The sequence below is a fragment of the Diceros bicornis genome, chromosome 18, assembly GCF_020826845.1.
Source record: "Diceros bicornis minor isolate mBicDic1 chromosome 18, mDicBic1.mat.cur, whole genome shotgun sequence".
Classification (NCBI taxonomy): domain Eukaryota; kingdom Metazoa; phylum Chordata; class Mammalia; order Perissodactyla; family Rhinocerotidae; genus Diceros; species Diceros bicornis.
The window spans coordinates 25,585,107-25,729,285 of NC_080757.1; the positions used below are offsets into that span (position 1 = coordinate 25,585,107).

Sequence of the window (144,179 nt, forward strand, 5' to 3'; positions counted from 1 at the left end):
TTGAAAGTGGCAAGAGCATGAAAACCAGAGCGGAGTGGAGAGCAAATTATATGCGATCTAGCCAGAAAAAAGATATGGGGCCGGGGAGGGAGATGATGGTGTCACTTTCTATTTATCCACCATCTTTCACTGGAGCATCTCAAAGCACATTACAGACAGCAGCTCTTTAATCCTCCCAGAGGAGGATGCTGAGTTGAAGGGTTCCCTGGGGAGCAAGAAATAAACCCCAGGCTCAGACCCCAGGGCCAATCTCCTCTCTGCCTCTCAAAACCCTCTGTTGCAGACGGCCCAGCCTAAGGCAAGTGAGAGGGAACAACGGCCCCGAAGCCAGCCTCCATAAGTACCCAGAGCCTTCCAAATCTCTGGACTTTTTCACTTGGTTCACTTTACTCCTAAAAATAGATGCCAAGAAAAAAGCAGTAATTTCCAAAGACAATGAACGAGCTCTATGCACAAATATTTTCCTGTAACATTATTCAAATAGCAAATAATTAACTATTTAAATGTTCAACAACAGGGGATTTGGTTAAGTACTAAAGATATATGCCCCAAATGGAATTATTAGTTAGCAATTAAAATACATGATATCTGCAAAAACATGGAAATAATCTTTTACTGTACTATTAATATTAAAATGCAGAATACTGTGTAGCCCTGGTTCTCAACTGCGGGTATCTGTGTCAAGTGGAGGGGGAGATGGTAGGTATGGCTGCGTGCGTACTTTGTAAGTAAACAATTGCAGAGTCCAAAAGGGAAACCAAGTCTCTCACCCCAACTCCTTCCCGGCCCCTCTCCCCAGGACAGGAGATGGGGCTACGTGATATCATTGCTCCTATACCAAGAAGCGAGTGATGGAGTATTAAAATGTTAATAATGAGAAATGGATATTTCTGGGTGAAGGGATTACAGCCGAGTCTTATTTTTATTTGTTCTTTCTACTTTTCTGTAATTAATTTTTTGTGTGTGTGTGAGGAAGATCAGCCCTGTGCTAACATCTGTCACCAATCCTCCTCTTTTTGCTGAGGAAGACTGGCCCTGGGCTAACATCCGTGCCCATCTTCCTCTGCTTTACATGGGACGCCGCCACAGCATGGCCTGACAAGTGGTGCGTCGGTCTGCGCCCGGGATCCGAACCGGGGAACCCGGGGCCACTGCAGCAGAGCAGCACCACCAGGCTGGCCCCCTGTAATTAATTTTTAACATAAAATAAACTTAGACAAGAAAGCAGCTTATCTTCTCCATCCTGCAGCGAGAGGCCCACTGCCTGCTTCCCAGCTCCTCTCTGGGGCAAACCTAGGCCGGGCAGGCACTCCCGCGTCTCCATTGTGGCCGGCTCGCTGCCTCGCCGCACGGGAGAGGCGAGGTCTTCAAGGTCAGCGGTGTGCCAGTATCGTGCGTGAAGTCATCAGCTGGGCAAGAAGAAAATAAGCAAACTCCACACAAAAGGAGGAATGCTTCAGTCAACACTGAAAAAGGGCTCTGGATGGAAACTCTCAATAACAGTTCTCAACTCATTTAAAAATCAGCATTAGCTACCAAAATGTAAAGTATTAGTTTTATTAAAATGCAAATCAATCAACTAATCTGTCTTTCTAGTAACAGTTGAATTGCAGTATCCGTGTCAATTAAAATACTTTCCAATTTATTCTTGGCTGGAAGGAGGGTGGTCTTCTGAATTTTAAAATGCAAGCCTCCCTTTACTGAAAATTGTCTGTTCCTTCTCATCTCTCCTGATTTTAATTCATTTATTTAAACATGTTGGACTCCAAATATTTTGAAGTACCTGTTTAAATCTTTTTCTTCATCAGATAAAGAGTGACTCTGACAAAGGTTCTATCTCTTCAGGAAACAAGGGTTAGCATCAGGCCCACTGGAAGTTCCATATGGAGAATTACCTACTTGCTGTTCTAATGTACATTATCCAAACCCTCAGGCTAGATGGACAGGATTGGATGTTCTCTATTTTAACAAGTGATCATTTTGAAGGGAATGAATGTGGGGAACTCTCCTATTTCTGTTGATTGGTTTAGGTAACTGGAGACACACTGAAAATTAAACATTTCCCTGACAGTTGAGCCCAAGAGGTAACCACTGAGACAAGAAAAACAAATCACCATGTACCAAGGTCCAATTAATGTGAGGTGGAGAAACCCTCCTCCCCATATGTGCCCCGCCCTGCGCTCACAGACACACTGATGTTAGCACTAGACTGTGCTGCACGTTACATTCAGGACTCCCTTCGTCTGCAGCCCAGCCTTCAGGCACCAGGCTGCAGTCCCCAGACACCAAGTCAATGATACGTGGGACTCCTGGGCACAAAATCTGTCACTTGGTTTTGACATTTTAAAATAACATCAAAATCTGACTTTAAAAACAATGACTAGATATTAACTACAACTGCACTCAGTTGCCTGGATGCAACGTTTCTTCTCCAATCTCATAGCCCTAAAAAAGGTTTGGGCAAAGGACCTAGGAGGTGGTCAGTCTCCTATGCTGGTGCGCACGCATTACTTATGCAAGATAATCTCCACTGCATATTGACCACAGCAGGCCAATAAATCCCCCTTATGGGGATTTAATTTCCAGCTTTTGACCTTTGGATGAAAAACAAGTGAATCATTTCCTCCTGCTAGATTTACACCAGAGCTAATCTCAATAAAGTGATTCAGGAATGGTGAGAAGAGAAAAGGACTCTGGGAAGTATCTTCATGGGTGAAAACAGGAAACAAAAAAGAAGTCAGAGATTTGTACTTAGCAACAAAGAGGCAAATACCACCAAGTTACAGAGTCTCCTGGGCAGAGCTTATAGGTTTTCTGGGATCCCTGCTCCTCAGAGCCACGACCAATCACTAAACATTATCCCCCCAGAAAGCAGCACACCAGTGGCCCCAGAATTGTTCCTTCTGTGAAGTCTGATATTGGAAGAGGAGACCATTTGGCTAGAAAAAAATGAAAACCCTCCCAACAAACCTGTCACCCTCCTAGAGCTCTAGATCAGATTTACACCGTGCTGCTTAAGAAATCACACGCGGCGGCGGCGCAGTAACAGTACTCTTTATTTGTGATGGTTGAGAAACACAGGGGACGGGCCCTTAGCGCACGGACGCACCGGAGACACGACACTTGATTCCAGGCTTCCTGGGCTTTAGTAGGCACATGTTCTGAACAGCAGGTCTTCCCAGGGATTTCCTGACTCGCTCAACCCCATAGGCCAACAGGCTCATCCATTCCGGGCAGGAGCAGCAGCCAACCAGGCCAGGGTGTCATCGGGTGTCCCGAGGGCCTGCCTCAAGGGCTCGCAACAGGAGAGACTCTCGGTCAGTCCCTATGACCTTCCTCAGGGGGGTTGAGTTGGCCAAAAAGTGATCGATACAACTCTGTCCTAGAAGACAAACAAAAGACATTGGTTAACACACTGGTTAACTTTTCAAGGTTAAAAAAGAACTAAGGAGCTGGGAAATACCCTAATCTGTGTCTTCAATTGAAAACACAGCCGTGTAATTAAAAATGCATCCTGCAGCTCGTATTCACAAATATAAAGGAAGGATGAAACCAAGAAGCAGCCAATCAAATAGTAAGATATGTAAACAGTCCAGTGTGGCTGGATACCCTGTGTCTAGGGAATGAGTTTTCTGTAAGTTTGCCCTTTACAGACAGGCTCTTCACGTAAGAAAACAAGATTGAATATTTTAATAGGATGTAAGAGACTGCCACACGATGAGGAGGATTCAATCAGACATGGGATGGAGGGGATATAATTTAGTTTTCATACATTTTCTTGGACTTGGCAGTACTTGACAAACAATGAAAATGACCCAGCAACAAGAGTCCAATTACTATCACACATGCAGCTGTTCAGTCGTGAACCACGGTTCTTCCCATTCCCCTGGCTCCTTTTCTCTAGTCTCAATCTAATAATTTGATTAGCTAATTTATTTCTAAAGTTAGATTTTGACGTTAAAAAAAATCGTAACACGCCAGGGTCTGGGTCCCTAAAAATAAAGTTAATTATCACTTCCAACCTCTGTTTCTGCTATCAGATGCAACATATACACAACCACCTGGCCAAAGTCACCTGTCAAGGCCTGGAAAACCTATAAAGGGGTGGCATGGGGAAGGATACCTCCCATCATTGTGACAGAAGCTCCGGACGCTGTGCATAGAGAACAGAGTCTCCTGCAGAGATATGCGGAGCCAGGAGGGTCCAAGCAGGTCGAACCCACTAGGGAGGTTGGGCCATGGAGGACACACAGCCAACTGAGGCAGATGGCCCATGGCTGCGCTCTGCGCGAAGGTCCAACCACCAACCCTCAGGGAAGGAGGGTGGGCACACACAGGCTAAGGTCATGGGCCAGCAAGTAAATGACCCCAGAAGAAAGCTGTGCCTGTTCTGTTCCATATTTTCAAGATCTAACCATAAAATACAGCCTGCTGTCCTTGTTAAGAAAACTGGCTTTTAAAAGTGCTCTCATTATCAGCAAATCTGACTTTCAAAACAAAACAAAAAGCAACCAATCAACCAAAACCCACCATTCAAACAGCTGTTTTGCTTCGGCAAGACTTCTACACAAAAACGCATTAGTCTGTTTTTGAAGTCACCCTGCTACAGTTGTGGGTAGGAAGAGAGGTGCTAGAATTAGAACACCCAGCACTAGGAACAGCATATTACAACTTTTTAAAAAGGAAAAACCTTAAAGAAGAAACTGCAGAAACCAAGAATGTAAACTAACCTTGTCATGCTGGGGACCCCAGGGCAGGCAGGGACAGTGCAGGCCAGAAAACAGAGGGTCTCCAGATTATTACAGGAATTCTATCGCAAGGATTTGCCGGTACCCCCAGCCAGAACTACCCACCAGCCCCTGGGCCTACAGACAAAGGAGGCAGGTTCACCCTGAGCTCCATCTTCCCTTTTGTTCCTCTGCTCTAGATGCCCGCCTGACTCGCCCTCGGCCCAGACTGGAGTACAAAGGTGGGAGGCAGCTTCAGACCAGATGCAAATGAGAGGCTGGAGCCTCGCTTCGAAAGCACCAGCTCCATCACATGCAAGACAGCAATGCCCTGCCCAGGTTTCACTCCATCATGCCGTGGCCTGCCTATCTGCCAATAACTACAAGTCTCTCCAGCCATTTCAACAAAAAAATTAAATGGCATTAAGGGGAGAGTCGCCGTGACAAAAAGGACAGTATGACTTTAAGGCTGCACTGTCTGATGAGAGGGAGATGCACAAGCATGATGCTATTTAGCCCCTTGCAATCATACCCTTTCCAAGCTCGCCTTGCTTGCCTGCACCAGACCCCGTCATTACCACTGAGCAAATGCTTCCACTCTGCGCTGCACTATCAGCGAAACGCCGGGGCCAGGGCAGCAGTTACTGTCCGCAGCAGGGTTCACGTGTCAGGAGCGGAGTGAAATGCTGAAACCCGTGTTCCGATAGAACATCATTTCACACTCAGGTGGGCAAAGCTGACAAACATATGCAGCTGTTCACAGCAAAGCAACCTGGAAAGCTGAGTGGTCGGGGTTCTTAAATATTTGAGAGAATATGAGTAAGGGACTATTCCAATCCAAAAATCCCCAAGTAATTTCAACTCTACGTCCTTCACCGACCACCACCCATCGGTGACCGTTTTTACCTTCCAAGCCTCTCAAACTTCCCTGCTCCTCCAGGCCTCCACGACTGCAGCTCGTACCACCTCTGACAAGAATCTGGCGACAGACTCCTAACAGACTCTCCTGCTGCCTTCTCCTCCTCCCCCCTCCACAGCCCTCAGCCCCAACTCCAGAGAGGACAAAGCAGACCCTCCTGGGGTCCAGAAGCACCCCCAGGATGAAGAACCCCAGACTCCAACTGCTCAGTATGGCCCACGCGTCTTTCCCCACAGAGGCTTCGTGCTGGCCGCGCCTCCCACTCACTGGCCGCCGGGCAGAGCTGCGGCAACCAGGCCACCACCGTGCAATCTGGGGGCCTGGTCCTCGAGCCTCGCTGCACACCCCCGACAGAAGTTTACAAAATCACGCAGCCCCCTTACACATTTTTAAGCTGACATATAAAATTTTTCTCAATAAATTTAATCGTCACAAAGGATGTACCAGAATATTGTGAATACTAACTTTTAAAATAAAACTCTTACATCCCTTTTGTAATACACCCAATGGAATTTATATACCGTACCGATTTGACACCCATCATCATTCATTTAAATAACACATAAACGAACTCTTTAACTTGGAAATTTTACAGCATCTTTTTCTTTTTAAACTTGTATTTCCATCTGATTTTTCCCTACAGATTTTTGTCCTAATCTAATTGTTTCATGCTTGAAAGTCTTTTATTAATCACCTGATCATACTTCTTGGCCACAAAAATAAGTATGCAAAGTGAAACACTTTTTGAAATTTAGAAAGTTGAAATGAAAATATTTTAATTTCTTGAGACCATAAGGCTCTAATTAAAAAAAATGACTTCTGGATTGTATTATCATTACAATTATTAGTAGGAAACAATCAAAATATGCAATAATATAATCAAATGTATTATAATTTTAGTAAAAATTTAATATACATAAATATGTAAAGTTCCATTTCCAGTGAAATGCATCTCTGAATGATACAGATGAGACCTTCCCTCCATTCGTTCGTGTATCCATGGAGGAATATTATTTACTGCTAGAAGGAAAGAGCGTTCAGCATCGATTCTCTTCCTACTTTTTGGATTTGTAGACTTAAGTGCTGAGAAACCTTGTCGTGTAAACAAGTAGATGGGAATGGGAGAGTTCTGTTACAATAATGTCACTCAATTCTTTTAATTCCTTCTGAATTATATGCCCCCTAAAAAAGTCACATAGTGATCTACCACCCAAAATTTGTTTTAATGATCTACCAGCTGACAACTGAATTAGGTTCTCCTCCAAGTTTGTTGCAAATAAAGAGCCAGGAACCATCTGAGCCGCAGGGACTGTTATCCAGTCCGTAGGCACTGCCCTCCTCAGTCCCTGCGCCAACCTCTGAACTGTCCTTCTGTTTGGTGCCCTGGAGGTCTTCCCACTCCGGGGCCACGTCCCATGTCAGAGTAAGGAGGGGCTCGAACTGGGCTTCGTGTCAGGTGGGAGACAAATGTGAAAGGCCCGGGGAAAGGAGAACCTCGGCTGCAGCCAAGAACATTCTCAGCAGATCCACTTCAGGAGCGAGCACACATCTGGAAATGGACTCCTGACAACTCTGTGTCTCCCTTCCTTCCCCCGGGAAGTGTCTGCGCTCCCCAGGCTGAGGATGAGGCCTAGGGAGCATTGAGGTCTTCCCTAAACCCAGACAGGTGCTAGATCTGGTGCCGATGCTCTGGGCAAGGTAAAAGCATCTGAAGAGAAACAGAACATGTCCACACCCTTTACCCCATCCTAAGGAAAACAAACTAAAACTGAAACTAGGTAACAAAAAGCCATGTGGGACAGAGGCTCAGACTGCCTTCCGCAGCACGAACACTCCCCCTCAGCAGCAGCACTCCTAACCCCGATTTAGCCACGCGGAGAAGCTCAACTATCAATCCTTCAGGTTAACCTTGTCTCCGCCTGATCTTCCAGGCTAAGTGTATAGTTTAATACTTGAGGTCACCTTAAGGCTATGCATAATGAACTTGGTTTTTTTAAAAAAAATACATAATTCCTGCTCCCTATCACATTAAGAATCAAGATTTGAATCACTGAGCTGAAATGCCTTCCCCTTTCCTACCCCTCCCCCACACTTCTGGCCTCGATGGCCAGTGGGAATGTCCACTGTAGAAACGTATTAATGTTGGTATCATGCAGGAGAACAGCCTACGGAGTAATTAACAGGACTTGGACCTAAGGTAGAAGGTCGATAGCAGGGGCTCTTCCTTGAATTAAAATTTAACTTACCCTTTATTGCAACCTACAAAAGCAAGTAATGAGCACTAACATTTTTATTTCTTTTAAACTGTCATTTAGGCTGTAGAGGGGATAATTACCTATCTCTAGTGTAGTAAGGTTTTATAACCCTTAGTGAGGCATTTTCTAATTTAATATTTTTACTATATTATCATAAAACCTGTTTCTGGAAAAAAAAATGATCATGGATTAGCAGCCATTTTCCATAAAGACAGAATGTGCGAGTGTGTGTGTGTGTGTATTAGGATTCGGCTTATTTATTATGTGATTCTTCTGAAGAGACTTCAAGTCTGCAGTCTAGCTGGCTGTGAAATGCAATCACTTGATGGCGGGCACGGCTTTACACAGCCCTAAATGAGAGCAGGTGGACGTGTCTGACAATGCAGCCCAGACGTGTGCACCCAGACGTGTGCCCTTTGGCTGCACACGTGCACCTCCTCGCCGGCCACAGCCCACCCAGTGTCTTTCACGCTGCTATTTGGGCAAACAGTACAAAGGAGCACATTAAACCTGCAGATGATCTGTGTGGGGCTTTCCATTTGCTAGGTCAGTAGCTTGCAGCATCTGGGATACTGAGGAATTGTACCAGCTGTGCTCCAGAACACGTGCCCCTCCTGCTCTGGCCCAGAAACCCCAAGCCTCCAAGACATCCCTGAGCTGCACCTACTGGTCCCTGTGGCCAAAGGCAGGCAGAGAGCAGAAAGAAAGCAGCAATGCCACCACTCCCTAAAGAAACCTGTACAGCCTCCAAAAGTACACCATGTTCTCTGAACAACTACTACACGCAGGAGTTTTGAGCCAGTCTTCCAATGTGCCAGCGGAGACATTGCTGCTTTCTTGATTAAAATTATACACATAATTTGCCCTTGATTAATTTGAAATTGTTCATTTGTTGCTTCATGGGGGGAGGTGTGTGTCTCCAGAAATATGTAAGACATATCCTGGCCCCTCCTCCATTCTAATCCTCTCCTCCCTGCACACCCGAGGACCCTCGTGCTGCACACACAAGGGGTGGAGCATTTGTTTCTGCTGAACTCAATCCCTCAGACATACATTTAAGAATCAGAGGATGAAGAAGCACACAAAGGGGAGGGGAGACTGCGGGTTCCAGCTCCAACGCTGCTCATGTCTAGCAGAGTCTTGATTAAATCTGAATCCTTACGAGTCAGTATAGACGCAGCCCGAACAGAAATTCACACTGACCAGCATGGTCACTGGTTTTTAAAAGCATGGTCACAGACACGTGTTACTGATGCCTGCCTTTTTTCACGTGTTGGTGTTTTTGAAAATTTATTTATTAATGCTGTGGAAGCTCATAGCCACACATGTATGGTCTCTGGCTTCAAAGTATAACACCAAGGTATAATAAATTCATAAAAAATATTTGAATGCCTATTTGAACTTTGTTAGATTTGGTGGAGGATTATGAAGACATGAATGACCCAGCAGAAGCTGAGTCGGGAAGGTGAATGTATCCAGTAAATCTGTCCGGGACAAACCACTCCGTTCAGAGAGACACATGAACATTCTTCCTCATGCTGGACCCAACTCTGCTGTTCCAGAGCTAGGAGGGGAACCGGTCAACTGCTCTTCCCTGGGGGCAGCACTTCAACCATCTGATGTCTTCCCTTGACTAAATCTGTTCTTTTCTAGGTGAAACAAAACAGTTCGCTCGGGTCCTGCCATGACAAAGCCTGGAGTTCTCTTGCCATCCTTACTGAACTCGGAGCCCTCCCGTTTGCCAAAGAAGCGACAGTAAGGCCCTCAGACTCCTTGCTTCCCAAGACACCTGAGACAAAATGACACCTTTCTTTTATCTTTCATTCGTTCTGCTTCTTCTGACCCAAATCCATGCTACTCTTTATCAATGACTTTACAGGCGAGAGAAAGGTGTTTAAGAAATATTTCTATGACCTAAAAGGGGAAATATATTGATCCAAACGGCAAGCCACTGCCCGGCACTCCTTGGGGGCTGTGTGGTAGAGGACAAAGCTACGTATGGCATAGGAACGAGATTGGAGGCAGATGACACACGGAGAGCTTCATCTCTCAAGAAGACTGGATTGTTAGGGACACAACGCAAGGGAGGAGACAGACGCAGTTCTTCACTTAGGATGACACACAAAAATGACGACAGCAGGAAACTGAGGATTCCTGAATGCAGCCGAAAGTTCAGCACTTAACTCTCCTTCACTCTCCTCCCAACATTCCCCAGCAACAAAATGTGGATCACAGGCTTCTTTCCTGAAATCTCATCACAATTCCATGCCAAGAAACAAAACACAAAAACAAAGAAATGAGGTAAAAAGAAAACCAACCTTCTCTCACATAACCCTCACTTCTTAAAGGGATCAAGTTAGCAAACAGTGACTCAGAGAATGCCTCATCACTAATTACCTAAATCTGGGTACGAGGCGTGTCTCCAATCAGACACTGGCTGCACTCTTCAGGAGCTCCCAGCCAAACCGCAGCTGCCTGAGTCGGCCACGAGGTGGCAGTGCATGACGCCTTTCTGAGTGGACCGGGCAACTGGCATGGCCAGAGCAAACTGCGCCCATAAATTACCTCGTGTGTCTGCTCTCATCACATTCTCCCCAGTGCTTGAAGGAGACTCTAGAAGGTCTGTTCCAATTCGCTCTTTTGGTCAGGTCAGAACCAGGTCCTTCAAACCTCTGCAAATGCTTTTAGCCCTACAGCCTTAAATTACAGATGGTGACGTGCGGCCTCTGGCCTGTCTCCTAGAGATCAGACAGACTCAAGATTTATAAATGTTCCAAGAAGCAGGTTCAGGCCCCAAACAAAGGAATGGAAAGGCTGGGGAAAGAAGGGCGAGGGAAGAGGGGTAGAGAGGTGAGAAGGGAACTAGGGCCACACTGGGGCAGGGTTTTTCTTCTCTTGCACGCCTTCCTCATCCCCAAGTCAGTTACAGATCCACTCCCCTCAAACAAAGGAAGACAAATACTCGAAAGTTCCATCATCCCTACCACTAGCTTCAAGTCTTGCCAATTCTTTTAAAGAAAAATAATTTACCTTGGTGGACTTGCAAAAAAAGTGTGGTATGTGGGGGGGAACAGGAGCACTCCAGACAAAAGGGATGTGGCCTCCTCTCCTGTGCATTAATATTCCATATTCCTGGGATGATTTCCACTTTCACAGTTTGTTTTATAACAGATTTGATGCGAGAGAAGACAAATGGCCTCACAAAGGAAAGACGACAAATCATCTCACCGCTTTTAGCAGGGTTTTCTCTTTATTTTTATTTATTTTTACTCTGTAGCTGGGCTGCAGAGCTCTCTGCCTTGCTGGAGATGTTTAATATTAACGTCAAGCCACCGCGATCTGGCAATAGAGTTGGCCGGTGTTGTGTTTACGGTTTTGTGACTGCTGGCTTCAGGAAGATGAAGCTCCTGTTCAAACAGCAGCCCCGCTAACAGCTTCTGTTAAAAGCCAGGGGATGCTTCACTGCTTGGACGTGAATCACTTCCTTCAGCCGCACGGAGGTGAGACTGACACTCGAGTTACATTTGTATCCCTATCCAGACCGCTGCCCGACGACTGAGCACCCGGGGGCGGCGGAGGATGCAGCTCTCAGCTCTAGTTTAACTTTTACTTTTAGGGGGTGGAAATACACAGAAATTTGTGAGGGTATTTATGGTCAACCCACCGAGTTTCAGCAAAGCATTCTATTACTTCTGGTAATAAGTTGGAGGACTTATTTTACTTAAAAACCCAGTACCAATCTAATCAAAACAGCAGCAGCTATGGAGCAAACAAACGTAAGGCACCACCCCTGCTTGTCATGGACTCGGCTTGGCCAGTGACACAAAGGAGCCACGGGATCCTCAGAGCGCGTGCTCCTAACTGCTAACTAGCCCGCTGTCCTGACACCCTCTGCCCTGGAGTGACCCGCTCCTGTGTTCTCCTCCTGTCTTCTTGATCTTCCTCCCGGCCTGGAGTAGACCTTCTCCTGGGTTCTGTTCCCGCCCCCTCTCTTCTCTCGACATCCTCCCCTGGCACTCGCATCCCTGCCCTCAGCTCTAACAATCTCCTCTGTGCGAAGGACACCCACAGCCTCACCGAGACACTGCCACCGACTCACGCACCCCCGATGCTGCAAGGCCGTGCTGTCATCTAAGCTACCATTTCTGCTAATAATGGCAGCAAAATCTTTGTTATTCAGGTCCCACACTTAACTGCTTAATGCCAGGAAGCTATAAACAAAGTTACTGGTACCAATACCACATTTTCTGATTAAAAAATAAAATCTACGCTGAGAAGGGGCTCTTGTTTAGATAGTTTACTTATATTAATTGATAAAATGCAAATTGATGTCCTTTATCTGTCAATCTTTGTGGTTCTCAACAGTATTCTTCAGAGAATTTCCTCCTCTACTCTGTAAATCAGAGAGAAATTTGGAAAAAAGGAAGGTTTGTCCCAGACACATGCCAAGTAAACCTTTCCCAGGAGTACTGACCAGGACCCCTCAGCTTCTGGATGTCTCCAACGGGGCCATCTCTCCCCCACTTGGTTCACCAACTAGTCACTGAAGTCAGCAATTTGATGACCTTGACCAGTTATATGACTGGCTTTAAAAAGCCTGATTGCTGGGCGGCCCTGTGGCTTAGTGGTTAAGTGCGCACACTCTGCTACTGGTGGCCCGGGTTCGGATCCCGGGTGCGCACCGACCCACCGCTTCTCCGGCCATGCTGAGGCCACGTCCCACATGCAGCAACTAGAAGGATGTGCAACTGTGACATACAACTATCTACTGGGGCTTTGGGGGAGAATAAATAAATAGATAAATAAATAAATAAATAAATAAAAAGCCTGATTGCTAAGTGGAAAATGAGTAGTTTGCATTTCTGCCCCTGAAAGCTGGTGGGTCTGTTTGGCTGCACAGCTGTGCCTCCCCTGCAGGACCGGGAGGTGAAGAAGGAGGCAGAGAGCTGCCAAGTGCATGTAGGAGAAAATGTGTATTGATTTCTTCTTTTTTATAAAGGAGCACAAAGCATTGAAGAACAATTGCTCGTCTTGGCAGTATTTCACATTCCACACGAGACAAAAGGCCCAACGCCCAACAGCCTCTGAGAAGCAGAAAGGGGAGCCGCACAGAACAGCGTCTCCTGGGCGTCAGCGGCCACCACGCTGGCCGGGTCCACTGCTGGGGCTCCAAACACCCTGGGCCACGAGTGCCTCGCCTGCCTCTGATCAAGTCATTTCCCTCTCCAGGCTGATGTTGCCTCATCTATATTGGAGAAGAAAGAGCCTTCAGTCTTATTTACCTTTTAAGTGCAGGTGCCCAGAGGGTAAAAGAGTTAATGTTTATAAAGTGTTCTGCTCCCCAGAGGGAGACGAGGGATAAAACACAAGGTGTGGTTATGGCTCATTCCAGAACTCATTTCCAGGGCAGTTAGTAATAGCTTCCCGTTACAAACGCTGTGCTTACCAGCACCTTGAACTCAAAGTACAATGAGGCAAAATGCCCTTTACCTAAATATCCTTTTTTGGTTTGACACTTAATACCAACACTAAAAATAACAAAAGGTAACCAGAGGCTATTATGCCTTGTTAAGGCACATACAGAATCCATTCCAGAACTGTCTCCTTAAACCAAATAAATCCTGAAAGCCCAAAAACCTGATCTAAAGCTATAATTGGTCATCACAGAGCCCTGTCTGTATTCCTCATGTTTCCACAGTAACTAATAATTTGTAGGAGGGCCACCAGAAACCAAATCCAGTCTAGATATCACAGCCAAGATGGGCAGGAGAAAACCTATGGTAAAATCCAAAGTTTGTGCTGTACACTCTTGGAAGGAACGGAAATGCAAGAGTGCTCTTGACAGATCTTTTCCCAGGGTTCATTCTAAGTAAAAACGATCTCAAGAACTCTCTAAGTAAAGGGTTGGGAATGAGCAGTCCCAAAGCTGGACTCTTCGTTTCTGGGGCTTTTCCAACATGGCCAAGAGCTAAGAACAAAATATGGAGCGGGCCCTCAAGCAGTGCAATGTTCTAGCATGGAAACATAACCCACAAACAATTAGGACATGACGTGGTAGGGAATGCTGTACATAACATGGAAGTGTAGAGTGCCACGGGAGCAGGGGAAAGTACATTAGAGGAGTTAGATGATTTGGAGAGATTTCAGTAAAAGAGGCCTAAAACCTCCGTTCATCCATCTTATAGGACTGTTTGCAAAAATAATCTTACCAGGAAATTGTAAATAGACTTATAAGCTGAAGGTTTTTCAAGACATTTCAGACAGGAGACCTACAGCCAACTTTTTTCAGGTTTGCACCTGAAATGGATATGTCTGTGTTGCAGGCAAACGGACAATGACATAATATATACATACATGAAAACATAAATTTTATTTAAAAATTATCTGTACAGGTTACATTTAAAATAGTTCTTCTCAGGAACAAAACATTTAAAAGAACATTTCATTCTCAAGAATCTAATGAGCAAGAAGGACTATTTTCATTTTTTGAAAGAAGAAACTAAGGCACACAGAGAAGACTTCTCCAGATCACACTGCACATGAGCGCCAGGGCGTGCCACATGCTCAAGAAGCCTGAATCAGTTCTCTGTCTTAGAGGAGGTGGACAGCAACTGGGAAACAACCCTAAATAAATTGTTTTGCAAATAATACTTGTGCCACAAAAATGCTATATAATAACGCAAGATACAACTGGAATCAAAATATATTATTCCAACTGTATGAGCATAAAACCTTGATAACGCCAAATACAAGATCACAGTAAACATATGCATATGACTTTGACTTCCAAGTTAAGCATTCTTAGCAAGGAAGAAAACCTAAGAAGTGCTTTTGTGAACTGTACTAAATTCTGTTAGAGAAGAACAAATAAAATAGGGGTTCAAGGAAGAACGAGCCCCCCAACTCAGTGGGGGGTGGGGAATCATAAAAGTCTCTCTGGAAAGGCTGGTGTCGGCCAAGGACTATGAATATTTCAACAGGAAAGGACAGAGGGGAGGCTAGGGTGAGATGTTCCAGGTTAAGTGAGCAACAGTAAGAGACACAAGTGGGAGGAGCATGGGGTGTGTTCTGGGGATCGCAGGGGCCAGTCTGGACGGTGTGATGGGGAGAGAAAGGGAGCAGGGCGACAAATCACTGCAGGCCTTGAGTGGCAGGTTTGAGAGCATTTACTCCACAGGCAATGGGGAGGAGCGTGCGCTAAGGGATATTTCAGGGAGGTTTAATCTGGCAATGATGCACAGAACTGATCAGATCAGCTGGTGGTTAAGAGGTGGTTAGTGCAGTAGTCTACGTGGGAAGTATAAAAAAAGATCTGGACTCAAAAAGAGGCAGCAGAAATGGAAAGTAGAGACCACTGAACAATATATTGCAATAGAGTTCCAAGCAGGTTAAAAGAAAAAAAAGATATCAGACAAAACTAAGAGAAAATACAGGGGAATAACTGATCCTGGGATACAGGAGGGATTGCCCAAGCATAAAAGCTATGAAAAATACTTAAAAGGAAAAAATTTTATATATTTGATTACATTAAAAAGTAAAACATATGTGACCAATAAAAATCATTAAATCAACAGGCAAGCAAAATGGGAAAAATCTACAAAAAAAATGAAATATGGTGTATAACCAAAATATAAAATATATATAGAATTCATATAAACTGCAAAGAAAAACTAAAACTCAAAGAGAAAAATGGGCAAAGCATAAAAAGAAGAAATACAGGGGCTGGCCCGGTGGCATAGTGGTTAAGTTCATGTGCTCTGCTTCAGAGGCGTGGGGTTCACAGGTTCAAATCCTGGGCGTGGACCTACGCACTGCTCGTCAAGCCATGCTGTGGTGGCAACCCACATACAAAATAGAGGAAGATGGGCACAGATGCTCACTCAGGGCCAATCTGCCTCACAAAAAAAAAAAAAAAAAAGAAGAAATACAAATGATTTATAAATATACAGATTCTCCAAGTTCACTATTAAATGAAAAAATAATTATTAGATACTTAGCCCAGCGCCTAACAGATTGTAGGTGCGCAGTAAGGTGTTATTTGTTATGAACTTACAAATAAAAATAAATGATAACTGTTAGCATATCAAAACAGAAAACATTTTTGGAAGATAAGTCTTCATATTAGCAAAGCTGCAGTGACACAGCCTCAGATGGCAGGGCGGCGGGATGGGGCATGTAAAGTGCAACCCATTAAGAATCACTAGAAACTGAGCCAGGAATTACCCTTCTAAGAACCTATTCTAAAGACACAAGCAAAACTTAGGATACAGATTTTTGTATAAATATGTTCATTGCAGCATTACTTACAGAGAAACAAAAATAATCAGAAACAACCTAATGTCCAACAATAAGTATTTCATAATTGAATATTATGAAGTTATTAATATGTCTTCAAAAATGGCATTAAAATGTTTATACTATAAAGTTAACTGGAAAAAGGGATTTAAACAAATATGTATATATCTTTATAAAATACACACACAAAAACTTCTGCAAGAAATCATATAAAAGTATTAATGTTCAACTCTTAATAGCACATAACAGATGAATTTTTCTTTGTCTTTTCTGTATTTTCCAAATTTTCTTCCATAAGCATGTATGGTTTTTATTATAGGGGAAAAAGATATTGTCTTTAAGGACAGTAGGTGAGAGGCCGTGAGTAGGGCAGAGGCAGAACTATAAGAGCAAACTGATGAATATACTGCATCAGGTTTCAAAGGTAATTATGAAGTGTAGGGTGTTTGTAATCAGAAGAATGGTACAACCATCAGAGCAGGTCTGGAAATTCAGTGATTCACACTAAAATGTGAATGACCTGACAGGCAAAAACTTCCTATATAGAAAACATCTCCATTATAAAAGAAAGAAAAGGAAAAAGAAAAAATTTTAATCCAAACAAGTTTTTTTTGTTCCCCTCCAAGCAAGTTTTTAATTGAGAGAAAGGCTCTCACATGTGTACTGGAGGTGGGAGAAAGCAGCTTTCCTTCAGCACATTATTCCCACATATTTCTAAAAGCTTGCTGATTTCCCAGAAACAGTGGCAGAGGTTAGGATTCACACTCCTAAATGCATATACCAGCTCCACTACTTACTTCCCGTTGAACTTGGGCAAGTTACTTAATTGCTCTATGCCTCAGTATTCTTATCATAAAATGCAGATAATGTCAACCACCTCAGTAGTTTCTTATAAGGATTGAATGTGCAATGTCTGGGATATAGTAAATGCTCAATAAGTGGAATATGATGTTATTATTCTATGTCATTTCATTGCCAATCAGAAATAGGGCGGCAGACTCAGGGTGGATAAATCAGAGCAAAGGATGAATGCACTTAGAAACAGAAATGGTCTTCACATATTAGCAACCTAATGTCAGCTCAGTGATCATCGCAGGAGATGTATTAACAATATGTATGAACGAGTAATCTAAATGAAGGTGAAAAATATTTAGCTATTGCCTAACCCCCTGCAAGTTACTTAGTTGTGATTAATAGAATATTTGTAACATATTACAATATACTTTAAAAGACAATAATAATAAAATACAAGAACTTAAAAACAGTAAGTCTTTAAGAGAAAACATTCACACACATTGACTTTAAAGAACATGAAACATCCTTTTGGGGGAAAAAAAGGATTCACAATCCTTTGAAGAAATGATGGGAATTTGACTGCAGAAATGAGAACTATAGTCAAGAAGCCCCATTCTGAGGAAAGATTTATCTGCTCAGCATCTACAATCTCTTTCCAGAAGATGTGCTGTTATCACTCCACGTGCTGCTTGGAACCAAGGCTTCAATGTGAGAATGCAAATTCTCTAGAACTGTATAAGACTGAACAGCAGCCAATCAGAAGAAAACAGAAGAAACAACAGCAGTGCTTTCTTTTCAACCCAGTTTTAAAATTGGCCCAAGTCTCAGGTTTGAACTTGAGAATGTTTCCTTTGTCCTTTCTGACGTTACTGGATGAGGAGGCCCCACGCCTCCTATCTCTGTGCTGGACACCATCTTTAATGATGATATATGGGGGTCCTTTCCCCTCAGCACTGCCGGGGGCTCAAATGTGTGGTGCAGCCCGCCTGAGTATCAATAAGCGAATTATAAACTGTGTCAATCCGAGTTAATGCAAAGCTGTAATCCTCTTTAACAAGAGATCAAATCACTGCCATGAGTTATGTTCATTCTGTAATCTGATAAGGAAGAGAGGGGACCTCTAATAAAAGAGTAATGGGAGCCTTTAATGACGCTGGTAAAAGGCAGCCCTGGTGAACATATGGCTCTGTCCCTGCTGATCAGATCAATGCTGCATATTTGCCCGGACTTGTTTCACCTGTCAGAATCACCTGTGTCTTTTAGGAGATAAGAAGCCTCAGAGAAACATCTGTATCTTAACCATTCTTGCTTGCAAGTTTTTAACCAACAAAAAAACACTCTATGGAGATGGTATTTCTGGGGTTATTAGCTGATGTGCTCTCAAACGCTGAGCAAACTATACCAGAATATTCACCATGACCCCGGGCATATTTCTATTAAATAAAGGGGTAAGTTGGCACGGGGGAGTCAAAAATGGTCTAAGTAACCTCTCGGTTACCAATTAGGGGGAAAGAATATCATCAGTAGAGTGGTAGAATGTGCCCATATTTAGGGTGCAGACCCACACACAAAAATGGCAAGCCGAAGATAAATTGCGTGTACAAATTCTGTTATACCAAGGCACCTCAAGAAGGCGGCAGTGATGTTGACAAAGCACTTTATAAGGCTGGGTTACATTTGTACGTTTCTTTTTTAATACTCCAGATGTAAAACAATAATGTATTTGGAGCTTAGTAGTTATTAAAAGATCCTCTCCTTGTTCTGTTTTAATGCCAGCAGCTTTATAAAAGGGGAGGGAAAAGTGGTTTTCTATTTTGGGGCAGAGAATCGGGGGCTGAAACGGAAATTCTTGCTGTTCTTATTGAGAATTTCTTTAAGTTCTTTGAAAAGGAATGGAATACCTATAAAATATTAATATGGCTACCATTTTTTTAATAAGGAAAAAAGCTTCTTAGGAAAATACAATAACCCACTCTCTTAATGAACAGTACCAGAACTTGGTTTATCTAATAGCTGCTCTCTGAGCAGCAGTTAACGCAAGGCAAACACGGAGTTCCCTGCTGTACATCAAGCTGATGGTTGCCACTCTGACCTGTTCCGTGCCAACAATGAAACCCAGGCCAACAGCGGAAGCAGTTCCCACGGCCTCCCTCTCCCACAGCTGAGGCAGGGCCAGTTCTGAGGAGCACATCTCAGCCTGTCTCAGGTCTTAGAATTTGCTTCTCCTGCTTGTCACTCTAGCATTTTACTATCTGACCTACATCAACACAACAAATGAGAAAGAATTAACTTCTTTAAAAGTCTGCCTCAGAGGGTCTTTCAAAAACACAGGCAAAAAACAGATGATTATTTCCACAACCTCCAAATTCTTCATTTTGTTAGAATAAGATCATCTGAATTTTTACTTCATCCTCCCTCTGGTCTAAAAGCACTCCAGGGGTGAAACACCATGTAACAAAGCTGTTCTAAAACATCCTTGATAAGCTGAGAATAACTTCAGTAGTCAGAGAAGTGAACAGCAATCCTGTATATCATGCAGGTAACATAGCAACCTGTTCTTGGTGGTGACAATATGCTTAGAGGGATTCTCTACCAACGAGACATCAGGCCTCCTCCCCCTCAGCCCACTGATAACTCTGTCTCTACAGTATCACACAGGACTTGGCCCTAGTAGCAAAGATGACTCTGAAGGGCAAACAGTAGCTCTTCTGGGAGGTGAGCTGCCACGTGCCGAGAGTATTGAGGGTTTAACAAACAGTGATCTAAAATTTTTAGGCTTGTGGTAATCTCCTCCCTTGCATGCAGACACATAATATCCGGGCAAAGTGGGATTTCTTTTGTTTTCCCTCAACACTGGGAATGTTCATCAGGCCTGCAACAGAAACCACCTGCCTGCCTCATAACAGAGTGAAGATCTACTAGACAGGCACACATCAAGTATCAGGGGTTACAAGAGACTTTCACCAATAAAAGAGACCTGAAGGCACCTAAAAGCATTTAAATCAGTATCCAAAATTTATCTAGAAAGAAATGCCCCTAAAGGGGAATTTGTTAACACAGGGACCCAAACTGGGCTCCTTTGCATTTAAAAAGGGTTTTTTAAAAAATAGATCGCTTGAAGAGAAAAATTCCTAGCATGAGAAAAGAATATGTATCAGCAGAAATTAACTAAATAGGTAACACTATACAGACCACACCACAGGAAAAACAAAATGAAGACGCCACTAGCTTTTTAAAGATCCTTTTAAAGATAGTACTTCTTTCTCCACTATCGATATTTTAATACTCTGTGTTAAAGATCTCTTCTCTCTCTCTTAATGAGAGCTATACTCCAGTTTCAATTGTATTCGACCAAGTGCAAATTTTTTGAGCTCAAACTGGATAAAGGATATGGGGGATTCAAGGATGAGCAACAGCACTCGGATTCCACCCCCACTCCAAAAAAACCAAACACTGGGTATTAATCCAACTTAGGCGTAGTATGGAACAATAAACTGGAACCAAGAAACCAAGCAAGAAAAGAGAAGGGCTTCTCTCTCCAGATCTGGGTAAAGTAGGAACCATAGGCAGAGCTGCCTCTGGGAACAAGAAATCAAAAGGGCTGGAAAATTTATGTTATGTCTATTTTACCATGATTAAAAATGGGGAGGAAGGAAGCTAGTCAGGTATTAAAAAGCCAGTTTTAACCATATGGTCCGTAGGGCAGAAACCATAAGGAGAGAAGATCTTTCATTTATATACTTCAATAGAGAAATAATTAGGAGCTTCTCACCTCTTCTCTACTATATACATAATTTTCAAAATGAAAATGTCCTTTTTTTCTGTTGATAAAAAGCAATACAAGCTTATTGTAAAAAAATCCAAACACTACAGAAATACATAGACTAGAAAGTAAAATGTGTCTTCTGTTCCACCCCACTCAGCAATAAACAGAGAAGAGTTTGGTGTACACTGTTGCAGAGCTTCTTCTTTTTTATGTTGTGAGGAAGATCAGCCCTGAGCTAACATCCGATGCCAATCCTCCCCTTTTTGCTGAGGAAGACTGGCCCTGCTAACATCCGTGCCCATCTTCTACTTTATATGGGATGCTGCCACAGCATGGCTTGACAAGCGGTGCATTGGTGCGCGACCGGGATCTGAACCTGCGAACCCCAGGCCACCGAAGTGGAGCGCGCGCACTTAACCGCTGCACCACCAGGCCGTCCCCCAGAGATTCTTATTTTTTTAACGACAACTAACACAAATGCATGCATTCTCATGGCAGAAGATTAAAGCAAAATAGAAATATAAAAAATAAAACACTGAAAGTCTCCCTTCATCCTCTTCCTCATCCCAGTCCCTTCTACGTAGGTTTATTTATTTATTTATTTTTTGGTGAGGAAGATCAGCCCTGAGCTAACATCCGTGCTAATCCTCCTCTTTTTTTTGCTGAGCAAGACCGGCTCTGAGCTAACATCTATTGCCAATCCTCCTCCTTTTTTTTCCTCAAAGCCCCAGTAGATAGTTGTATGTCATAGTTGCACATCCTTCTAGTTGCTGTGTGTGGGACGCCACCTCAGCATGGCCAGAGAAGCGGTATGTCAATGCGTGCTCGGGATGCGAACCCGGGCCGCCAGTAGCAGAGCACGCACACTTAACCGCTAAGCCACGGGGCCAGCCCATAGGTTTATTTTTAATATTATGACATATGGTCTTCCCAGGCATTTTCCTAAGCACTACAACATATACATACATATGTGTACGTATATATCTGTTTAATTTTTATTTTAAAAACATAAATAGATCATATTATAAGAACTGTTTTTACTCAAAAAGTGGGATTGTAATATAGCAGTTTGTAGCCTACTTTTTCCTCTTCATATTATGTTAATACATAGAGCTAGCTCCACTTCCTCCTTTAACAGCTACTTAAAACTTCACTGAATGATTTTTTGTGATTTATTTAATTAGTTCCCTACTGATGGTCATTTGAATTCTTATTTTTCCCTATTATAAACAATATTGCAATAAAGATCCTTGATAGGAATATATTTGCCCACATGCTATTTCTTTAGGTCAATTCCTAGAAGTAGATTTTTCTGGGTCAAAAGATACACATACATTTAAAATGCTGAAACACATTGCCAAACAGCCCTCCAAAATGATTTTGCCAATTACATTCCCAACAACAGTAAATGAAAGTGTCTTTCCTCACACCGATTACTAATCTTTTAATGTTTTCCAATTTAATAAGGAAACAATGAAATCTCACTGTTTCAATTTGTGTTTCTTTGATTAATGAGGTCGACAGACTTTATGTTTTTTGGCCATTTGAGATTTTTCTTTTATGATTTCTAAGTTTGTCTGTTGACATGCTTTGCACATTATTTTCATTGGGATATTCTTAGAGATTTGTAAAAACTCTTTACATAGTATTATTACATAGTTAAGTAATACATCATATATTGAACTTTTTCTTTCCAGTTTCTCATTTACTTATAACTTTTTTTTTGTCTTTTTCAATGTGACTTTTATGTAGTCAGATCTATTAATATTTTCCCTTATGCTTTCTGGCCTGGGTGTCGTGCTTACCAACTCCTTCTCTACCTCAAAATCATAAAAAATTCTCTATTCATACATGCACACCAAGAATGCCATATCTGTAAGTTAGCAAAACCAAAACTATTCACACGAAGAAAAGCAGTATGCGCTGATATTGACACTCTAACAATTATGAAAAGTTCCCCTTCCTCAGTGATATTTTGTGGTGTACAAAGTGGGACACAAAATGTACAGATTATTTCCACAAAACAGTACTGGACTATTTCCAGTTATGGAATTAGCTAAAGAAAAAAAAATAGGCTAAGCTATGACTGCCTCCTTCTTAAGATAAAGTAACAATACCTACTGGCCCTGGAAGTTTTGGTACTAGAAGTAGAAAGAGCTGATACTCAGTCACTCTACCCACAGTTAACCTGGCCTGTTCAGAGCATGGAGCATGAGCAGTAATGTGGATGTATACCTCTGTACCCTCAGGAAACACAATGGGAATGGAGTGGACTTTGGTAAAAACAAATGCTCAGTTCTCCAGCTGCCAGACTTTTATTAAATTCCTTGTTAAGTGGCTAAAGTAACTGGAGAATAATGCTGATAATTAGCAATCAGTTTACAAAGGATAGTCTTTTTTGCCCCAAATACTGAATGCTACAAGGACTGTTACTCAACAAACTTCTCCCAGCCCCTTCTCCCCGCCTGCTTTATCTGAAGGGGCAATGTAACACAGTTCTGGCCAACGAGATAGAAGAAGTTTGTTGGAGAGGATTCTGGGGAGCTTTTACTTTTCTGACAAAAGAAAACAGGTATGGCTGACACTTCTCCTTTCTCCTTCTTGCCTCAAAAGCATGTTTGATGGCTGAAGCTACAGTAGCCGTCTTGGGACCACAGGGGAAAGACCAAGAGACACTGGCCCTAATATCACTGAGAAGGGAAAACCATTGCCAATAATTGCCTGCCACCCCTAGAATTATTCTGTCAGAAAAATAAACTCATTTGCTTATGCCTCTGTAGTCAGGTTTTATGTTTCTTGCAGACCAAGCCCAACATAATCCTACATAATACAGTCATTTTCAAATAATCTTTATGTCTAACATGTAGACCCTCAAAAATTATGAATGAATAAATATAATTCTGGAAAACTAAGTGCTCCTGGGGTATTAGGTGATTCAAGAAAAATCCTGACTAAGAATGACAAAAACTTGATTTCTAAATGATCTAGTAGTATTCAAAATAATTTGATTCAAAAGATGTTACTAATATTTAAACTAGGTTTCACTTTATGCCTGGGATAAAAATGTTACCTTAATGGGTTTGTTTTAGTTTTTGAGCATCTAGTTTTCCTTTCTTGCTGGAGTAATTTTTTTATGTCATCCTAACAGAGAATCTAAGATGTGCTCATTTTACTCTGTAATTTTTAAAAACAGACTAGATCCAGAAATGAATGAAAAAAAACAGCCAGGCATAAGCATTCACTTGCAAAGCACAGGAGAGCATATGAGGTCACGAAGTTCTGAATATAAATGTACTCAGAACCATCCATAAGCTGTTTTGTAATCAAAGCACTGAACAAAAGCAAACAAAAAATTAATAATCGCTGTGGTCACCTAAGCTTTCAGATCTACTCCTTTTTTAAGCAGGGTTGGGGGTGGAGAGGAGTCTGATGGGGTTTAGTAGCAAACCAAATACTCTCAGACAAAAAGGTTAAATGTAGCTTGACGGATAAAACTGGCAAAATCCATATATGCCTACCTTACGACCAATAATTTCACTTGGTAAAGAGTTATGTTTAAAAACGTCTACCACAACATTATTTACAAATATAATTTAAAACAATCTAAATTTCCAACAATTGGTGAATGGCTAAATAAGTAATATTATAAAAATATTACATAGTCATTTAGGGCCAGCCCCGTGGCTTAGCGGTTAAGTGCGCACGCTCCGCTACTGGCAGCCCGGGTTCAGATCCCAGGCGCGCACCGACGCACCGCTTCTCTGGCCATGCTGAGGCCACGTCCCACACACAGCAACTAGAAGGATGTGCAACTATGACATACAACTGTCTACTGGGGCTTTGGGGAAAAAAGAGGAGGAGGATTGGCAATGGATGTTAGCTCAGAGCCAGTCTTCCTCAGCAAAAAGAGGAGGATTGGCACGGATGTTAGCTCAGGGCTGACCTTCCTCACCAAAAAAAAAAAAAAATTACAGTCATTTAAAATTTTTGAATAATTTTAATGACATGAAAATGCTCACAGTATACAAAATATTTAAAGAAAAAATTCACAACAGTAGAATATAATTTTAATTATATAAAAAAGAAAAACAAGAACATAGTGACAGGGGACTCATAAAGACTGAAAGGAACTATTCTGAGATGTTGACAGTGGTTCTCTCCTGTGCATGTGTATATGCACACACACATTTCCTAGCTCTGTACCCTGAGAGGGCCTACAAACAACACCCAGTAACAGAGAGCACCCCAAGCACCCAGATCTTGGTTTCTAAACACCACAATCCACTAAAAAGAATCAAGGCTCCTTGCAAAAAGACTGATTGATTCCAGGGCTGGAACAGGGAAAGTATAAGATGAGCCTAGAATACCATGTTGTGCCAGAAAGTAAGGAAGTACCCAAAGAATGATCACAACATCTCAAAAGGATACAAGCCAGCTTAAAGGGGCTTCCATTAATCTGGGACAATTTTAAATGAAAATAAATAATGACAGTAACAGATTATGATTAATTGAATAAAACAGGAAAGCATGAGTCTATACCAATATAAATGAATGGTAAATAAATGACGAAGGGATATGGCTACACAAGTAATAGTATAAAAATATTATGTTGTAGTAGAATGCCAACTAATTAATATAGAAAGAATTAGTCTTCAAAATATGCTTATCTCTGAATTGTAACATTATGAGTACACTTGTTTCTGTATACATTTCTATCTTGTTTCAGCTTTATAAAATGAGCATGTACTTCTTTTATAAAAATACTCAAAAAAAAAAAGAAATCCTCAACAGCAACCTGAACAAACACAACCTAATGCACATCTCTAAAGCAATCTCTAGAGCCATTTGAAAAAGGAGAGCATATGCATAAAACCCCCAAACACATAAAGCAAGTGCACGTGCTGTCCTGACCCATCTGTTTACAGAGAAGAGCTGAGATGTCCTAGGCAGGTGGCTAAAGTTAAAAACAAAACAAAACAGCAAAAACAAAAACAAACCACCAGAGGCACGCAGAGATTTATGGAAATTTTGTTTTGGTTTTATAGTAATTATGGGAGTGAAGAGATGTGACAAGGACCCTTGCTATGATGCCAATGACAAATGGTTAACTGATAAGAAATGGAGAGGGCGACAGGCTATAGAACAGGTCAATACCAGGCTGTCATGAAGCCATTTGAGACATACAGTTAATCTATTACCCACCTGGCATCATCATTCATTGTCGTATGGTCAATAGGTGCCATGAAGCTCAGTAGCTTGCTAAGGACATGAAACCTAAATAAAGCAGGAAACAAACAGGCAGCAACATTAGTAACTATTAACCTAGAAAAGGAAACACATTCTGCTAACAAAGTCCAGAACCGATCACAAGAACATTTGGCTCCAGAGTGGAACAGGGAACAATTCACAGGCACGCACCACTCACAACTATATTTCCCCCTTTTCCCTTAATGCTACAGGAGAAAAGTCGGATAACAGCACATTGTAAATGACAGTTATTCAACACAGATCATCTGTATCACAGCGCCCAAAAAGAGGAGATACACTTGTGCCTGTGAGCAATATACTAACCCTTAAACATTACTCTAGGCAAAAGACAGTGAGGACCTGACTCCTCCATTTTCCTCCTCTACATACATCTTAATCATTTTTTAGTCTCATTAAAGCCACCTACCGGCAGTAGCACAGGCAGAGGTATAACACTCAAACGCAAAACCTCATCACCACCATCACTCACTAGCACTGGTTCCCTGAGTCAGAAAAGGCTTCCAGAATTCCACATCATCTTTCCTCATTAGCTCCACTGGGTCTTTCATTTCCCTCCTCTTTAAATGAAGGAGCACAATGAGTGCAGAAGTTTGATCCCTAGATCTACAGTCAAGGTGTAATGGAAATCACCTCCATATTCTACCAATAGGAAAAAAAAGGTATTTTTGTATGAAGTGCTTTGAGATCCTTTGGTGAAAGGGGCTGAACAAACATATGACCTTGCACAGACCAATAATACCAAAGAGAATTTAAAGAAGGTATCCATTTCTGTTCACTATAATAGAAGAGGCTGTATGACAGTACGCATATTATAAAATTCTAACCAAAAAAACTCTTCTTGCGCAAAAGACTATCCACAAACAAAAACATGATAAATATTTTCATGTGCATAATGTTTTACAGTTTTAAAAACACTTTTACACATATCAAATTTGATTCTCTACTCTACCAGCCACCACTAAGCCTCCCAAATTTCATTCTTGTTTTTAGAAAATGAATTTTACAAGAATAACAGTGATGACATTTTTCACATTACTAGAGTAATAGAAAAAGTATAAATTAATTATAGAAAATTTGGAAAACAAACCAACTAAGCACACACAAAAATGCATGAAGTTCCTCCACCTACAGACAATTGCTATTAACATTTTGGTTAGCTATGTTTGTTTTACATAGTGATCCTGTTATATACACACACACACAATTTTGTATCCTCTTTTTTTCACTTAGCATTGTATCTGAATAGCTGTACACAATTCCAGGAGCGGAAGTACCATAATATGTTTTCATATTTTTGAACATTTATTTTTTTATTTTTTATTTATTTATTTATTTTTTTGTGAGGAGGATCGGCCCTCAGCTAACGTCTGCCAATCCTCCTCTTTTTGCTGAGGAAGACTGGCCCTGGGCTAACATCTGTGCCCATCTTCCTCCACTTTACATGGGACGCCGCCACAGCATGGCTTGACAAGCAGTGCGTCGGTGCGCACCCAGGATCCGAACTGGCGAACCCCGGGCCGCCGCAGCGGAGCGCGCACACTTAACCGCTTGCGCCACCGGGCTGGGCCCATGAACATTTATATTACTTCCAATTCTTCACTTTTTATAAGATGCAAAAACAAAATCTCTGTGCATCATATTTATTTTTATAAATGTCTTTATCTCCTAACTATAAAAATATATAATTTTTATAAAAAGAATTCAAATACAGAAATGTATAGAGAACTAACATGTCCCCTGTAGTCCTATCTCCCAGAAACAGTCACTGTTAAGTTTGACTGCAGCGTTTTCCGTATAAAGACAAATATAAACTTAAGACATTTTTCACATAAAAATGAGATTGTAATATACTTAATATTCTGCATTATGCTCTTTTCCACTGAACCATATGTCATATTCTATTCTTTTTCACAGTTGTAGAGTATTCCATTGTGTCAATATAATTTATTTAATCTCCTATTGATGGGCATTTATACAGCCTCCCCCTTTTAAAAACCATATTTAACAGTGCTAAAGTGAAGATTTGTATACGTAGATTATTGTATATTTGTTCACATATTTCTGTGGGATAAATTCTGAGATATGAAATTGCTAGTAAATCAAAAGGTGTACACATTTTTTTTTTTTTTGTGAGATCAGCCCTGTGCTAACATCTGCCAATACTCCTCTTTTTTTTTGCTGAAGAAGACTGGTCTTGGGCTAACATCCATGCCCATCTTCCTCCACTTTATATGGGACGCCACCACAGCATGGCTTGCCAAGCAGTGCGCCGCTGCGCACCCGGGATCTGAACCGGTGAACCCCGGGCCTCCGCAGCCGAGCGCATGCACTTAACCACTTGCGCCACCGGGTGGGCCCAAAAGGTATACACATTTAAACTTGAAAAACTGAGCCAAAATGCCCTCCCAAAGGTTAATGTATAAGAATATAAGTATTCACATAACCTTTCTACTTAAGTATAAAGCATAAGTATTGTTAATAAATGCATTTTATTTTATTTTTTTGCTGAGGAAGATTCGCCCTGGCCTAACATCTGTTGCCAATCTTTCTCTTTTTGCTTGAGGAAGATTCACTCTGAGCTAACATCTGTGCCCATCTTCCTCTATGTTGTATGTGGGTTGCCACCACAGCATGGCTGCTGACGAGTGGTGTAGGTCCACTCCCAGGACCTGAACCCGGGCTGCCAAAGTGGAATGCACCGAACTTAACCACTAGGCCACAGGGCTGGCCCCATTTTAACATCTTTAGACTTCACCAAACTTTGTTGTCCACATGAAAAAATGAGTACTATCCTTGGCTGTGTCCAAAGACAGGTTTAATTCACCTTCTGGACAAAGACTACGAACTATACTCTACAGCTGTGTTGTCTAATCCAGTAGTCACTCGCCACATGTGGCTACTGAGCACTTGAAATGTGGGTAGTCTGAACTGAGATGTGCCAAACTGAGATGTGCACCAGATTTTGAAGACATAGGATGAAAAAAAGAATGTAAAATATATCATTAATAATTTTTAAGGGGCTGGCCCGGTGGCTTAGCGGTTAAGTGTGCGCGCTCCGCTACTGGCGGCCCGGGTTTGGATCCCGGGTGCGCACTGACGCACCGCTTCTCCGGCCATGCTGAGGCCATGTCCCACATACAGCAACTAGAAGGATGTGCAACTATGACATACAACTATCTACTGACAACCATCTACTGGGGCTTTGGGGGAAAAAAAAAGGAGGAGGATTGGCAATAGATGTTAACTCAGAGCCGGTCTTCCTCAGTAAAAAAAAAGAGGAGGATTAGCATGGATGTTAGCTCAGGGCTGATCTTCCTCACAAAAAAAAAAAAAAAAAAGAAAAAATTTTAAAATAATCAATTGTTAAAATAATATTTTTATACATTGTGTTAAATGAAGCGTATTATTAAAATTAAGTTCACCTGTTTTTATTTACTTTTTAAATGTGGCTACTAGAACATTTAAAATTACATATGTAATACATATTTTTATTGGATGGCACTGCTCTGTGGAATACCTTTACACTTTAATACAATATATTCAATAACTATTAACTGCATGATGAAAGACAGGCTTTAAGAAGTTATCAGATTAAAGACAATTTAGTAATGTGTACTTAATGCACTGCATTTCATCTATCTCAGTGCTGCTGAGGATGGATGCATGTTTTAGCATTAAAACACCTTTTCCCAAACATACTAAGAAAAGATAAATGCAATTTTGTTGTGGAAGAATAGAAAACACAGTAAGACATCTCATTATTAAAGGCCTGAGAGCTTAATTCATTTACATTATGAAGTCTGATTAAATCATGATCAGATCTACTTATATATAATGCTGAGTAAAATACTAATAATCAATAGTTATAATTATGTCTAGAAACCAAAATATTTCTTTTTTATATAAATTATTTTCTAGCATCCAACTAGCAAGTCTCATCAGGCTGATGCCACTGACCCGCTATCATTTAAACTAATGTTTCCACAAGGTAACGTTCATCTTTGCTGTGACATTTCTGGAAATCTTATCTCTCCAACCCTATTACAAACCAAGAGCAAAACTTGCTCACTGGTGAAACCTGGTGTCAGTGACGATAGCTGGCACACCCTACCAACTCTCCCTGAGGTCTAATTTAAGGAAGTTATTTATAATATTCTCATGCAGCTGGGGCCATGTGTTTAATTCTTCAGGGCAGAATTCTAACGCAGCCAAGATACCATTTTGGTGCCTGTGTAGGCCAGGTGGTCCTGACCGGAGAAACAACTCAACAGTCACAGGTTAGAAGCATGGGCTCTGGAATCAGACCAATTAGCTCAAATCCCAGTTTGCCACTTAGTAGCTCTTTAACACTGTGAGTTACTTATCTTCTCTAAGTACCTTATATAAATTAGCTAATTTGGGGCCAGCCCGGTGGTGTAGTGGTTAAGTTCGCGTGCTCTGCTTCAGTGGCCTGAGGTTCACAGGTTTGGATCCCGGGTGCAGACCCATGCACCGCTTATCAAGCCATGCTGTGGCGGCGTCCCATATACAAATAGAGGAAAACAGGCACAAGTATAGCCCAGGGCTAATCTTCCTCAGCAAAAAGAGGAGAATTGGCAACAAATGTCAGCTCAGGGCTAATCTTCCTCACCCATAAAATAAATAGATAAATAAATAATTAGCTAATTCAATCTGCATAACAATCCTGAGATGTAACTTTTTATTATACTTTTTCACAGATGAGGAAATTGAAGCACAGAGATGTAAAGTAACTTGCCCAAGGTCTCAAGGCCACTAAGTGGAAGAGTCAGATTTCAAGCCTAAACAGTTGAGCATCAGAGCCTGTGCTTTTTCTACCTCTGCATGTAAACTCCTTAGCAATGCTTGACGGAGAGTTTTATAAATGTTAGTTATCACTACTGCTATAAATAAAGATCACTCTGATTCTGACCACATCCCACACATTCATGGTCACAAGGAGAGCCAGGTGAATACGGATGACACAACTACAAAACAATTTAAGACACATGACCTTTTATTACCTTTCTTTTCACTTTTTATTTTGCAATAATTTTAGACTTATAGAAAAGTTGCAAAAACAGTGCAGAGACTTCATGTATACCCTCACCCAGCTTCCACTAGTGTTAATAACTTACATAAATATAGTGTAATTATCAAAATCAGAAAATTAACATTGGTACAATACTATTAACTAAACTATAGACCTTATTCAACTTTCACCCATTTTTACCCTAATGTCCTTTTTCTTTTCCAGGATACAATCTAGGACCCCACATGGCGCCCAGTTGTGTTGTGATGTTTCCTTAGTCTCCTCCAATCTGTGACGGCTCCTCAGTCTTCCTTGTTTTTCAGTGACTCACTACACTCTAGAAATGAAGTCCAAATTCTTAGCATGGCCATGATCTAGCACTCACTCATTCATACAGCCTCCCCTCCTGCCATTCCCCAATATCCTCTCTAAGTCTCTGCCAAAACAAACTAATTGCAGTTCCCAGAAGGGCCATGCACACTCTCAAGTCTGCATTTTTGCAAACGTTATTCTTTTTGGACCTTCCCTAGGCTAACTCACTTCTTCCCAGCCTGCTCAGTGTAAAGTATGAATGTCGCATCTTATAGAAAGTCTTCCAGAGCAGTCTGCATTCCCCGAATCAAGTAATCCGACACCAGGATGATCTCTACCACAGCACTTCCCCCACAGCGTCACTGTCTGCTTATTGTCTGCCACCCTCTCCAGACTACATGCTCCTTGAGGTCTTAGCCAGCACCTAATATTGTTTCCAGAACTTCAGAAAGAAACCTTCTTATATTTTAGTAAACCACTTCTTATACTTTACTGTTTAGCCCCTGTTTAAATAGAATGTCTGTTTCCTTCTTGCCTGTTGCCAGAATAAGATTTTAAATGCCTCTGGATTTACGGGGATATGGGAATCTAAATCACTATCAAAATGCTACAAAAACAGAAGTACATAACTGCAGTGACACACACCTCTAATGAACAGTTTTTAATGAGGTTAGTTCAATAAATTAATATAGGACCAGCAGTCCAATGGCTGGGAAAAGAGGCCTGCAACCACCTAACTTGCTCTCTACTAATGATGTCTCTCCCTTTAAACCTTGTTATGGACCGGGAGAGGCAGAGCAAGCCCCAGAGCCCACGCCTTGGTGGTCATTAAGACGTTAAACCTTGTGCTGAAAATTCCTGATGATTTAATCAATAAAGTGTAATTTCTAGAGAAAGAAATAAAAAAGACTTTGTTGAAAAAAAAAAAAAGTAGTTGCTATTAAAACAAAATCTTTTTAATTTCAACCTGATAAATAACAACTCTGATAAATTTATTTTGATTTGGGAAACAACAGACTCACGTTCTCCTCGCCATGTTAGAAAAGTACTCACTTCTCCAACACTCATCCAGATTTCTTTATCTGTGTTATGTTTAAAGCTACAGCCATTTCTCATCACCTGATGGGCATGTTAATTCTACTGTCATATGATCCAAAAACATTTTCTGGGGCCGGCCCCGTGGCTTGGCGGTTGGGTGCGTGCGGTCTGCTGCTGGCAGCCCGGGTTCGGATCCTGGGTGTGCACTGACGCACCGCTTCTCCGGCCATGCTGAGGCTGCGTCCCACATACAGCGACTAGAAGGATGTGCAACTATGACATACAACTATCTACTGGGGCTTTGGGGGAAAAACAAATAAAATTATTAAAAAAAAAAAAAATTTTCTGGCTGACTAATGTCTACAAGGCACCACAGTAGATAATAAGATAGGAACTGTCTTAAAGGATAAAGCTGCACAATTCTTGCCCTCAAGGGGCACACAAATATAGCTACTTGCCCCAATAGTTTCAAAATTCATAACAACACAATAATGTGGAAAAGGCATTTTTTCCTCTCTCAATTCTTTTGAATACTGTATATTTGCAACAGATGCCAACAGATAAACACAAGAGAAACCAAAGAAACTAACACTTCTGAATGTTTACTATGCACCAGACATTTACACGTTATTTTAATCTTCAAACCAAATCTATACACTAGGGCTTATTATCTCCACTCAGTAAATGAGAAAGTGAGGCAAAGAGAATAAAGAACAGTCAAAAATCATACAGCCAGACAGGGCCAGTCTCCTGATTTGAAATCCTGGCTCCTCCCTCGAGAGAACATGTATAGCCTTATAAAGCTATAATTTTTTTTTTTTTTTTTTTTTTGTGAGGAGATCAGCCCTGAGCTAACATCCGCCAATCCTCCTCTTTTTTTTTTTTTTTTTTTTTGCTGAGGAAGACGGCCCTGGGCTAACATCGGTGTCTATCTTCCTCCACTTTATATGGGACGCCGCCACAGCATGGCTTACCAAGCAGTGCGTCGGTGCGCGCCCGGGATCCGAACCAGCGAACCCCGGGCCGCCGCAGCGGAGCGCGCGCACTTAACCGCTTGCGCCACCGGGCCGGCCCCTAAAGCTATAATTTTAAAAGTACAGTATTGGAGAAAACTTTGATCTCAAAATTAAGGAATAAAGTACTCATTCAGCCCGACCAATTATAACGTACTATTAGTAACACTCTTCTTTAAATCCTTACAGGGGTGGGGGTGTAGAAGAGACAGGCACAAAAGAGGCATGTATGAGAGTGAGCAAAAAAATGAACACTAGGCCAGGAGGCTGACCTGGTCTTGGAATAATAATAGCAACAATAATGATGGTAATAATGGCAACAAATACTTCTATAGTGCTTACTGTGTAGCTGGCACTGTTCTGAGAGCTGCACATATACTTACCCACTTAATCCTCACAGCAACCCTATGAGTCTGGTACTATCATCACCCCCATTTTACAGATGAAGAAACCAGCACAGAGAGTTTAAGGGTCTTGCCCAAAGTAACTACCAGCCAATGTCAAAGCTGGGATTCAAACTCAGGCAGCAGGGCTCTCGAGTCCATGCTCTTAGCTATTACACTGCAACGAACCTGGAGATGTATGAAGATTGGAAATTTCAACATATAAAAAAGTTGAATTATAACAATTTAGGCTGAGATTTAAGAAAAGTGACTTTGAATCAAAAGATTCGATGAAAAGCTACTTTGCACTTCTGCAAAGTTAAAGAAAAATAAGCATTTCCTGATGAGTTTTGTTAAATACTAAAACAGGTTAATTATAGTTGTGAAACCTGCTTCTCTGAAGATATTTAAAAATGAGATAGATCCACATTTGTCTAAAGGGAATTTAATGACAGGCAGGCTCTAATAAGGATGTGGGATTAGCTATCTGCCTAAAACCGTCCTAACACAATGAGTAAGATTTTTTTTAACATGCACCTGAATTTCAAGTAGTTTCTTTGACACTGAGGCTTTGACACCATGTAATATATATATAGTCACAAGGAATCTAAGTCTAAAAGCATCACAATGTCGCTTCCTACTCTTGCTCCTTTTTCGTCTGCATACCTGTAAGACTCCTTAAAGAGCTCACAGGGTTGAGGGGTTTCCTACAATCAAAAATTTCTCTTTTTTCTCACAAAAATTGTATTTCTTGTCTCATTTAAGCACATTGTTAACCTTCTCTGTAATCCCTCATTTATATCTTTTCAGCATACTGTGTATATGTATGGCATTATGAAAACAGACCAACATAATCCTATTATAAATAAGACTCCAAAATAAAATTTTTATATTGTTTTACAAAAATCACTTTTTAAAACTAAGACAATTTCAACTCTCATCTTATTTTCTTATTATTTCTCTTTCAGGGAAATGCAAATATTATTTAACCTATCCATTCACAACAGGAGAAGAAAAAGTAACTGAAACTCTATTTCCATTTTAGAGTAAGAAAAACTGAGTCTCAAAAAAGCCTCAAATATTGTTTTAGTTATTTTTCTGACCCTTAAAAATAGAATCATCAGAAGAAACAGAAAAATGACATAATAGCCAAAATGTAAGAGAAGAGATGTAACATATCATGTTAACATTTTTTCTAAAAAGTAACTCACCGAAGTTTCCTTCCTTTGCTGGCTTTCCTATCTACTTTCTTGTGGATTTTGCTTCGTAACTTCTGGATTGCAAGCCATTGCCTGGGAAATTCACAAGCAATGTTATGCATCATCACTAACAGAAATAGTTATACGTATTGACAAATTGGAATTTTTCTCACTAACAACCTTGCAGAAAGAAATCATCAACCTATATCAAGTTCCTCAAGATAGTAGTCTGGGGCCAAAGCGACTAATCAATTGAAGAGGATTTGTGCAATGGTAAAAAAAAACAAATGGCAGCTGGGAAATTCTACAGCAAATTTGGTTAACAATGCTCCTTAGATTTGGAGTTGCTGTGACAAGCACTAAATCTACCAGTCTGCCGGAAAACCCATCAAATTGAGTATAGCTGCTTGGGTTTGCTTTTAATGTTTTAGCTATGCAGCATGTTCTTTTACTAATATTGCAACTGCTGCATGGTTTGAACAAGTGAATCCTTCAAATCTAATTTTCCCTTTGTTAATATCTGCTTTTTCTTGTGCTTTCCAAGTTTTGCTAAGTTTTAATAATTATCCACTACTGATACTAGTTTTACAGTCATTTTATTTATTTAATTTTCATTTCGTCTATATTTCAGAATGTGTTGCTAAAAGGTAAGGGCTCTTTCCCCCCAATATAATCTCAATACCACTGCCACATCTAAAAAAAAGTTTACAATAATTCTTTACTATCAAATATTCAGTCAGTTTTCACATTTCCTGCATTGTCCTAATTTTACAGTTGGTTTGTTTGAATCAGGATCCAAACAAGATTCATATATTCTGCAGTCATTTTAGGTTAAATGGAATTAATTTTTCAAATAAAGGATACTGGGCTAAGAAAATCATCATAAATTGCTCATATGAACAAATGTGAAAAAAGAAGAGGAAACAGCAGCAGCTAGTCATCTTACCTGATTTATACAACGAAAACTCAACATCAGAAAAGAAAAATCTAGGGAAATCCAATTACTGTAATCTTAATATAATCTTAATTACCATAATCTATTTTATTGTAAAGTCAGATAAATGTACAATATAATCACCACTTAAATGCAATTTGCTCTATCACATTAAATTTATAGTGAACAGCTCTCTATAGCATTCCAGAGACATACAAAATATCAACAACATCCTATCCTAAAATTCAAATAATGTTTTACTCAAAATTATTTCATCAACACAAATTTTTCACTGCATTCTCAAAATGCTGCTCTGCCCAGAATCCCATTCTGGCGCGTGCAGCTTTTGTTTCCTTTCATGCTTTTGCAAATTATGGCTCATGGCTATTTAAATGTACACTATTCATTAGGTAGCACGCTAAATGCCCTTTTTATTTTCCAACCACAGGATGAAGCATACACACAAGAGCCTTCCTTCACTACTTTACATTCTACCCTCACATCTGGGTAATGCTGCCATGTTCCATTTCTAATTGTGCTGAAGCTTTTACTGAAGGAGTGGAGGTCTAAATTAGGGCAGACTCTAACAAAGCAGATTCGACTGTGAGCAAGGAACTTGTTGTGCACAGTGCCACATTCTGACAGCTGAGAGCACACATTTGGATGGTTGCTTTTTATCCACTGGTCAGAGATTGATACAGATACAATCACAACCGAAACCAGAGAGCAAAGGGCATAAGAAGGACTTTCTAAAACAAACACATACAGGTGTTTTATAATCTCTTATTCAAACTGCACTTAAGGCAATGTAGGGTAAACAATAAGGATTTCCATCACTTTGTCTTTCTAGTTTTTATTATCTTGCTTAACTGTTATAATTATAGAGCCAATCTCTGCCTTGGAGACAGAATTAACGAGACTCAAAGGGAGAAACTATTACATAGGCTGCTTGCATGAACAGAAAGCCATATCTAAATTACCTTCCCATGGCCACCTGATCATTGGGATCCAAGGAGCTGGTCTTCCGTTCTATGAGTTCTCGAAGGAGCTAGAGGAAAAAGGAAAGCCACTGATTTATTTATCATCTCCCAGCACCAACCGACTTTAAAAGGGCACAGTAGAAAATCTGAATGGCATAGTGACAGCTCTAAAACTACAATCAATAAGGGACAAGCCGGTGGCAAGAGCATGACTGAATTCCCATTAACCCTTTCATATTTATATATCTTTAAAAAGGTGGCTATGGCAATAGCTGAGCACAGAAGTCCATTTGGAAGACTTATTGTACTGCAGTTCATTTCAAATGGATCAATGAGTGTGCAACATTCCCTTCATTGTTTTTATGATTAGTTTTGTCCACCTCATCGATATCAATGGAGAATCTTTAAAAGGTCAGGTGGGAAGGGCTGTGTGGCAAAAAGAAAAATGCATCAGCTTCTCACCAACAGGATAATGGTACATGGTTAACTTCTGACCTATAACCTCTAGCAGTCAGCAAGGTCTTCCCCAGGCAAAAGCCTTTATTATATATAATTAAAAGTGTGGACTTCATCCTCTTGCTTTCCATAGCTGGTACTCTACCATGCTTACTATTAAGTGCTTTAACCATATATGACACCAACACATTCACAGCCACAACAATTTTGAGACGGAACTTAAAGAAAGTTGTATGTGCGTACTGCAAACACAACACAGAGGACCAGTCTCTCATCCTATATAATTAACTCCATGAGAACTCTAAATTACTCTCCTGCTCTCCTCTTAATCCTGGGTAGTCCACTGCACGCAATCGAAGTCTAAATCTATATCTTTCACAGAGACTTAAAAATTTGCATTGGATCTTAAAGTCCCAGGTGAACAGAAGCAATGGATTTAAAAGTTAAACATTAAAGGAGGAGAATTTTAAATTACAATAATAAAACTAGATGTCATCTCTCCTGTACAAGTGGTATATGCAGGGAAATGGCAGCAGAGATTAAAATTCCAAAAATCTTCTGAGAGAAATCTAAGGGAAGACACTAAAACTAGTTCCTGCTAATCATCTGTCAATAACACAGGTTTGACTCTAAACTTGTTTCTTCACAAAAATAAGTAATTATTTTGTGGGTAAGGCATGATAGCAATATAATTATCTCACCACGTTAAACAGCTGAAGTCTGTGGGAGGATAGAGAAGAGGGAATAAATTCCTATGAAAGTAGATCACTCTCTAATTTTCATTTGTTTATGTAAGTAGGCACTAGAAGAAGTAAAACAAATGTATAAAAATATTCATTTCCATATAAGATGAATCTTTATTGCAAAATGGAAAAGGATATCTCAGTTACAATTAAGAAATCTCCTGTGATGTTTTTTCATTTGCTTATTTTGGACATTACTACAGCAATTACGTTTAAAAATGTGGGGACCAGAGGCCACTGGTTTATTATCACTAGAAAACAGCAAGCTATTTCTCTACCCTGTTTATCTGATTGATTCCCAACATCTTTCTGGCAGCCAATCTATCAGTTTATCTCTCCTACTTCATCACAGTCACTTCTGGCAGCTAAATACAAGATCCAAATCCAGTGTTACACAGACATACGACACAGTAAACCTGTGTAACACTGCTACTCTGTGAACACCTGCCCTTAAGGCTAAGCAAAAATGGGCTTCTGGTTCCTAGTCAATGTTCTGTCAAAAGCAAGGTTGGGAGGGAGAAGTGGGAGAGGTTAATAAGAAAAGAAAAAAAAAAAAAAAAAAACAAAGAAAAAGAAGAGAAAGAAAATAATAAAAAGGAAGGAAAATAATGGAATGGCTGCATCTCGGTGCCCTTACATTGTTCCAGCCCCATAAGAGATTTTTTACAACAACTGTTCCTGTTTTCCCAATCGTCTCTGATCCCTGGAGACTGGGACCGTCATGGCCACGGGGAGCAAGTGCTCATGGAAGGCTGCCCCAGCACAAGAGGGTGATCCTCTGAAGAAAGCCCCATACGCCCTTCCCAAAGGCTGGAAGCCGGAGCCGCACACCGGCAGCCCATCTCTTCCACTTGCAGTGGCCTCTGCATTCAAACACCAAGTTGATGTGGCACTGACTTGCAAGTGCTCTGTGTACTTGACATATTCTGGGTTGCATTTCCACTGCCCAAGTGCCTTGCACAGCTATTCTTAGTCACTCATGATTAGGACAATGGTTTTATTAGTCTATCTGGCCAAGTCTAGTTTATTCAGTCCAATGTTTCAGAAGATCCTGTTGTGTACAAGATAAGAATAAAAAAGTAGCAAGAAAATACAAATAAACAAACTAGTCCCATGGTGACCGCTATTTCCTACAGCTATCACTATCACTGGGGTCAAATTTAATTAGGAAAACTTTCAAAAAATTTGCTGAAAAATGAAGCTTTAGGGATACTGCTCAAGAATTTAATTTCTCTTCTCAGTTCAATTTTTATAGCTTAACTTTACGAACAAACTTTTCCATTAAAATTCAGGTTTCTGTTAGTTATTAGAGTTTTTTATTTCGACAATGATGACACAATACGTTTAATTTTCTATGGGACTCGGAAAATGGAGAGATGTATGAAATATTTTTGTTCCAGTCTGTTATAATTCCTCCAGGGAGAGAGTTAATTCAGAAAGGCTTGATTGTTTCTCTAGTTCTAGGGGAAAATCATAGATAGATGTAGTTAGGTTTCCAGGTCAGCCCACAAAAACCTATTTAACCCATAACAACATATGTGAGGAATAGCACTGATAGCTCTATTCAGCATCTAATCAGCATTTATAATACATTGTCTAGAAAAATGCGTGCCAGAATAAGTTAAAAATGGCAGCTTGAACACATTAGTTTATCTCTTCTCCTTTCTCAACCCCTCTATAAGACAGTAGAGGAATAAAATAAATGTATTAACCCACAAGAAAGAGGAGAAAGGGAGAGCTAATGAGAGCAGATTTTCATAAATTTTTCAAAGACAGGAGACGGAGGAGTAAAAGGAAGTTATCACCCAAGCGCCCAGGGGGAATAAGGTGAGGGTGGAGCTAATTAGACCCACAAAACCCTGTGAGGACGAGCTCTCAGAGTGGCAGTTACCACAACAAGCGGAGAAGGGGGAGGGAGCAGAACCACTGGGCCTTCTCCATTACCCCACAGCCAAGTGACTAACCCCCTCTACCACCTCCTCTCACAGCAGAACAAGTTTTATTCTCTGGAACAATTGAGCCACAGACGCTCCAGACTGAGGGATATGAGGCAGAGGCTGGATGGGGTACAAGGGAAAGGCGCTATGCTCATCTCTGGGGCCTTCTGCCTTCTCCACCACCCTATCCAGTAGTCCCTCCTTATCCACGGGGGATACATTCCAGGACCCCCAGTGGATGCCTGAAACTGCAGATAGTACTGAACCCTATGTATACTATGTTTTTTCCTATACATACATACCTAGGACAGAGTTTAATTTATAAACTAGGTACAGGAAGAGATTAACAACAATAACTAATAACAAAATAGAACAATTATAACAATATACTATAATAAAAGTTATGTGAATGTGGTCTCCCTCTCCCTAAGTATCTTATTGTGCTGTACTCATTCTTCTTTTCTTGTGATGATGTGAGATGATAAAATGTCTATGGGATGAGATGAAGTGAGGTGAATGACATAGGCATTGTCACGTAGTGTTAGGCTACTACTGATCTTCTGATGATACCTCAGAAGGAGGATCATCTGCTTCTGGGCTGTGGATGACTGCAGGTAACTGAAACCATGGAAAACGAAACCGCCGGTAACAGGGGACTACTGCATACAGAACGCTAGCACCCAGATACAAAATTTCCTAGGCAGGAGAGCAGAGGAGTCTTTTCTGGGGAAACAGCATGGTCAATCCTCCCTCTCTCGAAAAAATAAGATTTCCAAGTTCTGACATTTCAGAGTATTCCCAACCAAGAGGTTAGTTCACAGCATAATTACAGTTAAAGGAGCCAAAAAGCTCTGCTCAGGTTTCAGAGCTACTTTTGAATGCCGTACTCTTAAATATGAAGAGACAGTTAAGGATCACCAGCATCTGAGGAAAGCCTCAGTCACAGACCAAAACAAACAGAAAAAAGAGGACTCAAGAAAGCAATGCAGAGAAAGAAAAGAAAAGAACTTAGAATGGACACCCTTAGAGAAGTGAAAGACGATATACTTCCATAAGAACAGGATGTTATGAGAAAAGAGTAAAACAAGAAATTAAACACAAAACAGAAAAAAATTTAAATTTCAATAGAAGAACCAGAAGATAAATATACGAAAATCTTTCAGATATAAAACAAAAAGGCAAAAAGATGGCAAATCTTTGCTTATTTGTGAGAGAATGAAAAAATTTAGAGGACAATCCAGAATGTCAAACATTTGACTAACAAAGGCTGGGAGAACTTGATCAAAGAAATAATAACAAAAATGTTCCCAAATTGGAAGGACAGGAATGAGCCTACAAAGATCTAGCACAACGAATGAAAAAAGACCTTTCAAGACACATCATCATGAAATGTGGAACACTAGAAGTAAAGAGAAGATCCTAAATGGTTAGAGAAAAAATAGGTCACATATAAAGAGGGTGACCGCATATCCCAGTTTACCCCAGAGTCCTGGTTTACCCCCGCTGTCCTAGTATTCTTTCAGGCTAGCACCTCAAGGGTCCTAGTTTTGACAGTAAATTATATAGTCACCCTACGTATTAAGGAATGAAAATGTAAATGGGATTAGACATCTCAACAGCAATAGCAGATACCAGAGGATAGCAGGGTAATGCCTTCAAAATTCTGAGGAAAATGATTTTCAACCTCAAATTCTATACACAGCCGAAGTATTAACCAAGTATGAGACTTACATAAAGACATTTTCACACATGCAAGGACTCCACAATTTACTTTCCACACACTCTTTCACAGGAAGATGTGCTTCAGTAAAACGAGAGCATATCGCAAGAAAGAGAAAGACATGAGATGTCAGAAAACAGGTCTAACTCAGGAAAGAAGCAAAGGCAAGTCCCAAGACTGACGGCAGAGGCCCAGACAGCAGGCGTTCCAGAAAAGAACTGAGTCCAGGGAGCTCCAGGAGCGAGGTCCCTGGGTAAAAAGGCAGAGGGAGGAGGAAAATGATAGGTTAATTTTATATATTCAAGGCATTTGGTGTATGTGGGGAAACATTAGCAAAAGATACACAGAAAACTAAGCAAATCTTAATTTTTTTATTGAGGTCACACTGGTTTGTAACTTTATAAATTTCAGGTGTACATCATTATATTTAAACTTCTGTACAGACTGCATCATGTTCACCACCGAAAGTCTAGTTTCCATCTAGTCTAGTCACCGTACAAATGTGCCCCTTTACCCCTTACCCTCTGGTAACCACCAATCTGTTCTCCACATCTATTTATCTTCCACATATGAGTGAAATCATACGGTAACTGTCTTTCTCTCTCTGACATATTTCCCTTAGTATAATACCCTCAAGGTCCATCCATGTTGTTGCAAATGGCAAGATTTCATCTTTTTTATGGCTAAGTAGTATCCCATTGTATATATCTATACCACATCTTATATATCTATACCACATCTTTATCCATTCATTTGTTGACGGGCACTTAGGTTGCTTCCAAGTCTTGGCTATTGTGAATAAGGCTGCGATGAACACAGGAGTGCATATATCTTTTCAAATTAGCATTTTCCTGTTCTTTGGATGAATACCCAGAAGTGGAATAGCTGGATCATATGGTATTTCTATTTTTAATTTTTTGAGAAATCTCCATACTGTTTTCCATAGTGGCTGCACCAGTTTGCACTCCCACCAGCAGTGGATGAGGGTTCCCTTTTCTCCACATTCTCTCCAACACTTGTTATTTCTTGTCTTTTTAATAACAGCTATTCTGATGGATGTGAGGTGATATCTCATTGTAGTTTTGATTTGCGTTTCCCTGATAATTAGTGATGTTGAACATCTTTTCATGTGCCTGTTGGCCATCTGTAGATCTTCTTTGGAAAAATGTTTGTTCATATCCTCTGCCAATTTTTTTTTTTAATAATTTTATTTATTTATTTTTTTCCCCTCAAAGCCCCAGGAAATAGCTGCATGTCATAGCTGCACATCCTTCTAGTTGCTGTATGTGGGATGTGGCCTCAGCATGGCCGGAGAAGCGGTGCATAGGTGCGTGCCTGGGATGCGAACCTGGGCTGCCAGCAGTGGAGCGCGCGCACTTAACCGCTAAGTCACGGGGCCGGCCCATGCCAATTTTTTTTTTATTGTGAAATTTTTGTTGTACATTATTGTTTATCAGTCACCATATAAGTGCATCCCTCCACCCCTTGTGCTGACCCCCCACCCCTCTAGCCCCTGGTAACCACCAAACAGTTCTATCTGTCCATGTGTTGGTTTATCTTCCACATATGAGTGAAATCATGCACTGCCTGTCTTTCTCTTTCTGGCTTATTTCACTTAACATAATACCCTCCAGGTCCATCCATGTTGTTGCAAATGGGACAATTTTGTCTTTTTTTATGCCTCTGTCAATTTTTTGATCAGGTTGTTTGTTTTTTGTTGCTGAGTATGAGTTCTTTATATACTTTGAATATTAACCCCTTACTGGATATATGATTTGCAAATACTTTCTCCCAGTTGGTGGGTTTTTGCAAATCTTTTAAAAACAGGCATTAGCTCAAGCAAAAAACAAATTTGTAAGGAAATGTAAGCATAGTACATTACTTGTGAACAATATTTATTTAGTCATAATATTGTAAACGCTGACTTGTTTTCACAAAACTGTGACAGTAAGTACATCAGGAGAATAGAGAACTGAAGTGTGGGGGTAGGGGGTATAGGAGCGCTAGGGCCTCACTACCATAATGGGAAGTGAAAAGATGATTTGATAAATGACTAAAATTGACAAATCAACAGTAGTATAAACATATAAACATCCAAATATGCAAGTAATTAGAAAAAAAACTAAAAATATTAGCAGTTTTTACCCTCCAGAAGTTCTCAGCACCATAGTACTTTAACATTTCTTAGGTAATAGAGAACCCAAGAACATCAGTATTTATTTGGCAATGTCCCAAGGACAGAGTACAGATGTTTCTGAAAAATCTTCCCAGTCTGCAAATTCACACTGAGAAATTTTACAATCCCTATAGGGAAAAAAAGGGCAGGCGGATCAAGGATCTACTGATTAAAGCCCTTAGGAATATTTTTCTGTTTCCTAAAATAAAACACAGCAACACACTAGAAAATAATACCAATGACATTTATTTTGATTTGTTGCGGATAATGCCAAGTAACTGTTAGCAGCTTTACTGACAGTGTAATTCACTTACCATACAATTCACCCATTCAAAATGTATATAATTCAGTGTATTTTAGTTAATTCACAGAGTTGTGCAATCATCACCACATTTAATTTTAGAGCGTTTTCATCTCACCTAAAAGAAACCCCATACCTATTAGCTGTCATCCCCAGCACACGCCAGCCACATCCCCCACAGCCCTAAGCAACCACAGGTCTGTCTTTATGATATGCTCCTTCTGGACTTTTTACATAAATGGGATCACACAATATATGGTCTTTTATGACTAGCTTCTTCCACTCAACATGTTTTCAAGATTATCTGTTATAGCATGTGCCATTACTTTATTCCTTTTTATGGCTGAATAATATTCCATCGTACAGAAATACTATATTTTGTTTATCCATTCATCCGTTCAGGGACATCTGAGTTGTTTCTACTTTGTGAATATTATGAATAATGCTGCTGTGGACATTCACTACAAGTTTTTGTATGGACACATGCTTTCATTTCTCTTGGGTATATACCTGGGAGTAGAATTACCAGGTCATGTAGCAACGCTACATTTAACATCCTGAGGAACTGCCAGACTGTTTTCCAAAGGTAGCTGCACCGCTGTACATGTCCACCAGCAGTGTTTGAGAGGTCCAATTTTTCTACATTCTTTTCAGCACTTGTTATCATCTGACTTTTTAATTATAGCCATCTTAGTGGGTATAAAGTAGTACCTTGTGGTTTTGATTTGCACTTCCCTGACGGCTCATGAGGTTGAGCATCTTCCTGTGCTTACTGGCCATTTGTATATCTTCTTTGGAGAAACGTCTATTCAGATGCTTTGCCCATTCTTTAATTAGGTTGTCTTTTTATTACTGATTTGGAAGAGTTCTTTATATATTCTACATGCCAGTCCCTTATTAACTCCCATTCTGTGGGTTGTCTTTTCACTTTCTTGATAGTATTATTTGCAGTAGAAAAGTTTTTAATTTCGATGTAGTCCACTTTTTTCTTTTGTCATTTGTGCTTTTGGTGTTGTATCTAAGAAACCACTGCCTAACCCAAGGTCATGAAGATTTACTCCAATGTTTTCTTATAAGAGTTTTATAGTTTTAGCTCTTATATTTAGATCTATGATCCATTTTGAGTTAACTTTTGTGTATGGTGTGAGATAGGGGTCCAACTTCATTCTTTTGCCTGTGGATATCCAATTACACGATTTGCAGAAAGACTATTCCTTTCGCCACTGAATTGTTTTGGTACCCTTGTCAAAAAGCCAAGTAATTTTTAAAGCATTTGGTTTTATGGCCATGTATTCCTTGGCTTTCTGAATTTGTGACCCACAGTTGTTGATTCCTACTTCTCAGGCTTCCATGATTCATAGCCACAGATGCTTGAGATGGAAAAAAGCTTGGGGCAACTCTCTATTTAGAGAGTTAACTTACTTAGCCTAGCCGAGTCAGGATTTTTCAAACTCCCACCCCAACACATAGAAAGCATGTGAAACAAGTGCAGTCAACTCCTCTTACAGATGTTTCAGTCCCTCTCTCATTGAGACAAAAAGCAGACACACAGGCTTAGGTTTACTCTTCCTTCAGCTTCCTCTCTAGCTCCCACAAGAATTCTTAGTGAAAATATATCTATTTCTGCTCTGCCTCTTGCTTTACCATCTATTTTGTTCTCAGCTCTCCAGTCTTTTAAATTATTCCCCAAAGGAGTCACTTGCAATTTTTATATACTATATTTAAAGTATACAAAAAATAAATCCACATATATTATAATTTCAAATAGCTGGGAAGGAATTACTGTACATGCTGATAGTATAAAATTGCCATAAAATGACCCATTCCCCATAGGTAACTATTTTTTCTCTGTTTCCTTCCCACCCGGCCCACTTACTCCTCAACTAACTCTATACCACCTAATATTTCTGCCTCCATTATTCTACTGAAATAACTCATGCAAAGGTCTCAAGACCTCCACGTCTACTGGATGTCTGTCATGACTCATCCTACTATATATCTTGAAGCAGCAAGTGACACTGGACCTTCTCACCTTCCTAAAACATTCTTTTCTTGGCATCTTTGAGGCACCTTCCTGGTTTTACTCCATATTCTGCCAGCTCCTCTACCTAAACATTAAATGCTAACATTCCTCAAGACTCAGTTTCAAGTGTTCTTTTCTTCTCACTCCATATGCTTTCCCCAAGAGTTTCATTCTATTCTCAAGGCTTCAATAACCTAAGAGTTATCCCTGGAATTCCTTTTTCCCTACATGCAATATCTAATCTATCTCCAAGTCTTATATATGTGATCCACTAATTCATGAATCTGTCCATTTTTTCCTATCTACACTGCTTATACCCTAGCATAGGCTATTATCATCTTCATTCATTCCATAAACATTGAGTACACTGGGAAAACAATGAAGAATAAAACACACCTGGTCTCATGTGAGTTAGTATAATGATTTCCTTACAGTTACTCTTCCCCTCCTCCACTTTGCCCTCCTCATTATAGTCAGAGTAATATTTTCAAAATGCAAATATGCCAGAGGATAAAATTCTTATTGCAGCCTAAAGGCCCAATACAGTCTGGCCCCTTATCTCCCTCTCCAGCCTAACCTTCTACCTCCGTGCGCCAGTCCCACCAGCGTTCTTTCTGTACCTGAAATGCTCCCAGGCTCACTCCCATCAGGGAGCCCTTTTTTGCACATGCACTGCCTGGAACATGCTTCCCTAACCATTTACCTGCTAACATCCCACCTCCTTCTCTACTCATTTGTTAAATCTCAGCTTAATTATCTCTTTCTCAGGGAAACCTTTCTTAGCTGCACCCCTCCACACACATACACACTATGTCTTTGTTGTGCTTAATTTACATTTTATTAGTGGATTACTTGATTAATGTCTATTTCCTCCACTAGCTGACTGTATGTTTCACAGAGAGCAGAGAGTGTATCTGACTGTGCTCACCATTCTATCCCTTGCACTGGCCCAGTGAAGGAGCTCAATAAATATATTCACAGAGGGAAAAAAATTGTTTCTGGGAGTAAATACCAAATTTTTGTTTATTTTATCATACACGCACTCCTCTTCATTGTTTTTAAACAGAAGGAATCATACTATATAATACCCTGACTCTAATCTAGGCTACCACTATCTACGTAAGCAATTGAGGAACCTACTTGTTTTTGTCATTACCATTATCAGCAATTCCTCCTCCCTAAACAATATTCTCCTTCTCACACATCTTACAGAGGGCCTAGAGAACTGGGTGGTTTGTTTTAAGTGGATGAACCCACCCCCTTTTTTTTTTACCATCTCGAGTACCTGAATTAAAAAAACAAAAACAAAAAATTATTTAATCCAAATGAATGAAAAGATCTTACAACACTTCTCGTTCTTTTACCGTTAAAATGATGTATATCTATCCTTTCTCTTGGGTCTCATTTCCCAAAGGAAAAAAGTTGGTTCTTCTCAGGAAAAGAGAGAGAAGAGATCTTCTGTGCTTCCTCTAACCCTGCATACCCTGACCCTTTCTGTAGTATCTTTGAGTTGGTCCTTTTACTGCAAGAAAAGTGTCCTGACATCTTTGTAATAAAGATCTGAATTAATTTCAATATAGTGATTTCTATTTAAATATCTTTTATCTATGAAATAGGTTTGTCCAATCCCAGTCGCAGGTTTCCATCTCCCATTTTCTAAGATCTAATGCTTCTAGATATGAGCTTCAATTACATGAATGCGTGTGCTGCATGCTTCGGTATAACTGTAAATATCTGCCAACGAGTCAGTATAACACCATGACTTCGGAGTCTGACATATCTGAGTTTTGAATTCCAGCAATGCCCCTTACTAGCTACGTAATTTGGGACAAGTTATTCAACCTCTCTGATTCAATCTCCTCATCTATAAAGTGGTAATAATTATACCTCATAAAGTTGATTTGGGATTTTAAAAGATGATAAAAGTAGGGGCCAGCCCCATGGCCTAGGGGTTAAGTTCAGCACACTCTGCTTCGGCTGCCCGGGGTCAGTTCCTGGCGGCCATGTTGTGGCAGCGACCCACATACCAAAAAAAATAGAGGAAGACTGGCACAGATGTTAGTTCAGGGCGAATCTTCCTCAGGAAAAAAAAAATGATAAAAGTAAAGCACTTGGCAAAATGTAAGTATTCAATAAATAGAAATATTGTCAACATTAGATAATAATACTCATAGATAATCCCAAAACCCCATTTGGGACAAAAAATTCAACACCTTCCATAGCTAAATCCCCACAGCTGCTAACAATGAATAAGTGCAATAATTCAATTTTTCTTTCTACTGATTTTCAACAGTAGATAACAAATAAGATATGGAATGAAGGAAAAGCAGAATGGAAGGAAGAAAATGTAAAAAGCATAGAAAATTCACAAAAATGGTAAGTCAATACTTGAAAAGTATGCTATTATTTGCAGGACTTTTCCAAACTAGATCACAATAAATTGGAGCAAAAGTGATCCTTTCCTTTACCATTTATTCTATTTGAACAACTAACTGCTATTCCCTTTGCATGACCTGCAACTACCCCGACCATCCTCTGATCTCACAATCTCCCCTAGCTGGAAGCCCTCCCCTAGTCTCATCCTATCTAAAATCCTATCTATCCTTCATCGAAAGCCTAGAGCAAAGGCCATCTCCACCTCCCTGCAGCCTTTTCTAATTGCCCCAAACTGTTATTAATTTCTCCCTGTTCTGAATTCTTTAATACCCTCTCACCAAGCATTCTAGTTGTTTATGTTTATGTCATCTCCTTTGCTTGGCTGTAAGTTTCTTGGGGACAGGGTATAGTCTGACTCAAATTCTCACCTCCCACAGAACTCTGCACACTGCCTTGCACACAGTGATTATTCAATAATATTTCTAAAATGAAAGAGTTAAGTAGCAAGCAGTCTTCTAGATCTTGTGATCAAAGATGAAAAGCATCCAACTTCTGCAATGGCAGGTACAATACTGACAATAACAATAGAGGGAAGAAAGGAGGGAAATCAGGATATGTGAATAAAATCCAAGCGCATCTTAATACTGAAGTTATAAATAACCCACCTTTGGTTACTAAAATAAGAAAATGTATAGCTAGAGGCTACCAATGAAAAAGTCAGCCTAAACTCTGCTTCACTGCCTTTGGTCTTTAAGGATTTGATTAGTTTTTCCACTTTCTGATTCAGCATTGTACCTTGCCTCCACTCCAGAGCTAGAGCTAAGGCCTGTGATTTGGAAGGGATGATAAATTCACTCACTGAATAAAAAAACACTGGTTTCTCAGCACAAGTTCTAAAATATTTCAAAGGCCATAGTATTTCACTAGGTTTGGCCATTTGGGTTAAAATTTATTAGTCAAAACAGAAAACTTTCTCATCAGACCCCATATATTCCATTAGGCATGATATATAGTGTCTCCCAATGTCTAATGATTAACTAGAAGTGTAAGTAAATCTATCAGTATTAGGCCTTGATGTGTGAAGACAGAGTAAGAATTAGGCAATTCGAATGCTAAAGAACTTCTTTTTCCCATATTGCTTTTCCTTTCTTTTTCCATCAAATAAAAAGAATTTTACAAGGACTAAGTGACTGAATTAAGACATTCTTCCTAACCCATATCAAAGGTAACAATATACAGACAGTGCTATTGTTTAGAATTTCCAACAGTCCCCATTTCCAGTATTCTGCCCTTTGGTCACCAGACAGATATCTTGGTGTGTATCTTCTTTTTTTTTTCCTATCTATAATAAAGGTAGGGAGAGAGGTTATATATCCTTTGAGACACCAGCTCAGTCACTGACTATTTCTGGGCATTCTTTGGCAATGTTTCTTTTAATGGCACCAAACAACATATCATTTGTATTGAAAGAATAAAGAGGAAGTCATTCAGAACTAGAGAAGATTTTACTAAAAAGGATTCACAAGAAAGAAACCGGAAGGGTAGCACTAACTTGAATTCTGTAATTGTGTCCCCTAAGGATTAAATGCCCAGCTGAAATAAACCTCAACCTGTCTTTCCAGCATTGTCCCTCTAGCATTCAGACTCCAGTAATTCTTCAGCCCCACCGGGATCAATACTCCATTGATCCTGCCACCTTTTCAGCACCTTTCCTCCTCTCCTCACATGCTCACTTCCCTCCTTACTCAGGTGGATGCGATTCCACAGTTCATCAGGATAATCACTCCTGGTAGACATCCTCAACTCCCCTGCATGCTGTCCCTGTGTCATAAAGATCCACAATCACTTGGGGATTGATGTATCTTGGTATTCAGAATTTTTAGGATTTTAGGAAGGCAATACAGTATATATACCATAAATGCCCTAGCAGAGTCAGGGGGCAGCACCCCAAAGTCAAACACATTGATATTTCTGCAACAAAATACATGAATATTCCCACTAAGTGGGATAAATAAAGCCTTATAGGTTTACATAGCTTCATGACCATTCAGATCAAATGTTGCCACTATAGTGGTTTGCCAAACTTACCAAAACAAACAAACAAAAAACTATGAGTTTTCAGGGGCCGGCCCCATGGCCTAGTGGTTAAGTTCAGCATGCTCTGCTTCTGCAGCCTGGGTTCAGTTCCCAGGCACGGACCTAGACCACACGTCGGCTGCCATGCTGTGGTGGCAACCCACATACAAAATAGAGGAAGACTGGCACAGATGCTGGCTCAGGGCAAATCTTCCTCAAGCAAAAAGAGGAGGATTGGCAACAAATGTTAGCTCAAGGCGAATCTTCCTCAGCAAAAAACAAAACAAAACTATGAGTTCTCAGAACTTTGTTAATTTCAGAATTGCAGATAAGGGATTATGTACCTGTACTTCCTTGGGAAAACCCCAAACTGTATCAAATCTCAGTACCTGCATCCATGCGGCTGAACTGACTAGATAAAAAGACAAGATAGAGTGAACTGGTCTCACTCACTTCAAACTCATTACCACTAACCTTATGTGAGTCTTTAGTTCTACCTGACAATTCCACTACAGCTTCCTCATCCACTCACCCCCCGACACTCTCTTAGGTGACTCTGCCACACCTTCTCTTTTCTCAAACCTCCAGCCCCTGCCACATTTTCTCACTCTCAGCTTATTTCATAAAATAAAAGCACTCACATGAGAATTTCCACAAGCCCCTACCCACATCTACCTGCAACTGTACCCATACACTCTGCCTTCCCTCCAATATCTATGGGTGAACTGTCCATCAGACCAACCCCTCTCTACTTGTACACTCACCAGCAATTCTCTCCTCCTCCCTGAAATATCCATTTTCCCCTCTCTCCTGTATCATTTCCACCAGGATACATAGTACATCTCCTATCTTAAAACAAAAAACTCTCTTCCGATCCTCCACTTCTTCCAGCTCCTGCCCCGTTTCTCTACTCTCTTTACAGCAAACCTCTTCGAGAACTGTCTATACTCTACTGTCTCTAATTTTTCTCCTTCCATTCTCTCTCTTTTTTTTTTGTGAGGACGATCAGTCCTGAGCTAACATCTGCCAATCATCCTCTTTTTGCTGAGGAAGATTGGCTCTGGGCTAACATCTGTGCCCATCTTCCTCCACTTTATGTGGGATGCCGCCATAGCATGGCCTGACAAGCAGTGCGTTAGTGCATGCCCGGGATCCGAACCCGGGCCGCCAGCAGCGGAGCCAGCGCACTTAACTGCTACGCCATGGGGCTGGCCCCCTTCCATTCTCTCTTGAATCCACTCCACCACTCTACCAAAACAGTTTTTGTCAAGGTCACCAGTGACTTCCATGTTGCTAAAACAAATGGTCAACTCTCAGTCCTTATCTTACTTGATCCATCTGTAACATTTAACTAGTAGATCACTCTCTTCTTTAAAAAAAAAAAACTTTATTCAGATATAATTCACATACCATTCAATTCACCAATTTAAATGGTACTACTCTGGTTTTGTATATTCACAGAGCTGTGCAACCATCACCACAATCAATATTAGAATATTTTCATCATCCCCCAAAAGAAACCCATTACTCATCAGCTGTTACTCCCCATTTCACCTCCAACACCCCTAGCCCCAGGCAACCAATCTACTTTCTGTCTCTATACCTGTGCCTATTCTGGACATTTCATATCAAAGGAATCACATAATATGCGGTCTTTTGTGAACAGCTTCTTTCACTTGGCATGTTTTCAAGGTTTATCCATGTTGTAGCAAGTTATCAGTACTTCATTCCTCTTTACAGCTGAATAATATTCTATTATACGGATATACCACATCTTGTTTATCCATTTATCAGTTGAGGGACATTAGGGTTGCTTCCTTTGTGGATATTATGAATAATGCTGTGAATATCCATGTACAAGTTTTTGTGTGGACATATGCTTTCATTTATCTTGGCTATACACCTAAGAGTAGCATTGCTAGGTCATATGGTAACTCTGTGTTTGATATTCTGAGGAACTGCCAAACTGTTTTCCACAGAGGCTGCACCAATTTAGACCCCTAGCAGCAATGTATGAGGGTTATGAATTCTCCATATCCTCCCCAACACTTGTTATCATCTGTCTTTTTGATTATAACCATCCTAGTGGTATAAAGTGGTATCTCACTGTGATTTAGATTTGCGTTTCCCTAAAGACTAATGATGTTGAAATGAACATCTTTTCCTGTGCTTACTGGTCATTTAAATATCTTCTTTGGGGAAACGTTTATTTAGATGCGTTGCCTTTTTTTTATTGGGTTATTTGTCTTTTATTACTAAGTTGTATTGAGTTGTCTTTATATACTCTAGGTACCAGTCCCTTATCAGATACATGATTGCAAATATTTTCTCCCATTTTGTGGGTCTTTTCACTTTCCTGATGGTACCTTTTTTTTTTTTTAAGGCAGTTGAGCATTTCTAATTTTATTTATTTATTTGTTTTTCCCCAAAGCCCCAGTAGATAGTTGTATGTCGTAGTTACACATCCTTCTAGTTGCTGTATGTGGGACGCGGCCTCAGCATGGCTGGAGAAGCGGTACGTCGGTGCGTGCCCGGGATCTGAACCCGGGCCGCCAGCAGTGGAGTGCGCACACTTAACCGCTAAGCCACGGGGCCGGCCCTGATGGTACCTTTTGCAGCACAAAAGTTTTTTATTTCAATAAAGTCCAATTTATGTGTTTTTTCTTTTGTCACTTGTACTTTTGTTGTCATATCTAAGAAACTATTTCCTAACCAAAGGTCATGAAAATTTACTCCTATGTTTTCTTCTAAAAGTTGTATAGTTTTAGCTCTTATATTTAGGTATATGATCTATTTTGAGTTAATTTTTGTGTAGGCGTAAGGGAGGGCTCTAACTTCACTCTTTTGCATTTGGACATCCAGCTGTCGTAGCACTATTTGTTGAAAAGACTGTTCTCTTCCCATTGAATTGTCTTGGCCCCCCTGTCGAAAATCAATTGACTATAAATGTTAGGGTTTATTTCTGGACTCTCAACTGTATTCCATTGATCTATTTGCCTAACCTTATACCAATAGTACAATATCTTGATTAGTGTAGTTTTGTACTAAGTTTTGAAATTAGGAAGTATGAGTCCTCCTACTTTGTTCTTTTTCAAGATTGTCTTGGCTATTCTGGGTCCCTTGCATTTCCACATGAATTTTGGGATCAGCTTGTCAATTTCTATAAAAAGGCAGCCAGGATTCTGATAGAGATTGTGCTGAATTTGTAGATCAATTTGGGGAGTACTGTCATCTTAACAATATTAAGTCTTCTAATCTATGAACATGGGATGGCTTTCCATTTATTTGGGTCTTTTTAAATTTCTTCCAGCAATGTTTATAGTTTTCAGCATACAAGTCTCTCACCTTCTTGTTTAAATTTATTCTCAGGTATTTTATTCTTTTGGATGCTACTGTAAATGGAATAGTTTTCTTAATTTCCTTCTCAGATTGCTCACTGTTGGTGTATAGAAACACAACTGATTTTTGTGTATTCATCTTGTATCCTGCAAGTCTGCTGAATTAGTTTATTAGATCTAGTAATCTAGATCTAATATTTTCGGTGGCTTCTTTGGGATTTTCTATACACAGGATCATGCCATCTGCAAATAAGAGATAGTTTTACTTCTTCCTTCCCAATTTGGATGCCTTTTATTTTCTTTATCTTGTCTACCTGCCCTTTCTAGACTCTCCAGTACAATGTTGAATGTTAATGGCAAGAGCAGACATCCTGGCCTTGTTCCTAATCTTTTTTTTTTTTTTTAATAATTTTTATTTATTTATTTATTTTTCCCCAAAGCCCCAGTAGATAGTTGTACGTCATAGTTGCACATCCTTCTAGTTGCTGTATGTGGGACACGGCCTCAGCATGGCCGGAGAAGCGGTGCATGGGTGCGCGCCCGGGATCTGAACCCGGGCCGCCAGCAGCGGAGCGCACGCACTTAACTGCTAAGCCACGGGGCCGGCCCACCTTGTTCCTAATCTTAAGGGAAAGCATTCAGTCTCTCACCATTGACTAGGATGTTACTTGTGGGTTTGCATAAATGTTCTTTATCCTGAGTGTTTTTATCATGAAAGGGTATCAAATGTTTTTTCTGCTTCTACTGAGATGATCATGTGGTTTTTTTCCTTATTCTATCAATATAGTGTGTTACATTAACTGATTTTTGTTGTTAAAACCAACCTCGTGTTCCTGGGCTAAATCTTACCACTGGTCATAGTGTATAATTTTTTTTACATGTTGCTGGATTGAGTTTGCTTGTAGTTTGTTGACTTTTGCATCAATAGTCATAAGAGATATTGGTCTGTAATTTTCTTTCCTTGTGATGTTTCTGCCTGGTTTTGGTATCAGGATGATACTGGATTCCTCCTTCTTGAAAGACTTTTACACGGGACCTGGGAAATCAATCTTCCTTTACTCTCTCTTACCTCACTGGTTGCTCCTTTTCAATCATCTCTGCTAATTCCTCCTCATCTCCCCAACCTCTAAATGTTTGAATGTCCTAGGACTTTCAATCTCTTCTCTTTTTCTCTCTACCCTCATTCCCTACGTGATCTCATCCAGTCTGACAGTATTGAAGACAATCCACGTGCTGATGGCTCTCAGAGTCATACCTTCAGCCCAGACCTTCCCACGAACTCCAAAATTATATACAACTACTTCTTCAACAACTCCATATGAACGTTCTAAAGGTATCTTAAACTTACTATAACCGATTTGGAATCAAAATAATTAAAGCCAACACAGGTCCATGGGGCAAAAAAAAAGCTTAATGTAAACAAAATCAAGTTCCAGATTTCTCCTCCAAACCAGCTTCCCTCACTCTTTTTCCCCATCTCAGTAAATAGCAACTCATCCTTCCAAATGCTCAGACTAAAAACCTTCAAGTCGTCTTGGACTCCTCTCTTTCCATACCCCACATGCAATCCATCAGCAAATCCTGTCAGTTCAACTTTCAAGATTCACAATCCAACCACTTCTCAGCACTCCCTCCAAACAACCCTAGTCTCAGCTACCACCATCTCTTGCCTGGATTATCACTAGAGTCTCCTAACTGGTTTCCTGTTTGCCACCTTGCTTCCCTATAGTTTATTCTAATGAAGCCATCAAAGTGATTCTTTTAAAATGTGAGTCCAATCATGTTACTCCTCTGTTCAAAACCCTCTAGTAGTTTCCCATCTCAGTCATAGTAAATGCCAGTCTTACAGTGGCCTACAAGGTCCTCCAGGACCTGGCCTCCTATGACCTCTCTGCCTCTCTCCTATCATACTCTTTCTTGCCTACTCCACCTCCGTGACACTGGCCTCCTTGATTTTCCTAGAACAGACTAGCCTCTGCTGTGCCTCAGAGACTTTGTACTTGCCATTCCCTTTGTCCCCAACACTCTTCCCCCAGATACCTGCATGGCTCTGTTGTTCTCTTCCTTCAAGTCTCTGCTCAAATATCACCTTATCCCCGAATGTGCCATATAAAAATAGTAACCATTCCATCCCTACCCTAGTATGTCCTTCACCCATACCCAGTTTTATCATTTTCTATTGCAGGGTCACAATATACTTCCCCACTTCATCCTACCTCTCAGCTAGAATGAATGCTCATGAGGGTAGAACTTTGCTTTGTTCTAGCCCCTAACAGAGCTCCAACAGAACTTTCTGTGATGACAGAAATGTTCTATATTTCCACCGTCCAATACAGTAGCCACTGGCACATGTGGCTACTTAGTATTTGAAATGTGGCTAGTATGACTGAGAAACTGAATTTTTAACTTTATTTTTAATCAATTAAAATTAAAATTTAAATAGTTACATGTGGATAGTGTCTACTGCATTAGCACAGCGCAGAACAGCAGTTACTCAATAAATACAGTCATGAGTTGCTTAATGACAGAAATACATTCTGGGAAATGCGTTGTTAGGTGATTTCGTCATTGTGCAAACATCATAGAATGTATTACACAAACCTAGATGGTATAGCCTACTACACACCTAGGCTATACGGTACTAATCTTATGGGACCACTGTCGTATATGTGGTCCATTGTTAACCAAAATCATATTATGCAGCACGTGACAGTAGTAGGTACTCAAATATTTGCTGAATGAATGAATGGAAGGATGAAAGAAATCTGAAGGCTTTTCTTCTCCTTAACTTTTTATTATAGAAAATTTCAGAAATACACAGAAGTAGGCGATAGCAAAATGAACCCTCAAATAATCATCACCAACCTGAAGGCTCTTCTAACTTGAGATAAGTTTCAGTGGATACTGGCACCTCAATCTGGCTTCTAACAATGACTCTATTCTTGGAAAATAGGGAATTTATACTATCCAGAGTTTTTCTCCCAGCATCTCTTAGGGCCTTTTATAGGTTATAGAGAAATGACTTTAGGAATTAGACCAGGTGTATGTTGAAGGAAAAACCAGTATGCTAACGAATGCTTGAGGCATATCTATGATAAGGCAACAGTAGAGAACTACACCTATGTTTTTATATCAAGGACCTCATTGCTCTCTTTCACCATTTATTTTCTCTACTTAAATTTTAATAAAGTCATATTCTTTAAGAGGAGCTATGTGACTATACGAAATTGAGAACCTTACTCTTGTTAGACGACAAATTTCTTGGGCAGGGGTTTTGTCTTAACAGACTTTATAAACCTAGCATCTGGTATAATACATGTTAATTGAACGAAGTTCACAACTGCACAAAAGTGATACATGTGAATTGTCAGAGTGCAAAGAAATACAGTGGATCTCCAATTTCCTGAACAGATATAAATCTGAAAAGGAAACTCTCAAATGGATTTTTAAACATGTCAGATCAAAATGCATTATAATATGCTGGAAAGAAAATCAAACTGGGAGCAAGAACACTTGGGTTTCAATGTCCTAACTCACTAAGTGAGGTGATTCTATACTAGTCATTTACTTCCTCTAGGCTCCAGTTTGCAAAAAGACAGTTTGGACTTAACAATCTTCAAAGATGCTATCTAACTTTAAAGCAATTATGTTCTATTCTAGATCCACAATACACATACATTTTTAAAGATGCTTATTAACTTCTCATTTCTGTGCTAACTCACTGTCCCCATAATTTACTTTACAGAAACTATACATTGAATATGATTTAATAAGAAGACATCATGCCTACTTTAGTGAACTGGTATTGTTCTCCATTTCTTGAGGAGTGCCAAATTCTTCACTAGGGGCTACTAAAATACTGCTGGAGTCCTGTGTTTAATTTACACTCAGCCAGCTGACATTGTGCTTATTAGCACAGAAAAGGCAATTTTGGCCACATATTTGCCTAGTAAACTCCCAAGGTACTACTTGTGTTTGAAAAAGTTTCTTCAATAGTTCTAAGCCAATTCCTACCTCTTTCTTAGCTGGCTCCATAAAATTTACTGTTTTAGGCTTTGTTGTGAGGTTTTACCTTTGTTTAAAGGAAGTAGTAGTACTGAAGTCATGCTCTGATGTTTTTTAAAGCAAGGAAACTGAAAGAAACAAGAGCCAGTGGTGGGTACCTTTCCTTGATGCTGCTGTTTGATGAAATTTCTGGACCTTGCATTTAAAATGTGGCTTTTGGCCCCCTGTTCTGTGCAGCATCCACAATAGTGAGCCCACACTAGCGATCAAATGCCAATATTGATGCCATATTTGGGTCTAAACATTGACAGATAGACAATGGCAGCACAGAAACTAGAATGTATCTCAAATACAATTCTTACACATGGTACATACAATAATCTCGTAATGATTTAAACTGGGGTTTAACTGAACATTGGTATTTAGTTTGGGGTTTGTTTTTTTTTTTAAACACCTTTACTATGCCTCAAGAAATATGATTCTCTACTTTTCTTTAACCATAATTTCAATTTTCAAATTTACATACTTCATATATATGTCCTCTCTAAAATCACCATACAGGTCTATGCGAATGAAATAAGTTTTACCCAACTTTTAAGAAACACTATCCACATCTCAAATAACAGCAACATTTTAAAGCAAAAATAAAACAAAATACTGCTCTGAACAGTAGGTATGTGTTTTCCAACAACTAATTAAAAGGAGCAGGTTCAAATCAAAACATATTTAAAACATATTATTAACCATCAACTGAACCACTGGAAAGATACATGCCAACAGTAAGAATATTGTATTGCCATTGTATTGTATTGCCATTAAGCATAGCAATGGCTTCAGATATCTCTTATCTACACTAAGATCTAAATGCATGCAAGTAGGGCCGGCCCCGTGGCTTAGCGGTTAAGTGCGCAGCGCTCTGCTGCTGGCGGCCCGGGTTTGGATCCCCGGCGCGCACCGACACACCGCTTCTCCGGCCATGCTGAGGCCGCGTCCCACATACAGCAACTAGAAGGATGTGCAACTATGACATACAATTATCTACTGGGGCTTTGGGGGAAAAAAATAAATAAATAAAAATTAAAAAAAAAATAAAAAATAAAAAAATAAATGCATGCAAGTAAAGCCACCACATAACTGTCCGTATTAATCACTCATCAATTTAATTAAGGTAAACCATCTTGTCAGAAAGCTTGCCTCTTCTCTATTTCTTAACATTATTGACTTTTAATAGTTCATCACATTAGTAATTACTTGTTTATGGCATTATCAAATGTCTTGGATACAAAAGTCCAGCATGTGGCAAGGTCAGTTATAGACACGTCCTGATGGCAAATGAAAGGAGAAACTTAACCCATCAAAGTGTCACCCAAAGAGCAAAACCTATTATGCCCTTCTCTAGACACTCCTGGTTAAATTCAAAGTGACAGGACAAACCAGATCAAAACTAAACAGAGCTAGAAGCAACATACAAAATCCTAATGAACCCTTAGAAATCCAGGTATCGATCTGTCAATATCTAAGCTCAATTAGTCCTTTCAGAACAAAATACCTCATGAGGTGACAAGAAACTAGTTTGAGGTCTGGGATATGAAAAGAATAAAACCAGTCACTTTATATAGCTCATTGCTAAGTGTAGTCATATCTCAATATGGAGATCTTGTGAGAATTAAATAAAGATGTATGTCTAGTACCTATCTACTTAGCCCCAGGGCTGGCACATAACTAGCGTTCAGTTCAGTAAATGTTAGTCCTTCCTCAATTCTTTAAGAACTCAGGCTTATCAAGTCAAAGATCAACTGATGGTTTAAAAAAAGCAAAACAAAACAAAAGAAAAACCTTAAATGGTGATATAGACAACACATCTTAAAAGAACTTAATGTTAAAAAGTAGCAAATAGGATTATGAAAATGAAAAATAGATACTGAAAACATTTCTGAATGGCTCATCCTTCACGGTCATTTACAACCTTCATGTTTTGTGAAATTGTCTTTAGGGATGAGGTTTGACAAGAAATTGGCCAAATGCAAACTAATTCTATTTGGGAATAAAACTCTGCAATACTTATAGCAGGTGAACAGTTTCCCTCATAAAATCTTCACCACTGGGTATACTTCAAGCTTTCAGCAATTCCAGTTTCCAAACAAACCAGTAACATAACTATAAAGCTAATTTTTTCATTAGAACTGTTAAGAAACAGGAGTTCAATAAATCATTTGCCTTCTAAGGAAAAAAAATTATTTTCTAACATACATTATATTTCTTCTGGTCCTAAGAAAATGAGGCTTATTTATTTACAAACTGAAAATTGTAATACTATAGTGAAGTCTTTGTATGGCTCAAGAATGAAATATTTAAGAAATAAAGGTATGGAAAGAACAGGACTTTGTCTAAGAAGTCTTGAGATCAAGCACTAGTGTTGCCATTTACTATATGACTCTCAGGAAGTTACTTAACTTCTCAGGGATTGTTTCTTGTAAGGTTTTTTTCAGCCTAAAAACGATATGATTACTTATGGTGTCTGATATTCTTCAGTGCCTCTCTCTCTGTATGTATATGTATATATACACACACATACATACATATATACATATACATCCTTTATTAAATAATAGAGACATTTTTAAAGTTGTAGTAACTTAAGGCCCATTATGAAACAAAGAGAGTGTGTGTGTGTTGGTTGCTCTGACCCTGAACATCATTCTCAGTAGTCAGGACATTTTCATAGCCTTGTGACACCTGAATTAACCAAGTAAGCCTTTAAACCCTTACAATGAAACATTAAAATTCAGTGTGGCTATAATCTCCTCCTTACAAAACACAGACCCAAAGAGTATGGCTTTAAGTATGGTTTAAAAAAAAAAAGGTGAAATGTATTATATTCACCACCCAGCTCTTCCATATGACCACATTAAAAAAACAAACAAAAACTCACGGGCCCATTGTAATACACTGTACCACTTCTGAATGAAACACTTAGCTCAGGCTTACTACCCTGACAAATAAAGGAAAGCACTTTATGAAGCCAATTTAATTGGGAGGTGACAAAAAACACAGCCATTTTCTTTAGCCTTATCATTGAATTGGCTTCAGCTCCAATCTCGGGCAAATCCCACTCAACAGAAGAAATTAACCAGGTCAGCAGAACAGGTGCTACGTTGTATCTGTCAAGGGCCTGGCATCGCCACAATTACTGCACACAATGAAGCAGTAATCTTTACAGATCATCTCTCCCAAGAAGCATACTGAGGACCAAGAGGAAAACTGAAGGGAGGCAGGGGAAAGTGGGAAGAAGACGAGGAATAGGAGGCAAAGAGAAAAGGCAAGAAAAGAAAATGAATGTGCAGCTGCCTTGCAGCTCAGCAGATGTCGGGATGTGATGTACGAGGCGAGGATAAGCTGTCGTAGCCTGCTGCCAAAGACTGGTAAGTGATTAAAGCCTCCACAATTCTAAGCACCATATTTAGAATCTGCGGGGTTTCAAGACTCGCACCCATTCCTTGCTGTGCTGCCAGATGTTGGCAACTGGTCCAGTTCCTACTGACTGTGCATGGATGGCAGCAGTTGGTACAGCAGCAAAGCAATCTGGAATGCTTCCGGAGATGCTGTACATTAACAAGTGTCACCCATCATTCACCTTTACAGAAGGCTGAAACAACTCCAATTTGCTGCCACTTCCCTCTTGGGAAACAGCCAAGATAAAGTTGCGCCTGGCAGCCCCATTTGTTTCACTCAGGTGTTTCAGCTGCCTTGCTGACCTCTATTAGTTTAAGTTTTAATTTAGATTAACCCCAGCACCCCAATTAACCAGCAAGGGGAAAAGCTAAGATGTGACTAGCCATAACTCTGAAATCAGAATTTATCGAAGTTAAAATTATTAATTGGGATGAAGGGCCAATCAAGCAATGCTATTTCTTTTTAAACAGACCTCCAGGCCAAAAAAAAAAAAATAATAATCTTTTAGACTAAGGATTGCCAGTGGAAGCAACTTCTCCCCAGTAATTTCAGTTTATTTTATTAAGGCTATTTAATTTATGATGCACTTTCCATCGAACAATGTACATTTCAATTAATAAAGACTGAAACATTTTTGATTGTCTCCCATGATCTCACACAATTATATAACATTAATATCCCATATCAGGTACTTCCTTAGACACTCTAGAACAAAATAGAGTTCCCAACTCTTCTGACAAATGGATATAATAAGAGAAGAAAAGGAAAAAAGAATCAGGACCTCTGACTAGGAATACCTGAGGCCACACCAATCCTCTTTCCTATACCCTCTCATTGTTACTTTTAAGACTTACGGCAATAATTTTATTGAACGTTACAGAGTGAATAGAAATATTAATTAATAGAAAGTCTCTTTCTTTTTTTAGGGCAAAGCCTATAGAGGTATCCCCTATATAGAATCACTTGTACTCCTGGCTTCACAGTGTAATTTTCCTAAGTTCCTTCCTTCATATTCCATATACATAATACAGCTGTCATGGCTAAACCTTCACAAGCAGTCGCAAATTCTTTACCAAAAGTTAACACACTAAAAATTCAGCAGAGATAAAAAATTATCTTGATAAATAATGGCTCAACAAAAACTGGTATATCACTGCTGAACAGCACCCTCGATTCTCCAGAGCTAGAAAGGGTACATCCTAAAGTACATTTCATTAAGTATGACTTATCAGGAGACCCAGGATTACAGGAAATTATTTTAGTTCTTTAGAATAGCCCAAATGTTTAGTCTACCTTAACAGTCACCTGAATCATTAAAAAGAGCAGCATGCCAGCAGATAATAATGTCAGGGAAAGAAGTGGGGGACGTTTTGTGAAGAGATATTGAGAACTGGGCCATATTTCAACTTCTACCAATTCTTTCTGTCTTCAAAGCACTACACTATTATTATAATCAACAGTAGCAGACAATCAGACATACTTAACTGATTTGAACAGGCACAAAAAAACATTAAAGACAAGAGACTTAATAGGTAATAGAACTAGAAGTGCAATTCAAGAACTCTGGGATCCCAGTCCTTGAGCTCCATATCCCAATCTTATAGTAATAGGACAAGAAACCAAATAACTAACAAAAAGTCCTCCATTAACATCATCAAAAATGGCTGAGAAAGAATAAACCACCTGACACAAAGAAGTCGAAACTGTTTCACAGATAATTTACACTCTGTAGCAACTAACAAAGTAGCCACGGGCTGTTTTCATTTCAAAAGGAAAAATATAAGATAGAAGAAAAGCAACAGATGCAGAACTACACAGTAAGGCAATTGTGAACACAGGAGTTCTAACTCCCTGTCTGACTCTATCCTCCTTCCAAATTAAGCTACCTTCTGGTCAGAGAATTCTATTAGCTGTTTTAAAATGCTAAAGCCTGATTCGTAACAAAAGAGTGTAAAAATCACACCTGGTGGTAAAAGTCATCATCATCAAAGATTTCTTCATCCAAGTCCTTCAGGTGGGCATTGGCAGGGGCTTCAGGAAGGATCTCCTATATCAAGGGAGAAGAAAGGAAAGAGTGAACCCAATGGGGTTATCAAAGTAATGTAGCTACTATAAATAATGTGTATAACAGTCAAAGCACTGTTTTCCTTAAGACATAAAGAGCTCTCAAAATCAAAGAACAAAAATAGTCCAATCAAAAAATGGGCAAAAACATTAACAGGCACTTGACAGAAAAAGAACCACAAACAGTCAGTAATCATATGAAAATACGTTTAACCTCATTCTAATTAAATACATGCAAATTAAAATTAGAAGACATCATTTTTCACCTCTAATATTGGCAACACTCAGTATTGGAAAACACAGCTGGTGGGACAGGAAATTAATGCAGCCTTTTTGGAGGCAGTTTGGCAACATCTATCAGGATTTAAAATGTGTCTTCTCTTTGATTTAACATTTCCACTTCAAGAAATCTATCCATATGTTCACACAAATACACAAATATAAATGCTCAGGAATACTTCCTGTAGCACTGTTTCTAAAACTGGAGACAACATAAATATCCATTGTTTGAATAAATTATAGTACACATCCATACAATGAAATACTCTGTAGCCAATAGGAAAAATGAGGCAGATCTCTATGTAATGATATGGAAAGGTGTCTAGGATATATTAAATTTAAAAAGTAAGTTGCAAGATTTTATATATAGTTTATATATATATATAAAAGTAGTTTACAATATTTTATATAGTTATACATACACATACTTATCCATCCCATTTAGTCAAAAAAAAAAGAGACAACCATATTTTTATATGTGTTATATGCAAATATATCTATATCTATATCTATATCTATATAGTTATAAGAATAGAAAATACCTGAAAGCTTGTTACAACTATGAAGATTGGTTGAATGTGAGGAGTGGAATTTTCAGACTAAGGCGAATTTTACTTTTCATTTTAAATTCTTCTGAACTTAAAAAAATTATTAAGTACATATTTCTTCTATAAATAAAAGAGTTTCCTTTAAACAAAAAAATTTGACTATTCCAATTTTGGATCCCTTTCTGGAGTATTTAAACATCCAACATAAAGCCTAAAGTACATACTTGCTTCAATACTGACATTTCTAAAGAAGCAGCTTTAAAACTGAATTTAAAAAATTGGATTATGAATGCTTCCATCACCAGACTCATATCAAACTCAAAATTAGAGAAGACTACACACAAGTTAATAATAGCTCCATTCTTTATAAACTTTCTCCTCCTACATACTCCCAGTTTCTCCACAATCTAGTAAAGTACGTAGTATTTTTTTCCTTTCTTTCACTAACTCCTTATACCAAGAGTAATACCCACAAGTAGGTGATCTGCTTCTTCAGTTAATTAGCCTCATAGAAACTGCTCCCCATAATCACCCTACAACACAGAGTTCTTACCGGTTGTCCTGGCAAATTCTCTGGGACAGGCTGCGCTGTCGGTTCAGGTTTGCCGAGAACTCGGTAGACAGAGCGCTTGGTCTGTGTCCTTCGAAGTAATCTTTCTTTGTCCATCAGAATATGATCGATCTGAGTCAAGATTGAGCGTTCAAAGGCACCAAAACCCTGCAACAACATTAACCAGTGTCAAATAATCCAGAAAGTCTGTACTGAAGGCAGCTACATTGGTTTCTCTATCTTTCTGTGTCAGCAGAGAAAAAGACAATTCTCCTTTCAGGAGGGACTTTCTGTTAAAGACTGCATTTGTGAATGGCTGTAATTGTTCTCAGAAAAAAAAAAATTAGTTTTAAGCAGGTCATATTACTTTCCTATACCCAGAGATTAACTTCTGCTCCTTTAATAATAATTGTTTTAAGATCCATTTCTTTAAAGTAATTTGTTATTTCCAACACTTGAATACTTACAAGGCCACAATTTCCAGAATAAAATATTCTTTCTAACATAGTTAAAATCCTAAGTCTGAATGGTATAAACCCCAATGGGAGGAGTTCAGTAAATTTGTCTACAGAAATGACTGATTACCATTATATCATGACATCATCCATATAAACAAGCTACAGTTTCAATTTCTTATAACTGCTTCAGGTTGCCACAATCTATATCTTACACATACACACACAAACACACACACACACACTTGCCTTCCCCAGTTTTCCAGAAGCCAGCTTAGTTTTATCGTGCCACTTCTGAAGTGTGCGGTTTCTATAGACTGTGAAGTCAGCAAAGCGCTTTGCCATGAAGCTGGGATAGTCATCCATCTCCAGCTTCCTCTTTGGTGGGGCCCTTCTCTGCTTCTTCTTCTCTTCTACTAGCTCTTCATCTTCACTGGAAATCTCCTCCTCACTAGAAAACCAATAAGAACATTAAGTCCAATGTAAATAAACATTAGCTAAATAAAAAGCGAGGCTCACATGAAGTTGAGAGTATTTAGGCATTTCTTATTCTGTCTACATTTTAAATAATACCACAGACGTGAGGATGGCTTTTTTGGTTTGAAAAGAATGTTCACGAGGTCAATCAAAAACTTATGTAACTTTTCAAATAAATATAAAAATAACTGGTTTCAAAATATTTTTTAAAAGGTAAGCAAACCATAAAAATAAATGAGGTTGTAAAAACATTATTAGAAATGCATATGAACCAGGCCTGTACTGTTACAAGAGGGTCTTTAAAAATTAAACACATAATCATACTTTTATGACATTAATCCCCAAATCAATAAGGGAGATATGTCTCCTTGTAACCAATTGTTCAGGAAAGCTGAATAATATTAGTCAAACCAAATGAAGAGAAGCTGAGTAGGAAGAAGACTCAAAGGGGTAAGCAACAGAATCTGCGTTAAACTGCAACATATGCAACTGACATGAGAAAGTAATACAGCTTCCAGCTATACAACCAACTGCACTCACTGGACTACTGACTCCATCACACAGTAGGTCCTCAATAAATGTCAGCTTACTTTTTATCCCTCCAACTGATTCAGTAGAAAAGAAGGGAGCAAAGGATAAGCCCAAGGGAAAATAGCAAGTAATCATATACAGCAGGCTCAAACAAAGGGGTGGGGGTGGGGAATTCTTCATCAAAGGTGATAATTTCAGTAAAGAAAAAGGTTTACTCTGATGTTTTATGAAATCTTTCCACCCTTCAAAGTAACTGCTTCTTCCCTCACTGAAAAGGAGATGGTTGTGACCAGTGATTCCAGGGTATGGGCACAAAGCACTTCATAAACATTAATTAAGCATTAATACTAAAAATATACTTTAATCTACTAATTTCAACAGATCTAAAGAGAAGGCAAGTCTTTTGCTGAAGCCCAGAAAGAGAACTAGGCATAAGTATAAAAATCCAAAACCTAATTCCCAATTTATGTGCCATCCTCGCCACCAATTAAACGTAAGAGGCTCTTTCTATTTTACTATTTACTCTTTCCATTTCTATCAGACTAACATTAAGTCTGATACCTCCCTGGAAAGGACTTGGCTTTCTCTTTCATAAATGATGGGAAACTATTCAAATGAAAAGACAATCGGGGGGGCCAGCCCAGTGGCACAGTGGTTAAGTGCACGCACTCCACTTCAGCGGCCCGGGGTCCGCGGTTTCAGATCCCGGGCGAGCGCCAAGGCACCGCTTGTCAAGCCATGCTGTGGCAGCGTCCCATATAAAGCAGAGGAAGGTGGGCATGGATGTTAGCCCAGGGGCCAATCTTCCTCAGCAAAAAGAGGAGGCTTGGCATCGGATGTTAGCTCAGGGCTAATCTTCCTCACAAAAAAAAAAAAAAAGAAAGAAAGAAAATTAGGGAGTCCATAGTTCCATTCCTTCCTTACCTTTCCACTTTGGGCTTTGTCCCATCTACTAGATATCTAGTGTCTGGGTACTGGAAAAGCAACTCTTCCTGAAGATCTACCAACGACCTCAACAATGCTTTAAGTGCCTTGTGACCTGGGAAATAAAGCACAGAAGGAAGAATTAACTATCTACAATTCTCCAAAGTAGGCAATACCTTTCACTCCTGAATCCTGAGCAGTTCTGGCTGGAGGGGCAGGCACAGGGTACACAGGGACTAAGAACTCTCCGAAATACAGAATTCCTGAAAGGAAATACTAACAGTGACTACTTCATACGGTTGCTGTGAGGGACGAGCAAGGTCACATGTGTAAGGTGCTTAGAAAACTGTCTGCAATAAATTCTGAGTTCTTAAATTTAATAAAATTGACAAAATCCTTCCCTGCCTGTCATAACCAATCATTTTTTTCTTTGGTGTTAGTTTCTCAGGTATTTTCTTTACAGGTAACCCACCAACTTCTTGGATTTATCCCTCTATCAATCAACTCCTTAAGCAATTCCTTCTCTTCTAAAGAGCACAACTTAGTCCTAAGATCTCCCAGGAGATCTCATTTTCCTCTGGTTTGAGCTGCCATCTCATTCATTCAATCTTTCAATAAATATCCTTATGGAAAGTTCCTATTCACGTATGAAAACCCAAGTTACTGACTTACTGTTTGCAGTGCTGAACTGTGTATTAAAAATTTGCATGTCAAGAATATGGTCTCACCTGGTTCTCCTCATAGCCAACAGGATGTACTTGTAATAAAGTGGTCAGGATTAAGTTTACAGTCTATGGCTAAGAACTTTCAGAATAAACACTGGCCCTCTGAGAACTGAACTCTTACCTTCTTTATCAGCATAATCCTATGAAAGGGGCTAACCAGACACTGATAATCACTAGTAATGTGTTGACAGCACTTAGACATCTCTCCTATAATCAAACTTTTACATTTTCAGCAATTGCAAGAAAATCTTCACATGGATGCTCCACCACTCCTTCAAACATACCACGTCAGAAACGGAACTCTTTTCTTTCTCCCTAACATTTCTCCCTTGTCTTTCTCTTCTCTGTTTAATGTTTCCATAGGAGATCACTGACATTCTGGTGCCCTTATTCTATATATTTAATTAGTTGCTAAATCTTGTATTTTCCATTCTTATTATTACTAACAGTTGTCCATTTATCTGTGGCCATGCTTCTATCACTCCTTCCCTCTCTATCTTAAGTCACTGTAATCTTCACACAAGCATCCATCCCTACTTTCATTCAGCTATCCCTACCTTCATTTTTATTTTATATTCCACACTAACTTCAGCCCACACAGACTTCAGTTTAAGTCTGAAGTCTGTGTTTTATGAGTCTTATTCTATCTTTTCTGCTTGTATCTGCGCAACATAAGTGGCCTCCTCACTATTTTACATCCCAACCTGTTTCATCAATGGGACACCAATACATGAGTCGGACAAGCTCTCTATGTATATTGTACTAGAGGATTATACCTCAACATAAGGCTAAGAGCTAACCTACCTGAGAAAGCCGTCTCAGATTGGTCAGAAGGAACTCAATGACCCAATAACTACTTTGCATTTCTTCAACAATCTGCATATAAGCGATATAAATACAACTTCCTTGTTTAAAATAATATAAGACCCTTGATCACATCTTTCCTAAATTCTAAACTCCAATCCTTTCATAATCAGTACATATCCATACCACTTGGGAGGATCTGCAATACGTAAATATTACCTAAAAAATCCAAAATGCCTTGTGCTCCAAATCAAGATTCTCAACTTGTTGCTCTGAATCTTAAACAAAAACAAAAAAACTTTACACCAAATATGGAGATGAAAAGTTACTTCTCATGAAGAAGAAAAAAGTAATACAGAATTATTATTCTGTCTGTCAGCTTTTGGGAAATGGATTAAATATAAACAAGATGAAAAGCAGGCAAGAAGAAAAAAAGAATAAAGATATAACAATTTTAAAGGCAAGAACTATTCAGTCGAAATATGCTAAGTGTAGAACAATGCAAAATTATGTAAATGTATGGAAAATTTTTAAAGAAATGAGGACAGCAAAAAATACAAATGACACCTACAAATTTTAGGTTACCACAAATGATCATCTGTGAAAAGAGCTGAGGATTGCAAACAGGTATCCCACAATAGCCAAGGTTCTGAAAGTATATGTTGTAGCAAGAACCTTAAGAAAATAGAAAAGATACTAATACCTGGAAGGAAGCCCATGAAAATGCAGAAATCTCATCTCATCCAAATTCTACGTAAGTCTTAACCATTGTTTTTACCTCCCTTTCTAGAAATGGCTACATCTTAAGAGACAGAGCCCATGTTTTCCAAAGTGAAACCACAAATCAATTTTGCATTAGCAAAGTAATCTTCAAACTTATTAAGACCAAACCTTGAAAATATAAGGCTAAGTGAAATAAGCCAGCCAGTTGCAAAAGGACAAATATTGTATAATTACACTGATATAAGGTACCTAAAATAGTCAAATTCACAGAAACAGAAAATAGAATACTGGTTACCAGGGGTTGGGGAGAGGGGAGAATGGGGTCTTACTGTTTAATGGATATAGAGTTTCAGTTTGAATGATGAAAAAGTTCTGGAGAGGGACACTGGTGATGGTTGCATAATAATGTGAATGTACTTAATGATACTGAGATCAGTATCTTAAAAATATCAGTATCTTAATGATACTGAGATCAGTACACTAAAAAATGGTTCAAGTGGTAAAATTTATGTCATGTCTATTTTACCACAATTAAAAAAAATACTTAAAAAAATCCTAAGACCAGAGTATAATAAATAATTCTACCATCCCAGTCATCTCTATATAGAAGAAATCACCTATAATCCTTCAATCTGGACTCTAGTCAAAAAGAACAACAACAACAAAAACAAATGGAATATTGTTTAGCCTCAAAAAGGGAGGAAATTCTGACACATGCTACAACATGGATGCCCCTTGAGGACATTATGCTAAGTGAAATAAGCCAGTCACAAAAAGACAAATACTGTATCATTCCACTTATACGAGGTACCTACAGTAGTCAAATTCATAGAGATACAAAGTAGAATGGTGGTTGCCAGGGGTTGGGGGAGGAAGAAAAAGAGAGTTGCTGTTTAATGGGCATAGAGTTTCAGTTTTGCAAGATGAAAAAGTTCTGGAGATTGGTTGCACAACAATGTGAATATACTTGACGCTTTTGAACTATACACTTAGAAATGGTTAGGATGGGAAATTTATGTTATGTGTTTTTTACCACAGTAAAAAATTAAAAGGAACAGGAAAAACGAGTGTCTGTCCTGTACTCCCTCTAGGTATCATGTGTCCATGATCTAAAATATGAAATCAAGAACCACACAGGGAAGAAGCTGCAAAGCAGTCCATAAATTTTATAGCTTCTTGCCCCCAACAAGCAAGTCATAATTTGACTCTAACATGTAGCATAACCAAGAATTGTGAAAACATCCAACGAGATGACTACTACTTTTAAGGGCCCTTTCAAGTAGCTATATAAGCCCTTTTATTTTGTTCAAGTCAGTTTTAAAAAATCCATTGCAGATATATTAGACAGCATATCAATCCAACAAGAAAGCAGAGAGCCAATATCAGTAAATCAAAGTGCGCCTTTCTGTTAATACTCTCTCATATGTTCTCATTTTATACACCCCTTCACCCAGTCAGAAAGTAGCCCTGAAGTATTTAAGCTCCATTCAGGGATAGCACCACCATGCATCAAAGTGTCAGGAGACCCACCAGAGATGAAATCTGTAATTCTGTGCTTCTAACCACCAAAAAAAAAAAATGTTTATCAAAGTAAAGTCACTAGTGGCCAATACATGGACAACTTTCCATAAAGAGATTTAGAAGACAGAACCCACTTCCTATTTCTTTGCAATATTAGGGCCTTCTAGTAAGATTTTATGTGCAGCCTGAAGAGACAATGGGCAGTCCTTTGCTGGATGTGGTAGGCCTCCTCAAAGCCACAGCTGACAAGAGTGAGGAAAGGCTCCCTCCCTGGGGCTCAAATCCAATAGTGAATTCTTCTCAGCCGAAAAACAAAACAAAATAAAAAAATCCCTCTTGGGCCGGCCCTGTGGCTTAGCGGTTAAGTGCGCGTGCTCTGCTACTGGCAGCCCAGGTTCGGATCCCGGGCGCGCACTGACGCAGCGCTTCTCCAGCCACGCTGAGGCCGCATCCCACATGCAGCAACTAGAAGGATGTGCAACTATGACATACAACTATCTACTGGGGCTTTGGGGGAGAAAAAAAAAAAGGAGGAGGATTGGCAATAGATGTTAGCTCAGAGCCGGTCTTCCTCAGCAAACAGAGGAGGATTAGCATGGATGTTAGCTCAGGGCTGATCTTCCTCACCAAAAAAAAAAAAAAAAAAAAAAAAAATCCCTCTTTATCATTCACACAGGGCTGAATTCTATTTGTCCAACGCTCTGAATAATAAAGAGAATGGAATCAACAGTTTATAATTCACCTCCAATTTTTCTCCCAATTACTGTCAGAGTTAAAAGCAGCAGAGATGCACATACTTTCTTGTGTCTCCCTGTTGGCACGTGGCCACAAAACAAATGGAGAGACTGCCAAGGTATATATGTTTATTTTGTCCTACATGGTCCATTTCCAGAGGCCTTTCTCTTAAGAGGAGATTAAAAAGGACATATGCCTCACCATAGTACCAAGCTTCATCCTAAGCATCTGGGCACCAGCTTTAGGAAAATTTTCCAAGTAGAGAATAAAGGGAAAAGAGTACTTTACTAAGGGTCAGGAGCCTGCATTCTAACTGACACTATCACTAACCAGGCATTTTATACTGAGTGGACCAATTTAATCTCTTTGGGTCTCAATTTCCTCATCTATAAAATGTAGATAATCCTTTGCTTGTTTATCTCACAGAATTAAGGTGAAAAATAATAAATGTTTTTATATATTAAGGTATTTTGCAAATTTAAAAATGCTACAGAAATAGCAAAAAATCATCTTTCACATGTTCTAAGTCTTAAACTCTGCTTGTACTCATCTACAGAGCTAGGATTGAACTAGTTATTCACAGATTCCTGTATTAAGTATTCATTTACATGCTACCCATATGCAAGCATTCTATATATAAAATGTCACCAATCTAAAAACCATTTTCACCTAACAGCTTTATTTTTTTCCCTGATTCATCTAGGTTGTTCCACATAAACAAAATTGTAGGCAGAGAATAAGTTTGGAATGGGCACGCAGTTCATTAATTAGATTATAAACCAATAAGTAAAACTTCTGGCAAGGGATGGAGGGAGAATGGAAGAGTAAATGCACAATGTAAAATAAAGCTTACCTTATCAGTTTTTAAATATCTATACAGTTATTTCTAAAATAAATATGCAAACATACAATTATTTATGCACATGGATACATAAACTCCCACATTCCTATTACCCCAGATAAATATATTGAACTAGAATGTACAGGATACAAGAGCATTTTTTTTCTCCTTCAAAAGTAACTCTAGAACTAGAGCTAAACTATAGGTCAAAATGACACACAATATATTGGCCTGAGAACAATACTTTTCATTCAAATCCACACAAGCCTGCCACTTGCACTAGTCATCCCCGGCAATTAATCCCCCAAGAAAGACGTTTGATTAAATCTTTTCAAGCAAATCCTTTGCTTTGCTTTTGTTAGTTCACTTCTTGTCAACATCTATTAAAATATGCCTTTAATTCTCCCACAATCTTAAAAAACACCGATTCCACTGTCTTCAACTTTAATCAACTGTATGGCCGGCATTTTTCATTTCATAATAATGTGCTGCTTGGAATTCAAGAGGCAGGCTCAGCATCAATCATCTGGTAAGAATTTTTCCACTGCAATAAATATGCAAATGAGGAGAGCCAGTCAGTCGTATTTCAGGCCCGACTTGCTAGTGTTTTAAAAAAGACACAAATTTATTAATTGCCGGTGGCCAGAGGAATCCTATTACTTTGGGCATTGATTACAAAGCTGTGTGAGTGATTATTGTGCAACTCGCAGGCTACCCAGGCATGAGGAAAAATTATTAAAGCAAGGCAGAGATTATCAACTCAGAATAACAATAAGCCTTAACATTTAGGCCCTAACTTCTTCAACAAAGAATTACGTGAAGGCTCCACTGTATCATAATTCCGAATTCTGTCAGTATTACTGTTTGGGCTTGTTCTATATTCCCCAAGCAGAATGGCGTTACCCGTAAGAAAGAGGACTGCAGGTTACAAATTCCTTAACACCAACCATATGGATGAGTTGCTATCATTTCCAGTGTGTGTCCAACTAGGACTGTTATATATCCATGTATGTATGCATATATACAGATGTGTGCATTTATGCATTCCCAGATTTAGATAAATGGATGTGCTATTCTGAGGACTGCGGTTTTAAATGGAACAGTGTAAGGAGCTCTATCCCAGTGTGTTGGTTGGTTCTGTGGACCTAAAGTAGAATTTTTTTTAATGGTACAAAATAACCACCAGGATGACTTTTCAAAGCAGAGCATGGGGACTTATATTCTAAAATCATGATGGCTAAGCCAAAAGCAGACTTGGGTTTTCACACCTCCGAGTGCACCACAGTAGAAGGCGTGCAATCTATGGAGGGGTCTGTGGAGGAAACGGTTTGATAGGCTAATTCTGAATGCAAAGTGTTTTTGTGAGAAACATTCAACCCAAGACATATTAAATCAAATAAGAAAGAGGACTCGGTGGACAAAACTTATTTTTTTCTCTTAAGAGAATGATGTGGGGAATTGGGAGAGTAAGTGGAAGCTGAAATAAGGGAGAGATGAAGAGACATATGATAAAATACGTTGGGTGAGTCCCCTCACAGAAAGAAACAAAAAGAAAAAAATCCTTAACATTTTACATTACTGCCACACTAAGTAACATGATAGATGGTGTGCATTTGAGTTCTGTGAAGGGACATCCCACTCAAGCTGTAATTTCTGACCAGGCATGAATTTATAAGGAAGGGAAAAGAACTGCAGAATTTCTTAGGTTTCCCTGAATACTCTCTCAAATACCTTGATGAAGTGTGTCAATAAATCCTTAAAAAGCCCTATAGGACACAGCAATCTAACTGATCAATGTACTTCCTGAAACCCACGACAGTTACCTTCCACTTCACAGTTCCTAGACAACCTCCACTGCTCTGGAGTACTTCCCTAAAAAGGGAAATTTATTTTTCCCCTTTAAACAGAGTAAATGCTTAGAATATGAAGTACTTAAAATCCAAGTTTATTTACAAGTAATTGTTTAAACTAACAGGAGTTACCCAGGGAGAGTGGAGATCCATTCATTTTTATCCGATACACTTTTGAACTGTGTGAATATTTTATAAGCATATATTACTTTTATAATTTAAAATACTATTAAAATTTAAAGTAAACTTTGAAGTAAGGAAACATTTAAAATAAAATTAGAACCACAATCCAAGTAACCCTCTTTATTTCATATAAAATAGTCTGATCCTTTCATATTAAAAAGCCTCTAAATAAACAGCCTCTTAGGTAGTGAAACTGTCCCTAACCAAATGCCCCAATGCTCTATTTTAGTATGGGTCTGGAAACAACTCCTTTGAAAACAGAGATTCCCGCGAAGAATTAATCACTCCTCTCTCAGTATCACTCATATCACTGCTACAACACTTGTCATACTGAACTGGGAGTCTGGTTTCACTACACTGTAAGCTGCTTGAGAGCAGAGACCTTGTCCTGTTGCTCTAGCATCCAACACATCACCTGGGCTATAAAAAGTATTCTACATATATTTTAGTCCCAGAGAAATGATTCCTAAGTCACATGGCAGAACATCTAATTACAACACAATTTCCAAATCTAAATGCTGACAAGCAAACAAAATGTGGAGTACGTATGTGCTAACTTCAATAACTACGTATCCTCAACAAACTGACCTTTGTTAACACAAGCAAAGTAACCAAACTTTTCCTTATCACAACACACCAACTATAAGATGTACAGGCAACGCCTAAGAGTCTCGAAACCATTTTACCAGATGTAAGAACTTACAAATGTTACAATGCATTCTCGTGAAGGTTTAGTAATTATCACCAATTAGATGGAAAAATTGAGGCTCAGGAAATAAAAGATTGCTTTGTGTTTCTCTGAATATTAGTAAGACTAGCACTGTTTATTTGCCAACCCAAAATGAAACACTTTGAGAGGTTGCTTTCATGTAAAAACACTTAAACAATGCTTTATGCTTTAAAGGTGGTGTACCTATCTCCACACCTTACTAGGAGCTCCCTGAGGCAGGGACTGAGAACTATTCACCTTGGTGTGCTTGGTCGTGGCAAATGGTAGACTCTAGCTGTTGAATGAATAACTGAATAAAAAATGACATCCTAATATTTTCTTGGCATGTACTTTTTATATGTGCATTTCAAGTCTTCAAACTAACTGTCAGGACAGTTCTAGTATTTATTTACATAACCCTTTCAAGAAGAGGGAAAAAATACTGTGGCCATAAAGCTATAGCCTAAGAAAAGACTGTACTCCCACGATTAAGATGAACAGTTAGGGGCTGGCCCCATGGCTTAGCGGTTAAGTGCTCGTGCTCTGCTGCTGGCGGCCCGGGTTCGGATCCTGGGCGCGCACCGACGCACCGCTTCTCCAGCCATGCTGAGGCTGCGTCCCACATACAGCAACTAGAAGGATGTGCAACTATGACATACAACTATCTACTGGGGCTTTGGGGGAAAAAATAAATAAATAAATAAAAATTAAAAAGATGAACAGTTAGCACTTATTGAGGACCTACTAACTACCAGGCACTAGCCTAAGCACTTTATATGCACTAACTCATTTAAATCCTTATAACAATCCTTTGAGGTAGGTACTGTAATTATATCACCATTATACAGATGAAGAAAATGAAACACTACTACAAGCTTAAAAACCACTGCGCATTTTTCATTTTCTAGATCAATGTATCCTTATGCGTTACATATCAAAACTATCTGGAAAACAAAGTGTAATGAAATTTTCAATTTTTAATTACTAAAAAATGACAAAACTGCCCTCCCCAATACCACTACATGGTAACACACGCTAGTGAGGCTCTGGTAAAATGTCATGTCCAAATCTGGTTCCCATGCTTGAAAAAACAAAGTGGAGAAACTAAAGGAAGCCCAAATCAGGTAGAGGGAAGGCAGGTCCAGTAAGACAAAATAAAGGAATGTTTGCTTAATTGGAAAAAGAGAATGTTAAGAAATGGATTAATGGTCTCCAAAATTCAAATGGCCAAATAAATCAGAACAGATGCTTAGCCTCACTAAAAAAACAAAACAAAACAAAACAATGTGATGTTTTTCTGATAATGCCTGGGGCTGGCAAGAATATGAGGAAAGGTGCACTCTCCATATACAACCGATAAAACTTTAATTAGCACAACATATCCAGAAAGGAATCTGGCAAAATGTATCAAAGTTTTACACATGCATACCTCTTGACCCTACTATTCCACTTCTAGAAAGTAATCCCAACGAAATAATCAGCTAAGAAGGCAAAGAGACAGGTACAAAAACATTATTTTTAGCATTGTTTATAATAGGTAAAAACTGTAAACATCTTAAGTGCTCATTTATAGGGGACTGGTTAAACTAGTTTAGTCAGATAACTTTCTGTGCAGCTGTTGAAAAGGATAAGTATAAAAGGAACTTGGTTTGAATAAACTAAATCATAAAATACTTTTTTGGGATAACTGAAATAATCTGAATATAGAGTGGACAAATTAGATGATTATTAGGAAGTATTATTTTGGTTAAGTGAGATGATAGTGTTATTTAAGAAACATCCTTATTTTTTAGAGCCATTTACAGAAGTATTTAGAGGCAAAATGGCATGATGATTGCAATTCACTTTAAATTACCTCAGGAAAAAGAAAACAAAGGTAGCAAAATATTTTTTTAAAGAAAGGAAAGGTAGATTTATGTTCAATAACATGGGAAGATGCAAAGCATGATCTCATTTATAGTTTAAAAAAAGTCTGTATTGACATAAAGTATCTGAAAGGATATACACCAAATTGTTAAAAATGGTAATCTGTGAAGAGCACTATTATGAGCAGGGAAAAAGAGCACTTTCACTATCCAGGTTACATGTGTCAGTACTGTTTGGGGGGAGGGGTCAGTACTGTTTGGAAAAAAATATTTTTAGTACAATTTTTACTTTTATGATTATTTTTAAAAAGGTAATCAAGATTAAATAAATATATTCAAGGGCCGGCCCTGTGGCTTAGCGGTTAAGTGCGTGCGCTCCGCTGCCGGCGGCCCGGGTTCAGATCCCGGGCGCACACCGACACACCGCTTCTCCGGCCTCATGGCTGCGTCCCACATACAGCAACTAGAAGGATGTGCAGCTAAGACATACAACTATCTACTGGGGCTTTGGGGGAAAAATAAATAAATAAAAATTAAAAAAAAAAAATAAATAAATATATTCAAGAATACAAAGCGGTCTTCTGAGGCAGACGTAATTCTCCCCGTCAACAGAAATCAAACAAGAAATAGATTAAAATAAGAGCAGGAGAAATTAGAGGTGGCCATAAGGTTGATTGACAAGGAGAGCATCTATCCCTAGAACTAGTTTAAAATTTTCCCTGTATGATTCACCAAAGAAATACCAAGGACCGATAAACGTAAGGGAAAAAATGTTTACCCTTATTAAACACTGGGAAATGTAAATTAAAACAAAAGTAAATTAAAATAAGCAGAAATCATTTTCTATCAAAGTGATAAAGATGAAACAAAATTATGATCTCCAGTGTTGACAAGGATAAGAGAAACTAACATTCATATAAAGAAGGTGAGAATGTAAACTGATACATTTCTGAAGGGCAACTTCGTGATACAGATCAAAAGCCTTAAAATTTTGTATGTTCTTAGAAAACATACTAATTCCACATCTAGAAATCTCTTTTACACAACAAAGTAATCATGGATGTGAATCAAGATTTAGTAACAATGATGTTTATTGAATTATTTATAAAAATGAAAAACAAAACAATCTAAATGTCCAACAATAAAGAGCTGGTTAAACTATCCATATGATGGAAAGTCTATGCTGCCATTAAAAATAATGCTGTAGAACAATATTTAATGACATGGAAAAATATTCATGATCTCTAAGTAGGAAAAAACAGAATATAGAATATGGTTCCATTTTTGTTCTAAGTATGCACCCAAAGGGGAAAAAAAAAACATACAGAAAAGATACATACACCATATACCAAAATATTAAAAGTACTTAACTCTAGCTGCTGGAATTAGGGAAGATTATTTCCTTACTTTCACATCGCCATTTTCTAAATTTTATAAAATGAATATGTACATTTATAATAAAAAAAATCTACTTATCAGGGCCGGCCCCGTGGCGTGGCGGGTAAGTGTGCGTGCTCTGCTGCTGGTGGCCCTGGTTCGGATCCCAGGCGCATACCGAGGCACTGCTTGTCAGGCCATGCTGTGGCGGTGTCCCATATAAAGTGGAGGAAGATGGACACGGATGTTAGCCCAGGGCCAGTCTTCCTCAGCAAAAAAAAGAGGAGGATTGGCATTAGATGTTAGCTCAGGGCTGATCTTCCTCACACACACACACAAAATCTACTTATCTATTTCTTTATCACTTAAAAAAGGTCTTACCTGCCTACAGGGGAGGGACTAGATCAGCTGATCTCCTGGTGCCCCTCTAGATCTCTTACTGAAAAAACAGTATGTAGGATAATCTTCAGACAAATGGAAGGATACATTTACTACTTGCACTCTAAGCCTTCTGTTTTACAACCAATTCATCTCCATATCTCTCCCACCTTCATTCCTTTAAGCTTTGGCATTTATTCCATTTCTTCATTCCCTCATACTTTTCTTTAAGAAGAAAAAAAAAAAAACCCAGATAAAAGAGTTAAACTACATGCACAGAGACTGGGCGTTATGGCCAAGAGCAGAGGTTGCGAAGGGATCAGAAGTCGGTTTCCGCACTGACTTTGCCTCCAACTAACTGTGTGACCTGAAGCAAGTTCCTCAATCCTCAACCTCTCCAAGGCTGGATTTCCTCATATGGACAACATAGTTGTTAGCACCTATTTCACAGGCCGCTGTGAGAACCAAATGAGACATTTGTAAATAACTTAATACAGTGTATGGGGAGTGGTGCACAATTAACAACTGGGAGCTACTTTTATTATACTGGCATCTAGCACTGTACTTGCACAATAAAAATACCAAGATAGAAGCAAACTGATCATCCTGATTCTCAAAATGTCACATTTGATTTCTTTTCACTCACGTTCTTAATATCTTATGAATCTTACTGAGGATACCGGAAATGCTTTCTAATTACTTGAGTTGGAACGTTTGCCGCGGCTCTTCCCCCCAGCCCTCACCACTGCTGACATTTATGTAGCAGAGATTATGTACCATCTTTAGGATGCAAGACTCTCTAAGACTGTCTTTTTTTTTTTTTTTAATGAATTTATTTTATTATTTTTTTTGTGAGGAAGATCGGCCCTGAACTAACACCTGCCAATCCTCCTCCTTTTGCTGAGGAAGACTGGCCCTGAGCTAACATCTGCCAATCCTCTTCCACTTTATGTGGGATGCCGCCACAGCATGGCCTGACACGCGGTTTGTCGGTGCACGCCCGGGATCCGAAGCTGGGCCACCAGCAGCAGAGCACGCGCTCTTAACCACTACACCATGGGGCCGGCCCCTACTCTAAGACTCTCTGAACAGCTTCTCCACCTATAAAAATTTTCCTTGCATGAAATAGCATAAATAGCTAGTAAGAACTCTTCTCAAAATAGTAGCATTTTGGATTTATCCAGAGGCAAATTTACTCAACTGCCCCAAGAAAAATACAATCCAATAGATTTGAGACTAAACACCAAGCAAAACAATCAATATTATATGAAAGGTAATTAAAAATTACCAAAGAACTCAAGCTAAAGTGAAGGATAACAAACTTTCAAAGCAAATCATACAGGCACACTTATTTGGGATCAAGTTATAAATACAATAATTATAATAACCAAGAGAGAATTATATCTTAAAGTTGTCACGGCATAGACTTTCTCTAAGATAATTCACAAGTAACATTATAGCCTATTTTTTTTCCTCACACCATCCCCTACCTCCTCTCCTTGTCAAACTTCCATTAAAACTTAATGGAAAAATATATATAGTGGAAGAAAATATATACAAATTAAAATGCCTGGAAGAATACACCCCACATGGTTTTCTCGAGGAGGTATGGGGATTTCGGACAGTGGGAGAACTTTTACTTTTTCTTTTACATACATCTATACTGTTCATACATTTTTTACAGTGAAGTTTTTATATATATATGTATCACAATGGAAGAGCGTAAGGACAAATTAAACTACGACCCATAAAATCCCTAGCAAGTTTCATAAATATCAGGGAAAAATGTCTCTACTCTTTTGAAAAATGCTTTGCAGCTTCACACAGTATTTTTAAAGATACTACTAAAGACACTAGGGGGGTCAGCCCAGTGGCATAGTGGTTAAGTGTGTGCACTCTGCTTCGGTGGCCCGGGGTTCTCGGGTTCGGCTCCTGGGCGTGCACCGAGGCACCACTTGTCAAGCCATGCTGTGGCAGGTGTCCCACATATAAAGCAGAGGAAGATGGGCATGGATGTTAGCCCAGGGCCAATCTTCCTCTGCAAAAGGAGGAGGACTGACAGGTGTTAGCTCAGGGCTAATCTTCCTCACCAAAAAAATAAAATAAAATAAAGACACTAGGTACTATTAGGAAAACACATTATGAGTAGGTAAGCATTAGCCATGGTTAACACTGGAGAGGAGGGACCTGCTGAACCCGTGATCTGATTTCATGTGTCCAACTGCTTTTACACCTGCTTACACGTCAAGATGGCTTAGACGAGGCTTCCAAAAGAAATGGTAACAGAATCCACACACTCTGGAAAGTGATTTCATGAAAAAGCTACTCAAAACAGGAAACAGCTTACTTGACATAAGCATAGGAATATGTTTGTCTAAATTTCTGGGATTATTTGGGTTATGAAAGGCAACTTCATTTATCAGTACAACTACTATTATGGAGAGAAAAAAATATGCAAATTCAGAGTAAACAAAATTACAACTCAACACTACTACACTTCCTACATTTAGCCAAGTGAAACAACCAACAAAAACCAAACACATAAATTCTCTATGTCTTCCAGGGGAATTTTCCCTTTTAAACAAAGGATTTACTTTCTACTCTTCCACTGTGGCCTCCTCATTTGGATCACTTGTTCCTATTTTGGTACAATGTATCCCTAAGGAGTTTCAATGAGTTGTGAGTTAATTGTTATTCACAGGCAAAAAGGAAAAAAAAAGAAGAAAGAAAGAAAAAGCAGGATTACTTGCAATTGCCACTACAACTGAGAAACTTGCATCTTGCACTTTTACCATGTAAATAATGCACAGATCCTGCGGGAACATGCCAAACACCAGGATTCTTAATTAATGGAGCTCTTTAATGTGCAAATCAGGAACAAACTGCAAGTTCTGACTTGCATTGATTATGAAAACATTAATTGAATGAGCAAGACCCTAAAAAAGGCAGAATCCTAAGTCTTCAAAGAGACCAAAAGAATACAAAGCTCTGGAAACCAGACAAGTCTGACCAATGTCTAAAATGAAAACCTGAAACGGAGGGCTGCTCACTAGTATACAGTGAATTTAAAAACAAGAAACAAAAAATCACCAGTTTGATCAGAAAGCAATCACTATAAAAAGCATCTATTCCACCAACATCTTGCATTAGGCAGAAAAATGAGTGTTTACTCCAGAAGCTCACAGACACTGCTTTAAGGGAAAAAAACACTTTCTATATATACACACTTATATGTATATAGGTATAACAAAACAATGCTGTCTCTTTAAAAAGAAATTCATCCCATATAAATTATAGCCATAAACTTTTCCTGCAGCGCAGCCTAATTAATTCTTGTTCTATACACAAAGGGAAATGCTGGGTGACAAATGGGTGTGAAGCCAGAAAGCTGCCAGGTCTGCAAAACATTTTCTACTTCAATTTATAAGCAATTTTGCAGTAAATCATCAACCAGAACCTGGAATCTCAGGAATCTCTGAGTGTCCAAACCACATTATATCACTTATCAAAGAGAGAAGGAAAAAGAGTTTAAAGACATCTCATTTTTCAGTTCTAACCCACATCAAAATCTAGAAGCACTGTGCAATCTATTATTCTCTTCTGGGTAAGGTTTTAGTACCAAAGATATATTTTTCAAGCAAAAATGACACCATAGGTTGATGCAGCCCATTCTTCCATTCCTAGAAGTACTGTATCATGTATCCATTACCATAAGAAATATTCCCAGACTTATCTGGGAATAAGCACACAACTATTTATATACCACCCTCCCAATCCAAGCAAAATGTTCGTAATTGAGCCAAGCTGAAGGGTTCAGCAGTGAGCCACTGTGGAAAAACAGGTGGGAAACACTCCAAGGAAATGAGGCTACTGAAGAGGAAAATAGAAACTTACAGGAAACAAAGAAGAAAGCAGGGCTGCCCCTTTGTAGTCAAACCCTTCCCCCACCCCCAACCTCTACCAGCCACTGATCTGCTCTCCGTCCCTTTAGTTTTACAGAATGTTATATGAATGGAATTTTAAAGTATATAAACTCTTGAGACTGGCATCTTGCACTTATACCTTTGAGATTCACTCACGTTTTTGCCTTTATCAAGTTTGTTCCTTTTTATTGCTGAGTAATGTCCTACAATTAGTTTATCCATTGGCCTACTGAAGGATATTTGGGCTGTTTCCAGGTTTTGGTGATTATGAATAAAGCTGCTATAAACATGCATGTACCAGTCTTTGTGTGGACATATGTTTTCACTTCTCTAGAGTAAATATCTAAGAGTAGGACTGCTGGAACTCATAAATATATGTTTAACTTTATAAAAAACTGTTGAACTGTTTTCCAAAGTGGCTATACTATTTTGCATTCCCACCAGCAAGGTATGCAAGTTCCAGTTGCTCTGCATCCTTGCTGGCACTTGGTGCCACTTGTTTGTCAGATGTGTGTTTGTTTTTAGCCATTCTAATAGTTAGGTAGTGGCATCTCATTGTGGTTTTAATTTGCATTTCCCTCAACACTAATGATAAAATTAAACATCTTTTCATGCACTTATTTGCCATCATATATCTTCCTTGGTGAAGTTTCTGTTCAAATCTTTTGCCCTTTTTTCTACGGGTATTTATTAATGTTGGGTTTTGAGAGTTCTTTATATATTCTGGACACAAGTCCTTTGTCAGCTGTGTGATTTGCAAATATTTTCTCTCGGTCGGTAGCTTGTCTTTTTGTTCTGTTAACAAGTCTTTCACAGACCAAAAGATTTTAATTCTGATTTACCCCAATCATCAATTTGTTCTTTTATGGATTATGCTTTTGATTCGTATCTAAGAATTCTTTGCCTAACCCAAGGTCATGAAGATTTTTCTCCCATGTGTTCTTCAAAACACTTTATAGTTTTATGTTTTACATTTAAGTTGATGATCTATTTTTGTGTTAATTTTTGTATAAAGTGTGAGCTATAGGTTGAAGTTTATGTTTCTGCAAATGAATGTACTGCTGTTCTAGCACCATTTGTTGAAAAGACTATACTTTCTCCACTAAACTGACTATGCACCTTCATAAAAAGTCAATTGCCCATATTTGTGTGAATCTATTTCTGAACTCTCTGCTCTATTCCACTGGTTAAAGTAACTTTTAAAAGGAATAAACCCACAAGAGAAGGACAAAGTATGAGAGAGACAACAGCAACTCAGTTTTGTGAGCTAAAAAACCAATGGACTACACAGTTATCAGAATGCTTAAAATTAAAAAGACTGACCATAGTAAGTGTTTATGAGGATGTGAAGCAACTGGAACTCACACACTGTTAGTGGGGCTGTAAAATGGTATAACTGCTTTGGAAAACAGCTTGGCAGTTTCTTTAAAAGTTAAACATATGCTTACCATGTGACCCAGCCATGCCATTCTCAGTTATCCAGGAGAAGTAAAAGTGTATGTCCATACAAAAACACGTACACAAATGTTTGTGGTAGCTTTATCTGTAACAACCAAAAACCAGAAACAAAACATATTGTGCTATATCCATGTAATGGAATAATACTCAGCAATACAAGGCAGTGAACTATTGACATATGCAAAAACATGGTTGAATTTCAAAATAAGTACACTGAGTGAGAGACAAAAAAAAGAGTTCAAACTGTATGATGCCATTTATATAAAATTCTAGAAAATGCAAATTAATCTACAGTGACAGAACGCAGTTTAGTGGTTGCTTAGGGACAGGGAGGGGCAGGAAGGAGAGATTACAAAGAGGCTGATGAAACTTGTGGGGACGAGGAATATGTTCATTTTCTTGATTGTGGTGATGGTTTCATGGATACAGATGTTAAATTGTACAAATGCTGCTAACAGGTTAAGTATGATGAGGATTGAGAAGTGACCATTTAATTTAGCCATATGGTGGTCAACTGTGACCTTTAATGAGCAGTTTTGGTGGAGTGGGAGGGATACGGGCTTGACTGGAATGGGTTTACGAGAGAATGGGAAAAGGGATTTGAGATAGTGAGTATACACAACTCTTTCCAGGGATGTTGCTTTAAAGGGGAACAGAGAAATGAGACCTATAGACAGTCTACTGTATGTCAATTACACCTCAATAAACCAGTTTTTTTAAAAAGCAGATTGACAAATTAATAACTGACTTAGCAAACCTGAGCAGGCTGACTCTAGCATTAGCAGTGAAGAAAAACGAGAAGCAATCCACTTACAGTCCATAAACAGAACCCAGAAGATCGAGGAATTGGCAGCGCTAGGCACCTCTAGAAGAGGAGAGGGAGGCAAGGCTAAAACCAGTCAACATCCCAGATCCTGTCCCTTAGGCAGAAGTTGAGAGGTTTACCCTTATAGAGTTAAACGTAGGGTCTCTGGACAGGGGACACCACAAACAGCTGAGCGCAAAGGTATAAGATTAAAAACAGAGGGAATAAGTTGAAGTTACTGATTGAATGCTGAGATCTCCAGCCTACTCACCTCCTAGAATGTCGGCAGCCAGGCAGGAGACTGGAAGTCCTCTAGCAACTATGATCTCCTAAAGAGCAAAAATCTAAAGACACTGACATTAGGGTCTCCTGAAATATGGACCACATAGATCATTTTACAATGGAAACCATACGCAAAGAGCTCTACCTAAACACACAGAACTTCTAACCAACTTTTTGGTGCCCTACTCTTAATAGTCAACAGAGAGCAAAGGATGACTAAATACCTAAGGAAAACATCTAACACATCATACGAGGTTAAAACAAAAGAAAAGAAAGCAGCTTGGAGGAAATCGTCTATGCAGGAAGAACACTTAAGAAAATATATATCATGTATATCCTCAGAGAAATAAAATTAAAATGACAGAAGAAATAAAAATACTCAATAGAAGGATTTGAAAATAAAACTGAGGAAATGCCTTAGAAAGTAGAACCCAAAAAGAAAAGAGAGAAAGAGAACTGGAAAAAAGAAGAGAACCAGAGGAACAGTCTAACACCAAACGATAAGCCTTCCAGAAAGAGAGAAAACAGGGGGGGTTAAATCACTAACAAAATAATTTCGAGAAAATTTCCAGGACGGAAAGATATGTTCCAGATTGAAAAGGCCCTACAATTCTCTGCACAGCAGATGAAAACAGCTCTACACCAAGGAGCAGGAATGGAATTCAGAATTCATGGAATTTCAGAATTCTGTGGACAGAGAGAAGTCCCCAGCTCCCAAAAAAAAGAGGAAGAAACAGTAAGATCAGAAATCAAAATGGCTTCTGACTTATCAATAGCAACTTTGGAAGGTGGAAGGCAATGGAATATTCTATAGAATTCTATACACAAACAGCCAATCAACTGTGATGATAGAATGAAGATATTTTCAGACAATCAAGGTCTAAAAAAAAGTTTACCTCTCATGCACCATTTCTCAGCAAGCTACTAAAGAATGTGCTTCACCAAAATAAGTGAACAAGCCAAGAAAGATCCTGGAGAAGGAGATCCACAGAAGCGAGAAGCTAAGGTAATCCCCAGGATGATGGTGAAGGGAGATCTGGGCACCAGAGAAGGTGGACAGTCCAGATTAGAGCAGGTCAAAAGGCTCTGGGAGAGACTTCTTCAGGAAGATAAACCGGCATAATATCTGATGCAACTGAATATCTGGAGGGGAGATTTCGGCAACCAGAGAAAAGCTGGGCTTGAATTACTGCATAGAAAACAAAATAAACGAAAATGTAAGAATTATTAACTCTAGAAACAAAATGATGTGTGGGAAAGGAAAAATAATCCTAGCATGTATATTACATAGCTCAGCTATGAACAGTGTTTACAGAGACATAACAACGTAAACACTGACTATTGATCTAACCAAATTACAATACAACTATGAAGGGACAGAAAGTGTGTATGAGTGTAGTAGGAACAAGAGCTAAATCCTCATTTTCATAATGAGGAGTCAACAGATAATGCCTAAAACCGAAAAGTCAAGTAGAAACAAAACATATTAATTAGGAGATGTGGCAATAAATCCATGGATTCCAAAAAAATACAACAATTTAAAATATAATTGTTGCTTTGCAAGAGTGGATTATGGCAAGGCGGTGGTGTGCACAGGCAGCAGATACTGGTTTTCATAACAAGCATGGTACAATTATTTGACTTTTTAAATTATATACATGTATAACTTGGATAAAAATAAAAAAGAGAAGAAAACAGTCAAAGATAAACAGAAAAGCTGGTGGAGACAGGAACAATTCAAGGAACTAAAGTGAATATAGAACTAAGTGAATATAAAAACAAAAAAACTTTAAATGCACATAATATTTTCTAAGTATATTAACTATATAGAAAAGGAACATTCAGAAAACAAAAGACCTCTTAGAGATTAAAAATATGATTGCCAAAAAAAAGAAAACCTGGAAATCAAACTTAAAATCTTTCAGAACACAGACATGGAAAATCACAAAAAGATGGAAAATGTTAGAGAACAAACACATAAGAGATACAACACTAATCCAGGTTTAATACCTAAAAGAGAGTAGACAAAATGGAGGGAAGGAAATTATCTAAGAAATATTAGAAGAAAATTTTCCCAAAATTGAAGGATCCCAGTCTTCAGACTAAAGGGCAGTGTAAGTACTCAGTACAATGAATGAAAAAAGATCCATACCTAGATCTCTTCAGGCAATTTCAAAAAACCAAAAATAGAGGATCCCAAATATTTCCAGAGAGCAAAATCATGTCACTTACAAAGGAATGAGACTCAAACCAGCAGCTACCTTCTCGTTGACAACACTACGATGACAGAAGACAACAGGGCATGTGGCAGGCTGAATAATGGTCCCCCAAAGATGTCCACATCCTACCCCAGAACCTGTGAATATGTTACCTTACATGGCAAAAAGGGCTTCGCAGGTGTGATGAAGTTAAGGATCTGAGACGGGAAGAGTAGCCTGAATTAGCCAGGTGGGCCCAATGTAATCACGAGGTCCTCATAAGAGAGAGGCAGTAGGATCAGAGTCAGCAAAGGAGAGGTTGGAGTGATGGGATTGCTGGTTTTGAAGATGGAAGAGAGCCATGAGCCAAGGAATGTAGGAAGCCTCTAGAAGCCGGAAAAGGCAAGGAAACAGAAGCCTTAGAGCCTCCGGAAGGAGTATAGCCCTACTGACACCTTGGTTTTAGGACTTCTAACCTCCAGAACTGTAAGATAATAAATTTGTGCTGTTGGTGTAGCAAGCTTGTGGTAATTGTGCAGTAGCAACAGGACACTAATACAGGGCTGTACTTTCAAATTCTGAGCGAAAGCAGTTTTCAACCTAGAAATTTATACCCAACCAATTAAGAATATATCACTGAAGAAAGAGGGGCAGGGTATTTTTAAATCTACAGGAACTCAGATAATTTAATCTCCACACGTTTGGCAACAAATTGACAAAGTGAACTGAGATAAAGGAAGACAACAGAGCCCCAGAACAGTAGCTCCATCCTAGAAGAGCAATGAAAGGAAGTCCCAGGAGTACAACCAGGCACTAGGCCCGAGAACAACCAGGTCAAACTGGAAAAATACAATAGAAGAGATGGCATGATCTAAAGTTTGGGGAAAAAACTGAAATGATAAACCAAGCTACAACAGGGGAGGAAAAAAAAAGGAAATTAGAGACCTTAGGAAAAATCAATACAGTACAATAAATTAATAGTCCAAATGTGAAGCAAACTAAAATACACCATGATTTTAAGCAACTGATGGAGGATAATACAAGAGCTACTTGAACTAGTAACTTGAATTAAACTGGGAACATTCTCCAGTGAGTGGCCTAGGAGCCATGAATCTGAAGACACAGCAAAGAAAATGTAATTTTCCAATTCTTCCCTGCCTTGGTATTATGCCTTATTTACATGGTAATAATACTGTAAATGCAGTTTATTGGTTTTCAACTTCTAGGTCAACATATGGACAAAGCACTGAAATCCTGGTTGTAGCTGCAGGGCAGAATGTCAAACTATAGTGGAAAGAAGACGGAATGACTATTTGATACCTTCTCCTCAAAATTTCTACCTCCTCCCCCATTCCTCATTTGCAATATGACCTCGGTTTCTATTTCAAAGAAAATCGAACAATCAAAAGAGAATTTTCATAGACTCCTACCTATCTATGTCTGTTTATATACTCTCTTCCCATCTGTCATTATGGTTAAACTGTCCACGCTGCCACTGAAGGCCACCCTTCTTGTGCACTAGTCCCATCTCCTACTCAAGGACATTGCTACAGCAGATTCCTCCCCTCTCCTGCATCATCAATTTCCCCTCCCTGCTGGATCATTCTTACCAATACAAACATGCTGTTATTTCTCCCATCTCAAAAACAAACAAACAAAACACCTCTCTGGACTCCACATCCATCTCCATCTAAAGTCCCACTTCTCTGCTCTCATTTAAAGCAACATCCCTAGAAAGAGTTGAGGATGCTCACTATCTCAAATCCCTTTTCCCATTCTCTCACGAGCCCATTCCAATCAAGCCTGTATCCTTCCCACTCCACCAAAACTGCTCATCAAGGTCACAGATGACCACCATGTGGCTAAATTAAACGGTCAATTCTCAATCCTCATCTTACTTAACCTGTCAGTAGCATTCTCATCTTTCATATCAGAGAATAAATAAATCAAGAAATAGAGATATAAACAAGTTAACTAAAATTATAGAAGTAAAACAGAAATAGAATGAGACTAAATATAAGGCAAGAGACTGTTGTCTTCCTGAATCCTTCTGTACTACTTATCATATTCATGTATGATTTCAATAAAACGATTTAAGAATAGTTTTGTTTTGTTTTGTTTTTTGCTGAGGAAGATTGACCCTGGGCTAACATCCGTGCCCATCTTCCTCTACTTTATATGGGATGCCGCCACAGCATGGCTTGACAAGTGGTGCATTGCGCCGCACCCGAGATCCGAACCTGCTAACCCCGGGCCGTTAAAGCGGAGTGCACACGCTTAACTGCTACTGCCACTGCGCCGGCCCCTAAGAATAGGTTTTAAGATATAAATAACAACAACAAAGTAGAGAAGCATCTTACACAGTGGTTAGGTTCTAAAGTCTGAGCATAAAGCAAAAATCAAGTTCTGAGAAAACTACTTTAAAAATCCCTAAAGCTGCCCATAAAGTACAGCACCATGCTGTCTCTCTGCAAGGTCAACGCAGCCAGTTTCTCCCCTCAAACACTACTTTGCTGATTAAACACAGATGATTACATTTAGGGACCACGATGTACAGACTGTATGGTGTAACTCTGAACATGAGACTCAAGTCTGTCTGACGAGATGCTCACTGGAGAGGTCCCCGGGAACAAACAGGACCTGAGGCAACCGCAGATTCTGCCTGCCATCTCTGCTTCCTCCAGGGTGCTCTCACTGAATGATATGGCAGGAAGAATTACTGGCACTACTGAAACTGTTTCTCTCTCCCTTTTCTTCTTTTGGCCAGGCACATATAGTTAAAGGTGAGGTAATTAGATGTCCATATACAGTAAAGAGGTTCCAACATACAACGATGTGTACAAGTTCCCTGTGAATACAGTGGACAGAGTGACCCTACTATGGAACTACTACTGCCACTAGCTATTACAAGTCAGAGTTGCTTCCTTATCTAATTCATCACTACTAAAGATTGTTTCTGAGGCTGAAGACAACCCTAATTCCTAAGAAACGCAACACAATGAAACAAATTTTCTGACTAAATTGGTTTCAGCAGTTTTCAAGCTTCCACAGCTCATGACCCATCTAGGGCTCCATCTTTTCAGGACAGGTAGAATCACTGCACAAGAATCTGACACTCTCCTGGTTCCACCATTTGGTTACGTTGGAAAAGCACTTGCTCTGTGACCCAACTTTACCCTATACATAAAATAAATGCCTAACCAACCAGGTTGGACAAGTTAGGTAGTAGTTCAACAGGGACCGAAAGTCTCCCTACACAGAACTCATTCTCTAATAAAAACACAAAACATAGCATATATTTCAATGCTAAGTCAACAGGTATTATGTAAATATCAAACAGAAAGTTATCAAGAAATGATTGCCTTCATTTCCCACCTACAGTTTAAGAAAAATAAGAGCTCAATAATACTCTGTGGTGGCAGGAGTGTAGGAAAACAACTGTTACAGATGAGAATTTCAATTGTTACAATTCTTCTAAGGGCCAATTTGGCAATATATTCCAAAAGCCTTAAAAAAAAAAAAGAAAAGTACAATCCCTTTGTCCCAGTAATTGTATTTCCAGGAAAATGTAGATCTGTGCTGTCCAATACAGTATCCACTAGTCACATGTAGCTACTGAGCACTTGAAATCTGGTTAGTCCAAACTGAGGTGAGCTGTAACACATTCTGGACTTCAAAAACTTAACATAAAAAATATTCATAAAATATCTCATTAATATTTGTATATAGACTACATGTTAAATTATAATATTTTAGATATAGTGGGTTAAACAATATATTACAAAAATTAACTTTACCTGTTTCTTTTTACTTTTTAAAAAATGTGGTTACTAGAAAATTTAAAATTACATATGTAGCTTGCATTATATTTCTATTGGACAGTGCTACTTTTAGACAAACTGCACAAATATCTATGTACAAGGATGTTTATCAAAGCATGCTTTATAAAAGTGAAAAACTAGAATAAACCTAAGCATCCATCATTACAGATTGGTTAAATAAATTGCAGTAAATCTATAAAATTGAATATTCTGTAGCCACTGAAAATGCTGATGTACATCTAAATATACTGACATAAAATGATATATTAAGTAAAAAAAATAAGCTTACAAAATAGTACATATTTATAAGATTCCATTTCTGTTTTAAAAGGGTGTGTGTGTGTGTGCACGCATGTGTGTATAGGCACAGAAAAAGTCTGAAAGGATATTCATCAAAATGACAACTGTGGTTACCTCTGGGCAGTAGGATTACAGGTAATCCTTATTTTCTTCTTTATGCTTTTATGTATTTTCTGAATTTTTCAAGTAAGCATGACATAATTTTATAATTAGAACAGCAAAGCTATTTTAAAAAATGATAGCCATTGGCTGAAACAGAAAGATCAATCTTACTCACATAGTCTTGGCTAGGTGGAGTCCACAGTAATATGGGTCCTCAGTCCTACACAATGCTGCACTTGGAGAAGCTTGCAAGTGCCTTCGTCCCAAGCAATACTTAAACCTATCCCTAGTAATTAAGAATATTTCAGGGTTCTACAGATCATTTGTGAGGACTCTGCCATGAACCCATAAAGTGTTAATTGAGAGAACACTGAAATAGATGTTCACGGATTTGTCACCTAAGGCAACTAAGTAATTAAAAAGGGGGGGATTTCACTGATAATAATGGTTGCCTATGGGATAGGGAACCGGGTGGTAGGGGTACATGGGTGGGAAGGAGGATTTTCTCCATATAGTCGTTAGTATCTTTCGATTTTGAGCCATGTGAATGTACTGTCTACTTAAAAATAAATAAAATTTAAAAAACAAAACAGAAACATAAAGTATCAAGACTCCATGAGTGCCCATGACTTACCCAAAATTTAAAAAGTTATTCTTTAAGGTGTCTATTAGTGCTGAGGTGAAATTAAAATTTTAGTCTATTCAAGCCAAAACAGTTGAGGGGCCGGGAGAAGGGCCACAGAGAGATAAAAGGATGAATATGAACTACATGTGGCAACATGAGGAGGAGCAAACAAAATGTAATTTATTAATAGTGGAATTTGTTCTTATACTCTTAGGCAAGTAAAAAATTTCAACATTTCCTCTATACTTGTATTACATTATACTGTGTTCTTGGATTTTTTTGCTTATGGGAAATATCAAAATGTCAACCATTGTTTCTATTGAAGGTCTTTAATGATATTGCATTTTAGATCTGTAATGAAACATGGTGCTCACTGCAGTTTGTAGTGCATCTCATTAAATACATTTAATAACATGCATTTCACTAAAAGGTCAACTTATTATGGCTGAAGTTTGGCTTTCCTTTAATCACTTCATTTAAAGCTATAGAGCAAACTGAAAAAGACAATAGAGAGTGCCTGTTACAGAAATGCTCTCTCAATTCTCCCATCCATTCAAATCAGTTATGCTTATTAAGAAATCATTGTTAATATTCTTACGTGGGATAACGGTATTGTGATTTTTTAAATTCTTTTCTTCTAGAGATACATGCTATTTACTGATAAAATGACAGGATGTCTTGTATTTGCTTCAAAATAATCCAGAAGTAGGGTGAGAGTTAGTATAAGTATAGATGAAATAAGATTGGCCATGAGTTGATAATTGCTTAGCTGGTATTGGTATATGGGTTCATTATACAATTCTCTTTACTTTTATATAGGTTTGATACATTCCATAAGAAAAAGTTTTAAATAACTCATGCTGGGGTTTCCTTAAGTAACTTGCCTTCTTCCTTATATAGCGTTGCCATCAATATAAAAGACCTGCCTCCTAAAACTGTAGAACTTTTTAAAAGAAAATCAGAGAGAAAAAGCTAACCTTTTTAAAGAAATGGTTTTGTGCATAGAAAATCCCTTAATTTTCCTAAGGTTACTTCACGACTTACCACTTATGCAGCTACTAAAACATAAAAAAAAGTCATTGAAATTACTTCACAGTTTAAGAGTTACCATTCCCAACATGTAACACCAAGGTGACTGGGGACTAAGTGCATGTGTGTGTTGGTGAAGGAAGGAGATATTTGTTTAGTTTCTGAAAAGTAGAGTTTAGGGTACTGAAGGTACAAAGGCATGCTGCTCAGGAGTTTACCGTCACTGGAATATAGCTGAAATCAGCTGTTTTAGAGGCTATTGTTAGGACTATGAGAGTAAATGACAGTGCCAAGGAGAGAACATATCAAGAAAACACAACCTGAGAACAGGATCCTAAATGCAATGAAACTGACATTGAGAGGATAAAAGAAGAGTCTAAGATGAGAAGAATCTGAAAGGCAGGAGAACCCAAACAGTAGATGCAGTGTCATCAAAGCCAAAGGGAAATATTTCAAGGAAAGGTTGAATACTTCAGGGAGGCAGTAGCTGAGTTGGGCAATAAGGAAATCTCCGGTCACCTTTCCATAGTTATAAGAGGCAGAAGCTGAATTATAAGTATTATAGTGACTATACCACTACCCACTCTCCAGAACAAACAATTAACCTAATCATATAGGGAATGTGAATACTAATAAAAAGTCAAAACACACTGAAGACAGTGGGGATGATGGTTAGTTATACTGATGACCATCACTCACATGGCTGAACATTGCCAAGTGCCTCTTTCAGCAGAAAAAGATAATACCCGTCCCTAACATTTGTGGTGTGCTGTGTGTCAGACACTGTGCTAATGCTTTATATCAATTACGTCCTTTAATCCTCACAACCATATCATCCCCATTTACTGTGAAGTTAAGTAACTTGCCCAAGGTGACACATTGAATCCACTGCTGAGATGGAACCTAAACTCAGGCAGTCTAACTACTACTGTAAGACCAAGCAAACTGAACAGAGATTTAATTAAAGACAGTAAGTTCCAGAGTTTGTTCTGGCGTCAGTACAAATTCAGCCTATACTCCACACCAACTACATAGTACAGTATAAACTGTTCATCCAGACTAATGTAGCCAAGAAATTTTCCTTAAATTCTGTTTACCAAGACAGGGAGATATATAACATATTATATCATATTGTCATAAGAAGGTTGGAAACAAAAATTAGCTACCTTTCAGATATGCAGAGATTCTAGTTACTAGAAAACTCTCCACCTTCCCATCTTAGAATATGTGATAACAAATAAACGTTCCTTTCTTCTCCCTCCTCCACAGCATCCCACCCTCTCAGATTAATAGACATCTGTCAGATTAACTGGAATTCACCAATGAGGCAAAGAAGCAACTGATTAAGTATGAAAAAGACAGATTAAAAAAATCAGAACTGTGGCAAAATAAAACTTAAGTAACATTAAAATAGCTAAAGACACTAAATTGTATCAAAGAATAAGAATGTGTCCACTATACTTGACACTGACTAAACCTTAAAATGTCAATATTTTAAGATGAATCAAAAAAAACAAAAAAAGAACAATGGAAAGGCTCAAGCAAGAAGAGTAATGAGTAACAAAATAAAAAAGGCTGTATCATCCTGAAACATTTCAGACATTTAATCTAGAGCAGTCTAGGTCTCATTCCAAAGCCATACCAGGAATTAGGGCACTAGGGCATTAAAAATAGCAAAGTGCTCCAAAAATCTCAAAAATGTTGAAAACTGCCTATCTATCATTTATTTAAGGGAGGAAGGGGAAAAACTGGGGGAGCAGATATAAAAGACCCATCCTCCCAGTATCTGCAGGTTTTCTGAAGGATTGTCCAGGCATTTCACATCAGAAACAGACTTCAAGCATGGTAGGACAAACTTCTAAAGACTGGCCCCTGGGAAATAATTCCTCATTAAACCAGGTATTCTTCTACAAGAAAGGTTCACTGAATTCCCTACCCTAGAAATCTACACATTTATCTTGAATGGTTTAAAGTGATTCTACCCAGAGGCAGACACCAAATCAGATGTCCTCCTTGGGTCCCTTCCAACTCATAAAAAAAAACTTATAAAAATAAGTTTTAAAGAGCAAACGGAAACACTAAGTCTCAGCATGCAAATAAGGAATAACGATTCCAACCATAGTGCACTCACCCCAAATCTCCCTCTGCCCCAGTCCTTTGGCGCCACTGGGCACACAGGGACACAGCACACAGGAAGTAGCATGGTGCAGAGAAGACTCCTGGATTGTAAGGCAGAAAAGCTAGAGTTTGGTCTCTGAAATGTATGCCAACGTCTCTGTGACTTTGGGCAACTCATTCTCTCTGGACCTCGCTTCTCTCATCTGTAAAATGAGGGGATTGGGAACCAAATAATTTCTAAAGTCCTTTTCTCTTCTAAAATTCTCTTCCAAAACTTGCTCTCCCTCTGCAGTCACCATCTTTTCTCACTATATGCAACCAAAAGGAAGATATGATCAAGATCATCTTAGCATGTCATGCTAGAAACCTCCCAACAAAGACAGGCACCTTTTAAGCATGTGATACAACCAACTTAAATGAACTGAGTTTAGTCATTCATTCTTTCTCTTTTGTTTGATACCAGTGGGTTTTCCAATAGTGTTCTCTGAGCATTAAAGAAATAACTTTCTTTTTTCATAAAGAAACATAAAGGGGAGAGGGAGAAGTAATGAGGGCAGGTGAGAAAAAAGTGGAATAGACACGACTCAAGCACCCAACCCATTTCAATCAAAGTTGTCTTCATTTGATAAAAGAGTTATATTGCTATTTTTTTTTAAAGTTAAAAACCACTATTTTGGGGCCGGCCCAGTGGTGCAAGCAGTTAAGTGCATGCGCTCTGCTGCAGCAGCCTGGGGTTCGCTGGTTCGGATCCGGGGCGCGCATCGAGGCACCGCTTGTCAAGCTATGCTGTGGTGGCGTCCCACGTAACGTGGAGGAAGATGGGCATGGATGTTAGCCCAGGGCCAGTCTTCCTCAGCAAAAAAAGAGGAGGATTGGCAGATGTTAGCTCAGGGCCGATCTTCCTCACAAAAAAAACCCCCCACTATTTTATACCATATTATCAACTAAAACCAAATCTTCTCTCCTTCAACTCAGTGGTGCTGCAAATACAATCCCAGTGTATTCGAACGTACCCCAGTGGCTCTAAGTATCCCAATATGGCATAAGTATTCTTACTGTTTTTTAGGGCACTGGCAAATTCTGGGCCACCTTTGTCCTTGAAAATAGGGAAAACATCTGGTTGAGGAAGCTGATTGGTGGTTAACAAAGCTTTTTGTAGTTTGATCCTTCCTTCCAAGAGCTGGTCCCACAGCGCTGAGAAAGAAAAAAGGAGAATTCCATTTCTCAGTTATAAAACCTTTCTGGGGTGGGGAGTGGGGGAGGGACAAGAAATCATACCAGTCTCTAAGCAGCACAGCTTTATCACAGTTTCATGCTATGGAAACACTCTCTATTATAGAAAATAAATTCAGTATCTTGGAAGCAAATATTTGCTACATGAGAGAGAGAATGCTAAAGCCCAATGAGAGGAGAAGACACTCTTCAATCTTCCAGAAGTACTAGAGCAGAACTAAGCAGCTCAGTGTAGAAATGGCTGGCTATGCATAGAGGGTTGGGGCTTTAGGCCTCTAGGTAAGTGGGGCATGTCACAAACTAATTGGAAGGACACAGGAGAGAGCAAACAGCCAAAAACAAACAAACAAAAAGGAGATCAAACGCAGACACTCCAAAAAAAGAAGCAAACAGTGAACCATGTACAAACCTATCTGGTTCTTCACAGCTCTGCCTTTCTCCACTTCCTCAGAAACTTTGACACTGGAGAAGGTCATCACGCCATCATCTTCACTGTTCCTGTCTTCAGCCCTGTCTTCCTCACTCTCACCCTCAAAGTCTTCCTCACCATCCCCTTCTTCCATGCCACTCTCCTCTTCATCTTCCTCCTCCTCACTGCTCCCAAGGTCATCCATTCCCTCAGTAAATTTTTCAAAGTCACTGATGCTCTGGACACTGAAGCCTGGCATTTTCCCAGAGCAGCTTCTGTTCTTCCTCCAGGCCAGACTACTGTCCCCATCATCACCACACTCCTGTTCCTCAGCAGCACTCACGGCATCCTCATCAGATTCCTCCAGACCCAGCCCCTCTGAATCTCCATCTCCAGACTCTTCCTCATCAGATATTTCCTTATCTAAACAAAAGGAAGAAGGAAAAACTGAATGTTACTTTGAGAAAAATACCGGGCCATATCTTTCATTTCAACTAAAAGACTTTGGCATCTATCAAAAAATATATATATATACTGTTGTACTCAATTCCAGTCAACAAATATTTATCACACATCTACTATATCTAAAATGCTAAAAGAGAAATAAAGATGAATAAAACATAGGTCCTATCCTAACATAAGCTGCTAGCGGGAAAGACAGAACCATAAAAACTATAACATAGAGAAGAATTAAAAGTGCCTTGACAAAGTTTTGATAACCCAGAGGAGGGAGAAATTTTTACTGTAGGGCAAGTGAATTTATGCAAGACTATAAGGAAGAGGCAACTTTTGGTCTGGACCTTGAAGAACAGTAAGATTTCAACTGGTGTGAGGGAATTACTAGTTTTCTCAAACCTGCATCTGAAAAAATATAGTTTATCATTAACTATCCCAAACGCACAATCTCTATCACACCAGTGTGCCATATTTATTAAATACTCATTAAGCACCTATTATGAGCCAAGCATAGATAAAAGTTTAGGAATGACAAATAGAATGTAATACCTGTGGGGAAGGCTTCATAGTCTGATGGGAATGGGAGATATGCATACCAATGATTATGTTACACTGTCATCAGTACACCACGTATAGGGAAGGAACCATCTAACTCACCTAGAAGGGTGAGGGATGGTTTCACGAGTAGGAGACATTATAATTTTACTTATTAAGCATAAGTAATAGCTGATCAGACAGAGAAGGGGGAAGGAAAAGAGAAAACAGCATATGCAAAGGTCCAGCACCAGAAAAGTGCACTGGAGCGCAGAATGGTGGGAAATGAGCCTAGAGAAGTGCTCAAGGACCAAATCAGGAAGAAGTTTGAATTTGATCCTAAAGTAAATGGAATGTTAGTTGGTTAGCCTCCTGGTTTTACTTATGCTTAGGGTATCACCTGATACTTACAGGTTTTTACTGATTATTCAATCTGTTCCATGGCAGAATATAAAGGTCTCATGTACAGCAAGCACAATTATTAGATACAGGGATCAATTACCAATAATTTTCTTCGATAAAAGATATTATGAAAATGTCATAGGTCTTCAGTATTTTTTTAGAGAACTATACATAAACTCAAGACAGAAGGCTGTCAAAAACATAAACACAAAAATGAAGTGCAAAAACAGTAAACATAAAATAACCCTTTAAGTTCTTTAAAAGTATGCCATTTCTCATATTAAGAAACATTCATACAGAGTAGTAGTTAAGAGTACAGATCTTAGAGTCAGACTGCCTTATTTGAGTCCTGGCTCTTCCCACTTACTAGTTGTATGACCTTGAGCAAATTACTTAACCAATCTGCCCCTCAATTTCCTTAACTGTAAAATGGGAATAAACGGTACCAACCTCATAGGGCTATTGGGAGGATTAAATGAGATGATACACCTAATGATAATGGTGATAACATTTTTTGATGACTTACTGTGTCCCAGGCTCTTAGAATTTAATTTAAAGACCTTATCACAGTGCCTGACACATGGTGAGAGTTCAATAAATATCATAATATTTGTCTCATGATTGGTCTCTATCAGTCGCTAGGCAAAGAATATGAAATGAGCTTATCAGAAGCCCCCAGCACTATATTAAGGACTAAATCATGGAGATCATAATCTGAATGATAGTTTCTTTTATATCATCTGTGGATTCTCAACACAGCACCTCTAACCTCTCTAAAGGAAAACAGATGGCATCCACTCAATAATCACCATATCCAGCTCCTTCTTCCACTCTGAGAAACTTATAATGCTTTAAAACTATAAGCTCACATCCTCCTAACTCTCTTGCAGGGAAGAGGGAAGGATTATGTCACATTTATAATGGCAAAAAATTAGTTTCGCAAATTAATATTACACAGTAACTCAATGCAAGACTTGGAAAACTGAAGGAAAAGAGTCAAAATCTATGAGTAGCATGTTCATCAGACACAGTGCTTTTTCAACACATAGGCTTCTCCAGTATCTGATATCCACTGCCTTTTCTCTGACTCCATTTTAGGGTGAACCATCTAACATAAGGAGCATAGCAACTTAATCTCTCTGGGCTTTAGATTCCTTATGAAGCAAAATTAAGTACCTCTAAAGCCCTTTCTAATGCCAAATCAATGGTCTCTCCGAAGATAAGAGGTGGGGACACACAGACTAGTTCTGCAGAGATCATCAGAAAAAAAGGATTTTAGCCCTAAAAAATTAGGGAAGAAAGAGGACCATGCAAACACGCCTACTCACCAGACGAACCCGGCAGATTGTGCTCCCAGTGGTCTTCCTTCCAAGCTTTTCTAGAGGTGGTCTTGCCAGAATACCTTTTGTCTGTGTTGAAGAGGGAGGCTGATGCCAGTTTTCTAATGCTACCCACTGCCAGGAAATCACCTTCTCCATCTTCCCCTTCATCAAACCTGTCAATCACTCTGGCAGCAGTGGCTGTGGGGAAGGGGGGAAAGTAATCAGAATCTCTAGGTTAGAAGAAACTTTAATGACAACCCTGTTAAATCCTTTCAACTCACACATGAACGTCCTCGGCAAAATCCCCAACAACTTCCAGCAACAGGGAACTCATTACCTCCCAAGGGAGACCACGTACTACCTTGCTGCTGTTCCTGAAGAGAAAGCTGACTCTCTGCGACTACTAGTAGGCTATATTTCTATGCCTTGGATCGTATAAAACTAGGCTAAGTCCTCTTCCATGTGTGACAGTCGCTCAAATACTGTTAGTCAGCCATCATCCTATTCTATCCTCACTCTATCCCACCCCTCAGGGAGTTTTCTTCGCTTATCCTAGCTAAATAGCCCTAGTTCCTTCAACTGATATTCCTAAGACACGGTCCACAACTCACGTTTATCCCTCCTATTCTCCCTTCCTCACACTTCCTGACTCAAGTCTAAAGCAGGATTACTCCCAACTAGACCTTGAACATCAGCTTACAGAACAGCAGTCTCATTCGTCAGCCCCTGAGCAAGTATCTTGAGGCCTAAAGAGGCTTCAACAGCACCACGGAAGCCTACTTCTTCCCTCATTCTCCAAGTAAACTCTTAGGGGCAGGCAGAGTTTAAAAACGGATGAGACTTCCTCCTCGTGTCTAACGCAATACCATAAGGGCATCCTAAAAGATAACTTCCAGCCTGCTACCAGACCGGCTGCCTGCAAGGGCCCTGGACCAACAGCTACCCCGAGGACGAGCTCCTTGCCAGAATCCTCGGGATGCTCCGCCCACCCGAGCACCAACTCTAGAGTGCGTGTCAGAAAGACGCCGAAGCCCTCCTCCCGAGCCCGGGGGCGGCCCTCCCGGGAGGCAGTCTTCCTCCGCGCAAGGGTGAGGAGTAGGCCAGGCTGCGCGGCCCAGCTGCCGGCCCGTCACATCCCGCCGGGGTCCGCACGTGGCCTTGCCCCAGTCAGGCCTCACCCTCCTCCGGGTCGGCCTCAGGATCCGCCTCGCGCGGTCGCGGGTTCAACAACTGTTCCAGCTGCAGCGCCAGGGCCTGCGGCCCCGCCATGGTCACCAGGTCTCGCTCGGCGCCGCGCACGTGAATGTGCGGCCGCGGCCCGGATGCTCTCTCCCCGCCTAGTCCTCTCGCCGGGAGACTACTCCCCAGACAGCGGCACCGCGCGGAGCCCTGCGCCCAGCTCCGGGCCGGCAACTTCCGGGAGGCGCGCGGGAGGGGCGGGGCCTGCCGCGTCACTGCGGGCGTTGCTAGGATGAAGGCGGAAGCGCCCGGAAGGCTGAAGAGAGATCGTCGCCGTGCGGCCGCGTGTGCGTTGGGTGGCGCGGGAGCGCGCAAGGGCACGTGGCTGCCTCTGGGACTGAGCAGAGATTGTGTTGCGCGCGGCCTGTGTCCCCTTGCTTAAAATATACTTCAAGATTTCCCCGAGATTTGCTTAGAAATAAAGTGTAGTGTAGTCGTGACCCATGGTGGCTGATTTGGAAAGGAGAGGGGAGTATAAGGTAAGCGTCTCGAGCCTCAGGTGCGCTTTCGGGCACGCACAGACTGGGACAAAATCAGGTTTGGCATTTCACAATTTGGAGGAGTCTGGGGCAGGTACCCCGCGGCGGCCAGGGTGTGGGAATCCTACGTCAGGTATGTGCGTGTTTTAAGTGTGCAGCGGACTGCTGGCATCTTTATCAACGGGAATAATTAGAGGTCGCTATGGCTGTGCATAAATAAAGATTGATTCTGTACCTTCTCCAAGTTGCCTTGTCTGAGCATGGAAAAAGGGAGTGGAGTGGGGATTACTCTACTGCACACCCATCGGTGTTGATATCCTTGCTGTTCAAAGATGAGGGCATACTAGACACTTGAAACTGATACACAAATGCAGAAAAAGTCAGGTCTGCTGTTAGTGAGGCACAGGTAGACTCTAAATATAAAGATGATATGATCAATTTAATTGCACCCAGGCACATGAAGAGATACAATCGCTTTATATTCTCTTTGCTTCATGAAGCATTCCCTGACTGCCCACTATGTGGCAGGCACTGCTACAAGAGATACAAAGATGAGTAAGTTAGATTCTCTCCTGACGGTGATCAGCCCGGAGGGGCAGACAGACATGTAAACAGAAACTGCAGTAAGGGATGATAAGGGTGAGTACAAAGTGGTCTATCCTTCCAGTGTCTGTTTGAGGTCACCTGTAGAGATTTGGAACCCCCTAACCAGAAACTGCCTCAAAAGGATCCAGAACACGGACATTAAGGGTACCCTGTGACTTTCTTGGGTACAGCCCAGGCCAATTGGATCCCACAGCTGAACAGCCTGGGGAACCCTCAGCTCCCCAGTGTCTCCTGTGGAACCTGGGGAAAGTGAGGGTCCCTGGCTTTCACAGTTATCATATACCCTCAGCGTCAAGAGCAATGAGAGACCACCACGTTAGTGTGGCTTGTCCCATGTCCCCTTCCTAGGTGGCTGCACAGGGAAAGAAGAACCTGTCTTAGGGTAGCCGCCTTCAGACATGGAAGGGAAAGAATGCCAGGCTAGGGTAGGCGCCCTAGGCAGGGTACTGAGGCAAAAAAAAAAAATCCCTGCTTTTTACCATCTGCAAGGAAACAGCCTTTTTTTTTTTTTAAAAAAACATATTCCTGGTAATTGCAGTCTGGGCTCGACGCCGGGGACTCCAGAGCAAAAGCATGCTCCACAGGATTCGACGGGGCCATTGCCCTGGGCTTCAAAGGACAAAAATGTTTCTCTCACCCGACATTTAGGAAACTGCTTCCCCCAATCCTCTTCCCTTCCTATTTTGGACACTACTGATGCTTAGAAACCTGGCCTTGGGGTAAAGAAAAGGGAGAAAAGGAAGAGGGAAGCAGGCAGGTCAGAAACTATTTCTAAGCTGTCATGAAAATTGGATACTGCTGGATAATTCTGGGCAGAAAATGCCCTATGCCTGCTTACCTACTCTCCCTTCTCTGTCCTGGTCCCCACTGACTTGGGAAGCCTTTGGAGGAAGAAACCAAGGCCACTCTACTCCTGTCACACACACATCCCAGGACCCCAAAATGCTTCCCCTGCTTTCTTACTCTATACTGAGAGCAAGGAGGGGACTCCACGAGTGGAGGAAAGAAGAAAGAATTCTAGGACTTAAGATGCAACTGAAAAAGTTGAGGGTGGGGCAGGAGAGCAACCTCTTAAATGCTCTCTCTGGGGGGCCCTCTTTACTTGCATTCTAGTTTCTTGAGAAGGGAGGAGGGGTTTCCTGGTGGAGATGGGGATGGAGATGGAGGGTAGACCGTGGGAGGGGATATTTCAAGACTATACCTCCTAGAAAAAATTTAAACATCTGAGGGCTCTAGAGATGTCAGCAGATGAGAAGGGGAATGAGTATAAAGTGGAGCACTCTCCCAAAAGAACAGCCCTCTCCAGAGAAGGTCAGAGGGTCTCCCCATTCACAGTTCCTCTGCCTGCTGCCCAAGGGCTGCAAAGTGGCAGACAGATCTAGGACTAGCAGAGGATGGGCAGGGGTGACTTTGGATACCCCTCCTCATTGTCCCAATCAACTGTCTGTTCACATGACTGGGAGTTTCAAGAGCTTAGGAAAACCAGGTTCTTACCTGCCTCTCCTCTCAGGTGCCATCAAACCCCAGGTCCCAGGCCCCTGCCAATGTTTGTCTGGCTCTCCAAGCATAGTGCTCCCTCACCTTGTCTTACCCTGAAGCAGCTCCCCCCAGCATCCTCCAGTCTGGAGAAGTTGGGTGGGTGAACTTCACCTCCCTCTCCCAGGGCAGATGGCGGCTCCCTGCTGCTGGAACCCTCAGGGCAGGTGGCGAGAAGCACAGAGGTGGCGGCTTTAAGATGGCTGTGGGGAGGCTGCCAAGCTGGCCAGAGAGGAGACTGCCCTCCTGGGTGGGAGGGGGGCATGGCAGTCCCCTCCTGCCCTGGAGCCTCTCCCAGGAGCTCCCAGCCAGGCCTCATGGGGATGGTGCAGCACTTCTCTGCACCTCAGGGCCAGAGGTGGGCAGTGGGGCTCTCCTGGGATGCAGAACAGTCCCCGACAATTCTAGATCTCCTCCTCTTGGCTGCTCCAAATTGGACTGCTAAGCTTTGCCACCTATTCAGGTATTCGTTAGGGTTCAGGATACAGCACCAAGGGGGAGAGACCGTGCTGCTGCCACGGAGCCAGAGAGAAGAATTAAGTCCACACTGAGCGCCCAACTCTAAAATGCTTCTTATCAAGTACCCAATTCCACAATAAAGCTGCTAAATAATTCAGCAGGCTTGATAGGAAAATGCAGCTTCCCAATGAGCGTATGTTCAGTTAAATGAATGTCTTTAAAGGAGGTGGCTATAATGAATAAGTTGGCTATGATTCAATGTATATAAACATGAAAAGGGCAAAAACAAGCCGATCCGGTGATTGCATGCAAAGCAGATAAAGAAATGTGCTGCATGCAAGGCTAGGAGTTTTAAAAGTCTCCCCTCTATTTCATAAATTTGGATTTCTGAAAGAACACTGTCAGGTTCCTCCCTGATAATCCTCCCCATTAGATAAGCCGTCATATGGATGCAGTGAAATATTGCTTATTTTAAAGCTTTCTCTGCAGGAACGATACACTTGGTTGTGTCTTAAAATATGAAAACAACACTAGAAATTACATACCATTTAATGTAGAACTTTTGGTTTTCTAAATAAGGAAATAAATAATCCAGACTGAAATCTAGGTGATATGGAAAAGAAATTCTGCAACTCTAATAGCATCTGATATTAAAACACACACACATGCTTTTCATAGTAGATAAAATATTTAAATTCCTTCCATGTTTAACGAAGGCTTGGAAAAGACTGAAGTAATTTTCAGAACCTATTGGCAACTCTCAGTTGAAATTTGATTTCTATATTGGTTATTTTTGCTCATCTTTCAGAGAAACGTAATATATACCTTGATCCAGGCAAAACAGTTTTCCTTCTGGGGAGCTTCAAATGTAACACATACCATAAAACAACTATTTCATATCAGTTCTGTGAAAGGGATTAAAGTATTTCATTTCTAGCTGTACTGTACATTCATTTTACGTTATCTTTCAAACCACTAAATTAGAAAGCAGGATTATCTATGGGAAGTGAATTGAAACTGAAAATGACCACCTCTAACTATGTATTTACAGGTAACTGACATTCACAAGTCCAGTTTTGCACGTACAGGCAGCGGGAGAGAGAGTGCGTGGGATCTCATGTCTAATCAGAGACTGCGACTACTCATTTTTAGCCATGGATTTGATTTCTATTTCAAATTCTATATTAACTTATCAGCAAATATCTCTTCAACTGTATCAGTTAAATCCACAGAATGCAAATCTGTAGTTAATAACAGCAGGAAGCCAGGGAGAAAAGCTTGGCTGGTTTTAGCAAAGGGGTTCAGCTATAGCCAAGGTAAAAACAGACCCTAGTCCTGCCTCTCTTTCTGGCTTCTGAGGGGTCCTTCAGCTCCGCATCAGGCCTCCCCTCCAGTTGTTAAAGCATCAAATAACACACCAATTATCTAAACATCAGATTTTCTATTTTTATTAAAAACTCACAAATTTATTCAACATGTTTTCTTTCATACAGTGAATGGTCTAATATGCACTGGAGGTCACACAAGCTTAGGTTTATCAGAACAATAAAAGACATATGAGAAATTTAATATATAAAGAAAAAAGTAGCAGCTGTTGACTGCATATTTGACCATAAAATTTAAATATTTTGGACTTTTATTTTAAAGACACAAAAATAAAACCTGTGTGGGTCTATATAAGTCATATTAACAATTCCATGAATGTTCAACAGGACTAAAAATTAGCAAAGATGTTTTTTTTAAACCTTGTAACACTTTTTTTTTTTTTAAACACTTTCTCAGGTTGTGGTGCCAGGCACCTTTACAGTATTTGTGCTATAATTATTCTATTTGGCAAGTGTCTGAATATCGTGTTTTCTCTCTGCCTTGTGTAAACAACACCTTTTTACATACTAGCACAGTGAGCTGCGAGCCCTGCAAATCTATCAGAACATCTACAGGAAAAGAAAATGAACAATTTTGGTTGATTGCTCAAAACATTTTGTTTTTGAACAAGAGGTTTCAAAATAGGATATATTAGTAAAACACTGAACTCCTGAATTTAACATTATACGTAAACAGTTGACTGTTTTTAGTTCAATAGTCTTTTTTTTTTTTTAACATTTTGTGTGTGAAGGTAGAATACTTTTCTTGTACAGCTGATGTTCAAGTCATTTTACTGAGAGGTCTGGCTTGAGACCATCCTATGGAGTGTGTCTGTGTGTGTATCTGCGTGTGTGTTGAGCTTTGTGAAGGTAGAAGAGTTGATACTGAGGGCTTTACATTTAGAATTTTGCAATTTGGCAAAAACAAAAAACAAAAAAGTCAGACAAAATATATATATATAGTCCCACCTGATGCACAGCAGGTCGGCGTTTCTGAAGCTATACGAGTTTGTTGTCGCTGTTGCTGAACTCTGAGACAACACTAATAAGAGATTTCCCAGAGCCAGAACCCGCCTGGCTGGCCAGGGAGCGCCCTGGCGACTTTCACCTCCCTCACCCGGCTGCGCCTCTCGGCCTCTCTCCCCGCGGCTCCTGGCGTCACTATTGGCTGTGCGCCCCCGCGGCCGCCTTGGGTGTTTCTTTGACGCCCGCTGGCCAGGCGCGCACACCCGCGGAGTCTGTCCGCGGATCCGGATCCAGGTGGGAGGTGGGGAGAGGTCTGCATTTCCCTTCCGGAGCCCCAGTTTTGCACCTTGCCAGCCAGCTCGCGGATCCCAGTCCTACCTCCAGGCAGATTTGGATCCTATTTCGTGTCCCCCTTTCCCATCTGGTCTCCCCAGACGGAAAATGGTCCCCGAGGCTGGAGGAAGTGGGGGCGGGGGGGTATTTGCTTTTTAAGTTTTTTTTTCTTTTTTCTATTTGTCTTAAATAAAGGTTCATTTCTGTACAACCACGAACTCTGCGGACCGTGCCAGACCCCGCTACCACACGGCCGCCTCGTTCATTTCGGGGGGGTGAGACAGGTGGTTCCCGTAGCTCGCCCCGCCATTGACGGACAGCGACGAGAAAGGCGGGCTGGGCCCGAAGACCTCAGCCGACATTGAGTGTAGAGGCCCCGGTAGGCTGGGCTCCGGACTGGGCGAGTCCCCGGGGGGATGCGCCAGGATGTCGGTGAACCGCTGCGCCTCGCTCGATGGGTGGTGGCCGGGCAGCGGGTGCTCCAGGCCGCCCAGGGGCGTCCCGGACGGCCCGGATGACGGGACAAAGGGCAGGTCCACTGGCGTCTGAGCTTGCGAGGATGGCGGGCCTTGCGGGAAGAAGTCGTAGTTGCCCCCGGGCCCGTAGTACTCGCTCTGGTAATCTGCGGAGCGGCAGGAAGGAGGATGTCAGGGCGGGGCCCTGGGTGGGGCGGGAAGGCAACGCGGGGAACTCGCCATTTTGGGGGCTCCCTGTGGGCCTGGGAGCAGGGACGAGGCTTGGTGCAAACACAGGAGCTGCTCCCTACCTGCCCACCCGCCTCATTCAGGCTCGGGAATTTGGCCCTCGGTCTCACTACCTCCCCTGGATTTACTCCTCATCCTCCCCCCGTATCTCCCCCACTCTCCGCTTCTCTATAGAAAGCCAAAGCGCCTCCTGCGCTGCTACCCGCTTCCAACGAAGCCAACCTCACCAGGCCACTCGGCAGCACACCCACCTCCGTAGAAGGAGAAGGGCCCGTTGGGGATGAGCTCGCCCGGCTCCAAGCGGTCCACGAGCGGCCGCATCCGGCGCGGACTGCGGAAGAAGGCGTGGCGCCGGGCGCCCAGCGCGCTCAGCTGCTTCATCCTCCGTTCCTTGGAGCGACGGTTCTGGAACCAGACCTGAAGCACACACGCCGCGGGGTGAGGCCACCGAGACCGCACCCCCTACTTCGGGTGTGCCGGGCCTGGCCCCTTACTCCTCCACCGCCTAGCTCGCCTATTCCGGGCTCCCAGAGTGTGTGTGTGTGTGTGTGTGTGTGTGTGTGTGTGTGTGGTAGGGAGGTGCTCTGAGTAGGACAGCGCAGGGCTGCCCCTGAGCCAATGGTGAACAGGATTCCCTACAGGGGGACCTGGGCAAGCTGCCCTGCTCGACGTGAGGCAGTTGGAGTTGTTTCTAACAGTCACACTGTCACAGTTACAGCTTCTCTGGGGCTGTACACACATAGACATTCAACCTCCCCAAATAGTGTCAGACACACAAAGCTTCCCTTTTCACATTCCTGGCAGCCCCGTTCCCCTCATGATAGTGACAGAGACCCAAACAGCCTCCTGTTGACACTCAGTCTCCCACCCATAGTGACACAAAAAACCCACAATCTTTCTCACACCCACACACAATCTCCCAGTGCCAAACACACTTATCCACAGCCTCTCACTGAGAGTGACACAGACATGCAACCTCCCATTCACGTGCGCACACGTTGACACAGTCTCCCAGAGGCGGCAGGGACTTCCGCGGAGCGCAGCCTGCACATGTGTGTCCACGCACACAACCTCCCAGGCACATCCACCCACACTCTCACAGAATCTCCAGGCACGGTGAACCGCACACCTAATCTTTGGCCGGAGACTCGGGGTCCGAATCACACGCAATCTGAAGTTCTCACAACGCACCAGCACAGGCGCCCAGATGGCCGCCTCGCTCCCCGTCCCATTAGGGACCGCCGAGGCAGGGCTGACTCCCGCCCCGATCACTTCTCCTTCAAACCAGGACGCCCCACCTCTCTTCGGAGGCAAAGTCTCTGCTCTGGGGCTTGTCTAACTGGGACAAGAGACCCACAAACTTGGGGTTGGGGAAGCAGAGGGAGATCACGTTGTGCAGAGAAGCTAGCGGAACTGATTAACCCCCGGATGCACAGTGACCTCTCGGCTCCTTCCGAACAGGGGTGGGTGGTGCAGAAAAAGGGTCCCAACTTTGACCGCGGGGTCCGACAGTGTCCCCTCCTCCAGCCTCATGCTGAGCTCCCCCTCCCTCCCCCTCCCCCATCACTATCACCTGCGTTGGACCAAGAAGAGGAGCCACAAGGATTTCTAGAAACACTACATATCAGCGCTTCAAAGGTCGCCTGGGACAGGGGTGTGTCTGGACCTCTCCCCGTTCGCTGGCCTCCTGGGACTCGCTCCCTTCCTCGAAGCTGGGCCCCCGGGCTCGGCCTGGGTGCCCGCCTAGGGGAGCCATGTAAGCCTCGTGGGAACTGGGTGGCACGCCCGGGTCCTGACCTGGATGACGCGCATGTTGAGGCCAGTCTCCTGAGCCAGCTGCTCGCGGATGTGGCGCGTGGGCTTGGGCGTAGCTGCGAAGGCGGCCTTCAGCGTCTCCAGCTGCTTGGCTTTGATGGTCGTGCGCGGCCCCCGCCGCTTGGCGCCCAGGTTCTGGTCGTCGTTCTCATTGCTGCCCCCTTCCTTGTCCGATACGTTAGCGCTCTCCGAGTCCTTGGCGTCATCCTGCGACGGGTCTTGGGAGTCTGGAGACAAACTGGGGTCACTGCCCGTGGTGGCTGGGGAGAGGGAAGGGACAGGTGAGCAGCGGCGTTGGCGAGCTTTCCTCCCCCAGGTCCCGCCCGCCCCTAGCGAGCCGGGAATTGGGGCCTCACCCGAGTGGAGGCTGTTCTCTTTGGCGACACTGCTGTTGCTTAGGTAATCCTCTTTGCAGACGAACTTGTTCTCGTCGATGATGTAGAGCTCCTCGCCAGTGGAGAGCTGCTTGTTACACATCATGCAGGTGAAGCAGTTTAGGTGAAACACTTTGCTCCGCGCTCTCCGCACCAGGTCGCTGGGGGAGATGCCCTGCGCGCAGCCCGCGCATTTGGTACCGAAACACCTGCAGGGGGGCGGGTTGGCGAGGCGCAGGGGAAGACAGAGGCCGGGAGAAGGACGATAGAGAAAGAAAAGTAGAAAGTGGAGGAAGTGGGAGAAGAGGAAGGGGAAAAAGAAGAGAGACAGTCAAAAAGAAAGAGGCATAAAGCCGATTAAGCAGGCAAGAAGGCAGGAGGAGAGAGCGCGGAGCACCAGTGAACAGTCAGGGAGGAAATACACTGGTTAGACTGAGAGAGCGAGGGGCCCAAACTGCCTCCACCCCTATCCTCACGCCCAGCGTTGTCCCAGAAGAAGAAAGCGCTGCCAAGAAGCGGCAAGGCGGCGACGGGAAGAGGGAGGGAGACACTTATTTTCCTATTAGATTCAGAGAACAGTCAAATTCGAATTAGAGTTCCATATAAATGCACCCCGTACTCTGCTTTTCTCTCCTATCGTCGCCTCTCTTTCACCGCAAAAAGACCCGCGCACAGGCTGGCGGTTGGCAAAGTCCAGTCCCTCCGCGCGTAAACAAACAGCGGCGGAGAGCCCAGACGGTCGCAGCAGGGCCGCCGCCGAGTTCAAGCCCGGCAGCTTGGCGCAAGCTGGAGCCGCGGCGGGGCTCTAGGTGCCGGGCCGCACTTCGCGGGAGCCAGGCCTCTTGGGCCCGCTGGTAGCCCGAACCGTTCGCCGCTCTCCGGCTCGGCTCCCGCCAGAACCTGGAAACCCGGCGCGGCGGGCCAAGACTCAGAGGCTCAGCCTGAGCTTCCTCCCGGCTTTGCTCCACGGTCCCCCGCAACCAGAGCCGCGCGTCCCGGCGAGACATTGGGAACAGCGCGTCCCGGGCCTCTGAGCAAAGCGACCCGGGGGGTTTCCAACTCCCACTCCGTCCCCTGGTTTGATCTGTCACCACAAACTCAGAGAAAAGCAGAGACCCATTCAGCCAAGTAAACTGGGAGATTTCTAACTCCTACATGGGAATTACAATTCGCTTTTGCTCCTGTTCTCTGTTGACTTGTGTGTTGGTGTGGATTTGTTGGAAACATAGTGAGTTTAAGAGAATACAATTAAAATGCTAAACGGAAGAGGGGCGTCGGGAGAAGCCGCCTGGCTTACACGAGCCAGGTCTTGGCTTTTTCCCGGGTTTCGGCAAGGAGATGGCTGGCCGTGGCGGTCAGTGTCCAGGAGAGCTCCGAGCAGAGCCCGCGCCTCACAGCCGAGGGCAGAGTTGCGCTGAGGCCCAACCTCTTGCCAACCGGGGCAGCCGGGGAAGCAGGAGGAAAGGTCTTCGCGGAGGCTGCAGCCTCGGGGCACTTCAAAGGCTGCGGTGCAGCAGTTTGCGCAGGCCGGCGCTGAGAGGCCCATCTGGGTTTCGGGAAGACCCTGGGGCGTGCAGGATAGGCTTCAGGGCCGAGCTCTTCCCTGCCGCTGCCACGGCACGCAACTCGGACACTCCATACAAAAGGCTCGGTTGTTCCCGCCAAGACCTCTCTGAGACGGAAAAGGCAGTGGCATGGAGCTAGCCTGGGCTTCTAAGCTCAGCCTGGAGGGCGAGCAACCCGGGAGGCCCAGAGAATGCAGTTGCTGGAGAGCTCCGCGCGAGGAAAGACAGGAGCCCGGGCTAAAACATCGGAGGCTGCGCTACCGCCTCCAAGCTTGGAGGGGCTTCTGGCTCTGAGGCGGGCTCAGACCCTTTCTTCCCAGGCACGTGCAGCGAAGCGCGGACCCACAATTTCCAGGACGCGAGCAAGGCCGCGTCCCGGGCGTCCAGCGCGCCAGCTGGCGGAGAGGCAGGCGCCCACGGGACTTGGCTGCCCTCTCCAAAGGCAGCTCCTAACGCGGCCACGCCGACCTCTGATCCGAAGCCGGCCGGGAAGGGCCCGCGGGGAGGGAGCAGCAGAGGCGCGCGAGGGAAGTACTCACCGGAAGAAGTCGTTCTTGCAGTAGAGCTTGCCTTCCCGGGAGAAGCACTTCTCGGTCAGGTTGCATTTACATTCACAGCACTGGACGCACTTGACATGCCAGGCCCTGTCCAGCACGTTCAAGAGGAAGCGGTCCAAGATGGGCCTTTTGCAGCCGGCACAGTGCACCATGGTCTTTGGTTTGGTCAGGTGAGGCCCGGAGGGAGAAGAGCAGATAGAGCCGAGGGGATGATTCCCGAAGACGACCGGCACGAGCTCCCCAGCCCCTCCAAAAAGAGGAGACACACTCGGCGGTGCAAGCCAAAACCCGCACCAGGAAATCAGAAGGTGGGAAACGAGGCTGATGGGGGGTGGGGGGCGCCTTGGTGGAGTGTGCAGCCCGGGAGTCCCAGGGCCCCGGGGCACGGCAGCGCCGCCGCACCTCCTGGGGCGAGGAAAAGACTCTCAGGCGGGCGAGAAAGCGACTCTTCTGCCCAGAGCCCGCGGAGGACTGAAGGTCACCGAGAACGGCGACGCGAACGGAAATAAATAAATAAAACGGAGACGAAGAAGGAAGAGGACGACGCGGCGAGTTCGGGTCGCGAGGAAAGCGCCGCTGAGTTCTCTCCGGCTTGAGGTAGAGCTGTCAGAAGTCAAAGTGCATCTGCTTTTGTCGGGGTATGAGGGCGAGTGTGTGTGTGTGCCGGGCTGCCTGCCGCCGGGATTTCCCCTCCTCTTTTTATAAAAGAAAAGAACAAAACGAGTAGAGAAGCTTTGGATCCTAAACTGCCGGCATCGCGCAGCGGGTCGGGACAAGCTGGGCGCCCGCGGTGGGCCTGGGGGAGGGGGAGGGGGCAGGCCGAGGGGGGAGGGAGGGAGGGGAGGGCGAGAGGAAGATCTCGTTGTTGATTGTTGTTGTTGCTTAGGTTTCCCCCCTTTTGGAGAAGTGTTTGTGTCGATCGAGAACGGAGAGGGACAACTCCGGGCGTACGCAGCCAGGTGCGCTCGCTCGCTCCCCACCGCCCTAGCCCCGTCACCTCGGCCCGTGGCCTGCCTGGCGGCCTCCGTGTTCTCGGGATGGCCCTCCCTGCGCCTGGACTCCTTCAGGGAGGTGATAAGGTCTGGCTCCTCACCGCGCCTGGCCGTGCATCGTGGCTCCAGTCTCAACTTGCGGCCGCCTGGGCGCGCAGCCCCGCATCGCTCGGCCCACGCTCCGGCTGCCTGCTTCCAACCCCACAGTCGCTCGACTTTTTCTTTTCCTTTTCCCCTCTTTTTTCGTTGTGGTGGCAAATCTGAGTTTCCTTTCTAGCCTCTTTCCTTCCTTCCTTTTTTTTTTCCTTTTGCAGCGGGAGGAGTCGGGGGGAGGGGGAGTAGATTGGAGAGCTTTCAAAAAACGTCCTAGTGCAGCGGCTACAGTTCTGTGCGACTGGAACAGCTCCGCACAGGCCGCCGCTGTCGCTGCCCGGGCCGCGGTTCGTTGCTGGCTGTCCCCGGACAAGCGTACCTCTGTCCCTGGTCTCCTGGCCCAGACCGCCGCCCCGGCGCGTCTCTCCCCAGCTCCGGCGGCTCGGTCACTGCTCCTGGCTGTTGGCTGAGCTCTGGAAGCCCCCTCGCCTTAATGCAGCGCCCGCCGACGTCACGGCGGCCTGCGACCAATCAGCGGCTCTCGGTCCCTCTGTAAACCATTCTGCATCCCCCGGCCGGGGAGAGTGCCGGGAGACCGCGTTTAGAGGATCAGTGGCGGCCACATCCACGGCCCGGCGCGGTGCGGGCGGCGGGCAGCTAGGTGCCCGGGCACCCTCCTGCTCTGGTAAGGTGTCGGTTTCGGTGGGAGGGACTGAGAGAGGGCGCAGGCTGAGGGCAGAGTTCTGCTGGAGGGTAGGAGTAATCCAGGATCGAGCCTTGTTGAAGGTTGGGGTGCAGCTGGGTCCAGGAGCCCCGGCGGCCCTGGTGCACTGCTTGACTTTGCAATTCGGAGGGTGTTCGCTTTTTTTTTTTTTTTCTCTCCTTCTTGCTTTCTTGGCCTAGCAGTTTGCCCCGGGCACAGCGCACATCTTGGGGGAGTAGTTGGGAGATGGCGCTTGGCAGCAGAATCTCCCTCCTCTGGTCCCTCCTTCTGTGTGCCCTCCCTCAATCCAACCAAAGTCCACGGAGGCCCGGTCTCTGGCAGATCTGGGTGTCTGTTTCCCAGCGCGGTCTTGGAAAGTTGATTCCGAGGTTTCCTGGTGGGGGCGGGGGAGACCACAGGCGCGGCGCCAGGGAGGGGGAAAGGAGGGGGCGGGGAAGCGCCTCGGGTGAGGAGTTGCAACCCCGGCGAGAAGTTGTGAGAAAACTGTGATCCAGAGACATCTTTTACACACAAAAACAAGCGACTAGGCGGGAAACCGCGGGGCATCAGCGGTGGCTGGGGGGTGGTGGTAGTGGCTGTGGAAAGGGGGCCATCCTGGAGGCTCCACAGAGAGGCTGCAGTGGATTGGGGTGTGCAGAGTGGGCCCGGCTTCTCGTCCTCCCCTTTTCCAGGCTCCGCGCTGGCACCAGCTTCCCCTGACACCCTCAGGCCACACCCTCCGTAGTTCACTCCTCAAGGAGCCATACCTCCCTAATTCTGCTTGGAGTATAAACTCGGGACCACTGCCCACGGGGGCGGATTATCCCCGTCGCGGGGATCGGGTCCGGGAGAGCCTCTGAGAGCCTTAGCCTCGAAGAGTCATTCTAGATCCTTGGCCCCTGCCAGTTAAATACCAAATTCCGTTTGACGCATCATTTCCATGCTTAACCGGGATTTCTCCCGAAGTGAAGTCTGAAGATGGCAGGGCTGGGCAGTCGCCCTTTTGCTCCTCGTTTTTCTTTTTTAGGGGACGGGATGCTAGGAAGGCGCATTCGGCCCAAGTGTGGAAGGAAATAACGATTGGCGGCCAGCCAGGCCTAGCCGGTATTTTGGGATTGGCCTTTTGACCCCACTCGCGGTGCCGGGCTCAGACATCCCACACAGGACCCGGAGCTAAATTGGGGGAAATGCGCGCTGAAACGCAATTGCAAAGAACCTGGGCCAGCAGGGAATCCAACTGTCTGCAACAGGAGTACCCTCTTCGGGCGAAGCCAGAAGACGCTACAGCGAATTTGGTTTGCGCTTTGTGGGACTGGGGTTTTAGGGCTCTGCCAACGCCCCTTTCCTGCCTCCAAGCCTCCGCCCGCACCGCCCTGCAACCTCGAGGCCCGCTGGCAGCCCCCGCCTTACTGCCCGCCACCTTTTCATTGGAAGCCGAAGCCGAGGCCGCCGTGCCCCTCTTTGGCGCTCCGCCCATCCTGACCTCTGGGTGCGGGGCCCTAACGCCTTCTCTGCACCCCTTCCACTTACACCTGGGCTCCGGCTGCTCGCTTCAGGGAGGGCGGCGTTGTGGCTGGTTATCTCTCTTGCACCAGCCCCCTCCGCGGGTCTCTCCTAGGCCGGGGCGCAGGGCAGGGCTGGGGATGGGGAGGGCGGTTTTCCAACCCATCAGGCTAGCTTCGCGGGATCGGACTTGGCTTTGTGCTCCTCCTGCGGTCCCGACGCTTCCAGGAAAAAGCCGACCCGTACCCAGTACTCCAGGACCCGTGGAGGCGCCAAGAGCTGCGTGGCGCGGGCTCCTCTCCTCCTCCATCCGGACCCCGAGGCGCCTCCCCAGCCCGCTGCTGTGGGTGAGGCCGGCGGGGAGGGGCTGGTCCAATCGAGCGGTCCCCACACTCCCCCCCTCCCCAGCTGTCTCGGTTCTCGCCGCAAGCGCTCTCGATCCAACCGCCCCTTTCTGGAATCTATAGCGGACCGAGTCCCGAGTGGCTCGCCCCCACCCCCGCCCCAGCTGGGCTCCTTCTCATGCAAAGCAGAGGGGCCGCAGGGGTGGGGGTAGTCGACGGGGACCTACGGGGCGACAGCTGGACCCGGCTGCCAGCCTTTCCTGAACCCAGGGCCCGTCGCCTCCTTTCAGGTGGGCAGGAGGAGATTGATCCACCCGTTTGGGGGTGCAGGGACCTCGGGATCTCAACGTGGGTGAAAGAGGGCCCCTCCCTGCGGGCTGACCAGCACGGTAGGGGAATTGAGGGCGAGGACAGGGCGCGGGCTCTGGGGCATTGGGCTCTGCTTGTTCCGGTGTCCACTTGGCTTAGTAAACAGGTCCGCGGGAACCAACCCCGGCGTCTACCAGAGGGTCCAGGAGCGCAACTCGAGGCGCGCCTCTTGGCTCCTGGTTCTAGGTTTAAAGTCCAGATTTAACGCCTCCACGGGGACAGCACACTAGATTAATGGTTTTTTTTTTTTCCGTTTCCATTGAGCTTTTATTTTAAAAAGCAATTGGTCGCAGAGACATGGAGAGAAAATTGACCAGCTTTCCAAATTTGCCGACTCTGAAGCCTCTCAGTTCAGCTCTGCATTTAAACCAATATCTGCTTGGCGAAGAGCACCAACCTTCCCTCCTCACCCTCATGGCCACACTTAACTGCCTGCGTCCTGAAGTATACAAGCGCTGCCCTACCCAACGCCCTCCAAGTCACACAGACCCACAACCACACACACCGCCCCAGGTCGTGTAAATTCTGGACAGGATGCCGTGAGGGTCAATTTCGCCGCCGAGTCATCGCTCAGTGGCCGCAGAATCCTCTCCACCTCATCCCAGGCACTCTTGGAAAAAGCCCTAGGGGGCCCAAGAACCGGCTTTCACGGTACCACAGGTTTCTCTTCCGAGAAGCGCCTTGAGGATCAGCCCAAGAGGAAGGACGCTGCCCGGGAAACTGGGGATGCAGAGGGTTCTGCCAACCCTCCCCAGCCGCCCTGCAGTTTGGGGGGCTGAGGGCGCTCTCTCCTGCATCCCCTGTCCTCCCGCCGCCTCCTCGGTTCCGAGCCCCACGTCTCCTCGCTACCCGCCGCCTCCTCGGTTCCGAGCCCCAAGTCTCCTCGCTACCCGACGTTTCCGAGTGGCTCGCGCAGCCCAAAGACCCGATCCTTCGCCGCACAGTCAGCTGCTATAGATCCCGAGAGCGGCGACCGCCCCTGGCCGCTTTCCTCCTTGCCCACGGCGCTCTCCCTCAGCCTAGGACCCCCAGAAAAGGGCAATGAGGCCGTGAAAGAAGGCGCTTGGAGCGGAGCGGACTCTTAGTGGTTACCTGCGCCGGGCTGCAGGTATGGGGCGCAACCAGCCACGCGGGTCCAGGAAGAAAGAGGAGGGAGGAAGCCTGCGCGTCCTGGACCCTGCGGGTCCCGGAGCCCACGCAAACTCCGCAGAGACGCGATGAAGACGCCGCAGATGCAACGCAGGAAACTTTTGGCCCGGGTCCTTCGGATCTGATACGATCTCCCGCTCTCTCCTTTTCCTCTCTCGTTCGTTCCTGCCTCAGGCTGCCTTAATCTCACTCCATCACTTTCTACTGGAAATCACCTATTTGTGTACAGCACTGTACAGTTTATATCACTATCTTCCCTGAATCGCATAGTAAGGGGGGGGGTATCGGTATTATCTCCTTTTTCCTGGGGGAAGAAACCCAAGATCTTTCCTGGGGGAAGAGATCCCTGGGTCAGTCTACTATTGAAGATGAGAAGTTTGGGAGGCTTGTCACCTTGCTCCATTGTGTACTTTGCCCCGGCCACGTTTTTCAAGTCAGGGGTGGGGGTGGGGAGGGACCGCGAGGCCGGGAAAGGGCAGCATCCGGCCGGGCTTCACGGTGTGCGCTCGGGCTGGGTAAACAATGCTGGCTTCCCACGAGGGCTGGAGGAACCCTGGGCATGGAGGGTGGGGGGAGCGAGGTCGAGCGTGGAGATCTCAGACGCAAGTGAGCGCCGCGCCACGGAGCAAAGACAGGAAGTGGACAGCCTCGGAAAGGAGAGGGTGAGCTGGAGAAGACAGGAGAGACAGAATCAGAAGTGTGGGGAGAGGGACGGGAAAAGGGTGTAAGGGCGGAAAACCAGAGGAAAAAAGAGAAGGAATGAGGGAAAGTACGCGGGGATGAAAGGAGGAAAGACGTGTTGGAGGAAATGCGTGGAGGAGCAGAGAAAAAGAAATGGAAAAGAGACCCAGAAAGACACCCAGCGACAAAAAAAGGCGGCGGGGAGAGGCGGGGAGCCGAGGACCCTGCGGGCGTTGCGGGGCATCTGGCGGGACTGGGCGCGGGGGTGCGACTGGCGCGTTCGTAGGCGGGAGGAAAGGAGGCGGCGTGTTTGGTGGAAGACTCAGCGCCCGTGGAAAAGCGTATGAGCGGCTCTGGGCAGGAATCCAACAAATAAATAAAACGTCTAAGACGGCGTGACAACAATGTGTATTTGGGTGCGTGCCCCTGTTTCTCTGAACACACTCGCACCCGGTAAGGAAGACAAACGCGGCTCGTGCCTCGGAGTAATTAATCCTCTCACTAATTGACTCTCTCCCCTTACCTAATGGCGGTGGTCACTGTGGATATCTGGAGAGATATCAAGTGGAGGGGGACAGAGAGAGAGACCCCTAAAGCTAACCACCTTTGGGCCTGGGACTAAGTTCTTTCTGGATTTGAAAGCTCTAAGCCCCCCCTCTTTAGGGGGGCAAAGTTCAATAGATGTTGCTGCCTCCCCAGCCCCTCCATGTTTGCATTAATAAAGCTCTCCTCAGATTAGGGGTGACCAGGAGCCCTCTACACACACCCTGAGGCCCTTCATCAATCTCTGAGGTTGAAAGCCACCCACTCCCCCTCTGCTGGACATTTCCTACCTCCAGGCAACACCACAGCTCCCCCTCTCCTGTTGTTCCCCCAGGAACCCAGCCTTTTAGTCACTACTTACTCTTCCCAGGACCTTGGGTGTGTCCTGCAGCCCCTAGTGGAGCAGGTGAGGTTTTGAATGGGTTGGGAAGCAGCCTTGGGTAGATGGAGAGAGAGCAGCCAGAGGCATGAGGTTCAGGCAAGGATGGGAAGAAGCTTCTAGAGACAAACCCCCTCAGACATGGGTGGAGAGATACGGAAGCACAGAGAAGAGCAATGCATACTTGGCAAGATGAGGCCTCTGGGGACAGAGGAGAAAAAAGGTAGACACAGTACACTGTGGGAGAGAGCATCAAGTGTGTGGGAGGGCAGGAAGGTGACCATGTCTCTGTGACTGTGAAGGGGACAGTTCTAGCTGTGTGAGCACAGGGAGGGGCCCCTCTTGTTTTTCCCCACAGCACCCTCAGTTCTCAGGACTGGGGAAGGAGGCGGGGGAGAGAGTGTTGGACTTGGAGCCATCCCTTAGTAGCTGAGTCCGCCAGGGAAGGGGCCCAAGGCCCCCAGGCTGTTGGGTGATGCAGCTTTGAGGCTTGGGTTTGGGAGATGAATGTCAACTCTCACCTCTTCAACGTGGCAGCTTTGCTCTGGTGTTCTCCTCAGAGGCTAAATAAATAATTGCTGTGATCCATAAACCACCCAGCTTAAGGAGAGGAAGGTGGGGGGCAGGAAAGGGCAGCTCCCCAGGAAAAAAAAATCCACTCCCCCCACCCCCCCCACCCCCCAAACACATTCTTAGTTGTCCCTTGGGAACATTTGTACATTTGACCAAAGCAAATCCCCAAGCAGTAACAGCAAAATTTGTCACAGGGGCTGGCAGTCCGGAGAGAGTTGGGGGTCTGGAGGAGGAGGGGTGGGGAGAGATGGGTGGGTGTGTTTGGGAAGGTGAGAAACTTGTCTCTTCTCTCCCTGGGTCTGTCATGCTTTAGAAAGAAAGTGAGCAGGAGGAATAAAGTTCCCGAGGAAAGAAAGAGAAGGGCATATAAAAGGCAAATGCAAACTAGAAAGGAAAGAAAGTGAAGAAGAAAGAAAAAGGCGGGGAGGGGGGAGAGACACTAATAAAAAAGGGTGAAGGCGCCCCAGGAGGCTGGGCCTCATCCCAAACCATCCGTCTTCATTGTCTCCGTGTGTGCAAAGGCAACTCCCGCATAAGGAAAAGCCACTATTGGAGCCGCGGCTTTATTTTATATCCTATACATCAGGAGGGAGGCAAAGCTTTATTTTCGCCAAGAGACAGATATTTTATTTCTCTCTTACGGTTTTATGTGTGAGAGATGTCAGGTTGCCACAATGGATGGCTAATGCATAGGCAAGAGGAAGCCGTGTTGGCATGCTGTGTGTCATGGGGTCTTGGGGGGGTGAGCGGGCCTGGGATTTAGGGCTGATGGGACACTCTGGGGGATTTCTGCTAAAACATCTCTCTTCATAAATCCAGAAGCATGGTCAGCTCAACAGGGAGAAGAAGGAGTTTTAGAGGGAAAAGAGTTGGGCTTAGTAATAAATGAACACACAAAGGAACCGCTTACCTTCCAACAGGCTCGGGCAGCAGGGCAAGGTGGCCCTGTGGGAGCGCAGAGACCCACGTCCAACACACACGCCATTAGCAGAGAAGTGTTTTCCTATATCCAGTGTCAGTTTGCTTCCTTTCCCATTTTATATTTTTCTTCCCGTTTTTTCCCCCTTCACCAGAAATCTCTTTTCACCTCCTCAGAGCCTTGGGGGGAAAGAGCTATTAATTTGCAAATCATCTGATCTGTGAAAGGATCAAGATGCCTGTTTTTCTGCACTAAATCCCATGTCTTGAGTGGACACACATATGCACACACGAGCCCATCATGCTGCGAATCCTGGGAGCGTAGGTGCCACATTGGAATCCAAGAAAAGCCTCCCCACCCATGGGACCTGTGGCTGAATTTAGCCTTAGATCCCGAACTGCATAATGTTCACGTTTTTAAACCTGGAGAGAAAGGGGAGATGAGGGGGAAAAGAGACAGAGGGAAGTGTGCTAATTAACATGTTCCATTCAGGACTTAGACTAGTCTCCCCCACTTCCAACCCTCTAAACCATTTTTTTTGAAATCTTGGTTTATATCACTGTGGAGCACAAAGGTGACCATGCTCTTTCCCTCTTTTCAGGGGATCCAAGGTGGCACAGGATCTCTAGACAATGAACGTGGGGGACCTGGCCACACCGTCTTTAGCTGTGGCCTTTGGGGAAGACATTTAATGTTTCTGGGCCTCAGTTTCCCCATCTGTAACACGAGGGGATTGGGCTAAATGATTGCTAAGGTCCCTTCCAGCTCCGACCTCCTCTGACCGAATGAGATAATGTGTTAAAACACTTTGTGAATGCTAAAGCCAGACGAATGCCAGGGATTATTATTACAATTCTAATCAATCCTCTTTTCTCCACCTGGATCTTGGCTGTTTAGCGCCAGCAAGCAGGCTAAAGAGGGCCAAAAGCGAGAAAGCTTAGCGGAGATGGAAAAGCTCTGTGGCATGGACAGAAAAAACCCTGCATCTCCAGAAACATTCTGTTCCTGTGTCGCCCCCCACCCCCCTCAAGCCCAGTGGGAAGGAGTGGGGAAGAGGAGGAGGCCTAGGTTGGTAAGGCCCATTTTAGTCTACATGGAGGCCATTTGTCTCCAAGTAACTGACATAGGAACCTGATGCGAAGGCGATTTGCAATTGTTTTTTCCAAGAAGAAAGGAAAGAGCAAGGTGTAGCTGATTAGCAAGTTAATTATTTCAGTACCCCAAGGGTTCCAGTGTGGTGGTAAGTTGTCTAGCCCTGGTGTAATTTCACAGTCCATGCATTTCCTGGTGAGCACCTGGGGTGCCCGGGTCTGTCTCTCTCTCCATCCACCTGCCTTATGTCTTCCTGACACACCTGGGGAGATGGGTAGAGGCTGGGGTGGTAGATGGTGCAGCGTGTCTATTTGGCCTAGGCTGCAGGTGGGGGCCCAGAGAGAGAACAAGGTGGAGAAAGCCTCTACCTCCGCCAACTGTTTAATTATCCGGCCCTTCTTTCTTCTTTAAAAAAATCTTCTGTTTAATAAATATTAATGACCAGGTTATCCGAAAGTGGAGCTGCTATGAGGTTATTTCCCCAGACTTAGCATGGAAAGTAACTGGGTTTGAGGGGCCTTTTGCCTCTCACCTCCTCCTAGCCCCGGCCAGCTCTCCGATGCTCATATTTCCTTTCCCAGCTCTGGCCACCACTTGGTCTGCAGCTGCCTCCTCCAGTCTGACTTCCAGATCTGATTTCCCCTTGGGGGAGGAGAGGGAGGCTTGTGTGATCAAACGGACACCTCTCTCAGAGAGGTAAGTTGGAGATGTGAACGTTAGTCTCAGAATTAGCGGCTTTTGCCGTTCGTTCGCTGCTCTCTGGGCTGGTAGGGCCGGCCCCCTGCCGCTCCTCCTGAGATGGATGAAGGGAGGGCTCCCCAGTTTACTTAAGAGTGGTCCCATCTGCTCAGACTGGCCTTTCATAAGGGGAGGGATTTATGCAGTGTCCTTGTGCACAGACCTGGGATTTGCCTGAAAACCTTGGGCCTCTGAGAATATTACTGAACGCTAAAATGTTCAGCCCTGGAGATGATTCATGATTTATCTGCACGGACAGAGAGAGAGAGAGAGAGAGAGAGAGAGAGCGCGCGCGCGCGCGCGCGCGCGCGCGTGTGTGTGTGTGTGTGTGTGTGTGTGTGTGTGTGTGTTGGGGAGGGGCACACACATTGATGGGTGCTTTTCACCATTCTTACTTATAATCCAAACATTAGGAAACTTTTTTTTCTGTATTTACTCAGGAGACAGCCCACGGCACCAGGCTCTGGAGAACCAACTTCCTAACTTCAGCGGTGTGAAGATGATACAATACTTTTTGGTGGTGACATTCAGCTGTCCCTCAAGCAGGTTGGCTGATATCCCTGCTGGCGGAGAGGGGCCGGGGACTGCCTGGAAATATAGCTCTGATGACTGGGTGGCAGAGGATTTGGGGAGTGGGCGTGGGTCCAATCGCTGTTCAAATTAGGCTTGGCCATCTTTACCTCGTAGGCCTCAGGGGTCTCAGTAGGAGAGAAGTTAGAGAAACTTAGAATGCAGGAAGGCAGGTGTCAGGAGTTCCTTGTCTCAATCTTGAGACTGCCATGCCACAGTGAAGCCCAGGGATGGTAAAAAGAGATTCTAGAGAGCAGGGCGTTGAGGTTCCAGGTGGGATCTTTGCCCGGGCTCCTGGGAGATTAAGAAGTCCTTTGCAAGTTTTGGAAAGTCCTACAAGAACCATTTATTCATAATCTTTGGAAAGTAAATGTGACCTCTTTTCATTGCTCAGCGGCTGGTAAGGGAGCAGTTTTAGCTTCTCTGACCCTCATTTGTGGTTCTACCATTTTCTTGCTTGTGTTCCAGTTTGGACTTATAGATGAAGACCCCAGCTTTCCCGGCTCGGGTGTTTTTCTTTTCTCTCAGGCCATTCATAATTTAGCTAACATTCTCGGCCATTGGCCAGCACATATTTTGAAAGGTGAGCCAGCAGGCCTGTAACTATGTGCAAGGTTGTTCTCATTTGGGCTCGAGGGAGGATATAGTTTCCCTTTAAAGAAGAGAAGCAGGGAGCCATTTCTATGAATCTTTTAATGAAGGATTTACTACTAATTTGATAAGTTCAGTGCTCTTTTTACTCATTCTGAATGAATAACTTTTTCAGTCAACCCGAAGGGCTGTAGAACCTATAAACTTGCTTCCTTGGGTCTCTCTGTCTTAACACATGCAGGGGCTTGGGCCTGCCTCTGACAGACTGGGGAGGAGTAGAAACATTCCAGAGATCAGGTCTTGGAGTGTTATCTCTTCCCCCACCCCAAGTCCTCACCCTGCATTTTATCTCTCTTTGCTACAAATGCAGAGACCTCCTAGGGAAGTGTGAAGGGATGGGTTTTAATCAGGTTTGGAGAAGGAAGGGGCAGAAGTTGAACCCAAAGAAAGATGGTGACGGTTGGAATTTTTTGATGATGCTCCTCTGTTATACTTCTCATGTGTTGTATATTGTATCTTACAAATTATGCAATTATTGCAATCATCTACAGTGTATACGTGGCATTTGCCAAATGCTGCTTGGCCAAAACAGTGTTAAATAAAATTGTAAGAAATGCTACCAGGGTCTGGCATGCATTGCTTAATTCTATCAATGATAAACCATGTTAATGTGTAGCATCTCAGTTGGCACAATATCATGTTTCATTTATATATGCCGAGCTATATTTAAGCATGAAAGATACAGTTTTCCAACACATATATTTCCCAATGATTACTTAGGAGAAATGTGATGGAAACAGCAAAAACCTTTTCTCTCTCCACATAAACTTGCACCCTGCATACACAGACTGCCAGTCACACGTATTCATACGGCCAGCCAGCCACGTGCATATTGTCATAGACATGCCTCCACTGGTTAAGTGTAAATGAAGATTCTGTAAATGTAGATCCAGCTTTCTGCACGTGTGCACAATTGTGGACACATGGACATTTTAGAATCTTTGGTCCATTTACACACACACCTACACTGCTGCATAGACAGATGTTGACATGAACATACATACCATCCAACACGTGGATATTTATACATACACACATAAGTGCTCTCACTGCAAGGGCTGGTGTGCCTGGAAGGATGAGTACCTACGTGTAGGAGAATCCTCTGCACGGGCTCCTTCATAAGTGTGCATCTGTGTACATGTGCACATTTGCACACATGCACACACTCCTACACTCCTGCTCTGGGGCGTACACTGACACTCCATATGGCCAAGGTGAAATGACTGCTCTGTTACTCTCGGAGGCTCCAGACCTGTGGAGAGTATTTGAATTGGGTGTCTGTTCTGTATGAGCCCTGAGGCCTTTAGGCTGGGAGGCCAGGAGGAGCAGGGTCAAGGTGCCAGCCTGCCTGGCCTCTGATGAACGTAATATGGAAATGTGGGGATGGGAGGATGGGGTTGGGTAGCTGGTCTCTGCAGACAGAAAGGCCTCCAAGAGAGGATCAAACTTTTATTTGCTCATTTAACAAATAAGTCAGGTTACCTGATTGGCTTCTGTGCTCCTGATTCTGCTGCCAGTTATCCCTGTGAGCCTAGGTAACCTGCTCTCAGGGCCTCGGTGTCTACCTCTGTAAAGCGAAGTATTGGCCCAGACCAGTGGTTCTCAACCCTGGTTGCCAATAGAATCATCTGGAGAGCTTTTAAAAAATACAGACACCCGGGCTTCACCTCGGACCAATTAGATCAGAATCTATGGAAGTGGGTGCTCAGCATCTTATTTTTTTTAAAGTGCCCCAGACGATTCTATATTCAACCAACTTTGAGACCCACTGGCCTAGATGCTCGCCAAGGCCCTTCTAGTCCTAACACTCTGTGCCATGGAGGAACTTTTATATCTAAAGCCCCATGCTGGGCAGCAGGGCACTCTGCGGAAAATTCGAATTCACTTGTATGAGATCATAAAGCATCCTTAAAATTATTCTTTTTTCAGTTTAGGAAGAGGATAACTTTCGAACAAACTATATTTATCCTGGAAAAACTCATGCCTGCGTTTCCAGCTCTTTGTTCTCTTCCATCTTTGTTCCAATCTCCCATGTCTCTGACTCTGTCAAGCATTAATTATATGCCATATATGCAAATACTATAAGCAGGTACCTGATAAAATGTGATACCTTGCTACCTGCACATATTTCCTATCTAGCTCCTCACCCAACCTGTCGGGTAGCACAATATTTAGTAGGGTAAATGATAAGGCACAGGTCTCCAGGGAAAGCTTTCTCCCTCCCCCGGCCCTGAGTCATAGAACACCAGCCCCGAGGCTAGTGCCCCAGTTCTGGAGGCTGGTGCGGTGGCTGAAGAGAGCCCTGAGCTGCGTGTCCTAGAAAGCTGTTCTCAGACTTGGGCCTTTGGGAATCCTGCCTTAATATTCTCCAACAACAGTTCCCCAGGCAGAGCCAGTCCCTCTTGAAAACAAATCTGCTCGCAGCCGCACCTGCCAGAGGAGGCTGAGGCGTCTCATCCACGTGCCAGCGGAAGGCAGAGCTGAGACAACGTGGGCTGCCGCCTGTGGGCCCCTTTCTCCTGCTGAGGATGCTGAACAGTGTCGGGGGAGGAGTTCTGCCTTTCACCTGGGGTGGGATGGAGGGGCAGGGCCTCCACTTCTCCCTCAGTTTTATCACCCACTAACACTGATGTTCCAGGCCTGCCAGAAAAACTCGGAACAGAGTCTGATTCTCTCTCTTTCCCACTCGCTCCCTCTCTCTCTTTAGGTCTGCTGGCCAGCGAGGCAGGCCAGGCTGGGTTGATTTTCTCCTGAAGGCATTTGGACTAGTTTTCTTTAGGAAAGTTGTCCCATGGTGGCTACCGTTGCTCCACCACCCAGGTGGGCACTGGAGGTGGTGACGGGGCCTGATACCTCTGTGGTTTTGGCTCTCACCCTCTCATCTACTCATGCTTTCTATTTCTCCATTGGCCTCTTTATTTTTTCCCCGTCTCTTTCTTGTCCCCTTCTCCCCTGATGACATGCCAACTCGGGTCTTAACCCCCTGGGGGGCCTGCACAGAGGGCAGGAAATGTTGCTGATTACAGTGGACACCTTGGGTCAGTCCCCTCCTCCTCTCCCCTCGCTTCCCTCGCAGGGAGGGTGGGGTCGGTGCTGAGTGAGCCCCCGACGCAGCACAGGATCCTCGGATTCCCAATCTAGATCCAGAGCCCAGTTTCCCACGCCTGCGCCCTTCCCAGGGCCCGTCTCCCCTCGGGCCTGGGGAGCATCACACCCCAGGACGTGATGGATTCCCCAGGCACCTTCAAAGGGCTCCGCATTTGTTTGCAATGTGGACCTTGAATCCTGCTCTGGTCATAAATGTTGTTTATTTTGACTAGGACCTACTGAAAGGGGTTGGGGGTTAGGGAGGGCAAAGAAAGGATTCCTAGGGAAGATCATAAAACCATTAGCAGGGCAGGGCTTTTAGGGGTCACAGGATCATAGAATTTTCTGGCTGGAAGGAACAGAGGTGATTATAAAGGTCAGAGATGACCACTTTGTCAGCAAAAGGGCTCTAAGGGCCACACAGGGCTAGGGTGGGGGGCTTTGGGCTTCTTTCTAGAAAGTGGACACAGGGTGTGGGGGCATGACCCCCCAATAACCTTACATCAGGTGGAGGAGGCCAGTAGTTGCTGAACATGATGGATTTGCCCTCCCAATGAGAAGAACCAGTTGCTTGAATGTGCAGTGGCTCCTCTTGTTCTGGGGAATGGGCACAGCTCTGGGTAAAGAAAATAAAATCACCTCCAATTCTACTTCCACCATGATTTTGAGCAGCTATTATGTACCAGGTACTCCGCGTGATGCTCTTCCAGTACCTTCAAAACAATTCCGAAAGAGATGTTATCTCCGTTTTGCAGATAAGACAAACAAGCTCAGAGAGGGGAGGTAGTTTGCCCAAGGTCACACAGTAAATTAGTGGTAAGGCTGGGACCTGAGGGCTAGACTTTAAGACTTTGGATTCTCTAAATCTAATCTCCTTTCCACCTCCCTTCCCCTCCACCATCTGCTACGGTCTGGTCCCCTGCAGCCTGAGAGACCGAATGGGAGCAGGGCTCCCTTCCCTCTAAAGCTCATATTGGGGCCGAGGAAAGCTCGCCAGCAAACCTCCTTCTAGTAAGGGAGCATAGCAGAGTCTTGGGCTCCTTCCAGTCCCTGGCATGGACCAGGCTCACTTTGCAGAGAACACGCTCCCATAAATCCAGCCACAGTCAGGAAGCCATCTTGGTTGCCCTTTACTTGCTGTGTGACTCAGAGCAAGTCACTTTGCCTCTCTGAGCCACACCTTCCAGATCCATCTCCAGACCTAAGGCCTTCGTGGAAGGTGAGGGTTGGTGGAACTGCTGACAAGTTGGTGCCTTTTGAGCCCTTCTTTGGTGTCATAGCTCTGGGGGGTGGGGGGTGATGAGACTTGGTTTTGCCCTCATGACTGACTCCCATCACAAAGAGATACCTCAAAAGCAGGCAAGGCAAGGCTCGCTAAGATGCCTGCTGAGAATGCGGGAGGCTGAGACCCAGGGCAGAGGCTGGGCTGTGAAGAGGCAGCTTAAGCAGCGAGTCCTTCCCTGATCCCCTGACTGTGTAATCCAGTTGCTGGGAGAATGGAAAATCCCCTTCTCCTCCCCCAGCCCCCTCCCCCACAAAGGCCTCCTAATAGGCCTGGCAGCTTTGGGGCACTAATCTGCCCAGACATCGCTCTGGGAGCAGGTTGCCCAGGGTCCCAATCCCAGCCGCCCCTCAGTGGGAGATGGGGAAGGCTGGGAGGTGGCAGGGGTCTGGGGACTTGGGGGGGGGTCTCCTGCTCTCTGACCTGCCCAAAGAATCAGGGACACTAATGGGCCTCTGTGCTGAGGGAAACTTCAGGGGCAGGGATGAGGGCACAAGACTGGAGGGAGGTGCAGGAGGGCTGGGCCCCGGGGCAGAGGTGCCTTGGGTGGGTCTTATCGTTCAACAGCCCCATTATTTCATCCACCATGCTCCTTTCATTTTTATTTGAAGATGGCTCCCTCCCCAACACCTTTGCCTCCCCAGCCGCTACACTTTCACTCATCCATCCACTGAGCCGCTGACAGCTGCCCTGCGGGTGAACTCCTGATCCTCCTGCGGCTGGAGAGATACTGGGGGAGCTCAGGCCAGAGGTGCCCCTTCTGGCCCCCCAGCGCCCCCACATACTCCTCTCTCAAGGTAGTGCCTCTTCAGTTCCCCTGAATCAGACCTAGAGAGAAGAAAATGAAGGATGTGAAGGAGCAGGCAGGAGAACCAGGAGGAGGATGGAAAAGGAAGAAATGGTGAAGAGGGGAGAAGAGGAGGAAGGAAAAAGAAGACGGAGAAGCAGGAGTGAAAGAGGAAAAGGAGGACGTGGAGATGGAGAAGAGAGAGGGGAAGAAATGGAGCCAAAGAGAAGATGGAAAAGGAGGATAAATGAAGGAAGGAGCAGGAGGGGAGGGAAGAACTCCTAGGGAGCCGTCATCCTGAATGGCTGAAGATGCTGAGGGTAGGGGCGGGGCAGGGAGCGACAGGCAGGGTTGAGACTGGGGGGAGGAGAGCGCTACACAGGCAGGAGGGAGGCCAGAGGTCTCTCCAGGTGTAAGGGATGAGGTTGGCTGGAGCCTCGCCCACCCAGCTCCCACTTTTGGGAATGTGGTCCTCCCTCTGGATGAAGGATAATCACTACGATGCCACAGACCACATCAGTGGCTATCCAGGCTGTTACCAGGGGAGTCTCTCACTTGGGATGGCCAGGGCTGTGAGGACCGGCCAGATGGAGCCCTTCAGTCCCTTCCCAGGATGGTGACAGCTTCTGCCTGATCTGCAGGCCCATGCTCACCTCTCCCGGCCTCAGAGCCTGCAGCCTCTGTCCTGCCTGCTCCTCTTCACTTACAGTGCCCGCTGGGAATTGGTCCTAATTGTTGGGTTTTATGATGTTAGGATGGACCAGGCCTTAAAGACCAAGTACTTTCCATCCTCTCACTTTACAGATGGGAAACTGAGGCCTGGAGAGGGGGAGAAACTTGCCCACAGTCATAATGTGAGTTAATGGGGAGCCCTGCCTTTCTAAGATCGCAGGCTAATGCTGAAACAATGGCCGGAGGGGAAGGGGATAGCATGGTGTCTCTCTGTAGAGGGCTCGGCATTTGATCCCCTTTACTGGGAACACTGCCACGGTGCTTTGTATCTTAGTTGAGGGAAAACATCTGTGATTACAAGAGTGACCATATTCTGAGTACCTACTATATGCCAGGCACTGTGGCATACATTATTCTCAATAAATCCTCACACATTTCCTGTCAGGTGGATATTCTATGTTCCGCATTTACAGAGAAGTAAGCCAAGGCCCAGAGAGGTTAAGTAACTTGCCCAAAGTCACATAGCTAGGAATTTGAGCTGGCATTTGCTCAAAGCCTACGCTGAATTCCTTATGCCATGCTCTCTCTTGGGTGATGATAGCTAATGCTCCTACCCTCACCCCATTCTCCATGCCCCTATACTCCAGGGATTAGATCTGAGACCCCACCACCCCCCTGTTGTAAGGGACTGATGTTGTCACAGAGAACCCAGCTGGGTGGAATCCTCTGACCATGTCCCACTGACTCCCACCAAAGACCCCACAGAGACAAAGGTAAGGTCCCCTGAGACTCTGTGTGATTTATCTGGTGATATTGTTATTTTATGGGATGGGCCAAAGAGGTGTCAGGAAGCAAGTTTGCTGTAAATCTCTCTCTGCTCTCTTTCCCTCTGCACATCCCCTTCTGGGATTTATGGTGGCAAATGTTCAGAGCTAGGGACTTGGGGCTTGGGTTCAGGCTTGGTGTAGGAAGGCAAGGGACAATACATCTTCCTCCTCTGAGTTCTGCCAATCGTGTGTGTACGTGTGTGTGTGCATGTGCATGCACTATCCCTGCTCCATCACAAGCCTGCAGTGGATAGTCCACAAGGTCTTTCTTAAGACCTGCACAGCAGTGGGATGGCTCTGCAGACAGAGTGCATTGCTTGTACTAGGGGTGTGTTATGGGGGCCAACCCATGGGCTGGTACCCCATGTGTGCCTTCCTCACTGGTAGGTGCCAGTTTCTCAATCAAACTAGGAACCTGGGAGCAGAGCCCACCTGGGAGCATGTGTCTGACTCATATGCAACAACTCCAAGGACAGGAAGAAGGGGAGTACTCCCCATGGGGTGGCGGATCATGGAGTAGCTGGAAAGGAACCTGCTCCTGGGTAATTTTTTTTTTTTTTGCTGAGGAAGATTGGCCCTGAGCTAACACCCGTGCCCCTCGTCCTCTACTTTATATGTGGGACGCCGCCACAGCACGGCTTGATGAGCAGTGTATAGGTCCACGCCCAGGATCTGAACCTGCGAACTCCAGGCTGCTGAAGCAGAGCGTGCAAACTTAATCACTACACCACCAGGCCAGCCCCTCTTGGGTAATTTTTGAGATCAGGAGGATGGGTAGGAGGGCAGCTTGAAGTTTGGTCCCTGTCCCCAGGGAAGGCAGGCTCCAGTTGGGCTCCTGGGGAAACCATCTTGGCCTGTCCTGCAGACACTGTCCGCCCTGGAGAGATGGAGCAAGATGCTGCGAATCTGACTGCCCACGTGTGCAGAGCCTGGAGCATGTACATCTCCTTACTGTAGGGTCTGTGCCAGGGGCTGAGCATGACGTCACGTACCGAGAAGGCTGATGGAGACTGGTATACCATCTCCCCCTTCATACCTCTTCCCCTGTCATGGGTTTTCAGGGCTGTGAGTGCTGGGCTGTTTGTTCTCAGTTGCGCTTGGCCAGTTCAGAGGCCAGTAGATGCTGGCTGCGGCTGGAGGCTTAGAGACAGCTCAGCCCAGGGAGGGTAGAGGAAGGGGAGGGAGAGGGGAGGAAAGAGTTGAGCAGGGGAGAGAAGAAAGGGGAAGAAGAAAGGAGGAGAGGCCAGGGAAGGCCTTTCCTGACTTGTCCCCCTCTGTTCCCCCCACCTGACTTTCCCTCTTCTGAACCCTTTCTCCCATCACAGGGCTCCTTATGAAGGTTCTGGTGGCCTCCACTGCTGGTCCTCTCTATTGCAGGGGAATCTCTCCAAAGAGCCTATGGCACCTAGAGGACATGTCTCAGGCACCCCATAACTCACCACACTCCCAAGTCTACTGTGCAGGACCTTAGGGAGGGCTCAGTGAATCCTGGCTAAATGAATCCAGGAGAAAAGAGGAGATGTCACCCTTTGAGTGAATGTCAGGTGACTCTCTCACCCCATCCTTTCCCTGCTCCTCTTCTGGCTGCCCAAACCAGGGCTGCACTGTGTCTCCAGTTAAATATATGGAATTATCTATTACAATACTTCAATATTTATTACATTGATTTCGCTTTAAATGCTTTGTAAATCATAGCAAAAAATAATGGCCTTCCAACAGAGAGTCATATACCGTAATCAACTGGAAGAAAGTCGGCATTGTAATTTAAAATAAAAAAAATCCTTATGTGAGTCTCTCGTTTAAATTAAGAGACAGGACGTGATTCAAATAATAAGACCCAAGTGAGGCTGGTTTTTCTTGGCAAATTAGTAGAGGTTTTAACTGGAACTGAAAAGGTGTTAAGGTGGAACACTGACCTTATTAGACCTTAATTATTTTCTGTTGTCACATTCCTGGAGCCGAGGGTTTTTTTCCAAAGTGGCTATGTTAAGCCTCATCGCAGGAACTTTGGCTTTGGAGAGATATCACTTCTCAAGGGGCATTAGTGGGATAAAAAACAGACACTTCGCCTGCGTCCCTTTTCTCCATCCTAGAGTTTCCAGGGCTCCCAGAACTCCTGGTTTGGAGGCAATGTTCTGGTCCTTGAAAGTTGAGAAGTCACCCTGCTGTGTCCCAGCTTCTAACCCTCAACCTTCTTAGTGGCAGCCTCCTCCCCCTGGATCTCTTCTCTGCCGACTGGTGGAGCCAGCATCCATCTGGCCAAGAGAGAGGAGGGGGTGTGAGTGTGTCCGTGCCTGTGAGTGTGTCCGTGTCTGTGTGAGTGTGTGCGTGCACTGGTTGTGTGGACATAGCAGCCAGCACTTTCCTCATCTTTCCCTGCAAACTTCCTGCTCTACCTTCTAAGGCCAAATTTGGCTGATTATCGGTCCCAAAGCTAGCCAGATCCAACCCAAGATGCTCACGGCACCTGGAGATGAAAATGGAGCAAATGCCGTCCCCTCTAAATGGAAATAATGCGAGGAAATGGCCTAGCACTGTGCCTGGCACGTGGCGGGCCTCCAGTAGTGGTGGTTTTATTTTTGCAGGAAGGAAGAGCAGTCAGAAAAAAGTCTTTTCCACTTGCTTCCGGACTCCCCTCCCAACATGTCCCACTGGCCCTGGGGTGGGGTACAGCGGTGGGGAAGAAATACTGAGCCCCAAGAAGGCCAGTGCAGACATCCATTCCACAGCCACACGCCCCGCCTAGAAGATAACCCAGCTGAGCTCTTTTATTAACCGCAATCAGCCCCATTCCTCCCACTGGCCTCCAAATCCACTTTGGATTTGATCGGAGTGAGGGAGAACTTTTCCTGAGGCCTAGTGTCTTGGGGACCATGTCTGGTGTTCATTACTATTTAGGAGAAGGTCAGAGTAGGGGTGGAGGATGCTGTAGAGCGATGGGAAGGCCTGGGAATAGGTGGGACCCATTAGGCCATCGCAAGTGGGAGAGATCCCCAAAAGAAGAGGGAAATCAAGGCTTTCTTTGGTTGCCCATCAGCTGTGAATGTCAGGGCATATACTGTAGAGGTGGCCCTGTATTCTTCAGAAGACATCCAAAATCCTAGAACATCAGGTCTGAAAGGGCGTGAGGGACCATCTAGGCAGATTCTCTTGCTTTATAAAGGGGACACAGAGGTGATGTGAAATGATCAAACAGCCTGCCTGAGGGTCCAGGGGGGCAGAGTTGAGTTGGTGAGGGAGGGGACACAAAAGCGGCAGGTGCTGTGGTCTTTGGCCTGGGGGCGGCCTGGCTGAGCTGAAAGAGTCCTGGGCCCTGGAGTGCAAAGGTCCATCTTGGGCCAGGGTCGTCCCGGCACGGGCGGGCCAATCCTTGCCCCTGGCCCACCGGAGCAACCCTATCTGGACCCCACTCAGGTGTCTCATCACTCAGAAAGGCCACGGATGAAGGTGGATGTGCTGAGAGGAGCCGGAGGTCTGGGCTGCAGTCTCAGCAGCTGCGTGACCCAGGAAGCACTTCCCCTCTCTGAACCCCTTTCCTCCCTGCCCCACTGACTTAACACAGCATGGGGGTGGCAAGGATTAGCTGGGAGGCTGGTTGTGCAATAGCTCTGTAAACTGTGAAGTGCCGCACAGGTGGGAGGACTGTCGTGGCCAGCCTGGGTGGAGAGATCTGGATGTAGAGATGACTTAAACTTTCATTTGGGGCCTCAGATTGAGTTTTGCCTCCCTCTCGCCATCTTCCTTGTGGCTTAACTCCAAATTCCGTCCTGCCAAGGAATGGGACAAGGCAGGAAGCTTAATCCTCCCAATACATGACTGTAAGATAGGTAGATAATATTATTATTATACCCATGTTACAAATAAATAAATGGAGGCCTGGAGAGATTAAGCATCCCCTCCTCCAGCCGCCAGCTGCTGAGAGGCAGAACTGGGATATGAACCCAAGTCTCTCTGACTCTAGCTATATCAAGATCCCAAATGGGAGGGTAATAACACACAGTGGAATGTGAGCTCCTTGAGGGCAGGAATTTGTAGATATTTGTTCACTGCTGTATCCCCAGCCCCAGGAACAGTGCCTGGCACACACTGACCAATAAATATTTTTTAAATAATGAACGTCAATTTTAATGGAAGGTTTGGTGTAGCAAAAGTGAATTAAAAACAGGGCCAGCCCCACGGGCCTACTGGTTAGGTTTGGCGCATTCCGCTTCGACGGCCCAGGTTTGGTTCCTGGGCACGGACCTACGCCACTTGTCAGAGGCCGTGCTGTGGTGGCGGCTCACATAACGAAAAAAAAGACGAAGATTGGCAACAGATGTTAGCTCAGGGCGAATCTTTCTCAGAAAAAAAAAAGTGAGTTAGGAATAAACAACTTATTGGGAGTTATATCTTACCTCATAGTTTCATAGAAGGTTCTATGTGGTGGAGAATTTGGGGTTGCATTTCATTTTCATGGTATCCCCTTCCAGCCATTTCTCCATCAGTTACCAATACGACAGAGGTTTGGACCTCAGATAGTGGTTGAGTGAAAAGGAAATAGAATTATGAAATGGCAACATTGGTGGTAAAGTAAAATCTCTGTAGACCTTTACAGATTATATTAAAATTATGTCATAGAGGCAAATACTCTTTTGCTTCTTGGTAAAGCCCTTGCAAGACCTTATGGAGAAAGAACACTGCATGTGTTTCTAATCAATGCATCCTTCAATTTTATATCTAAAGATAGTGGACCTTGATGCAAAGGAACCAACCTTTCATTCAGCCGCTTTTTACTGAGCACCTTCTATATGCCATGCACTGAGTTAGGCCCTGGCAGGTACAGAGGCCCTCGGGAGAGTGGCCAAGGCCTTGGGAGACCTCCCTTGGGGCAGCCAGGCTTGTCCAGAGGCTTGCATGGCCCAACATGGCTCTTCCTTCTCTCCTCCCTGGTGCCTGGAGAGTCAGCATCTTGCTCCAGGAGGTCAGCCCTAGGGTCTCTCTCTCCCCCTGCTCCCACCCCCACTTCCCACCCTCCACCCCCAGCTCCTTGGCTGGCTGAAAAGGTGCAAGAGGGAATCTGAGAGACTCTGTACTGTTTGTTTTGGGTTCAATGGAATCTCATTTACACGTGTTAATTGCAACTAATTGGCACTAATTGGATGAACAGGAAACCCTCTGGGAGCACTCATACCTTTAATTTGTAGTAAATATCATTAATTAACATATGCTAATTAGAGCCAATTAACATTGATTAAGGGTTTCCAGCTACTTGGAAAGTACAACTCTGTGTCCTCCTCTCTTGGTTGCCTGAAGTCAGCACAAAAATTGATACATGAAGTCTGGCCGGGAGAGGCCAACCCTTCAGGCTGCATCTCCAAGTGGGGGACGTCATGGCCTTGGCAGCCCTCATGAGCTGGGTGCTTGGAGGAGGGCATCCTGCCCTCTGGGCAGAGGGGGCTGCAGGGGAGGGGCTGCAAGGTTAGCAGTCTCAGGGAATGGGAGGGAATAGAGGGTAGGAGGCTTCAGGTGCTGGGATGATCTCCCCTTGGCCTGGCTCCCAGGGTGAGTTGAGAGAGCACTAGAGAGCAGCCTGGCAGGGAGGATGGGTGCATACATGCACATACACACACACACACAGACCTCCTCCATCTGACAAAACGTCTATGGATGCTGACCTCCTCTATCTGACATGGATGTGTGAATAGGGATACCTCCTCTGTCTGACAGGTGCAAAGATGGTGGACCTTGGCACCTCCATCAGGCATCTCCTTGGCCCATCTTAGGATGTTTTTTACTCAAGATTGGGATGCTGTTCAAATTATCCAGGGCATTGGTGTCAGATAAAAAAATCATTTGCCTGGGAACCAGAAGGCTTTTAGGTCTACTTTCAGTTCTGTTACTAACTAGCTATGAGACTCTTGGGATTCATTAAAAATATATATAAATTGTTTTATTTTAGTCCAATTACAAAAGAAATAAATGTTTATTGCAGACTCCTCCTCCTCGCCCCGAGGAATGCCTCTTTTTGTAATAGGCCTCCAAGGCCTGCGTTTCCTTCTCTGCAACATTCACCTCATTGTTTCATGTCCAATGTCCTTCTTCATCATCAGGCTGTAAGTTCACCGAAGGCAGGGGTCGAGTCTGGTGTGTTCACTGTGGTACTTCATGGGCACTAAAAAAGCTGCTATTGAGTTAAATACTATGTAAGATGAAAAAAAATTGTCGTACAAATGAACACATAAAACATAAAACACATAAAACAAAACCATCTGTAATTTCTACCACCACAGAGAAAATAACATTTGGTGTGTGTACATAAATATATATATATATAAATATAAAATATGTTATATATATAAAACACACATATATAACGTAAATATCTACACCAAAAGGCTTAGTAAAGTTTTTGCTATAATAACTTCAAAAGTATTAAGTGCTACACTATAGCCAAGAAGTGGATGCAACCCAAGTGTCCCTCAACTGATGATTAGATAAAGAAGATGGGGTATATATATGCAATGGAATGCCACTCAGCCATAAAAAAAGACAAAATTGTCCCATTTGCAACAACATGGAAGGACCTGGAGGGTATTATGTTAAGCGAAATAAGCCAGACAGAGAAAGACAAACACTGCATGATCTCACTCATATGTGGAAGATAAACCAACACACGGACAGAGAGAACAGTTTGGTGGTTCCCAGGGGCAAGGGGGTTCAGGGGTGGGCGCAAGAGCTGAAGGGAAGCATTTACATGGTGACTGACAAATGATAACGTACAACTAAAAGTTCATGATGTTATAAACTATTGCGACATCAACAAAAAAAAGTATAAGTGCTACAAACTTTATTTATTTATTTATTTTTTGTGAGGAAGATTAGCCCCGAACTAACATCCATGCTAATCCTCCTCTTTTTGCTGAGGAAGACCGGCTCTGAGCTAACATCTATTGCCAATCCTCCTCCTTTTTTTTTTTCCCCAAAGCCCCAGTAGATACTTGTATGTCATAGTTGCACATCCTTCTAGTTGCTGTATGTGGGACTCTGCCTCAGCATGGCCGGAGAAGCGGTGCGTTGGTGCGCGCCCGGGATCCGAACCTGGGCCGCCAGTAGCAGAGCGCGTGCACTTAACCACTAAGCCACGGGGTCGGCGCGCTACAAACTTTAAAAAACAAAAAAATCAGGGGCCGGCCCGTGGCTTAGCAGTTAAGTGCGCATGCTCCACTTTGGCAGCCTGGGGTTCAGTGGTTCGGATCCCGGGCGTGCACCAACGCACTGCTTGTCAAGCCATGCTGCAGCTGCGTCCCATATAAAGTAGAGGAAGATGGTCATGGATGTTAGCCCAGGGCCAATCTTCCTCACCAAAAAAAAAAAAAATCACTTAAAACTTTATTAAGACTTATTATACACTTAATATTGTGAATTTTGAATAATAATTATTAAATTTTTTGAATAATACATTTTTAATTTTAAGTTTCTATTTTAGTCCCTCTGAATGAAGGTAGCAGTGACTCAAAAATGAAAACTAAAATTTAATCAATAAAAATTCACAAGACTAAATATGTGTAAAAGAAATTTAAATAATTAAATGTGCGATGGTATTTTTTGTAAGCTGGTAGCATTTATATTTCTTTCTTTTTCTTTTAAATCTTTTTATTTTTTAGGATGCTTTTTTTTTTTGAGAGAGAGATTGGCCCTGAGCTAATATCTGTTGCCAATCTTCCTCTTTTTCTTTTTTCTCCCTAAAGCCCCCGTACATAGTTGTGTATCATAGTTGTAGAGTTGTAGCTCTTCTATATGGGACGCCACCTCAGCACGGCTTGATGAGCCATGAGTAGGTCCATGCCCAGGATCTGAACCAGCAAACCCTGGGCCACTGAAGTGGAACACGAGAACTTAACCGCTATGCCACGGGCCAGCCCCAGCACTTATATTTCTGAGGTTATTAAAGCTTGTAAACTGCATGAAGCCTTTTGGAGCACTCTCTCTCTGTATGTGTGCTTTCTCTTTTACAAACATGTCCAGAGCATGCTTTTACAGGGTTGCGTGGTATTCCAGAACACAGATGCACTGTAATATATTTAACCTGGTTGTTGGACATTTACATGACTCCCAATTTTTTGCTGTAACAAATAATGCCATGATGAACGTTCTTGCACTTAAAACTTGCACCCATCTTGGATTATTTCCTTGGGAGTAATTCCTAGATGGAGAATTGTTGAAGCAAAGGCAATGCCCGTTTTAAAGCTTTTGCTGCCTTTTGCCAACTTGCCCTCCAGGAAGATTGTGCTAATTTACAGTTCCATCAGCAGTGGAGGGGAATGTGGGTTCTCTGTATTCCTGCCAGCACCAGGCGTTGTTCTCTTTCAACCACTGGGTAAGTCATTAAGCTGATTTTCTCATCTGAGGAATGGGGCCAGTGACACCTGCACCATTTAACTTGCCAGGTCTCTCCTGTGGGAGGATGTGGGTGATTTTGTAACCCAGGGAAAGGAGTATTCTCCCGGCCACCTGAGAAGAAAAAGCTTTATAGCCCTCAGATCTGAGCTACTGGCTGTGATGGAAAGAGATGGGGGTCTGGGTGGGAGAGAACCTGGCAGAGACCTCACCTCCAAGGGATTTCTGTGGTAGATTCTTACTCACCTAATTCAGAGAAGCAGGGCTTCCCTTGAGGGGTCTGGGGTTCAGGGGAATGCAAATTGTAAGGAATTTCAGCTCCAAGCAGGGGAAAGTGGATTAAAAGCCCTTGTGAGACAAGCCGTCTTCTAAATGCTTTACATGCATTTATTCATTCATTCATTCCTCCCACAGCCCCATGATGTAGGCACTATCATCATCCCCATTTCACAGATGAGGAAACTAAGGCTTAGAGAGGTTAATTAAGGGCCCCTAGCTCACACAGCCAAGCGGCAGGGCTACAATTTGAATTTAAGTTTAGAACCCACATTTTACCTGCTATATGCTGCCCCCTCCCTCCTTCCTTTTCAGTGCCTGCAGAATCGCTTCAGGAAGCTGTGGCTCCTGGGGTGGAATTCCCAAGGAAGGGAGCTCCTGGCCCTGCCCAGGTCTCACTAGCATCACTGAGTGGACCCCCATTCCCAGCTCCCTCCCCATGGACATCTGAGGTCTGAGGGAGAGCTTCTGGCGAGGTTCACAGCAGCTTAATTACCAAAGTGATTTTAATTTGTTTTTGTTAATTGAAATCTCATTAAGCAAGTAATTTACTCCAATACAGCTCAGGAGTCCACAATTCTACGGGTGAGGAGGCTAAAGGGGTTGTTAGAACTCGCCTCGATCCGGGGATTGTGCTTATTACCTGATCCTGTGGCCTGTGTGCGTTTGAGTAGGTGCGCATGTGCGCCTCCTGTGGAAGGGCCCTCCCAGCGGGCCAGGGGCACCCTTTCTCCCTCTTTGCCTATACTCCCCTGTCCCACCACCCTAGACCCCACCTGCCTTGTCCTGTACCCTGGAATGATGAGAAAGAAAAGAACCCAAGGCATCTTCTGTAGGGCGTGTGTGCCCCCAGGTGTGTGGCATGTGGTGTAGACACATACACAGACACCATTTGGTATTCATCCATCTGTGTGCCAAGCACTGTTCTAGCATGAGCTGGGATGCTGGGGGAGTGATGGGTCTTCCATTCCTGTAGCAAACAGCTCCTTCTCCCCGAGACTGCCTTGGGGCCAGAGGGGCCCCTTCTCCACCGCATCTCAGCCCATCTCAGCCTGTACAGTGCCGCTCACTCCTCAAGGTTGTGTCATGGCCACTTCTCCACAAAGCCTTCATTCCCCAAGTCCTCCTGGATGTACTGCCTTCCTCCCTGGCCATGTTTTCACTGAGTTTTATTGGTCCCACTCTTTGGCCTTGTTCTACTGTGACCCAGGGAGATGTGCACTTGTGGCTTCTCCTGCCTGCTGGACTAAAGCACTGTGAGGTGGCGACCTGGCCTTATTTATCCAAACTAGAATGCAGAAGATAGATATTCTTCTAAACCTCGTGCACTCGTGGTGCTGCTCAACTATCGCGTGCTGAATGAATGAATGAATGAATACATGAATGAGTTGTGTCCTGTCCATCCTTCAGAGTGCAGCTGAAACGGCACTTCTTTTATTGTAGTAAAATATATGCGTAACATAAAATTTACCATTTTAACCGTTTTAAAGTGTATAGTTCACTGGCACTACGTACAGTCACGTTGTTGTTCCGCCATCACCACCATCCAGCTCCACAGCTCTTCATCTTTCCAAACCGAAATACTGCACCCGTGAAACAATAACTCCCCACTCCCTTCTCCCCAGCCCCTGGCAACCACCATTCTACTTTCTGCCTCTATGAATTTGACTGCTCTAGGAGCCTCCTATAAATGGAACCATATAGTACGTGTCCTTTCGTGTCTGGCTTATTTCAGAAATGACGCTTTTTATTTATTTTTTAATTTTTTGTGAGGAAGATCAGCCCTGAGCTAACATCCGTGCTAATCCTCCTCTTTTTGCTGAGGAAGACCTGCTCTGAGCTAACATCTGTGCCAATCCTCCTCCTTTTTTTCCCCCAAAGCCCCAGTAGATAGGTGATTGTCATAGTAGCACATCCTTCTAGTTGCTGTATGTGGGACGCGGCCTCAGCATGGCTGGAGAAGGGGTGAGTCGGTGTGCGCCTGGGATCCAAACCCGGGCTGCCAGCAGTGGAGCGCGCGCACTTAACCGCTAAGCCATGGGGCTGGCCCAGAAATGACGCTTTTTAAAGGTGTTTTTTTCTGAACTGTGAAGCTCTGAGTCCCCTTTCATTACTAGCATCTCACACATTGTAATCCTTTGCCATTGTCATCCTTCCCCAACTATAATCTCCAAGAGGGCAGGGGCCACTCAGCTTCTTTGTGGCTGTGGCCCTGGCTTAGCTGTGGGGGTTCTCAACTGGTGTTTGGGGTGAGCAATTCTTTATGGGGAAGGACTGCGCTGGGAATTGCAAGCCATTTAGCATTCCTGGGCCTTGCTTATTCAGTACCGGTAGCATCCCCCCAAATAATTGTGACAACCCAAACATGCTCTCTGTGTGTTTCCGACCTCCCTGGGTGGGGTGAGGTTTGAAACCACTGCAAGTGCCCACACACTGCCTGGCACACATTAGGGGCTCAGGGAGCGTTTGCTGAGTGGGCAACTGAGAGCCTGTATGAGCCATGCCTCTGACGGGGTCTGTGTTTCTGTGCTATGTGTGTGTGTGCATATGCGACTGTGAAATGCGTGTGCTGCTCCTCTGGCCTGTGCCCCTGGGTGCTCTCCAAGGTCCCCGCCACACAGCTGCCTCGTCCTTTTGTCCCTGACTACAGCCACTTGGTAGTTTTCCAGGCCTGACATTTCGAACATGCAATGCCATATGTATTGCCACTCTCAGGTAATTATCACGTAAAATTAAGCTAGTCTTGTACATGAAACCAGCAATTAGCCAGGGATTGAAGGTCAGGGAGAGCTCGTTTATAGAGTCGCTAACAAAATGTTAAGTGGAAGTGTGTGTCAGATGGGCCAGGAGGCTGGATTAGCCGGGGTCGCAGCGGTGGGACTGGAGAGCCATGGAGACTCCTGGCTCTGTAACGCTGGGCACAGCAGGAGGAGCTGGGGATTCATGGCTCACAGGTTTCTCTTCCAGCTCTGGGTCTGGGGCTCAGCTTTGAAAGAAGGTTGCTAAGCCTGCTAAATCCTAGCGCACACCAATGCCGTTTCCCTATTCAGCCGGAAACCTGGTAGGTCTTGCCTAAATCCTGGATGTCTGTTCCACCTCCCGCCTGGCAGCCCACCACTCCAGCATTTTACACTCGAGCCTTTCAGATCTGCTTGGGTATCTGGAACGGAGGATCTCTCAGGGCTCAGAAACTTTGCACATGCTATTCCCTTTGCTGGGAATGCCTTTCCATCTCTCTCAACTCCATTATTATCAGCCTGGAAATTTTCTATTTCCTTTCCAAAAATCTCAGGCCTCATTTCTCCAGGAACCTTCCTAGACTTACCCCCCTCTCTATATTCCGGAAGGAGCTATCTTTGCATTTGTACCATGAGTATGTTTCCACTGTTGCATTTATACTCCATGGCAATTTATTCATGATTTTTCTGTACCCCCCTACTGGACTGTGAATTATTCATCTCTTCCTGGCAACCTGGAGCTGCCCAATAAATGTTTGTGGAGTGAATATAGAAATTATTCTCGGCCGGCCCCGTGGCGTAGTGGTTAAGTGTGCTCGCTCCGCTGCTGGCGACCCGGGTTTGGATCCCGGGCATGCACTGATGCACCACTTGTCAGGCCATGCTGTGGCGGCGTCCCATATAAAGTGGAGGAAGATCCGTGTGGATGTTAGCCCAGAGCCAGTCTTCCTCAGCAAAAAAAGAGGAGGATTGGCATGGATGTTAGCTCAGGGCTGATCTTCCTCACAAAGAAAGAAAGAAAGAAAGAAAGAAAGAAAGAAAGAAAGAAAGAAAGAAAGAAATTATTCTCTTTCGCTCTTTGTTCTTTACCTATTATTTAAGCTCTTCTCAGAAGTCACCTCTTCTGGGCAGCTTTCCTGGATTCCCTTCCCTGGTAGAATTAATCATGCCTTCCGTGTTCCCTGGGCACTTTGTACACACTTTTATTATAGTGTTTACAAAATTGCCTCATATGTCATTGTAGGTCTACCGGGGGCTACCATGTTGCACAACTCCAGAGGGCACCATTCACACTGAGCCATGCAATGCAGAGATGGTGCCTGTACTTGCCCACTAGGCAGTGACCTTCTGCAGAGCAAAGACCCTGTGACTCTGCTAATAGCCTGTATATAATGTGCTCTCATTGGTCGCATTAGTATCCATTCAGAGTAGGTATGCAATAGACATGCAATAAACGTGTTTAATTATTGAACAGGAACAGAGGGTTCAGTGGAGAGAGCTCTGGATTTGGAGTCTGGGGACCTGGGTTCCAGTTCTGGCTGAGCAGCCTTGGGTGAATCACTCAACCTCTCTTGTCCTCATTCTTTCAAATCAGGTCATACGTGTCAAAGTGCCTGGGACAAAGAAGGTGCTCAATGCCTGTCAGTTTCCCACCTCCGTTTCTTCATCTGTAAAATGAGGAATTTTAAGATTCCTTGTGATCTTGTAGAATGATGGGCTCTCAGGATTAGAAGAAGTTTTGAAAGGGATCTGGTCTAACCCCTGGCATCTCCAGTAGGTGGTCATCCAGTTCTGGTTTGCACATCTCTAATGACGAGAAGCTCACTTCCTCACAAAGTAGGCCATTCTACTTTCAGACAGCTCTGCCTTAAAAAGAGCCCCAATATCTGATACCTGGCTTCCCAGAGCTTCCATCACAGGCCCTGATCTTGTATCATGTGGCCAGTCCCATTGCCCAAGAATATATATGTAGACTATGATCTGCTCCAGGATCCAAGACACCAATTCCATCACCATCCCTTATGTGACTTGATTTCAAGCCTATTCACTCTCTTGGTTACCCTCCTCTGAGCTTGCTCCCCTTTGCCCAAAGACCTCTTGAGATGGGGCACCAGAACAGGATAGGACTGTACCCTTCCTTTGCCTAGAATCTGTGTTTCTATTAATGGAACCCAAGATCATGTTATTGTGACCTATTTCTCTCTCAATCCTAGCAAGCATTTTGCCATGGGAGGCAAAGTTGAGAACGAGCAGAATTCTTTTTAAATTTTATTTTACATTTAAAAAGAAGTCTGCATTAAAATAACCCAGCATAAACAAAGTTCAAATAGAAATGACCAGCTAGGGAAAAATTATTTGTAACTCATACCACAGGCAAAGGACTAATTTCCTCAATAAAGAGAACTCAAAAATCAATATGAAAAAGATCCACAACCTAATAGAAATATGAGCAAAGGCTAGCAGATGATAGAAAAAGACCTGAAAATTATTCTTAAATATATGAAAAGATGCTTAACCTCACTCATTATAAGAGAAATGCAAATTAAAAATGATTAAAACAATTGTTTTCACCTGTCACGTTGTCAAAGATCAAAAAGTTGGATAATGTTTTGTCGGTAAAAGAGTGAGGGAACAGACATTCTCCTACATTGCAAGGGTAAATCAGTACAACTTCTCTGGGGTGAAATTTGGCTCTATCTACTAAAATTTTAAAATGCACAGACACTTTGCTTTGATGATTCCACCTCTAGGAGCGTATCCTGCAG

At 43.0% G+C, this 144,179-nt stretch overlaps 2 protein-coding genes across 3 annotated transcripts; both read right to left on the reverse strand.

The window, feature by feature from the left end:
* Nucleotides 1-3,034: 3,034 nt before the first annotated feature.
* Nucleotides 3,035-101,387, reverse strand: AATF (apoptosis antagonizing transcription factor). Of its 2 annotated transcripts, XM_058560456.1 has the most exons (12): nucleotides 101,252-101,387; nucleotides 100,080-100,271; nucleotides 97,360-97,782; nucleotides 96,774-96,911; nucleotides 67,346-67,460; nucleotides 65,663-65,864; nucleotides 64,962-65,126; nucleotides 63,481-63,564; nucleotides 36,914-36,981; nucleotides 35,012-35,092; nucleotides 25,960-26,031; nucleotides 3,035-3,382 (listed from the first exon to the last, which is right to left on the reverse strand). In XM_058560456.1, exons 1-12 carry the CDS (start codon nucleotides 101,340-101,342, stop codon nucleotides 3,319-3,321), a joined length of 1,695 nt encoding a protein of 564 aa, XP_058416439.1. In that variant the 5' UTR covers nucleotides 101,343-101,387; the 3' UTR covers nucleotides 3,035-3,318. The 2 variants fall into 2 exon arrangements, with proteins under 2 accessions (XP_058416439.1, XP_058416440.1); XM_058560457.1 differs by lacking the exon at nucleotides 25,960-26,031.
* Nucleotides 101,388-105,829: 4,442 nt separating this feature from the next.
* Nucleotides 105,830-113,566, reverse strand: LHX1 (LIM homeobox 1). Its single transcript, XM_058560458.1, has 5 exons — nucleotides 112,053-113,566; nucleotides 109,931-110,157; nucleotides 109,557-109,834; nucleotides 108,011-108,176; nucleotides 105,830-107,677 (listed from the first exon to the last, which is right to left on the reverse strand). The coding sequence occupies exons 1-5, from the start codon at nucleotides 112,220-112,222 to the stop codon at nucleotides 107,298-107,300; spliced, it is 1,221 nt and encodes a 406-aa protein (XP_058416441.1). The 5' UTR covers nucleotides 112,223-113,566; the 3' UTR covers nucleotides 105,830-107,297.
* Between the last annotated feature and the right edge of the window lie 30,613 nt (nucleotides 113,567-144,179).

What these genes read in the sequence shown, in the direction of transcription:
- LHX1 (XM_058560458.1), bottom strand. Translation starts at nt 112,222, where the DNA reads ATGGTGCACTGTGCCGGCTGCAAAAGGCCCATCTTGGACCGCTTCCTC. An exon ending in AGAGAACAGCCTCCACTCGG is followed by an intron (nt 109,835 to 109,930) that starts GTGAGGCCCCAA and finishes CCCTCTCCCCAG; the next exon opens with CCACCACGGGCAGTGACCCC. An exon ending in GCCCTTCTCCTTCTACGGAG is followed by an intron (nt 107,678 to 108,010) that starts GTGGGTGTGCTG and finishes GCCGCTCCGCAG; the next exon opens with ATTACCAGAGCGAGTACTAC.
- AATF (XM_058560456.1), bottom strand. Translation starts at nt 101,342, where the DNA reads ATGGCGGGGCCGCAGGCCCTGGCGCTGCAGCTGGAACAGTTGTTGAAC. An exon ending in AGAATTTGCCAGGACAACCG is followed by an intron (nt 63,565 to 64,961) that starts GTAAGAACTCTG and finishes CCCTTGATATAG; the next exon opens with GAGATCCTTCCTGAAGCCCC. An exon ending in ATGATGACTTTTACCACCAG is followed by an intron (nt 36,982 to 63,480) that starts GTGTGATTTTTA and finishes TTTTTCCTCTAG; the next exon opens with CTCCTTCGAGAACTCATAGA.